Source organism: Phyllostomus hastatus, unplaced genomic scaffold (genome assembly GCF_019186645.2).
Source record: "Phyllostomus hastatus isolate PE091 unplaced genomic scaffold, TTU_PhHast_1.1 phas_contig_1162, whole genome shotgun sequence".
Classification (NCBI taxonomy): Eukaryota; Metazoa; Chordata; class Mammalia; order Chiroptera; family Phyllostomidae; genus Phyllostomus; species Phyllostomus hastatus.
The window spans coordinates 2,966,402-3,108,283 of record NW_025333537.1 but is presented as its reverse complement, the minus strand read 5'-3'; the positions used below and the strand labels follow the sequence as shown (position 1 = coordinate 3,108,283).

The 141,882-nt window shown below is 47.0% G+C and overlaps 5 protein-coding genes, 1 non-coding gene and 1 pseudogene across 8 annotated transcripts in view; 3 read left to right on the top strand and 4 right to left on the bottom strand.

The window, feature by feature from the left end:
• SPPL3 (signal peptide peptidase like 3) overlaps positions 1–53,170 on the bottom strand; it is a 71,741-nt gene extending 18,571 nt beyond the window's left edge. Inside the window, exons 1-5 of the mRNA XM_045843445.1 lie at positions 53,046–53,170; positions 19,498–19,575; positions 9,402–9,490; positions 1,087–1,206; positions 302–380 (exon numbers count right to left, since the gene is read on the bottom strand). Coding sequence (XP_045699401.1) covers positions 302–380; positions 1,087–1,206; positions 9,402–9,490; positions 19,498–19,575; positions 53,046–53,068 — 389 coding nt within the window. The 5' untranslated portion in view covers positions 53,069–53,170. The remainder of the gene's footprint in view (positions 1–301; positions 381–1,086; positions 1,207–9,401; positions 9,491–19,497; positions 19,576–53,045) is intronic.
• Positions 10,278–11,123, bottom strand: LOC123820237 (annotated as a pseudogene).
• A 26,899-nt stretch (positions 53,171–80,069) lies between the features above and the next one.
• Positions 80,070–100,339, top strand: HNF1A (HNF1 homeobox A). 3 transcript variants are annotated; one of them, XM_045841624.1, is made up of 10 exons: positions 80,070–82,005; positions 88,822–89,021; positions 91,237–91,423; positions 91,835–92,076; positions 92,939–93,090; positions 93,190–93,391; positions 93,697–93,888; positions 97,051–97,172; positions 97,259–97,403; positions 98,699–100,339. In XM_045841624.1, exons 1-10 carry the CDS (start codon positions 81,683–81,685, stop codon positions 98,824–98,826), a joined length of 1,893 nt encoding a protein of 630 aa, XP_045697580.1. In that variant the 5' UTR covers positions 80,070–81,682; the 3' UTR covers positions 98,827–100,339. The 3 variants fall into 3 exon arrangements, with proteins under 3 accessions (XP_045697580.1, XP_045697589.1, XP_045697597.1); XM_045841641.1 differs by lacking the exon at positions 80,070–82,005 and adding an exon at positions 85,955–86,056; XM_045841633.1 differs by lacking the exon at positions 97,259–97,403.
• On the top strand, positions 90,726–90,864 carry LOC123823759. Its single transcript, XR_006786588.1, has one exon. It is a non-coding gene; the product is annotated as a small nucleolar RNA SNORA29 (small nucleolar RNA).
• Positions 100,340–100,468: 129 nt separating the features above from the next.
• CUNH12orf43 (chromosome unknown C12orf43 homolog) lies at positions 100,469–111,634 on the bottom strand. Its single transcript, XM_045841655.1, has 6 exons — positions 111,483–111,634; positions 107,754–107,796; positions 107,478–107,576; positions 102,446–102,519; positions 101,801–101,891; positions 100,469–101,322 (listed from the first exon to the last, which is right to left on the bottom strand). Exons 1-6 carry the CDS (start codon positions 111,604–111,606, stop codon positions 100,959–100,961), a joined length of 795 nt encoding a protein of 264 aa, XP_045697611.1. The 5' UTR covers positions 111,607–111,634; the 3' UTR covers positions 100,469–100,958.
• A 1,298-nt stretch (positions 111,635–112,932) lies between these two features.
• OASL (2'-5'-oligoadenylate synthetase like) lies at positions 112,933–128,195 on the bottom strand. Its single transcript, XM_045843151.1, has 6 exons — positions 127,968–128,195; positions 123,726–124,008; positions 122,769–122,944; positions 118,029–118,270; positions 116,961–117,108; positions 112,933–114,025 (listed from the first exon to the last, which is right to left on the bottom strand). The coding sequence occupies exons 1-6, from the start codon at positions 128,163–128,165 to the stop codon at positions 113,525–113,527; spliced, it is 1,548 nt and encodes a 515-aa protein (XP_045699107.1). The 5' UTR covers positions 128,166–128,195; the 3' UTR covers positions 112,933–113,524.
• Positions 128,196–138,680: 10,485 nt separating this feature from the next.
• Positions 138,681–141,628, top strand: CUNH12orf76 (chromosome unknown C12orf76 homolog). The gene is made up of 2 exons (XM_045843531.1): positions 138,681–138,837; positions 140,309–141,628. Exons 1-2 carry the CDS (start codon positions 138,705–138,707, stop codon positions 140,392–140,394), a joined length of 219 nt encoding a protein of 72 aa, XP_045699487.1. The 5' UTR covers positions 138,681–138,704; the 3' UTR covers positions 140,395–141,628.
• The last annotated feature ends 254 nt before the right edge of the window (positions 141,629–141,882 follow it).

Genomic DNA, 141,882 nt, shown 5'->3' with positions numbered 1-141,882 from the left:
CTCACTACTAAAGGAACGAAAGCCTTGCGTTCAAAGGAAACTTCTCATCTTTCAATAATCTAAGTAGGAAGCAAATACAATGACTCTGACTTCCTAAGATCGGTTTATATTTCGTCTGCTATGAAAAGGTACAAAAGGAAATACTACCTTCCAGTTTTAAAAATCAAACATCTCATTTCCCAGTTTTCTGGCATTTTTTGTGCTCCAGTCAAAACAGGAAGTTCAGACTCCTAATAATGCTAGCAAGCGTGAAAGAAAAACATACAAGTTTATAATTTAGAGGAAATTGCCAACTCCTTACTTGTTCTGAGGTGAACAGGGTCTTGTTAAATACTGGCACATCGGGAGAAGAAGAAAAGCAAAAGCTATCGTTGCAAGAACTACAGAGAGAAAACGTATGGTTAAATTTTGTTGTTGTGGCTTCCTGTTCAACATTATTAAAAAAATGACATGACTTATGGGACAAATCATTTCCTAGAATACTTTTCTCAACAAGTGGATACACTCTAATTAACCAGAGAAGAAAACCATCTTCCTTTAGCACTGCCCAGACCACCTCTTAAAGAAACTGATTTGAAGTAGGAGGAAGCATAGGTGGTTTTCCTCGTTCTCTTCTATGGCAACAAGGGAAGACTGACAGCGGGCCAGGGGTTGTCTCCCACCGCGTCTAGCAGTCTGTCCACCTATTATACATTTCCGTCATTGCTTAGCTTCACAACTGAGCAGAGAGCTGAGAGTGGAATCATCTCCATTAGCTACCAATGTTTCTATCGGTGGAAACACCAGTAGGGTTTCCAATGACCACTCTGCCCAACTGGACTTCCGGTGACCTACAGCCGAAGTGACCCTACGTTGGTGTCACAGAGCTCCTGAGCTCTCAAGCCCCTGGCTCTGATTACGCTGGCATGTGTGCCAGTGGTTCAAGGGTGTGGGGAGGAGAAGCCAGACTTGTGGGAAAAAAAAAACAAAAACAAAAAAAAACTTGACAGATGGCATGATGTACAAATCTTAATTTTTAAATGATGATAAAAAAAGGTGAACATGTTTCCTTTTAGGTTAGTGTTAAGAACAGAGGAATTAATTTACCTGCTGTACATATTGTAAAAACTACTTGAACTGAGTCAAAGAAGAAGAACATTACTAGGAGAGAGACAGACGCTCCAATGGGAAGGAACAGGGCCTGGGTAGAGTCAATCGTTTGGATACCTGAAAGAGAGAAAGGCACATAACTGCTTATGTAACAAGCACCACGCCATACACTGTAGATACATGAACTCATCAGAATCGACGGTTCTGGGGAGTAGAATGTGAGATACAGATTACCGAGGCCCCCTAAATCTTTCTTTCCCAATGAGATTATGAACTCCGTGCTCTCGGTGCCTTCATTATAGTAGCTGCTCTAAGAATACTTGAATTGAGGTGCTAACCATCTGGGTAATGGGGGGCCAAAAACAAAAACAAAATCAAGAACATTCAAAGGTAGCAAAACTTCAGATTCATCTATCCGAGTGCATCTGTGGTCTTGTGTATAGGCCTGGTAAAAGAGGTAGTTTAAAGCTATGGACTAAAATTGCTGCTCACCATCTGGGGATTTACTGTACTCACGTTCCCTCTTCCCCACTGTGGCGAATAGCTGAGGACTGACTTTGGGGGTGGGGGAAGGGGAGGAACAAAAGCATTTGAAAACAGCAAATCAGGAAAACTGTGGGAACATCTTAAGGAACGAACAGGATTTAGCGTGGTGGCTCTCTATTCTCGACTGCTCATCAGAATCACCCGGGGAGCTTAAAAAATTACAATGCCCAGGCCCAACCTCACATTAATTAAAATAAAATCTCTGGGGATTAATAGGCCCAGCTAAAAACTCTCCATACAATTTTTATTTTGCATCCAATGCTGAGAAACATGAATAGAATATTTGGTGGAAAAGGTAAACGTAACCACTGAATGAACAGATCACTAATTTTATCTTGTGCGTGACCTGCTTCCAATGAACCCTGCTGAGATATCATTATGTGCACGAGAGGAACTAAAGAAGAAATTTTCATTAGCTGTGTGTGTGTCTATTTTCCCCCAATACTATACTGTTTTGATTACTGTAGCTTTGTAGAATCATCTGAAGACAGGAAGTATGTATGATACCTCTGGGGTTTTTCTTCCCCGCTCAGGATTGCTTTAGCTGTTTAGGGCCTTTTGACACACAGACCAATGAAATAGAATGCAGAGCCCAGAAATAAACCCACATGTATATGGGCAACAAATGTGACAAAGGTGCCAAAAATCTACAATGGAGAATGAACAGCTTCTTTAATAAATGGTGTTGGGAAAATTGGAAAGTTAATAAACAACACAGAGAAACTAGACTGCTGACAGTGTAACACAAAAATTAACAAAATTAATTAAATACTTGAATATAAGACCCAAAACAATAAAATACAAAGAAGAAAACATAGGCACTAAACTTATGGACGTTGGCCTCAGGTTCTGTGAACTTGACCCCAAAGGTAAGGGAAATAAAAGGGAAAATGAATGAGTGGGACTACATCAAGCTGAAAGGTTTAAGCACAGCAAAAGAAGCCATCAACAGAAAGGCAACCAACTGAATGGGAGAAGATATTTGCAAATAATACCTATGATAAGGGGCAAATATCCAAATTATATGAAGAACTCACACAATTCAATAACAAAAAAGTAAAAAACTTAACTCTGATTAAAACACGGGCAGACAACCTGAACATTTTTTACAAGGAGCACAAAGATGGCCAACAGATACACAAGAAGATGCTTAACTTCACTAGCTAGAAGGGAACTGCAAATCAAAACCGCAATGAGATGCCTATCACTGCACACTTGTTAGAATGTCTATTATCAATAAGACAAGAAATAGCCCTGGCTGGTGTGGCTCAGTGGACTAAGTGCCAGCCTGTGAACCAAAGGGTCGCCGGTTCGATTCCCAGTCAGGGCACATGCCTGGGTTGTGGGCCAGGTCCCCAGCAGGGGTGCATGAGAGGCAACCACACATTGATGTATCTCTCCCTCTCTTTCTCCCTCCTTTTCTCTCTGTCCAAAAATAAATAAATAAAATCTTTAAAATAAAAAAAAAAGACAAGAAATAATAAATACTGGAGAGGATGTGGAGAAAAAGGAACCCTCACACACTACTGGTGGGAATGTAAACTGCTACAGCCACTACGGAAAACTTTATGGAGGTCCCTCAAAATATTCAGACTGGAGCTACCGTAGTACCCAGCAATTCCTCTTCTGGCTAATTGCCTGAAAATTTTGAAAACATTTACTGTAAAGATATATGTACCCCTGTTGACTGCAGCACTATGCACAACAGCCAGGACATAGAGACAACTGAAGTGTCCCCCGAGGGATGGCTGGATAAAGAAGATGTGGCACTAATATACAGCCATAAGAAAGGAGTAAACACTGCCATTTGCGACAACATGGATAGATCTTGAGTACTATGTATGCTACGTGAAATAAGTCAGACAGAGAAGGACGAGAACCCTATGATTTTACTCATAGGTGGGACATAAAGCAGAAAGCGACAAGTGAACAAACAGAAATGACAACTCCTGGACACAGACAGCAGTATGGTGCTTACTGGCGGGGAAGAAGGGTGGGGAGAGGAGGAAGAGGGTGAACGGGTCACAGGTACGGTGACGGAAGGAGACCTGGCTGTGTGATGAGCACGCAGTGCAGTGCACAGACGATGTACTACAGAGCTGGACCCTGAAGCTTATCAATTATTTACCTTAATAAGTGTATTTTTATTATAAAGAAATATTAGTAAAAGCCTCTCCACTAAATGAAGGCCATGAATAAAATACGCAACCAAGATGAACACAACCAGACACAAAAGGCTATGCAATCATGAACCAACATTTAAAACTTGCTCTTCAGCATTTAAATTTACCCGTTCCCAAGTAAGCTATTCAGAAATTTTGGTGAAATAACATATTAAATATTTTTACAAAACAAAAGTTGCTTCTCATTGGCTGGGTAGATGAGTTGAATCACTCAGGAGTGGAGCAATTCGATTCAGGAGCAACGATCTCCAGGTCAAGACAGACAAATGATCGAGACGAGGTCTGTCCGGAATCACAGAGAGACCCATTCAGCATGGCCATGAATTTTGGAGGGGGGGTGGTTTTCGTACCTTAAAGAGTCCCATGGATATTTATGAGACAAAACTATGAAATCTCTCAATTTCTCTTAGTTTTTTTAAAAGATTTTATTTATTTTAGAGAGAAGAGGAGAGAGGGAGGGAGATAAGAGAGGGAGAAAAACATCGATCGGTTGCCTCTCATACATGCCTTATGTGCCTCAACTGAGGCATGTGCCCTGACCAGGAATTGAACCGGTGACCCTTCTCTTTTCGGTATGACACCTAACCAACTGAGCTACACTGATCAGGGCTCATTTAGTTTTTGAGTGTTCTACAGCAGTTCAAAGAAGAACTAGAGGAAACTACAGAATTTCAGGTGCCTTTCACAACAAAATGATTTTTCAAATGAATGATTTTTATAATGTGGTAAGAAACAAAACTTTTAAAAATCTTTAAATGTTCCCTGGCTGGCGTAGCTCAGTGTATTGAGCGCAGGCTGCGAACCAAAGTGTCGCAGGTTCAATTCCCAGTCAGGGCACATGCCTGGGTTGCAGGTCACAGCCCCCAGCAACCACACATTGATGTTTCTCTCTCTCTTTCTCCCTCCCTTCCCTCTCTAAAAATAAATAAATAAAATCTTTAAAAAAATCTTTAAATGTTAAAATTTCCCCCTTCACCAGTAAATTACACCCCCTTCTCCTGTAAAGCAAAGCATCATAGTCTGCAGATTAATTACTGTATTTGTTTATAATAAATCTAAATGTTAGAAATTCATTCTGCAACCAAAATGCAGAATGGAATACAAAGAACCCTTCCACAGCATGAGATAGAATCACAGACTGGTTTTTTTTTTTTGAAAGCACAGGTTGTAAACCAGGGGTACCGCACACCGGTTCAGCTAGTTTTGTAGAACGGTGCCGGGGAGAGCTTACCGGACGGCGATGTCACAAGGCCCGTTAAGCCCCTCTGGTTGCTCGCAGTGTGCTACCTAAACCAAGGCACACCGCTTCCACACTGCCCTCCCTAAGGGTCTGGGGGGAATGGCCCTGAAGTGGGGGAACTACTACTTAGAAATGTTAGCTAAAATCCAGTGACTTCAGAAAAAAACAGCAAAGCAAACAGAGCAGCCGTAACTGGGAGAGCTTAAATGCAGCTGCATGATCTTTAACGCCAGAATCAACATAAGGAGAAGGCATCATGACGGAATTACAAATAATGCACAGAGACATTATTTTCAGCATTCACTGAACATGGCTACAGGCTAATCATGTGTATGGCCATAAAACAGACACTGGGCAATACACCAGTGTTGCTGATAATTGTTAGGAAAGTTACTGATTTTGTACCCTCATGAGAGCAGCTTGCTTTTAAACAAAGATTATTTGACTGAACACCTATTATACAGTCGGCAACATGAGGAATTTTTAAAAGTCACTTCCAGATCTTACAAAGTTTAGAATCTAGGTGGGGAGAGAAAGATGTATATACTGTATCTCTACTAATGAAGAGAACTGCAGTAAAGGACTTCCAAATGTTATGTAATGAGGGGTGGGGGAGCTTTAGCAAAACCACTTAACACAAATTAAACGAAGGACTGATGTGCCAGGGTTAAAATCTCTGTATGTGGACTTCTTGGGGCAGATGTGGTGATGAAACAGAAGTCAGAGCAAGGTCAGAGAAAACCAAAGAGGCCTCTGAGGGACCCCTCTCCGTCCGAACTCTTTCCACCGTGGAACACAGCACCCGTGCGGAGAAGCGCAGAGCACAGTGAACCACAACATAGCCAACACCGCCCAGGTAGAGAAACAGAACCTTGCTAACCTCAGACATGTCCGTGGTGTCCCTCCCAGCCACGACTTCCTTTCTCTTTCCTCCAAAGCAGTGGTCCCCCCAACCTTTTTGGCACCAGGGACCGGTTTTCATGGAAGACAATCTTTCCACGGACGGGGTGGGGGTGGGTGGATGGTTCTGCCATGATTCAACCGCATTACACTCAAGCTTACCTCCTGCTGCGCGGCCCCATTCCTGACAGGCCCGGACCAGTACCGGTCCACGCCCTGCTCCACAGGGTTAGCTGCCTTTTCTTACACTTTCTTCTTCGCTTTACTTTATGTTTTCTACCTGAGCATGCACTTTAATAAAGTACTAATACGTGTTTATTTTGCCTGTTTTTTTTTTAACTCACTATGGCCATGAAATCATGTAATATTTTGGTTTTTTTCTGTCTGGTGTCTTTCACTCAACAATGTGCCACTGTGCACAGCTGTAGTTCACTCATTTTCACGTCCTGATTCTTATTTATTTCGGGAGCAGGCAACTGCAACCTTTAAGAGATCTCTCTCTTCTACACACTTTCTCCTTCAATCAGGTCAAAACATTCTCGCCAAAGTCTTAACACTAAATTCACACCTCCCTTTTCTTAGAACTTTCCCCTATTCCTACAATGTGATCGTCGAGGACTTCAGTCTCTTTAGCCACTTACACAATCTCTTGTATTTCTCTGTTCATCTTTCAGGCTATTGTTTCTTTGACTTTTGATAAATGCATCCCCTTCTCCATGCCATCCCTTCAATATGGAATGGTGCCTTGCTCCATAATCAAGTACTACACTGACCTTCTCTGCAAAGGCCTCTCCTTTTGTTATGTTGATCCTGATTCTATGGGAGTGAACTGCATTCTAGTCTAATCTGTGTTTATCTTTTTGGTATCCGTGGCCCAGATTAGACACTGAAGAAATATATTTGTTGAGGATAATTCAGCAAGCATGGGAGGGAGATTTTAGAAAATAACCATTTAAATAATCACACATTACTCTTTTAAAAAATTATTTATTTTTAGTGAGAGGAAAAGGGAGGAAGAGAGGGAGAGAAACACTGATGTATGAAAGATACATCAATCAGTTGCCTCTCGCGTGCCCCCAACTGGGGACCTGGCCCAAAACCCAGGCATGTGCCCTGACAGGGAACCAAACTAGTAACCCTTCCATTCGCAGGCCAGGGTTCAATCCACACCAGCCAGAACTACTATTCTTTATACACTGATTAAGAACGAGAAATTTAAAAAGTGATGTTCCAGGTAACTTCCTTCTACTTCATTGACTGACTCAACCACTTATTTGAGGATAAAACTGTACTTATTTTTATTTCTCTTCAGTTTCTGTGATGCAATATATATAACAGATTTATAATCTGGTTTAAGTACATCATTTGTGCACATGCTATATAACACAGAACTTTTAAAGGAGTTTCAAGAGTAGAAATATAAAGTGATTTGCCCTGACTGGTGTGGGCTTCATTCCACAAACCAAAAGGTCACACGTTCACTTCCTGGTCAGGGCACATGCCTGGGTTGCAGACCAGGTCTCTGGTTGGGGATGTTCGAGAGACAGCAGATCAATGTGTTTCTCTCACACATTGATGTTTCTCTCCCTCTCTTTCTCCCTCTGTTCCCTTCTCTCTAGAAATAAATAAATAAAATCTTTTTAAAAAAAGAGTATAAAGTGATTTGGCTTAAAATGTTGATAGATGGTGAGGTGCTATGCAATAATTTAACCTGAAAATCCGATCTTGACACTGGGTTTTACCTGGTGCCGGTAATCCACTGGTACAGTGTTTTACCTCATACAAGGGCCTATGTCATAAGAAAAAACTTGTATTTAACTGATTCTACTTACTGTATTTATCATGCCCACTTACACTGCTGGAGACAACACATTTAATGGGGTGAAAACTGGGCAAGTACTGATGGGATAATACAATAACTAGAGAAAATGAAACAGATATTAAGTGATCACCAATTTAACCTCCAAGATCCTCCATGATAGTCTATCTAATTTTACATTAGATCCCTAGTACTTCCTCCCTGTTCAGTGGAGATGCTAACTCTGAAAGTCATGCTCATTCTCCCCTCCGTGTCTGTTACTACATTCCTCCCACCTGGAATGACGAATTCTCCACAACCCAAGTCCACTGTCTCCAGTCAAACTCAACCTTCTCTAGGAAACAGTCCCTTACTAACCTGACCCTCTGTTGCTCACCCCGACTTGCCTTTCTCTTTCCTCTTCGTACATGGATGTGATGTCAAAATGACTTCCTTTCTAGTGCTGACTCTGACCTACTGATAGTAGATGCTGTTCAGAAGGATTCTGAGGCTATGTTAAAGTATCTCCTGCAGGAACAGGACGAGAAGTAATATTTTTTATGTCTGTCTTAGCATTTATGAACACCTTGGAAAGGATTTTGGTCACAATGCCCATGTGACAGCTTGGGAACCAGCTCTTACACTTTTCCATCTTTCAATATACCTACTAGATTGCCAAGTGCATGGTAAGTATCCAATATCAATTTAATTCAAAGCAATTCTCCTTGTTTCTAATTTAATTCTTTTTATAAGCATTACCAGCTTTTTATAACTATATTGAGGTACAGTTTGTAAAATTCACCCATTTTAAGTGGATAACTCAATAGTTTTTTGGTGGCAAATTTACCAAGTGTGAAGCCATCACCTCAAAAAGATCCCCTCATGCCAGTTTATAGTTAATTCTTCTTCCCACCCCTAGGCCCAGGCAACCACTAATCTCCTCTTTCTCTATGTATTCGCCTTTTTGGACGTTTCATATAAATGGATTCCTACAACATGTATTCTTCCCTGTCTGCCTTCTATTACTTAACACAATATTTTAAGGTTCATCCATGTCATAGCATGTACTTCATTCTTTTTAATGCTGAGGAGCATTCCATACACAGACTATTTGTTTATTGGTTCACTAGCTTATGCATCTTTGAGTTGCTTCTACTTTTTGGCTATTATGAATAATGCTGCTGAATATTTGCCATATAGTACACTTTTGTTTTTTTAAAAGTGTTCTTGTAAATTCTAAATATCAGAAGAGATACTGTGCTTAGTTTTGAAAGTACTTCAAGCAGTTATCTTTAAGAGTCAATGAATGAATTTATGATCAACACATATAAAATGATCAGCCTCAACAAAGTATTTAAATGAAGTCATAAACAAGCAGATACTAACCTATCTTGCTTATCTTTAAGAAGATAAAGAACCCGCAGTAGCAAGCTCTTAAGGCATGAGTTAAAAGCATTACACAAGGAATCAGCAGTTCAAGGAATCAGTAGTGCAGATTCAAAACAAAGAATTTAACAAATTACACCAGACAGATTAGATTGTTACAGCACGTAAATTTTGAACCCAGTGAATTAACTGGAGTTATAGAAAGAGTCAAATAGTAACAATTACATGTATGAAAGTTAATCGACATAAAGTGACTTACTATTATTGCTGCTGTTGCCATTGAAAGACCCGGAAGAATTGCTACTGTCTTTCTCTTTATCTTGATTTTCGAAGTCCATATTAAGGGACCTGTGGAAAAAATCGTATAGGTTAAGTTTTAGTTTTGCTTAAGAAAAGTTAGTTAGAAAAGTAACAAAACTACTTTAAATTAAAATGCTAAGGTATCAGGAGAGAAACGAAGATCATTTTTGAACAACTCTGCAAAATAGGTCTTGCCACATTTCAAAAACAATCTACATTCCTTCCAATATGTCAGAGTTCAAGAGTTTTAAAAGCATTCCACTGTGGCTGAATCTTCCAGCACATCCTTAATTACTTCCTTATGTTATAAATACCTAGAAGGAGAAATGCTGGGTCAAAGGGCAAGCACGATTCTGAGACTGTTACATACTGCACAACTACTTCCAGAAGGGCCGGACCACTTCTCTCGGATAGCAGTGTATGACAGTGCCGGTCCCTCTGCACCCTGCCGGCCTTCATTCAACAACAAACATCCATCTGCGTTTCTACTCTACCTAGACTGTTCCAGGTCCGGGAGAGGCAATGAAGAGTGAATTAAACAGGCCTTATGTTGAAAAAGAGGGAAACTGACAATAAACAAGAAAAAGTAAGTTAAATATATAGTTTATTAATAGAAAGAGCTAAGGGAAAAGGGCAGGAAATGAAGAAATTAGGTTTGAAATTTTAAATAGGGTGGGCAGGGAAGGCCTCACTGGGTGTAACTTCTGAGTTAAGACCTGAAGGAAGCCGTTATTGTCAAGCCGGGGGACTAAAAATGCTGTTTCATTTCAGAATTCTTCAACTCTGAACAATTTTATGAACATGAACTTGCCCACTTATTTACATAACAAATCAGTTAATTAGGTTCTTTGTAAGAAATGTAGAACACCAGTTTGTCAAGACAAAGCCCATCTGTGAGAGCAAATGGAGTGGAAGTAGCCCTGGGGCTGAGGAACAGCTTTGATTTCTGGCAGAACTGGCGATTCCACAGCCTTCCGACCACCTTCGCACTGCTCTGTAACCTCGTGTTTCTCTTCCCTGGTGTGGAGGATCTCCCCCTCCTGGCGTCTGGGCTTGCGCAGCTGCTGCTGCTGAAGTAAGCATCAGTGAGATGCTTGGGGATTTTCACACCACCGACACCAATTTCGGTGGAGACTGCAATGACAAATTGCTGATGTGTTCTACACGGAGGAACTGGATGAAGGGACAGGGGTCCAGTCGCAAGCAGCAAGGCACTAATCAGCCCCTTCGGGAAAACCAGTGAGGACGGTCAGAATGGTCCCGGGAGTGAGGCTGGCCCGCAGTTCCCCACATGCTGACTGAAGGGCTTCTTGCCATGGCTCAACAGCTTTTGAGGAACATCTTTAGTGGGATAGTATCTAGGCATTTTGCAAAGTTTAACCACTCAAGTACCACCATGTGGTTTTGTAACACTAGCAAGAACGTTTTCCTTTTTCTTTTCAATCCTGGATTTAGCTGTGGAATACTTCCTCTCGTACATGGCCTTTCGGGAATACACAGCTGAGGGGGAATACCTGCCAGTTCCTCTGAGGAGGACAGGGTTTTGGCTGCGGTGCGGCTTCCCCTTCTTAGGCATCTTGGCCTTGAAGTGACCCTTCTTAACCTTGCCACCAGCATCAGCCTTTCTGGCTTCAGGTTGTTTCTCCTTAGTATCCGGCTTCTCGGTTTTTTCACACGTCATCTTGCAAGATGGGAAGGAACTCATTTATTTTTTTCTTTGTGAACTACCTGTTCAAGTCCTTAGTGCATTTCCTACATTCCTTTAAAGGAGGGGTTTGTGGGAGTCCGTATGGCGAAAAGACCTTCCTGGATGATGGAAACACTCTGTCTCTGCAGTGACCAACGTGGTGGACATCAGCCACATGAATGCTCAAAAAAGGGGGGAATACAACCGAGGCACTGAATTCTACGTTATTTAATTTTAACTAATTTGGATTTAAGTAATTTGAGAGCTAAAACTATAAAACTCTTAACATGAAAACAAAGGTAAATCTTTGTGACCTTGGATTTGTTCAAGCCATTATATCATTGCTGATTTCCATTTTTATTGAGAGGGGGGCACTGAAATCTTCAGCTGCATTTGTGGATTTATTTCTCTTTGAAGTTCTGTCAGCTTTTGTTTCAAGCATTTTCAAGATCTTTTAACAGATGCATAAACATTTGGGATTATTGTATTTTGTTCCTTAACTGACCCCTGTATCATTATGAAACAACCTTCTTTGTAGTAGTATTTCTTGCTCTGGAAGTTGCTTTGTCTGATATTAATACAGCCACTCCAGCTTTCTTTTCACGAGTATACGTAAGATTATTTTTCCCCAATCTTTCACTTTACGTCTTTTTTTCTGGCTTTATGTCTATAATATGTAATTGGATCTTGCTTTAAAAAAAATCCTCACCTGGGGATATATGTATTGCTTTTGGGGGGGAAGGAGGGGTGGAAAGAGAGAGAAATATCAACCAGTTGCCTCTCACACACCCTGACTGGGGACAGAACTGGCAACCTTTTGGTGTATGGGACAACCGTCCAACCAACTGACACCCAATCAGGGCTGAATCTTGCTTTTTATTTCAACCTGAAAAATCACCTTTTAATTGGGGGATGTTTAAACCCATTTCATTTATGAGATTACTGCTACGATTAGGTTTGATGCTATCGTGTTGCTATTTGTTTTGTATTTGTCATGTATTTTGGGGGGTTCCCATTTATCTGCCTTTTTTTGATACTGACACAGAATTTATGAATCTGTTATCTTCTTTGTTGTCTTGTTAGTTATAACTCTTAATTTCAAATGGTTGTTTGTTACAAAGTTTACAGCATACATTTTTAACCCACACAATCTACCTCCAAGTTGCAGTATACTACTTCATGTACAGTTGAAAACTTTATAGTAGTTACATTTATTTTTTCCCTCTTAACCTCTGTACTACTATTGCCATGCATTTTACCTGTTACACTATAAACTCCATTTTTTGTTTATACAATTATTTTAAACAGTGTTAAATAAGAAAAAAATCTTATGTTTATCATGTAATACCATTTCTTGATCTTCATTCCTTTGTGCAGCTCCAGACTTCCAACTGACACCATTTTTAATCTGCTTGAAGTACGCATGTGCTTTAACATTTCTCATAGTGCAAGTCAGCTGGTGATGAATTCTGCCAGGTGTTGTGTGTCTGAATACATCTCTACCTTGTGGTCATGTTTGGAAGGTGTTTTTGCTATGGAACTCCATGTAGACAGTTTTCTTTCTGTGCCGTACAGCTGCTGTTCCATTGTCTTGTCACTTGTACTGTGGTCAATGAGAAATCTGATGTCCATCCTTATCTTTGTCCCTGTGCACGGAATACATCTGGCCCCTGCCCCTTCTTTCCCTGGCTGCTTTTCAGATTTTCAATTTTATCACTGGTTTTGAGTAATCCGCTTATGAAGTGCCTTGGTATAGTTTTCTTCATGTTTCTTGTGCCTGGAGGTTACAGCGCTTCTTAGATCTGCGGTTTATAGTTTCCTTTTCAAGCATGAAAAAATTTTGGCCCTTCTTTCTTCAAGGATTTTCCTGTCCCTCCCTTTCTTCTCCTTTCAGTGACTCCAGTTACCCACACATTAGGCCACTGGAGGTTGCTGTGTAATGTCTGATAGCTCAAGAATACTCTTTTCATTACCGTTTTTTCTCTTTATTTCACTTCATATAGTTTCTACTGTTATGCCTTCAACTTCATGAATCTTTTCTTCTGCAATGTCTACTTGATAATTCCATCCCGTGTATTTTTTTAATCTCAGATATTATTTTCATCTCTAGAAGTTTGATCTGGGTACGGTATTTTAAAATATCTACCTACTTTTCTGTACACGTGTAATACAATTACACTATCTGTTTTGATGTACTTCTCTGCTGATTCTAACAACTGTGTCAACTCTGGGTTGGTTTTAATTGATTATGTTCATCACTGGTTACGCTTTCCTTCCTCTTTGTTTGCCAGACATTTTGAGTTTTACTCTGTCTCAATATTTTTATGCGCCTTGGCCTGGTAGCTCAGTTGTTTGGAGTGTTGTCCCGACACGCCAAGGTTGTGGGCTCGATGCCGAGTCAGGGCACACAGAGGAATCAATGAATGAATGAATGCACAAATAAGTGCAACGACAAATCCACGTTTCTTTCTCTCCCTCTGCCTCCCCCTCTCCTGTCCCCTTCCTCTTTCTAAAATCAATAAAAAATAAGTTTAGGAAAATATTTTTATATTGCCACTGGCTGCTTGATTTTTAAAAAAAAATATTTATTTATTTCTAGAGAGAGAGGGAGGGAGGGAGAGAGAGAGGGAGAGAAACATCAATGTGTGGTTGCCTCTCACGTGCCCCTTGCTGGGGACCTGGTCTGCAACCCAGTTATGTGCCCTGACTGGGGACTGAACCTGTAACCTTTAAGTTCACAGGCTGGCACTCAATCCACTGAGCCATACCAGCCAGGGGGATATTTTTATAATGCTGTAAATCTTCCTGAGCTTTGTTCTGGGATGCTGTAAGTTATTTGGAAATAGTTTAATTTGTTCAAGCTTTGCTTCTATGATTTATTAGGCAGGTCTGAAACAGTGTTCAGTCTCAGGTAATTATTCTCTACCACTGAAGCAGGACCTTTCTGAACACCTTCCCCAATGCCACATGAATTATAAGCTTTTTCCATGCCGGCTGCTGGGAACAGGTACTTCCCCTTCAATACTTACCTTATTCTTCCCTCAGTCTTCAGTCATTCCCTCACATGCACGCACTGACCCACACTGACCAATACCCAAGGCAGGCCTCTTTCGTATTCTACTGGATTCTAGCTGCCTCAGTCTCTCCGGACCCTCAGCTTTGTCTCCTTGACTTAGGCAATCCTTCTCCCTGTACCACAACCCACAAACAATCTTTAATATTTAAGTTTATTTTTGACCAAAACAAAACAAAACCAAAACCTGTATAGAGATGGTTTCCAACTTTATGGTGGTTCAACTTACAATTTTCCGACTTTACAATGGTGCAAAAGTGAAGCAGTCAGTAAAAACCAGCTGCTCTCCAGCCTCATCAGAAGACAGATATTGCTGGGCCTGTTGCTGTCACATCCCCATCAACCAGCAATGAAGTTCAAGGCTTCAACCACTCTTCAGGCCCACATTTTCAACTGTGTCTATTAATGGCACATACCCATACAAACATTCTGTTTTCACTTTCAGTACAATACTCAATAAATTACGTGAGATATTCAATGCCTGTTATGAAACAGGCTCTGTATTAGATCAGTCTGCCTCACTGCAGACTAAGTGTTCTGAGCACATTTCAGGCAGGCTAGGTAAGCTACGGGATTTGGTAGCTAGGTGCATTCATTTGTGACTTACAATGTTTTTCACTTACAATGGGGTTATCAGGACGTAACCCCATCATAAGTCAAAAAGAGTCTCTATATTTAAGGTATACAACATGATGTTTTCATACATGTATACACTGTAAAATGATCACCACAATCAAACTAATTTACATATCTACTACCTCCCATAGTTGCCTTAGCAAATATCAAGTATACAAGACATTATTAACAACTATAGTCACTATGCTGTACATCAGGTCTCCAGAACTTACTGCTCTCATAACTGAAAGTGCATACCATCCCCTTTACTCCTGCACACCAGCCTTTGTTAACCACTCTTCTATTTTCTGTCACTATAAAGTGGCCTTGGAGCCCTGGTCAGTGTGGCTCAGTTGGCTGGAGTGTCCCCGTAATGGAAAGGCTGCAGGTCTGATTTCCAGTCAGGGCACATGCCTAGGCAGCCGGTTCGAACCCTGGTCCAAGCACAGAAGCAACCAATCAATGCTTCTCTCTTGAATCGATGTTTGTCTCTTTCCCTACCTCTCTCTCAAAAAGCAATTACAAGTGTTCTTGGGTAAGGATAAGAAAGGAAGGAATGGAAAGAAAGAGGGTGGACTTGGGGCAGAGGGGCTGGGGACCATCTTAAGACAGCTTGAACTGTTCGTCATTTCTCAGGGTCACTGTCCTTTTCCGTCTGATGAACAGTGTCCTGCAAATTGCTGTTCCAGCTAGGGTGGTAAATCCAGTTTCTATCATTCCATCTTCCCTCCCCTCCAACTCAAGTGTCTTTCCAATAATAAGCTGCCTGAGAAATTTTAGACCAGCCTCAAATGATAATTCCTGGGTCTCACTGAAAAAGCCCCCTTTAAAGTCTTTCACTTTTCCTTCCAGTTACTGTTCGCTCCCTCATTCAATGCCTTCCTGTAGGTCTGTCAAACTCTCTGGGGACTTACTGAAGATGAGTGATTACGCTTGCTTCTCTGTGCAGCGGGGAAAATCAAGGAGAGATAGGTGTCAGCTCTGAGTAATACAGGATGTCTAGGAAAGCTCAGCCAAGGGGTGGCAAACATAAGGCTCCTAAATCGAGGATCTGTTTGGTTTTTAGAACCTAGTTTTACTTGATATAGTTTTCCCCTCTGTACTTGAAACGTGAAGGCCCAGTGGGGAATAAGTAGACCACTTCACAAATCTTTTATCTGATATTTTATGGCCTACTTCTCTTATGGAGCTTTCTAGCTCAAAAATGGCACCACTTTTGGATCTAGTTTAGGCCACAAACCTTGAGGGTCATCCTTGACTCTTCTTGCTCATACATACTATATCCGTTCCATCAGCAATCTCGTCCTAAGTCTACTGATACCTCATTCCACCACTGCTGGCCCAGTTAAAGCCATCATCATTTCTTGCCCGTACTAGGGCAACAGTCTCTCCCAGGTTTCCCTACTGCACCTTTCCCTCTGACCCAACAATCTATTTCCCATTAGAACACGGAATGCTCTTTCTAAAACACAAACCAGATTATGTCACCCCCTGCTCTCAACTCTGTTGAAGGCTGATTTCTCCAACTGCACATGAACATTCTGCAGGACGGACTGTATGCCAGGCCGGAAAACACAACAAATTTAAAAGGACTAAAATCACAAAAGGTATGCATCTGACTACAGTGAAATTGAATTAGGTTGTCGAAATTCAACAACAGAAAGAATTTTGAAATACCTTCAAATATTAAGAAAGCAAGCAACACAATTATAAAAAGACCTGCATGTCAAAAGAAAAAAAAATCACTAGATAATTTAGAAAATATCTTGAATGAAATTAAAATGTAAAATTTGTGGAATGCAGGTAAAGCAGTACTTAAGAGGAAAATTTGCTGCTTTAAATGCCTATATTTAAAAAGAAGACAAGTTTCAAATCAACTGAATTTCCACCTTAAGGAACTGGAAAATGAGGCACAAACTAAACCCGAAGCAAGCAGACAAAAGAAAATAAAGACAAGTGTAGTTCAAAAATACAAAACCGAAAAAAGAAGAAAAAAATCAATGAAACTACAAGTTGTACTAAATAGTAAACAAAATAGAAAAAACAACAACAACAAAAAGTCTCCCCAGCCCTGGCAGCTGTGGCTTGGTGGGCTGAGCAACGTCCCGGGGACTGAAAGCTTGCTGGATCAATTCCTAGCTGTGCACATGCCTGGGTTGCAGGCCAGATCCCCAGTTGTGGACATGTAAGTGGCAAGTGACGGGTGTTTCCCTCTCTCCCTCCTCTCTCTCTAAAAATAAATTAAACGTTAAAAAAAAAAAATCTTCCCAGACTTTAGATGGCTTCACTGGTGAGTTCTTCATATATGCATATTTAAAGACAAAATACCACAATTTTAATATAATCTTTTTCAGAAAACAGAAGAGGAAACACAAACGTATTCAACAAGGGCGATTTCAATGTATAATTAAAGGCATTGTGACTTCCTTTTTTGCAGAAAACACACCACTGAAGTATGGAAGACGTGAGGTGCTGGACCAAAGCCCTAACCCCTGGGTTCCAATCCAGACCTCATTACCAATGAGCTGTGCAATCTTTACCAAGTTACCACAGCTTGTTTAACTTCAGTTTCCTCATCTGTAAAATAAGGAAGTTCATCAGAGAAATCTTTTCCGTTAATGTAATTCTTTGGTATACTTCTAGCATAAAATTTTGTTTAAAACCTGCATCATCCTAGATTGGTATAACCTACCTATAAAACAGTAGGACAACATCCAGTAACAGCCAGTTTATACTCTCTAAAGTCTTTCAAGTTTTGGATATTTAACTTATATAATTCAACCAAATGCAAAAGAACACGTAAAAAGATGGTCACCTTGACAACCCACATGTCCAACAAGAGTGGAGTAAGATATTAATGCATAGAAATATCAAATTACAAAAAAAAAATTAGTATGTCAATGATTGTGGAAAATGTTGTCAGGTGAAAATAATCAGAATATAAATGATTTAAATTGTGAAAATGTATGCAGCATGTAAGTATATGCCAAACAAAAGGTCACATGTACTGATGAAAGTACAAATAATGTCATTTAGTTTTAATGTGGGTGAGATGCTGCAGGAACTTAACTCTTGTTTACATCAATTTAGCCTACAATAAAACTGGCTTTGTTATGCTTCATTAAGTCATTTCACTTAAAGTCGCAGAGCCCATTGATGACATTAAATGAGGATTTACTGTAGAATAAGGGTTGTAAGTCTAAAGATTTTTTACAATTACCAAATCCTGCCCTAATTGTGTGTGGCTCAGGTGGTTGGAGCATCATCCCATACACCAAAAGGTTGTGGGTTCCATTCCTGGTCAGGACACACACCTAGGTCGCTAGTTTGATCCCCAGTCAGGGTGCACACAGGAGGCAACTGATCAGTTTTTTTCTCTCTCTCTCTTTCTCTCTCCTTCCCTCCCTCCTTCAAATCAATAAACATATCACCAGGAAAGGATTGAAAAAATAAGTAAAATTACCAAGTCTTTTGAAATGTTGCCATAGTATATATGCAAAGAAAAAAAGATTAGAAACTTGTCCAAAAGATAGCAATACAAAATATTAAGATTATGTGATAAGGTTCTAAGTGGCTCTGGCTTGATTATTACTTCCTTAGAGTCATTATGAATCTAGGGCTCTCGATACAAGACTCAACGATTAAAACTTTTATCAGTTGATGCTGGAATTACCAACAGTATTGCACTTGTTCTAATCAGTGTTGAGACATGAAGCCCGTGATTCTGCTAAGTACCCATTATGATCCAGATATAATACTGGACAGTTCAACATCCTTATACCATTTCATTTATCACCATCACTCCCTTTCAAGTTCTCAATTTAAAATTTCTCATGTGGCCTTCATTTTTAAATGCATCAGCCACAAAACTATTTGAGTTATACAATCACTAAAGTTTCTTTCAAGAAAGGATAGTGAAAAAAGGGGCGAAGTACCCAGCTCCCTATTCCTGCGGCCGCCTGCTAGGGCAAGGACCTCAAGAGGATCCAGTTTCAGCATTCCCAAGATCAACAGAGGAAAATACTTGGTAAATGCTAATGTCCATAATTCTAGTAACAGTAAGTTGAACCATAAACTATTTCTATACGTCAAAAAACTGAGCAACTTCATATGGCTCAACCTATGTCAATGCCTCCATATTACAAAAAATGCTGTATTGTTCCCTTTGAGACTGCAGAGCCACTGTCAAGGCCCCTTACCCTTGCCAGTGAGTGTGCTTATGAGAGTCATTATTTCAGAACTAGAATTTAAGCAATGTATGTTTACATTAAAATGCCAAAGTCACCCTGGCTGGTGTGGTTCAGTGGACTGAGCGCAGGATCAGTTCCCAGGCAAGGCACACACCTGGGTTGCGGGTCAGGTCCCCAGTTGGGGGCGTCAGGAGGCAAGCGATCTATGTATTTCTCACACATCGATGTTTCTCTCTCCCTCTCCCTCTCCCTCTCTCCCCGCCCTCCTTCCCTTCTCTCTAAAAATAAATAAATAAAAATTGCCAAAGTCATACAACCAAAACCAAGAGTGTTTTAACAGCAGCCTCATTAAAGAATAAGTATCAGAATTATCCCATTTTAACTACTTCCTGTCAAACTCAGGTTTCCCTTCACAGAGCAGTATGTTCTGGCGCTGACACTTGGGCGAACACCTCCCACGGATGCTAGTCCCACGCTGAGCGCACCTTACCTGAAACTACCGTAGACTATCAGCAGAATGGAAATCAGAAAGGTAGACACTTGACTGGAGTCCACCAGGGAATAGGCCCTAGAGAAATAGAAGGAAAAAAGTGAATCACATGGCAGCAAGTCCTCATGGAGTTTACAGTCTAATAAAGATCCACAAACCCCAGTGTCTTTATTTCATCTTTAATATGAAAAAGCTATAAATTAGCATTAACAAAGTAACAGTGAAAATGAGATATGTTGGTTTTCACAGCTATTATTAATTAGCACTCACAGGATGTTGAGTGATAATTTAAAAATTCCACTTCTATAGGACATACAATACACACTTGTAACATCCACACCCAGTATCTACCAATTCCATATCAATGATAAAAAGTCTGAGTGACCAAACTTTTATCAGTTTACACTTGAATGACCAATATCGTTTCACTGGTTTTACAGTGATGCAGTGAAGCTTCTCTCTCCCGAATTCCATTTCCATTCTTGTGACTGCCTACTGGTTCTCTCCACCTCGGGGTCCCACAGGAAGTTCTTCAAAGCCAACAGGTCTGAAACTAAAGTCATTGTTCTTCCTTTCATACCTGGTCTTCTCAAGGAATGGTAGGTATCATGATTCCCTCAGGTGTCAACGCCAGAAATCTGCCGCGTTCTTGACACCCCTTCTCTTACGTCCCATACTTAACAGTGAGACCTGCAACCTCCACACCGCCCACCCCGCTAGTTCTCTCAATCCTACTGCCAATTCCTCAGCTCCCTTGCATGGCCTGACTATCAGAACTCACTACCCATTATTGTTTGTTAGGGATTTTGCTAAATAAATTTGTGTTCATTTCAGCAAATATGTGATGATGCCTCTGTGCCAGACAGACATGCTGCCAGCCACTGGGGATGTAACAACAAATAAGACTGTCTTGGCCCCTGCCTGAAATGTCTTTTCTAAACAAATAAAATTTCATTCGAAGGAATTAAAAAACAAAAAATTAACATAAGCAAGTGAATATAAGTGTAAAAATGTTATAAAGGGGAAAAAGACAATTACAGGATACTAAAGTGTATTAGGTAGATCCTAGCCCAAAATTGGGTGGGGGGGGTGCTTTCCTTAGGGAGGTAGATGAATGAGGGACACAATAAATTAAGACTTGGTGATTGTGGGGGGAGGGGAGGAATCCCAGGTTTCTGCAGAGCAGCTGGCGGATGGCTGGAGAAGGTTAAAAATTAGGTTTCAGGTATTGAGACAGTTGGAGGTCACCTGTGTTGAAGACTGCTGAGAGGTCAAGTATGATGAGAACTACAGTGTCTACTGAATTTATTTAATGGGAAGTCACGGTAACCTTACCAAAAACAGTCTTAGTGATGGAGATGGGAGTCAGACTGGCACTGGCTGTGAAGTTCAAGGTAAGGAAATGGAGACAGGTGTTTGAAGAGTGTAGGGAAGAGAACAGCCACTGGAGGGAAACAAGGATACGGGAGAGCCTACATTTTTTTAAACACAGGAGATACTCAACCCCCTTTTTTGTGTGCTGACTGGAAACGATCCCAGTGAAGTGGGAAAGAATAATGAATGGAGAGGAGACATTTCCTTTTATCTGCCTAAGAACAGGATACGTAATAAAATGTCACGATAAGCTATTTTGGTCTAGAATGTCTTTTTATCTTCAGTTGTTAGAGATATATAACCGAAGTATTATGGGTGAAATTATATGATTTAAGGTTTGCTTTAAAGTATTCCGGGAGGGAGAGGAAAGTGGGGTAAAAGGGATAAATGCATTTAAAAAAGGCAAAATTGTTTTTAAGTATTGAAGCTGGAAATATAGGTACATGGGAGTTCATTATATTCTTGCTTTTTTTTATTTTGAAAACTTACATAATAAAAAGGTTGAAAAAAGCAAAACCTTTTTGCACAGCAAAGTCTGGAGACAGTGACATAATTAAAAGCATGAGAGAAGAAACTTGACTTTGGGTGGTGAACACACAATGCAATATACAGATGACGTACTGGAGCGTGTTCACATGAAACCTGTATAATTTTATTAACCAATGTCACCCCAATAAATTCAATTAAAATTTTTTAAAAGAAAGCACATCAGCAGCCGAGTAAAGGAAAGTCTGTAAGTGACGCAGACAGGGCTTATCCACCAAGAGACACCTCAGGCAGTACATTTCATGCATTAGGGAAACTGATCCAATCCATTTATATTTTTCTTGCTTTGACATATTCTTTGCCCAGATCTTTCTAAAATCTGAAAACAAATGACCTCTGTTCAGAAGAAACATATTCTCAATTATAAAACAAAACAAAACAACAACAACAACAACAACAAAACCCTGGGCCCTGGCTGGTTGCTCAGTTAGTTGGAGGGTCTCCAGTACACCAAAACGCTGCAGGTGTGGTCCCTGGTCAGGGCATGGACGGGGAAGCAACTGATCATCAGTGTTTCTCTCTCTCACTCCCCCCTTTCCCTACTTTCCCTCTCTCTAAAATCAATGAAAACATACCCTCAGATGAGGATTTAAAAAATGAGGGGGAGGTCATATGGTCACATGGCACTAAAATCTGAAGCACATAAAAAGGTGCACAGGGAGAACGCTCACCAGGCCTCCATCCGCGTTAGAGAGCCACTCTGTTAGTTTCTGTAGAGCCTTCAGGAGTGAATGTGCAAGCATGTGATTTCTCACCGTTCTTACTACAAAGGGTAGAGTATTAAATACTCAGCTCTGTACTCCCCCAACCCTGCCTTTTAGTGCAGAGCCTAGGCACCTTCCTGTATCAATATGTGGACAAACATTTTTCTTTAAACATTTGCATAATATTCCATTGTGTGGGTACACCAGGTGTTATTTTTTTTTTTTTAAACAAATCTCTTAGATGGACACTGTGGTTGTTTCCAGAAATTCTGTAACAAACAATTTTAAAATAAAGAGACTTGTAAATCTGTCTGCATTACACACATGAGATTATGTATCTTTGTAGAATTAAGTTCCCTAAAATTGAGATTGCTGGACTGAGGAGGAACTGCACAAGCAATCTGACAGATGTAGCCCGACCGCCCCCCACTCCACCCCCCCCCCCGAGGTTAAATCCTTTCACCTCTCATCTGTAGTGGGTCAAGTTCTAGTTTTCCACAGTCTCGTCAACAGTGAGCACTGCCCGACTTTTGAATTTTTACCAATGTGACAGATGAAAATTGGGATCTCAATATGGTTTTCATTTGCATTAATTAATTTTCTAGTGTTATTTAAAAATAAAAATTAATTAAAGATTGAGCAGCTTTTCATATGGTTAAGGGCTAGTAGGCATTCTGAAAAGCAATTAAAATTTTTTTCCAGACTCCAGAGCTATAAAAACATAAGCAGCCTGTGTCCCCCCGAGGAACTCTGGCTGGTGTTTTACTTGAATGACCTGGCCTTTTTGTACCTTTGTATTCTCACATACAGTGTCATCACTTTCCCAAATTTGGTGTCTTACGGTCTAATACTAGTGTTTATTCTTCGCTTGAAGAGACTCCAGAGACTCGTGGCTTAAGACTTCTAAAAGTGTCAGAAGCATTTTTGCGAAAACTGCTCGCCCTCCGTAGACCCTCTGTGCGTGTTGCTCTCTGGGGCGGGCCGCCTTATAGTCACTGGCTTCCTTCAGTGTGTTCTTCAAGGTGAGGGCTTGACGGTGTGCAAAATACCTTACGAAGAGGCTGATCAGGCTACCAGGTCTCATCACCATATCCTGGCAGTGAGCACGCTACCCCCTGCAGAAAGAACTAAATGCACGGTTTCAGAAGAAAGTGTTCTGATGTTTAATAGTTTCTTCTAGACTAAACAGGTGTTTTTGTTTTTATTTTCCAAGTAAATCGATACAAGAAAATCAGGTTAAAGCTGACTTCTAATGCAAACTCTATGAAATATCATATAATTAGAAGTTAGAACTTATTTCATGGTATTATTTGGATTCCCATATATTTTCAATTCTAACTACCATTATGGGAGTTTTACAAAAAGTCCTCGTAAGAAAAAAAATTTCCTGGAAAATACAGGACATGGATTAAAATTAATTTTACTTTAAATCACTTTCAATTTTCATTTTTTAAAAATTCCAAAAGTAATTAAGTTCATTGTAAAAATTCCAATAACAGTAATTATAAAAAACAAAAGTACAAGTGCCTCCTCTCTGCACTCCCACTTCCTACAGACACTGTTTACAGTCAGGTATATGCATCCTACCATACGAATTATGCCTACAGAATGTACACCATAAAAAAATGGAAGTACACCTGTTCTTCTATAACTTGCTCTTTTTAAAAACTTAACTATGTAGCCCTGGCTGGTGTGGCTCAGTGGATTGAGTGCTGACCTGTGAACCCAAGTGTTGCCAGTTTGAATCCCAGTCTAGGGCACATGCCTGGGTTGTGGGCCAGGTCTCCAGTAGGGGGCGTGTATGAGGCAACAACACTTTGATGTTTCTCTCCCTCTCTTTTTCCCTCCCTTCCCCTCCTTCAAATAAATTAATTAAAAAAAAATTAAGACATGGAAGACTTGACAATATAAGAATGCACTTTTTTTATATACAGAGAAATCTTTTAGGTTCAATGAACAAAACTTGAACATGAACATTGTCTAGTAATTCTCATGTCTGTATTAATAATAGCAGTATCTACCAATGCTTCACACTTTTTCGTCAAACTTAACCTTCTGAACTAAGAGGGTAGATTGTTGGTGTCTAACTTCAATAGAAACAAATGGATTTGGAGAAGATGGGAACATTTCTATTGTCTTTTTATCAAAGGCAAACCATGGAATCCCATAGGTCAAGACGGCGTGTGTTTCATGCCACTGACCATTCAAAGCCCCTGTGAAAATAACATTAGAAAGAACTGCACCTTGTGCTCTGGCAGACGGACTCTGACAACCCCTTCTAGCCTCCAGGGATTATAAAAACGCTGACATGGTATATAGTATTACATCTGAAGTGTGTATAAAAATCATTTTTGGAAAAGAACATCTGCTTAACAAACGTGAACTTATGTACATTTTGTTACTAACACCAAATGGGTTAGAATATTTTGCTATCCTAAAACAACTTTATAATGTGGTTTTTCTTTGAGAAAAATTTACCAGGGAAAATATTTACTTTCTGCCACTTAAAAATTCTCTAAGTTTAGGGACTTATTGGCATAGATGCCTTATATTTTATGAATCACTTAAGTCGATTTCATTAGAGGTTGCCCGTGTCAATATAAGTAGAAGTACATGCACTTTACTACTGAGTCTTTAAAAAACCCTGGAAACAGAAGGAACTACTCATTGTGAGCTGATGATAAGCCTAGGATGTACTTAGAAACACTAGCTCTCTCTCTCACATTAGTTGTGTTAATTAGCCAGTAAATAATCTGCTGGGTCATACTGTATATTAATCAACAGGAAGAGATAATTTCAAAAATAGCAAAGGTCAAATTTGAATGGAACATGAATTCAAATGAATTATAGAGTATGCTGTCCAACATGAAGCCACTAGTCCCATGTGCCTATTTAAATTAAATAAAATTAAAAATTCAGTTCCTCAGTCACATTAGTTGGATTTCAGGTGTTCCACAGCTGGTGGCTACTGCGCTGAGGACCAGATAAAGAACGTCTCCATCACTGCATAAAGTTCCAGTGACTGCACCGGCACACACCTGTAGACAGCAGCCCCCCAAACAACACAGGTGTCCACTGCACATGTCCACTTGAACACAGACATTTTTCAGTAAATGCACAGTCGACTGTATCCAGGAGTTGCAAATCTGTAGAGTCAACTAACCACAGATCACAAAGAGTAGATAGTTTCAATCCAAGGCTGGGCGCCCCACCATGTATTGCTGTATGTATGCACTGCCATTCACTATTGTGTATGAGGGACTCATCACCTGTGGATTCTGGTATCTGCAGGGGGGTCCTGGAACCAATCCCCTGCGGATACTGAGGAACAACTGAAACTACACATGACTTTTCCACTGCATGCTCGGTGTGGGGGAGGAACTGGCCCCCTAGGTCCTGTGTAGCGCTCAAGTCAACTGCAGATAGATACCCATGTTATAGTTCAAAAACTGGAGTGCTGGGCCCAGACTGGTGTGGCTCAGTGGGTTGGGCATCATTCCGCAAACTGAAAGGTCAAAGGTTGCCCATTAGATTTCCGGCCAGCACACATCTGGGCTGTGGGCCAGATCCCTGGTTAGGGTTAGGGGCGTGGGAGAGGCAACTGATGGATGTTTCTCTCCCTCTTCTCCTCTCTCTAAAAATAAATGGGGAAAAATAAATAAATAAAACCAAGTGGAGTGTTGGGATTTTGCTGGTGGCAATAGCAACAATATCTAACATTTTACTGACCACTTAATTTTTATCACCATTCCATGAGGTTAAGTCATCCATGTCCACAACCCCTTATCCAAATATTTACCTTGAGAATTAACGTGTTTCAGAATTCAGCATTTTTTGCATTCGACAAAGAAAAACACTTCATTTGGGTCTGGAGCAGTACTTTATAACCAAATATTAGTATTTCTGTAGTGAAGCATCTGAATAATCATACTAGGGAAGATAAATTAAGGTTATAAATATCCTCGTATCAGTTTATGTCAGGTCTGCTTCCAAATAAAGAGCAGAAATACTCTGAGTGTGCACAGTGGCTGGTTTGGAGAATTGTGGACTTGCGTGGTGGTCATCACCATTATCTGAGATGAGGAGTCGGGTACAGTTCTGAACAGGGGCAGCCTAACTCCAGAGCCTCCCAAGTTAACCTCCTCAGCTGCCCCAAACCGGATGACAGACTCGGGGTGCGGAGGCTCCACTTCCTGCCTTTAATTACACGCCGACCAGCCGGCTGATTTCTCCTGGGCAAGCCTGGCCATCTTTCTGGTCCCTGGAAAACTCTGTGGGCCTAGATGAACATGGAGGCCCAACTATTGTTTTAAGATTCTAGGTTTTTACATTGTGTTTTTCTTATTAAAAAAAAATAGAGATATTACCAGAAATATCCTTTTACAAATAACCGTCTTTCACTGGGCTGATGACTAGCATGTCATTAGCACTGACAAAGATGACACTGTTCCCAGGCTACTGAAAATGTAATCAATTTTCTTCTTTTAATCACCCAAATATGGACAGACTTAAAAGTGATTTATGTAAAACCTATACTGGACCTGCAGAAATAGATACAGGTAAGCCATTATAGGGGTACAGTCTCTGCTTGATTTAACGACGCAGGTAATTTTTTTTTTAAAGATTTTATTTATTTTAGAGGGGAAGGGAGGGAGAGAAACATCGATCAGATGGTTCTCACACACCCCTTGGGGACCTAGCCCCCACCCCAGGCATGTGCCCCGACTGGGGATCGAAATGGTGACCTTTCAGTTTGCAGGCCAGCACTCAATCCGCTGAGTCACACCAGCCAGGGCAACATGGGGACATTTTTTAAAAATTTGGCCATTGCTAGGATCCAACCCACAAGCTCCTTCTTTTCTCTACAAGCACATAAAAATAAGCATTCAGCTGTTTCAAAAATGTCTAAAGGTTTCCACTGCTAATTATGACGGTGAAGAGGAAGGCCTGGCCCATACCTCTCTCTCTTCTTTGGTTTGACCACACAAAGAAATGAAGCCTCATCAACACTTTGAAAGCAAACAGAGATCCTAGCATTTTACTACAGACTGGGGTCCAGGCTCTGGGCACTAGAAGAAGGTAGGCAGGAAGGGAAAGGTATTCCAAGAAAAAGGGTGGACAGGCTGGCCGGTTTTAGAAGATCAAAGCCCAGATCTGACTTATTTCACAGCCTCCTCCCTATCCTACACTCCTGACTCAAACCATCAACAGAAATGTGTCTTCTCTCAGGCTCTCTTACTGAGGTGTGTGTTTCCAGATATTCCAAGTGCACATTAAAAAAGAGAACAACACTACGCTCTGAAGTAAAGGAATTCTCAGTAAAAGGCAAAAAGAAACTAAACACATGCATTTGAGACCATACCAAAATCAGGTTAGCCAAATGTACTAAAACAGACTTGAAGACTTTACTAGTGGTGTATGAGCACAGGTCACCAGTTCAGCTGAAATACTGTATGTGGTCACTACAAAAAGCACTAATTCTTTAACTGGATTGGCCAAACAGTCTGTTTAGTTTTTTCCATAAAATAAAAGATACGTGTTTCCTTTTCACCAGTAACTTTACTGATTTGGATATTGTTGAGTATGTTGGTTCTCTCCCTGTGGTATAATGCTGATTGTTCTCAATGTCTCGATTTGATCGCTCTCAACTTCAACTGGTCTACCCAACCATGAAGCTCTGTCCAAAGAGAAATCTCCAGTATAAAACTTCACAAACCACTGTTGACACGTTTAGTCAGTCACAGCGTCTTCTCCGTATACTGCACAAATGTCTTTTTGCATTTCAGTTGCATTTTTACCTTTCTTGAAATAATAAAAGCATAATATGCCAAAAATGTTGCATATTTTCTTTTATCTTCAATATTAAAATGGCCACACAAAAATTCACCAATTTTGATGTATTTTTTAAATGTGTGTTGATATGACAGCTGTCACAATACAATCTAACAAAATGGTTTCGAATGACATTAAAGACAACTAAGCACTACTAGCGTCATCTTATGGAAAAAAAGAAACGAACTTTTTGGCCAATCCGATACATTCCCCCAAGCTTTAATAGAACAAAGACGAAGCTACCAGAAATTTCTCATATACAACATTATTAATTCTACACCCTAAGATTCTTAGAACCACACTGGATTTTAGTAACTGCTCTAAAATCAAATATCTATTTCTAGCTGCTTTACCAGCAAGTGCTTATAACACATATCCTGCTAAAAATCATGCCAAACCGAGACACAGCGAGCACTGTTCCATACCGTGTTCTGTGTGCCAGCCTTCCAGCCATACAATGACGGCATTCTTGTCCACCCCACAAACCAAGCGACTGCTATTCCCACTTTGCACAGACACTGCCCTAGACCAGCACTTCGAGAACTTTTTGGTCTTGAGACCACTTAAACCCTTAAAATAGAAGACCTTTAAGAGCTTTTGTTCCTTTGGGTTAGAGGTATGATATTTATTTTCTTAGAAATCAAAGTATTTAGCCACAAAGTCATTTAAACACAATAAAACCATTGCATGTGAACATAAATAACAATTTAAAAAGAAAGTAGCTATTTTCCAAAACAGAAAAGAATTTAGAGAGATGAAGAGTATTCCTTACTTTTTTGTAAATCTCTTTAACTTCTGGCTTAAATAGAATATAGCCCAATTCTCATTCTCTGCTTCTGCGTTCACTCTGCTGCCATGCATTGTTCTGGCTGAACTCTACAGGGAAATGGGCAGGGGGAAGGATCAGCCTTCCACAAATGGGCAAAGAGAGGGGATTTTAGTAACCTTTTCTTTTTTTTATCCTCACCAGAGAACATGCTTATTGATTTTAGAGAGGGGAAGGGAGGGAGAAAGAGAGGGAGCGAAACATCGATCAGTTGTTCTTGTACATACTGCAACTGAGAACTGAACCTGCAAACCGGGCATGTGCCCCGACCAGGAATTGAACCGGCAACTTCCCGCTTTGTAGAATGACATCCAACCGACTGAGCCACACTGGTCAGGGCTTAAATTCATTTTTAAAAAGACAGGCCAAAGCTCAGGGGCAATGTGATCAAAAACATTTTTTCACAAATTTTTCATTTGTTAAATCCAAAATAATAAGGTTTTATTAAAGTAACAATGGAAAATTTATACTATAATCAAGCCAATTACTTATTTAGGTTGAAAAAAATTATAATACACTGAAAAGGAAGTTGTCAGAAAAGTCCCCAATTCAGTGAACTAATTTGCTATAAAAAAGACCTGAAATATTCAAGAGTAATATTTTGAGGGTTATAAAATATTAAATCACATCTACTTATTGAGGATCTTAAAGGAGTCTGGTTTGTGAGAGGGACAAAGTATGAAGGGGGAAAAATCCAAGAGGAATACAAGTCACTATCTTCACCCTCTGGGAAGAGCGCACGGGTACATAGAATAGTATCAGCAGAACCAGGGCTCTCTGTGTCAACAGAATCACAGAGACAGTAACTGAAGGATTATGTTGTTTAGTGAGTGGGTTAAAATACGGTGGACCCGGATTCTAGGTTTGTCTGTAGGATTTTATCTGCTGGAGTTTTAATCTCATTTAAAATCTCTACTTTTATTAGTGGAGTAAAATCATAAAAATGATACAATATTTTTGAAAAGTCAATCAGGTAAAAACTACTCCGTGCAGATGAAGGTGCAGAAGAGACGGGACTTGTGGAAACCGAACAGTATTCTTATAGGCATGAGGTGACAAAGTCTGGGCTAATCAGAAATGGAAACAGGCGTTAATGCAGTTATTAACTACATTTTGAAAGAAAAAACAATGAGAACTCGTGACACACTGGGCAAAGGAAATGAAGGAGGGACAAGAATCAAAATTTCTATGAATGGGATGAACGCTGAGCTGACCACCTAGCCTGCTAACAGTGGTGGGCACCCGACGGGGCACCAAAATCCCAACTCAGGTAGCTCATATATGCAGCAGAGGCAGCTGGGTGTCACACCCCAAGGCAGAGTCCTCTGAACACAGACCACTGCCACTCAGACGAATGCTCACCTAATCAACGCGCCCCAAAGCACCAGCAGTCAGCAACATCCAGGCGCTCCACGTTCCCAAAGTGGAAATGAGATGCTCTGCTGTCTTGACGTTAAAAGCCCTCCCATCTCACAGAGCATGGACTCCACACTGGAACGACTCCGTCCTTTGACAGTGAAAATATAAGGGTGCACAGACAAACCCCACACTGCTATCTATGCCATGGGTCATGGGCTGGGCGGAGGAGGGCAAAGAAGGAAAAACTGGGACAATGTAATGGAGTAACAATAAAAATTTTTTAAAAATAAATAAAATCTTTACTAAAAAAAAAAAAGAAAAGAAAGAGGGTACATTTCCACTCTCAGTATTTGATCTCTCATTTCATTTTTCTTTTTTTTCTTTTTCTTTTTTTTATTTATTTACTGAGAGAGAGAGAAAGAGAGAGAGAGAGAGAGAGAGAGAAACATCAATGTGTGGTTGCTGGGGGTTATGGCCTGCAACCCAAGCATGTACCCTGGCTGGGAATCGAACTTGCGACACTTTGGTTCGCAGCCCACGCTCAATCCACTGAGCTACGCCAGCCAGGGCTCATTTTTCCTAAATAGTTGAGAGCTGAAAGCTGAGGAAGCCACCATGGATTCCCACTGGAAGCTTTTCCTCTGAAGGGAGAGAGCCAGTCCCGTTTCCTCCTGTGGTACTGTCACCTAGAAACCAAAAGTCTCAGCTGACACGACATTTCAGGGCTGGTCTGATTCCTAGGAAACTACCTCAGCACAGATCAAAACATAAAAATCACCAGCAGCACTTGCCCGCATACCACCAACCTTCTGAAATCTCAAAATGTGAATTTCTAAAGAAGTTATAGTTGCTTAGTTTAACTGACCATGTTATAGATGTAGAGTGCTGTGTTACATGCTTTAAGCAAATTAGCTCATTTAATACTCAAAATAACCCTGTGACAAAATTATCATTACTGCCATTCCTATTTTATACATATGAAGTTATATTTATGATAACATTCATAAAAACAGGAGATGGCAGTGTATCGTACGAAGACGCAAGCACCAAGCACCTAAAATTTCATTTGAGTGACAAATATTTAGGCAGTATACTAAGGTGTGTGACCTTTAATTAATCCCCAGAAGACTATGAGGAGAAAAAAACAGGCTTTCTGAATGCAGCAGGTTGTCAGACACAGACTCCGGGGCAGTACACACAGACACACTTCCTTTCCCCCAACAGTCAGCATTCCAGAAAGGCAAGTGCGACTCTGCCGAGGACCCTGCTGGATAGCTCTTCAGCGTACACACTTCCTTCCTCTGCGGGCAGAACCCCGACTTGGACGGGACTATTCCCAGCTCTAGCTCATCCCAAATCCTGACCAAAGATGACACATGATCCGAGGCGGACCATTCAGGACCAGCAGCATCCGACGGGGCCTTCTGTTTACGCCATCAGTGAACTCGGACTTTTCAGTCCTAAAAACACCTCACTATTATGAATACTTAAACCACTGGGCTTTATGTTCTGTTACTAGAATCCAAAGATTCAACTAACAAAATTTTTACAGTGATCAAGGAGCAAATGTGAAATTAGATTTAAAGGCATTACCTTACCAAAGTACCTAGCCATCATTCCAAGAAACCAGACAGACTCAAAAACCCTCATGAGATTTCCTCAACTCACCTTGAATGTAAGTCTTTCTCTTTCAGTAATCAAAAGTGGAAAATAGCATAGTATCACTAGTATCATGGCTTAACTGTCCCCCCCTCCCCCCAGTAGGTAGATATATCTGACACATTTCAAGCCCTGGCTGCTGTAGCTCAGTGGATTGAATGCCGGCCCGTGAACCAAAGGGTCGCAGGTTCAATTCCCAGTCAGGGCACAGGCCTGGGTAACAGGCCAGGCCCCCAGTAGGGGGCATGCAATAGGCAACCACACATTGATGTGTCCCTCTCTTTCTCCCTCCACCTCTCTCTAAAAAGAAATTAAAAAAAAAAAAAGGCATTCAGTGCCTGAAGGAATAACAAAACAAGACCCTTCCATATGATGTCTACATGAGACCCATTTCAGATCAAAAGACACACACAAACTGAAAGGGATGGACAAGGATATTTTGTGGGGGCGGGGGAAAGAAAAACTGGGGCAGCAATACTTGTATCAGACAAAATAGACTTTGAAACAAAGGTTATAACAAGAGACAAAGAAGGACCCAGCAATTCCACTTCTGGGTATTTATCTGAAGAAACCCAAAACACTAAATCAAAAAGTAATATACATCCATTATGTCTGTTGCAGCATTACTTACAACAGCCCAGCTATGGAAGCAACCTAAGTGTCTAACAAGGGGAGAACTGATACATAAGTGGTATACATATATGTATAATGGAATATTACTGACAGACAACAAAGAATGAAAATCTTGCCATCTGCAACATAGGTGGGCCTAGAGGTATTAGGCTAAGTGATATAAGACAGAGAAAGATAAATGCCTTATGATTTCACTTGTATGTGGAATCTAAGAAACAAAATAAATGGACAAGCAGAACAGAAACAGACTCCTAGATACAGAGGACATTTTGACCGCTTGGGGAAATAGGTGGACAAGATGAAGGGACTGAGTATAACTCGGCAGTTACAGAAAAGTGACGGGGATGTACAGCACAACACAGGGAATATAGTCAGAACTACTGTGATCACTGTGTGTGGTGTCAGGTGGGTGCTAGATTTATCGGGGGAGGCCCTTTGCAAGTTACATAAATGCCTAACCACTTTCTTATACACCTGAAACTAATATAATATGTATGTAAGCTGTAATTAAAAACTAAAAATTAACAGAAAACAAAAACAAAGTGGGACTCTGAACCAAAATAATTAAGAAGTACTGAATCAGAAATAAATGACTGTATAAATCAGAAGTTCTGAAATATGAAACAAATTGTGTTAACGGGCCAAGTCCGAGTCTGTGCTTTATACAATTAGCCCAATGTTATAGAAGCAAGAATCCCTTGTTATCTAAATTTATTCAGTTTCTGAGTTTGGAAAATGAAAGGCCAGACACCAGTGATTACTGAATTTCCTTTGGTCAATCTTACTATACGACTACCTAATAATTACAACTTCTTTATTCAAAGCAAAATACACATCAACATAATATACCTTCTGCTTTTATTACTAATCAGTAGCCTGCATCACGGAACTATTTTGGCTTGCCTATTTAAATGTGCACCTGTACTACTAGACAATTAAAGCAAAATACGATGATTATTATGTCCTAGGCTTCTATCATGCCCCAGTACTATCTCAGTATCAATTGTAAATCTAAGGATCTGCAGGCTGAATTAATTTTGTTCACCAACACAGAATGTCTGCATCTCCTCTGGCAGACTATAGCAGTGCGGATAGAAAATAAAGCACAGCTATAAACTGGGAGGGCAAAAAGAAAAGAAACGCTCAATTTTTGAAATGATGGGTCAGAAACACACACTGGAAGTTGATATTTTTAGGTAGTGTAAGAAGAGAGAAAAGAGCCATAAAAGTCCCCCAAGGATCTACTTGATTGATAAAAGTAACAGTGCCAACAAGACACCACAAAAACATCTACAAACAAATGTAAGAAACTCGTCCTCCTCAACTTAAGATACTGGTAGATCATTATACTACACACCAAGAAGTTATGGACGGCAGAGAGGAAGCTTACTGAGAGCTTATAAGATGTTCCTGTAAAAATGTTCCTGAATAAATTACTTTTCAAAAATAGTGGAAAGGGGAAAATACAATACTGAAGACAGAGCTCTAACAAACAGAAATAGTGGAAAAGCACCAAGAAGGCATTTTTTAAAGTACAGAAGAAAAAGACCTGCTTGGTCAATTATTTGGAAACTGCAGGAGGCAGTAACACACACATACACACCTTCAACTATGAGTCTTACACTATTTCCAGCTTGAAATATATTCAGTTACAGCCGCCAACATCCTCAGGAGCACAGCTACAGGAAGGACACTGCCTGTGCTCCCTTCACCAGCATCCGCACAGTGATGGATCACAGCCCTCCTGATGCGTGCCTGGGTCTACAGGCAGGAGGTACACATACATAAACTATACAGTGACATTTCTTTAGATGTGCATTAGGGACAAAGTGTATGTTTGTTGGCCTGTTCTCTCTTAGAACACAGTTACCTATTGTAACACCTATTTTTGATATGATCCCTTGTGATTTAAGAGTTGTCTCCTTCCAGTGATATAATCACTGTCTCCTTCCTCACTTCTCTCCTTGGCCCATTCGTATTTACTGCAACGGGAATGCTCTTGTACAGATCACGAGTGACTGTCAAAGTCAATGTCCCTGTTGTTCTTATTTAACTTGAATTCTCAGTAGCATTTGTCAGTTTCCATCCTCCTTGAAATGTTCAACTTTCGGTTTCTCTAGAGAGAAAGCTGTCCTGTAGAGAAAGTAAATGCAGTCACATACAACTCACCTCTGGTAAAGCAACTGTCCTTTTGAATCGACTCAAAGTAGACCTGGGGGTATAAGTTGACCCTCACGTCCAAAAAGCTACTTGCCTGGTCTGTTGGGTAATTTTACAGGCTGCTTCCGTTCTTTACCAAGTTAAGGCTGCTTGAGATTGGATACAAGAAAGAACCCAAACTTGAGTGGCACTTCCCATAAGAGTGTTACGAGAGAACTGTTCCAGGTATTGTTAAAGATGCCAAGCAAACTCTTCCCTTGAGCGAGTAGTGTCTTAACATTTAAAGAAAATTAAACAGGTTTCTTTTTTAATGCTTGACTTCTCCGAGCTCATAATATGCTAATTCAAGCTATGAATTTCCAAGAGAGGGATTTAATATGCAGCTTTTCTCAAGCTTTCTTGATTAAAGGTTCCCTTTATTCTCAGAGAACTATTAATGGCAAAGAGCCCTCTTCGGAGTCGAAAATACCTGTGTCCAAATTCTAGCTCTGCCGCTTGTTAACTATATAATCTTGGATCAGTAATAAGCTCAGTTTTCGTTCCTGGGATTAATATTCCTATCTGATTGTCTTTTAACTTAATTGTTTGTTAAGGTAGCCATACCCAAAAGCTCACACCTTTGGACTGAATGAATATTGGAGGGCAAAACGAAAAGTAAGTAAGTTAGTTGGATCAAGATACATTATTAAGTGAAAAAAGCAAGATACAGGACCATAGTGTGTACACTACACTATCATTCTATTAAAAAGGGATCACACAAAAGAATGAAGTTGACACCACATTTTAAAAAACAGACTTAACAGATTGAAGTCATAAACGTTTAAGAGTTAAAGCTATAAAGCTGTTTTCTGGTGGCAGTTCTCCTTCAGAGAAGGCCCGTAGGCAGCAACCAGGGTACCAAGCTAAAAAGGCATGATCCTAAATCCCAATTCCACAAGGCCTGGAGGTGGGGCATTTCCACATGGTTTCACCAGCCTGTGTGGAAGATCTACAGAAGCAAGGCCCAGCATGTCAGACCCATCCAGACCAGAGCGAGATACCTCCAAAGGGAGGTACCCACCACACCAAAGCCAGAAGGGGTTGCACCATCCACCAGAGGGGACCATAGGGATTTCAGTGGATCCACAGAGGTGGAACAAGTCCACCAAGCCCCGCAGGGCAACGGGCAGCGGCTGAAGGAGAACTGCTCCAAGCTTATCCTCTTCCCCAGGAGACCCTCGGCCGCCAAGAAGGGAGACAGCTCTGCTGAAGAACTCAGGCTGGCCACCCAGCTGACAGGACCAGTCATGCCCACGTGGAACGTCTACAAGAAGTAGAAAGCCAGGGTCACCACAGAGAAGAACTTTAAGGTGTTCGCCAGTCTTCTCGTGGCCTGCACCAATGCCCAGCTCATTGGCATCTTGGCAAAAAGGCCAAGGAAGCTGCAGAACAGGGTGCTGAGAAGATGAAAGTGCTGTTGGCAACTTGTGATTTAAAACAAAAACAAACAAACAAAAAAACACACTATGAAGCTCTTAGAAGAAAATATAAGGTAAAAGCTGTGATACTCGATTTGGCAAGGTGTTCTTGGATATTATGCCAAAAGCACAGACAATGAACAAAAATAAATAAATTGAGACCTCATTAAAATTAGAAGCTTCTATGTACAACGGAAGGCGATGATGGTTATACAACAACATGAATGTACTTAATGCTACTGAACTGTACTTTTAAAAATGGTTAAATGAATTAAACAAGACGTATTAAAATGTCTTTTAAAAACAAAACAAAACAAAAAACCCAGTTAAATGGGAATTTTTGTTTTGGATATTTTGCCAGAATAAAAAATAGAGGATTATACAAAAATATGTGCTTTCATACTTGCATCTCTAGGATAGAGAGAAAGCTGGTTACATTTTCTTGGAGAGGAATCAGGAATGAACACAATATAACAAAGAGGGGTTGAATACAGTGGTCTGCTAAAAACACCAAAAGCTGATGTGTGATATACTTAATGATATGAAAATCTACTTAATATTTTAACATTTAATATTTTGATGTAGTTCTATATAGTACATAGAAATAGCGGATAACAATATACTATTGACCATTTAATGTTCCTCGCTCGTGTGCACACACCCCAGAAAGAGTCTCAAAGGTGATGTCAGACATCACTGAAGAAAGAAGGGACTAATTCAATAAAAGACACTGGTATAACTAGATTCCTAATTCATCCATTAAAAAAAAAACTTCATTCTAGATGTGTTATTTTAATCTAAATCTACCTTAATTTAGACTAAATTCTATATTTAACCTAGGTTCCAAATTTAAAAACTTGTGTGTGTAAGGCAAAGTATTAACCCTAACCCACCATTCCTATTTAGAGGGGAAAAAATTGGAGAATACCTTTGAGACTCAGGCTGGAAGAAGATTTCTTATGACACAGAAGCACTCACAATGAAAGAGATGGATAGATTCAGCCCTAGGTAGAAACCCTAGGAAAACTCTTAAATATGAACACCAGCAATATGTACAAGAATGTTCACAACAGAACTCTATGAAATAGCCCCAAATTGGAAACCAAAATATCCATCAACAGTATAAATAAATTACAGTAAACATATTCACAGGATGGAGTATTCTACAACAGTAGAAATGAGTGCAACAGCTGGGACAAATCCTGGAAACAATACTGATTGAAAAAGAGCAAATTATAAAAGACAATATATACCATCTTTATGAACATTCAACTTTGTAAAAAGTAAAGCCAAACTAAAAAACAAAATTAAAGCAAAACTGAAAAATATGCTGTATAGTAAAACAAAAAATGTAGTAAACACAAACTTAGTTTAAAGCTTAGTTTTAACTTAGTTTAAAAATGTAGTAAACGTAAACTTCCCTTTTAAAAAGCAAGGGAACAATGACGGTGTCTCCCTGGGAGAGGGGACAGAAGCAGAACGGGGAATCGGGGAGCACACGGAGAAGCTTCCCCAGTCCCGGAAACCCTAGAGCTCTTTAGTTCATTGGTGAAGTTCATAACTTACATACACAAAACATATTCTCTGTAGATGTTAAATATCACATAAAAATAAAAACACAGCATGAAACTCTGTTTTTATGTAAATGATGATCTGCAGTTTCTATATCTATACTTCCCAAGAGGATAACAAAATGTTACCATGAATTTTCCAGATAAGTTAAATTTTAGGGAATTATAATTTTTAAAATTATTCCTTATTCAGGATTTCTGATTTTCAACAATTTTTTGTGTAATTAAAAAAAAATCAATAATCAGCTCCAGCTGGTGTGGCTCAGTGGACTGAGTGCCAGTCTGCAAACCAAAAGGTCGCCGGTTCAATTCCCAGTGAAGGCACACGCCTGGGTTGCGGGCCAGGTCCTCAGTAGGGGGTGCACGAGAGGCAACCACACACTGGTGCTTCCCTCTTTTTCTCCCTCCCTTCCTCTCTCTCTAAAATGAATAAATAAAAATCTTTAAAAATAAATCAAGTATATAAAACAATCACAAGTATACATGTATTTTTCAAAGAACTGAAAGATATGCAACAAATTTAACAAAGATCTCTGGGGGTTGGTGAGATTCTGAGTGGTTTTCTTTTCTTTTTGTGTTTATCTACATTTTCCAAAATTGCACCAATAAAATATGTACTAAAGTTCCACAATCTTTTGGTATCCAGCTTCCCCCCACCCCAGAATCCTGTTGTGTTTTTTTTTTTTTTAGAAAGGCAACACTCTGCCTTTAGGTGGTATTATAATTACTTAACATTCCCAGCAGGGTCTCAGGCAGCACCCAGTAATCAAACACAAATATTTCTGCAGTAAAACAAAGAGTCACACTAAGTGGAATAAACAGGTACTATAAAAAACGTCTCGTCAGTTAAGAGCTTCTGTTTTTGCCACCAGAAGAACTCCAACTTAGGTTTTACCATCAAAGGAGTGGAATTATTTAGTTCACAGGACCAAAGAAGAGGTGAAGCTTCCAATTCTGTCCCCACTGGTCCAGCCAGCTTGGAGCTTAGTCACTGCAGACTGTGCACTCAGTTAGGAACAGGCAGAATAGCCCTTGAATTAGTCTTTTATCATTCCCCAAATTCAAAACATTTCAAACTCAACAACTGAAAGAGTATCTTTTAGTAAGGTTAAGGCTTTCGAGCCTAACATTTCAAAAAATGAAGAAGTTACTAGTATAGGATAGATGGAAACTAAGGGAAAAAAATGAAGTTCATTATTTGGAAATTATCAAAATCATAATGTATATCAAAAACTCAACAACGCCAGCGAATAAGCTGTTGACCCAAAAGAAAGTATTACTCACTGTATTCTTTCACTCTGTAATTGAAGGATTTCACATAGCCTTCAAATTCAAATTTACTTGCAAACGGGCCCTCTGTCCATACTATCACAAATTCCATGAGTTCGAAGATGAATGCTGTAGGATGTACTATGTAAATTCAGTAACGACCCTTGTTCTCCTGGTCAGAGAATTCCATTTATAGACCGCCCCCCCCCCCCACAATCCAAAAGCACATGAATATTTCATTTATAATAACTTCAGGTCAGTGGTCAGAAAACCAGAACAATAGCCGATGAAACATTTGTGAGCATATTAAGGCATCCAATAGTCAGTGACACTTAAGGCAATGATCAAATCTGGTGAAAATATTTGTGTCTAAATATGCAGGTCCCCATATCGAGTGTCACAGGGATACCGGTCAGTTTTCTCCCTATCCCTAACCCATCCTCTGAGGTAATGATCTAGAAATGATAATAGACATTAGAGATCACAATTCAATTGTCTTCAGGGGCCAGGTAAATAATATAAACTAGGGATGTATAAGTTCACTGTACAACAACAGAAAGTGGTAGGAACTGAGGCAAATTAGAAAATGTAAGCTGTGAGTAAAGGCACTTAACTATTAAGGCAATTTTGACCAAATTCAGTCCCTCTAGCACTGGCTGGTGTAGCTCAGTGGACTGAGTGCTGGCCTGTGAACTAAAAGGTTGCCAGCTTGATTTCCAGTCGGGGCACATGCCTGCGGGCTGGGTCCCCGGCTGGAGGTGGGCAGGAAGCAACCAAATCGATTTACCCCTTGTGCATTGATGTTTCTCTTCCTTTCTTTCTCCCTCCCTTCCCCTCTCTCTGAAAATAAGTATCTTTAAAATAAAAAATCAAATGACTGACTGGGACACTGTCTATACAATGGCCCACTGACATCTTCCTCTTGAAGTTATATTAATTACATTTGCTGGCATCTGACACAGGAAATGCCAGCAGTCTCTGACAACACTGTAAACTCCTGGAAGAGAGAGGATCCTGTTATTATAGTGAAGCCCAACGAGGCACAGTCATTCATTCATTACACAGATCAAACCTACAACCTTATTCTAACTAAGAAAGCTATGTGGTTAGACAGTACAAGTAGCATATAACTGGTAAGTACAGGCCAAAGCAGACCCTGAACATCTGGACCAATTAGAATTAAGGACCAAACAATAGCAGTCCCAACAGATTTCTTCCATCTGCTAAGAACTACAGAACTTGGTAACGAGGCCAATTTTTTTCTCATGTTAACCTCTACTCATCACCAACAAATCTGAGCTGTAAGGAGCTTACTTCCCTGTTCCCCTCTGAAGACCCTCTTCTATATTTTTTTAAAAAGGGCAGTTCAAACATAAAATTTAAAGAACAGCAATACAGGTGGAACAAGCACTTGTCTGTTTTTACTAAAGATAAACAGATCATACATACATGTGAACAGAAGCTCTTAGACCTCCAGGACGGTGTTACTCAATTCAATATGGTAGCTGTTGGTCACATACGGCTACTGAGTTCTTCTAATGTGGCTAGTCTAAACTGAGAAGACATTGTACTTAACAAATAATGTAGCCCTGGCTGGGTAGCTCGGTTGGTTAGGGCATCATCCCAATATGCCAAGGTTGTTAAATCCCCAGTGAAGGCACATGCAAGAATCGATCAAAAAATTATGAATATACAAACAGGTGGAATAACAAATCGATGTTTCTTTCTCTTTCCCCATCTTTCTCTAAAATCAATAAATATTTAAAAAGAAATACTTTTTCTTTTTAAACATTTATTTTATTTATTTTTAGAGAGGGGGAAGGAAGGGAGAAAGAGAGGGAGAGAAACATCAATGTGCAGTTGCCCCTCGCATGCCCCCTTCTAGGGACCCAGGCATGTGCCCTGATTGGGAATTGAACCAGTGACCCTTAGGTTCACAGGCCAGCACTCAATCCACTGAGCCACACCAGCCAGGACAGAAATACTTAAAAAACAAACAAACAAATAAAAAAACCCCAACTATTATAAAATACTGTGTTAACAATTTTTGTATTGATTACATGCAATCAATGACACAATATTTTTGATATACTGGGCTACGTAAACTATATTAAAATTAATTTCACCTGTTTCTTTTTACTTTTTAATGTGGCTACTAGAAAACTTTAAATTCATATGTGCCTTTCATTCTATTCCTATTATACACAATACTACTGCAGAAAAGGTCACACTTTACAACTACCTGTATTTTTCGGACCATAAGATGCACCTAGGTTTTTGAGGAAAACATGAAAAAAAAATTTTGAAGCAAAAAATGTGGTAAAATATTTAATAACATAAATATCGTAATATTTCACCAATGTAAATGTAAACACAACTCAACAGCAGTATTAACAACCATTATTCTTCCCAAATTGGGGGGGGGGGAGGAGGGAGCATGTCTTATATTCCAAAAAATACGGGAGTTCCTCTAGTGACTACCTTCTTGGCAAAGAAGAGATATGGAGGGCCACTTCCTCCCCTGCCCCCAACACCCACAAAAAGAAACAAAAACTTCAGTCATTAAGCCAGTCACAATCTCAGGACTAAAAATATATATAATGCAGCAAGTTGCCAGAGTAATTTGGTCCTTCACTTAGGAACTAGTTTAACAATTACCTGAGGCTAATTTCTTCCTAATAATGCCAACATGTAAAAGAAATAAGGAATAGCCTCACCCTGACCGGTATGGCTCAGCTGGTTGGAGCAATGTTCCATAACCAAAGGTTTCGGGTTCGATTCCCAGTCAGGGAACACACCTAAGTTGAGAGTAGGCTCCCTGGTCAGGGCAGGGATCCTACAAACCAATCTACTATTTTAAACCAATGCCTCTTTCTCTATAAACCCTTAAGTATAAACATTCCATATACAAAACACACACACACTAGGATGGCTTTAATAAAAACACAAACAATGACAAATGGAGAAATTGCTTGTGGGAATATAAAATGTTACAGTTGTTTTGGCAAACAGTTTGGCAGTTCTTCAAAACATTAGCACGGTGAAATCCTATGAGCCAGCAGTTCCACTCCGACAGAAATGAAAACACATATCTGCACAAAAACCTGCACATGTATGTTAACAGCGGCACTGGTTATCACAGCCAAAAAAATTAAAACGACCCAAGCAAACATCCACCGATGTTCGGTGAATGGAAAACATGCAGTGTGGGCTATCCACGCTTAGGAATATTACTCAGCAATAAAAAAGGACGATGCACTAACACATGCTACGACATGGATGAACTTGAAGAATTCACCTAAGTGAAAGAAGTCAAAAGACCACATATTGTTATTCCATTATAGGACATAGACGAAGAATCCAAAGTATGTTAGTGGCTGCCAGGGGTTGAAATAAAGGGGGAAAGGGAGTAATTATTTGCTAATGGGTATAGAATTTCTTTGGGGATGAAAAAATGTTCTAAAATTGACTGTGGTGATGGCTGCAAAACTCTGTGAATGCACTAAAAACCATATTGGATTGTACACTTTAAATGAGTGACTTGTATAAGTTTGAGATTTATATCTCAAAAAGCTATTTAAATACAAGACATTATGGGTCTCCTGAGGGAGAATGAGAGAGGCAATGAATTCGGTTTGGAGGTACCTTTGAGCTTGCAGAGGAGACACTATAAGCAAAGCTCACCCACCCAAGTTAAAAATTTTATGGACAAGAAGTTATCCTTGAACCATGGCCAGGTGGCTTAGTTAGCTGGAGCATCTTCTGGCACACCAAAAGGTTGCAGGTTCCATCCCTGGTCTGCCCATGTACGAGATACAACCAATCACTGTTTCTCTGGCTCTCCCTACCTCTTTCTCTAAAATTAAAAAACATGCCCTCAGGTGAGGAATGAAAAAAAAAAGCTAGCATTGAAATTAAATGGTGGCAGACATGTCCAAGGAATACTGGGAGATTTGATCCCTTTATGAATCTTGTGACAGATGAATGTGTGGAGATGGCAACTAGTGAGAAACAGAATATTGGAATGGTGGCAATGTGAATAAATAGTTCCTCACGTTAGAAGCCTTGGAACTAACACAAAGAATGACTGTGTTCACCTGGGAAATCAACTGCTTCCACATGTCCCCTCTCCACAGCACCTGTTTTACTACAACATAAACATCAAATTGTGTAGCCCTGGCTGGTGTAGCTCAGTGGATAGAGCGTGGACCTGAGAACCAAAGGGTCGCTGGTTCCATTCCCAGTCAGGGCCCATGCCTGGGCTGTGGGCCAGAGCCCTGGGGGGAGGATGGGCAGGGGTGGGGGGCAGTCACACACTGATGTTTCTCTCCCTCTCTCTCCCCTTCCTTTCCTCTCTCCCTAAAAGTGAATAAAATCTTTTTTAGAAAATTGAATTGTATACATTTTCACATTGAACTTTTGTTAAATAAACTTGTAGTGGTCAAAAAAACAATATATATATATATATATATATATAATTTGAGCCCTGGTAGGGTGGCAAGGTTGGTTGAAGCGTCATCCCCAGCACCAAAGGTTGGCAGGTTTGATTCCCCATCAGGGTACATGCCTGGGTTGGGAGTTTGATCCCTGGTCCAGGGTTGGGGCACATATGCGAGGCAACAGATTTTGATGTTTCTCTCTCACATGGATGTCTGTCTCTCTCCCCTCACTCCCCCCTCTCTAAAATCAAAGCATGTTTCCTCAGATGAGGATATAATAAGCAAACAAACAAACAAACAAACACTGGGTCAACAACTTTTTCAGTTGCCCCCTTTTGAATAATTACTAAAAAAGAGACAAGAAATAAGTTTTAAAAAGTCTTTTAGAAAGAGGAAAAATATGAAGGCAAAACAAGTTTGTTTTTTTAAAAACTAGCTTTATAAACAAAAACTTAAATACAAAGAATATGAATTTCTGAAATAACAGAAAACATCAAATTGCTCAGAAACTAATTTCCATGTAGTTTAATAGCTCATGCTTCAAAGGAAGTTTCCTGCAAAATATTTTCATTTGAGTGTTACAGACATTTTTCCCCAGAAAACCGTTTTTGCTAACTGCAAAAAGAAAAAGAAAGAAAAGAAAAAGCAGTTTGTCCACTTAAAAAATAATATTAAGTCACATATTTAACAAGCACCTGTTCAGGAGATGAAGTGCAAGTACATTGGTAGCGGTCTGACGGAGGTCAAGGTGGAGACGGAGGCTGGAGATAAATGAAGACTACTCTAAAGGGCCTACAGTCCTTTGTAGATGGTACCCTTAGGCGTGCAGTTACAGGCTGAGCCACTTTCTTCCTCTAAATGCTGTACAACTATTAGGATATTATGCAAATTGGGCCATAACACTCAACCCACCCAACTTAACAGTAACAGTTTTACATCATCTTTTCTTCAAAGAACAAACAGATGTTAGGTGAGTATTTTCTCCTCTATGTGCCCTGGCATATTTTTAGGGAGATAATCTATTAAAAAAAATCCAATATCTAGCAAATTTCACAACCAAAATATTTATTCTTTTTTTAAAAATCTGAGCACCTACTATGTGTAAGTCCTTGCACCGTGAAATTAATGACTGATCCTATCCTTACAGAGTTACAGGTGGGAAGACAGCCACATAAATACATTCAACACAAAATCAGAAAACCAGAAGTGCTGCCCTATGACAGGATTAGATAAAGCACTATCAGAAGAGTACTCTACTCCCCTTGGGCCAATACAAAAGGTGAATCCTGAACACGAGTAAGGCTTAACATACTGAGAGACTTGGAAGAAAGGCCAACCAGGTATATAAGTCAGCTTAAATGAAAAGGGAAACAGTGATTAACCAAGTGTGGCTGAAGTAAGTATGTTAAAGAAAATCTGGAGAAGTAAGGTTACAAGGCCAGGTTGTTTTGCAAGTCAGACCGAAGCGGTTGGATGTTGTAGCACAAGCAATTTAAAAAACCCAAGGACATCCAAATGCAATACAATCAGAACCAGTGACGATGTAAAGATCAAAATGTATACACCAAGCATTCATTCCCCATTAAGTTCTCTTCACAACTCATGACAAATCTATGATTTGTTTTAGAAAAGAGTAATAATCTCTAAACTTAAACTAGAGCTAAAAAGAAAATTTCTTTCCAAGATTAATTTCTCCTCCTCACTGGCTTCAAATACACAATTCTCTCCGTCATTAGGAAAGAAAACAAGGACCCTATGACCCCGGTGTCTGTATCAACCGTTCTCTCTCCTCCTGCCTGTCTTCCACACCTCGCTTCTCAAACAAATGGCAAGTCCGACAGGAAAGGACTCCTGGATTTCTTCATTACCCAGCCTCAATTTGGCTTTCACCCTCACAACTGATCTTTATTAGTGCACTTTCAGTAATGAGTTCCTTTGTAAATTCAATAGCCTGTATTTTCTTCTCTTTGAACTCTGCAGCTTTTTACATTCCTGACCCTAAAAATTCTGTGCTTTTTCTTTCAACACCATTGCACTTTCCTAATTACCCTACCTCTCATGGGGCTTCCCTAGACTCTTCTTTCTTCCATTTTTCAATGGTTACTTCCTAAACTCAACCTCCAGTCTTCCATTTCCTCCTCTCTACACACTCCCTCTTGGTTAAGTGACCTTATCTCAAATCTTTACCTCTAGGCTAGACTAGCTGGGGCCCCACGTGGCATATCTGTAATAAGGCTAGATTGAGCACCTAGGGAAAAGTTATGTCTGAAATGTTTTTAAGGTCTTAGATCTAAATATTTTTAAGGTATCAGTGCTTGCAATAATCAATGGTATGGTTAAAAAAATTCATTCTCTAAAACTAACTTTTACTTCTAGCAGTAGTCTTTTGCAAGCATTTTTGAAAAAATGAATATAAATTTCTAGAAGTTTATAAAGTCAACGCATATAGTCAAAGTTTTTTTTAAAGATTTTATTTATTTATTTTTAGAGAGGGAAGGGAGGGAGAAAGAGAGAGAGAAACATCAATGTGTGGTTGCTGGGGGCTGTGGCCTGCAACCCAGGCATGTGGCCTGCAACCCAGGCATGTGCCCTGACTGGGAATTGAACCTGTGATGCTTTGGTTCGCAGCCTGCACTCAATCCACTGAGCTATGCCAGCCAAGGCTGCATATAGTCAAAGTTTTAAAAGTCAAGGGTAGCAGGTAAATCCAGAAGATTTAGTCAAATCAGGAAGGTCAAACTAGACAACTCTGGGCAAAAATTAAGACAAGGAAACAATACAAAGTTAAGCACTGAACTTAGGTCAAAATGTCTATATAACCAGCTACTTTGCTACCCACGTCCTAGTTAGGTCGAAAGTGAAGCCCAAGCCTGAGGCCCTCAGATAAAGGGAAATGGGTGGGTGTGTCTGGCAGACTTGGTGTGGAGTAAGAAAACAGATAAGAAAGTGCTAATAGCCTCTCCTTAGGCCTCCTAAGGTGGAAAAATTTCCTGTGCATTCCAAAGAAAACCAGGAGAAGATTAGGATTATGCACACCAGTGCTCTTTCCTCATTTGGGTAACTTTTGAGGGAAATTACCTTCAAAACATCAAAACAAAAGTATCTTATGAAAAAAATTAGCCTTTATTAAACCCATGGTATTTTGTTTCACAGAATGCAGCAATAGACAAAGAAACTTATGACTATAAGGAGATGACTTTATTACATTTCACAGACAACAATGTAACTCAATGGCAATTTACAAAAGTATTTCTATTGCTTCTTATATGGCATTATTTGAACATGTTAACAGAACTCTCACTAGAATGGACATGTCAAAGTTTAAGTGCTGGTTGAATTGTGAACAAGAAGAATCACTGCTTCAGTGAGGAACTCTAGCTAGAACCTATCTAGCTCTAACAATGCAGAGAACAAATAGCTTGTTTCCATACCATACTTCAGAAATAACAAAGCATTCTCCATCCAGCATCCACTGACTCCTCACAACCACCCTGTGGAGTAGGACGGGTGTAGCCATTGTACAAAACACAACACTGGGACTAAGACAAGACGAGGTCACGATCAGAGAGGACAATCACCCTCAACTACAGATATCCTGATTCCAAGAAACCAGAACAGAATCATTCTCATATCTCAATAGTTCAAATAAAAATGTAATGAGCAGCAGTGGCAAAGTTAAACACCTTTTAGAATTCAGAAGTGTATAAACAACTAGAGCACACCTTTAGTGTACTTTTTTTTGAGATTTCATTTGTTTATTTTTAGTGAAGGGGAAGGGAGGGAGAAAGAGAGGGAGAGAAACATTCAATGAGTGGTTGCCTCTCACATGTCCCCAACTGGGGACCTACCGGGCCAACAACCCAGGCACATGCCTTGAGTGGGAATCAAACCAGAGACCCTTTGGTTTGCAGGCTGGCGGCACTCAATCCACTGAGCCACACCAGCCAGGGCACTTTTTAAAATATCCTTTAGTGGTTCTTCACTATCAACACTAGAACTTCAAAACAGAGATGATCAGATTTTCCTACTAGGTTAGGGTGAAAACCCACAAACAAACAAATGGGATTTTCTACTAGGTCTCTATTAGGCTATATTCATTAGTCCAGTATCTTAAAAATATTTTCAAACCTAACTTTTTCATAGCAACCCAATCTAGTCTTATCACAGGTAATGTGTCTGTTTTGCTTTAAGCTGTGGCCTTAGACCTACTGATGAAATCTGAGAGGTAACAATTCATTGCAAGGATCGCGGGGACTGAGTGTAGATTTTTTTCCTACGAAACTGAATTTGGTCGCCTGGAGTCCTTCTAGACACCTCAGAGGTTACAATTCCAGAAGAGGAGCACTTTGCCTCTGACTCTTAAGTGAGGATTAGAAAATATGCTACAACTACTCAAAGTTGTGTTTCTTGATTTACACACTCAACAAATAAAACTCATATTTTCCTTTAATTCCTAAGAAGGGGCCATGAAACTTCAGAAACTATGGTACAGAATTTTAAAAATCAGATTATCCTTATGTCTCCATTGTCAGGAATATCAGTCACATGTCTCAGATGCCAAATGCAGCCAACTGAAATAAAACAGCATTTGCTTAGATACTCTTCTCAGGGCACCCGCTGGCTCTTTATGAGGAGGTGTGATGGAGCAGATGAGAATGATAAAACTAAGTAAGTTATTAATGTTCAAGTAAAGTGCAATTACATAGCACATAACACCTCACAATTCAGTGGCACTCATCTCTAAAATAAATGATCACAGAAAAATGTTTTGAAAAAATGCATGAATGTTGGGCATTTTAATTCATAGTACTACTTGACAAACTACAGACTGATATTGTTATAAACACTCCAACTTTTTTCCCCTAAAGGCTTTATAAGAAAAACTGAGGAAAATTATTTCAATACAAATTCATGCTCTTAGCTTTGGCTAATTTTAGTTTGAATCACACATTGCCAAAACATTATCATAGCACTTTAACTATAGGCAAAACATGTTCTAAAAATAATGAGCAAATCTAAAGTCTATAATTTGCTAGACAAACATTTTCCACTAGTCTTTCTCTGAAAAACTTCCACCAGAAGCAATGATCACACAATCAGATATGATTACCACAGACACAGTGCAATAATGACAGACAACAATAACCTCAAAGTAGAAGTGACTTCCATTAGTTCTAGAGGAATTATTTTTATTCTCAGGGTTAGTGCCATTTGCAAGTACATGACAGGACAGTTCCCATTATCACAATATATCACCTCCATATAACGCAATCCTTAGATTAGATTGTAGGATAGGCAGCCCAGGGGCAAGCATTCTCATTCACTGGAAAGACTACTAAAACAAAAAGAATCTTTTTTAAAAAATTTATTTATTGATTTTACACAGAGAGGGAGGGAAGGGGGGAGAGAGGGGGAGAGGGGGCGGAGAGGGGGGTGGAGAGGGAGAGAGGGGTGGGATGGGGGAGAGGGAGAGAGAGAGGGACAATGTCAATTTGCTGTTCCACTTATTTGTGCATTCACTGTTGCTTCTTGTATGTGCCCCGACTGGGTGTCGAACCTGTGATCTTGGTGTATCTGGACAATGCTTTAACAAACTGAGATACCCAGCCAGGGCCTAAAACAGAAAGAATCTTATCCTTCTAGTTTGTTTACTGTCTGTCATCCTCTCAGACACAGAGAAGATCAGACCATGAAGAGCCTTACTAAGGAGTTTGGGTTTTATTCTACATGTAGCCAAAGGCCACTGTAGAGTTCTAAGCGAAGGACTGATATGATCTGACCAGCATTGTCAGAAGGCCACTGAGGAGAATGGCCATTGTGTGGAGAATGGAGGGAACCCGGTGAGGAGAGTAACAGGGACCTCAGGCAAAAGAGGGGAGTACTGGCAGGCTGTGGAAATGGAAGAGACAGACTCAATGTCAAAGTCTTGGTGTCACAGCCTTGACTTTGAAGCTGTTTTCTTTACACCCTTGGGTAAGTTACTTCAACTCTTTGAGCCTCAGTTTCCTTATAGTGCAATGCTCACAAAGCCCTTAGCACATAAAGAAACACAATAAATTATTACACTACTTTGGTAACAAAAACTCATTTGCATGAGGTTCACATACATTAGCTTCCTTTTCCTCCTAAACCAACATTAAACCTAAAATCAGTAATTTTCATCAAGGTTCTAGTGCAGCTATGTACAAGTGCTGCATCAACTCCTTAAAGAGACAGGTTCCTGTTTCTCACAGAAGTTACACTAAAACAACTGCTCATAAATATACATTGAACAAGGTGTTTTTCTCAAATTAATATAAGTCTACTTGGCACCTTCCATTTGTTTTCACATGCCTTCTTTCATTTCCTCAGTATTTAAGAGCAAAAAGAATACAAACAGCCTTGGCTGGTGTGGCTCAGTAGACTGAGTGCCAGCCTGTGAACCCAAAGGTCCTGGATTCGATTCCCAGTCAGGGCACATGCCTGGGTTGAGGGCCAGGTCCCCCCAGTAGGGGGTGTGCCTGAGGCAACTGATCAATGTTTCTCTCCTTTCTCCCTTCTTCCCCCTCTAAAAATAAATAAAATCTTTTTGTTAAAAAACAAAACAAAACAAAAAAAAAAACACAAGCAGAATCTTGTAGTTTAACCGTAAAAAAGACTGTGGTGTTTGCTACCAATTATTTTAATTTCTTCTGTCGATAGCTTTTATTTAAAACTTAGTATTAAGGGATGGCATTCCTCATCCTTACAGCACTGAGACACAAGAAAACTAAATTACCCAAAGCTCTTTTTTATAAGTACGTGGATTATAAATATCTATCTGTAGCTTCCCTTATGCTTAATTATTCCTTCAACAAAGGATGAGCCACGCTAAAAATCTACTACCACTCAGTCACTCAGTATGTACTAAGGAGGAGCTATGGGCAAGACAATATGCTAGGCACTACAAGAGGGCAAAGATTAATGTAATAACATCCTTCTCCTCCTGGAGTTTACAAACCACTGAGGAGATTAGGTGCTCACAGGTGAAAAGGGAGAAGTGATGCAGACAGAAGTACAGGTAATAAGAATAAAGAGATCAGCCCTGGCTGGTGTGGCTCAGTGGGTTGAGTGCCGGCCTGTGAACCAAATGGTCCCTGGTTTGAGTCCCAGTCAGGGCACATGCCTGGTTGCAGGCCAGGTCCCCAGGAGGGGGTGCATGAGAGGCAACCACACATTGATGTTTCTCTCCCTCTCTCCCTCTCCCTCTCTAAAAATAAATGAATAAAATCTTTAAAAAAAAAAAAAACATTTTTTGTTGGGGTGGCCAGAAAATGCTTCACAGCTAGTGGAATTTGAGCAGGACCCTTGGGTAACAGGATTCTGACAGAATTTGCAAGGAAGAAAGCAACCACAAGAGACCAAGAAGCAGCATGAACTTATGTTTAGGGGTGTTTTTTTTAATAAAAAATTAAAATCTGTAAAAGTATATAGAATAAAATCATGAACCTCCATGTACTCATCACTGAGATTCAACAATTATAAACTCATGATCAATTTTTTAAAAATGTTTATTTACTGATTTCAGAGAAGGGGGAAAGGAGAGACAGGGAAACATTGGTTTGTTATTCCACTGATTTATGCATTCACTGGTCATTCCTCCATATGCCTGTCCACACCACCCTCTCACGATGATGTAAGAACTTTCATCTCAAAACATGCCAAAGCTACATGTGGAGGCTAAGCATTGTGATTTCAAGGAGCTGTGAAGCAAATGAAGGGAGCTGAGCAGGAAAGAAATACGGTAGTAGGACAATGCTTGCAAACTGTCAAATTCCACAAAATACCCCCCGCCCCTCTGTATGGCCATCCAACATCCTACAGAGGTAGTATGTGGCCAACCTACCTGGTAAGACACTCTCACTGTCCCTATTTCTTGGCCACTGTGTTTACTCTGTCAACCACTCGAGGCCCCTGGACAGCACAGTGAAAACAGAAGGGCAGCCCTCACGACTCTCCGCTGGGCCGCCATGAGCGAGTTACCACCGGACAGGAGCACCTTCACCTTGGTTTCTTACTCAGCCCATGAAACGCTCCAACTGCAATCTTGTGTTCCGTGTCACCTGCTGCTGAGAGGCAGCTCACTGTTGCTGAAAACTATCAAATCAGTTCACACTTTTTTTTGAAAACACATACGCAGTCACAACTGTTCGAAGATTTTAATTCTTCTTTAGCATTACTTTCTTTCAATATGCAGTTATCTTCTTGAGATTGTACACACATTACTTAACTTCATTTTTCAGTTATCCCCTTTAACCAGCAATCCTTTCCCTACTCGGAGACACAAGTTCTTGACTCGCTGACCCCACCAGTGAGCCACCACCAGTCACTCACTCAGTTTAGACCTTCTACCTCAAACCAGTCTTTATTTTCAGATATGACCCATTTCTTTGCTGTTTCCCTAAGATAATTATAACATAGTAAAATACAGCACTTCAGTGTCATGTGCTTTGTAGTTACCCATTTAAACCTTACAGCCTATGAAAAGGGTAATTCCTCTATTTAGCCGCACAAAAAAGAAATGGAGAACTTCGTATCTTGTCTAGTTATAAAGCAAGTTAGCGGTGAACCGGACCTCCAAGCCAAGCCTTCCAACTCCAAACGCCAAGGTTCTTCTTCCTCTATGATGCTCCTCTCTAAGAAGGGAAAACCTAGCGGTCGGTCCCAAACCACAATTGCTTCAAAGAGTAAACCACCTTTGAACAATCTACCATCATCCCTTTTCTTGCTTCCTCGCCCTCCAATTTCCACTCTTCACGGATACCATCACCATTCTCTTACACCCTCCTGCAAATATTCCACCTGAGCGTGCTGAACGGGGGCCTCTCAACTCCCCTTCCCCGAACCCTGGTTGGCACTCCCTTCTCAGGGTAGGTATGTTCTCACTTCGTAAACTATTCTACATAGTTCTTTTCTCAGTCCTTAATAAGCTATTTAATAACTTTTTAAGTGCCATGAAAATAGGCATAACTTGCAGATCCTCCGTCTCCACACCTGACCCAGGGCGCCATGCCACTCTGAATTCTGAATAACAGAGTACCAACCCTTAACAGATTCTGCCCATGCCCCCACGATCGCCGATTTCCTTCCCATAAGTTGGTTATCCAAAGTGGCTCCCTTTCCGATGTCTTCATCAGGGACTCCCTCCATGGTTCCCAAGACGCGCTCTCTCCCGTCACTCCCCATGCCGGCGCTAAGCAGCAATCCCAGGTGAGGCGGCTCCTCCCTGCTCACAACTTCCAAGTTCGGCCTCATCACCTGTTCTTTTCACCCAGCCCAGTGGCCCACCTTTGCCCGGGCCCGCTTCTCTCCACCCTTTCCATTCCTCCTGCCCAGGAGCCACACGCTCAAGACAGTTCCGGGGTGTTCATGGGATTCAACTTCCCATCCGTGGGCTTGCTTCCCGCCCCTGGGGTCCTGCTTCCCTTTACCATCACCTGCTCCGCCCAAGACCAGATGACATCCGCCGCGGCCACTGCCTCCTCCTCCTCCATCCCCCTTCTCGGACACCGGGTCCCCAACCGCACCGCCGCCCCGGAGCACCAGCCGCCCCCTCTGGTGGGAACGAGGGGGGCGTGCACCCCGACACGCGGCCCCCCCAACACGCACCTGTTCCTCCGCCTCTTCCCTCCGGGCCGGCCGCGCCGGCGTCCCGACCCCCACCCTCGCCGCGCCCCTGCTTTCCGAAGCCCGGCACTCACCACGAGTAGGTCTGCTCCGCCATGGCGCTGACTCTCAAGGGCTCCGCCGCAGGCTCTGGCCCGGCCCGGCGGCAGGGGAACGAACGTGCAGCGGGCTCGCTCGGGCCGCGAGCGGAAGGCGCGGCCGCGGCCCGGCGCTCGCTCCCTCGCTCGCTCGCACGGCGGGCGGGCCGAGAAGGCGGCGGGCAGGGAGAGGCCGGGCTCCGAGGCGGTCCCGCTCCTTGGGCCCCGGGGCGGGGCGGGCTCCGCTCTCGGCCTCCTTCACCGGCGGCGGCGGCAGCGGCTCCTCTGCGGCTCTAAACCCAACATGGCGGCGGCGGCGGCGCTGAGAACAAGGGGGCCCCGGGGCGGGCGGACGGCAAGAGTGGCCCCGCGCTCAGTGCGCGCAGGGCCGCGGGAGCGCCGTGCTCGGGCGGCGGCGGCGACGGCGGCCGGGGGACATGGCCGGCGGGCGGAGGTGACGGCAGCGGCGGCAGCAGAGGGGGGCGCTAAGCGGTGAGGCGAGGCCGCTCGGCTTACACCCGCGGAGGGAAGGAGAGGAGGGGGCGGGGGCCAGCCCTGGCCCCGCGCGAGTCACGTGCCCAAAACACGCTCACGTGACTCGCGCGCCCCGCCCCTCGCGCCGGCCCATGCGCGGAGACGTCGGTTCTTCGGCTCGAGGCGACTGCTGCTCGCACAGCTCCTGGGGGTTGGGCCGCCTTCTGCTGCCTGGTGCCACCCCTTCTCCACACGGAGCCATCGACTCAGCCCCCCTTCCTTTCCCCTTCCCTTCCCCTTTCCAAGGGGCTACTGCAGCCAGCCAATCAGGAGCCGCGATGAGCGTCGGTTGGCTGCCATTCAGCGGTCATCCGTCAGTCAACGGCTTGCTGACCACGGGTCCTAAACTGTCAGTCAACTGCCAGTCCTCGAGCAGAACGCCGCATCCCTTCGTTTGTTCGTTGGTTCGGTTTATGCCAGTAAATATTCAGAGCAACCAAACTTACTGTGCCTAGACTCTGTGCGAGGTCCTGGGGGCGAGGGGGCAAGTCAAATACCCCATACTTGCTTTCATTTACTCAATCAAGTTATTTATTGGGTGCCAACTATCAACTCATTTTGCTGTACCTCTTCCCTCTGAGAGCTTACCGTCTAGAGGAACAGACATAGTCTAAGCTGACAAAATAAATGAAGATAGTTTCAGACGCTGCTAAGTTTCATGAAGATGATAACACCAAGTAATAGGACAAAGAATGTGTCGGGGTGAGGGCTATTTTTTATCAAGGAAGGCCTCTCGCTGAATAGGTGATGTTTGAGCTGACACCTGAAGGATGAGAAGGAGCTGGCCATGCAGGAGCAAAAAGCTCAGGGAAACTGCCCATCTGGAGTACTGGAGGTAGGCACAAGAATAAATATACTAGAGCTAGACCAGAGGCCAACAGAGTGAACCTGAGGCTTAGCGGGAGAGAAGAGGGAGGGATGAATTGCACTCCAGGGCACTGGGGAATCCTCCAGGAATGCATGAGGCCGAGGCTTACCAGGAGAGAAGACCTTCTAGGAAGAGAGCACTGCATGAGGCAAGGCCCAAAGATAGGAAGGTTCAGAGTGAACTTGTATCCAGGAGAGGGGGTGGATGATTTGTGCTGGGCAGTGTTGAGAGAAGAGGCTAAAAAGATGCATTGAGGACAGACTTGGAAGCGCCTAGCCAGTTACTGTGTTCGTGAATGAAAATGATCAGTGCAGCTGCAGGTTTCAGAAGCATGCTTGGGCAACAGACAAACTAGCCCCCTGGACCCCCAGGCTCCACATGGAGCAGAGCCCACACACCTGAAACCAGCATACTCAACCTCCTCTGCAGCTTGTCCAATTTTGGGCCGGGATCTAGCTCTGCTCCAGTTTCCCAGGGCCTGCCCAGGCTTACGGGGAACACCACACCCTGAATCTATCTTCAAATGGATCAGCTGGCCACTGCCCATACATCTGCCGCTCGCCTGTTCCCCTAGGGGAATCCTTTAATGAGAAAGCCAAGTACACTTTTCCTTCAGAAGCAATCTCTCCTTCCTCCTTCCTCCAATGCCCGGTGCCAGGACGAGTCAGGTTCAACATATTTCCTGAAGCTCTACCAGAGACCCCTGGGAAAGAGCCAGCTGATAAGATCAAAGTCCCCAGAGAGGGCTGAGGCAGGGCCCCAAGAAATTACCAAAGTGTCAGAGACCCTCCCCTGAGCATTCACAGAAGGATACCAGCCTGCAAATGTCTGCTTAGCCATAAATGGCACTGGATGTGGGGATATCATGGGGAAATGGGAAGGCAAGGAACCTAAGTTCTTGACATTAACTTAGCTCTTACGACTTTGCCAAGTGCTTTTACAGAATTTCAGCTGTACCCTTGAACATGACACAGTCATTCTGAGTCTCGAGGGAGTATGAATGAGTTTTCAGACCCCATGGGAAAAGCCAAAAGCTGTTGGTACCCTGTGGCTTTGGGAGGTGTCGAAGCTCCTTCTCTGGAGAGCTAAGAACAAAACAGACCAGACAGGTCGCTAATGAAACAAAAAGACACACTGAGCCCCCAGGCAATTCACTTGGGCTTCAGTTCCAGTGAGTCACAGAAGGCAACGCCAAGTGAAAAGTTGGTAGTAGGTGGATGGATGGGACAGGAGGTAGAGAGGAAAGTCGAGGCTTCCTCAGGGGCAAAGGGACCACTCTTTGCACTGAGAAAAATCTGGTGGAAGAAAGAAGGCAGAAGGGGTCTGAGGGAAGAAGGTACAGTGTCAGAAATGAGAACAAAGATTTTTCTCCTCTTCATCTAAACAATAAGCTCTCCAAGTGTCTCTTGGGAAAACAAATGAATGCACACCGTACAAGAAGCCAGACAGCTCTGGCTGGTGTGGCTCAGTGGATTGAGTGCCAGCCTGCAAACCAAAGTGTCTCCAGTTCGATTCCCAGTCAGGGCACATGCCGGGGTTGTGGGCCAGGTCCCCAGTCGGGGGCACGCAAGAGGCAACCACACATTTAGGTTTCTCTCTCTCTCTCCCTCTCTTCCCCTCTCTCTAAAAACAAATAAATAACATCTTAAAAAAAAAAAAAAGGAGCCAACGGCATTTGGCAGGAGTGGGAGAGTGTCCAGGCCACAGAAATCCATGTCCACGGTCACAGGAAGACAGTGTGAGTCCAGAGACGTGGCTGGTGCATCTCAGGCTAAGGTTGCCCACACATAGAAAGCACCTCCAAGTCTTGCTCAGGATCTCTGCAAGCTTCTAAAGTCCCCCCAGAAGGCCAGGCTGAAACACATCTTAAGCCTATGGGATCGACTGGAGGCAGCCCAGCCTTGGGCACTCAGAGTGACTTTCAGTCCCTCCACCAGCATCACTCAGCTCCAAGCTGCATCAGTCCCGGGTGTATCTATGGTACCTCTGGGCCTCAGTTGGTGAGTCAGGTGTGCTTGGCAGGAGATAAAGGCATTGCCCCCCCTCAGCCCCACAGGTGAGAGGGCCACAGCTTGTGCAATGTTTGTTGAAAGAAACAATGGAAGTTCCTCTAATTATCACAAAGGTAATTATAGGATCGCTCCTTCTACCAAGTGTGTCTAAGAGACTTGGGGCGTCTCCCCAGGACGCGTCATCTGCCTTAGGCACAGACTCGGGGGAACAGGCATTGCCAGGTCTGGCCAGGCTGCCTGGGTTCTGCTTCTGAGAGGGTCAAAGGCTCAGGTCTGACAGGTCCCCAGCTGTCCCTCCCGTCCTTTTCTCACCTCTGTCCTCCATGTCCCGATGCCCCCATAGGCACACACAGGCACTCCACGGTGAACTGCTTGTAGCTTCCCAATGGGCTCGTGGTCTTTTTTGCTTTCAGACCTGTGACCGAGCCCAGGAGGCATTCCCGTTGCCTTTAACTGCTGCTCATAATTCTGAGGCATGGCTTCCAGGAAGTCTCACTTGACCAAACCTAGGCTGGTTAGGTGCTCCTCCCCTGTACTCCCACGGACCTCTGAATTTACACTTAGCACAAGGAACTGTCATGGCCTGTTCACTTGTCATTCTTTCCCACTGGATTGCAAAGGCCTCGTGGAAAGGATTGTCCGTGGCTTGTTGCCAACTACATCTTCAGTGCCCAGAGCAGAACTTACAGTAGAAGCTCAAAGATTGTGGAACGAATGCTTGAGTGAGCAAGAAGGCGAACCCGTTTTCAGGACAACTGGTTTCGCCTGATATTCCCATGAACACATTCTTTATCTCCTATTCAGCCTCCTCACCCATCCCCCTGCAATTAATTCCCTCCCCAACTGAGAAAGAAAATCGCTAAGGGCAGAGAAATCTCTGTCAGAGATATAATGGGAAGACCAAATCCAAAATCAGGTGCATGGTCAGCTTATTGGGCATGAGGTCACTTATACAGTCTTTGATCGTGGTTTTTTTCAGTAGAATGCATTGTAATTAGAATGGTTAGTTCATTGATACTTGATGTAATAATTATGGATGTGTTTAAGATTAGTTCTACCATCCTGCTATTTGCTTCCTACTAGTTCCATCTTTTTTGTTGCTGTTCTTCTGTTCCTCCCCTCCTGCCTTATTTTAGGTTAGCTGAATAATTTTTGGTATTGCATTTTAATTCCTCTATTGACTTTTTTTAGATATACCTACCCTCCTTGAATTGTATTTGTGCGGTTGCTCCAGTGATTACAACACGAATCTTTAACTTATCTCAATCTACTGAAAATTAATATTGCAGTAATTCATATGAAATATAGGAACTTCACAACAGTATAGCTCTTCTTATTTCCACTCTCATTGGGGTGCCATTGTTATCATATAAGTTATATCCATCTATGTTGCAATCCCCACAATACAAGGTTATAATTTTGGCCTTTAAACAGTCACACGTCTCTTAAAGAAATCAAGAGAAGAAAACACATATATAAAGCTTTTATAGCCCTGGCTGGTGTGGCTCAGTGGATTGAGTGCCGGCCTGCGAACCAAAGGGTCACTGGTTCGATTCCTAGTCAGGGCACATGTCTGGGTTGCAGGCCAGGTCCCCAGGAGGGGATGCATAAGAGGCAACCACTCATTGATGTTTCTCTCCTTCTCTTTTTTCCTCCCTTTCTCTAAAAACAAATAAAATCTTTTTTTAAAAATAAGGTTTTTACATTCACTCACATATTTACCATTTCAAGTGGTTTTCATTCCTTCCTAGAGATCTGAATGTCCATTTGGTGTCATTTCCCTTCAGCCAGGTGAATGTCCTTCAACATTTCTCCTAATGCAGGTGTGCTGGTGAAAATTTAGTTTTTTGTTTATCTGAAAATGTGTCTATTTCGCCTTCGTGTTTGAAGCACATCTTCACCAGATGTGGAAATGTGGTTTGAGAGGGTTTTATTCCTTTCCACACTTTAAAACGTCCATCTATTAGGTGCTGGCCTCCATTGTTTGCAATGAGAAGTCAGCTGTCATTTGCGTCCTAGTTCCTCTGTTTATGACATCATTTTTCTTTGGCTGTTTTCACAATCCTCCTCTTTATCTTCTGATCTCAGCATTTTGACTGTGCTGTACTAGGTGTGGTTTTCTTTTCTTTTCCCTTTTTAATCCTCACCCAAGGTCATACCTACTGGCTTCAGGGAGAGGGGAAGGGATAGAGAGAGAGAGGGAGAGAAACATCGATGTGCAAGAGAAACATTAATCGGTTGCCGGTTGCCCCCGCAAGCCTGCAACCAGGGACCTAGCCCACAACCCAGGCATGTGCCCATGACCGGGAATCCGACCAGCGACCCCTCGGCTCGCGGCGTGATGCCTAACGCACCGAGCCACACCAGTCAGGGCCACTGAACTTTTTGAATCGGTAAATTCATCTGTGATAAAATTTGATGAATCATCAGCAAATATTTATTTTAATGTTTTTATGCCCCATTCTCCCCCCTTTCTGTCACTGCACTTGAATTACATATGATATGTGGATCTACTAATGTTGTCCCGCGAGTCCACGAGGTTCCACCTAATTTTTTCAGTTATGTTTTTTTTTTCTCTCTGGTCTTCAGAATGAGTCATTTCTATTGATCTATCTTCAAATTCACTGACTTTTCTTTTCCCACCTTCCTTCATTCCATTAAACATATCAGGTTTATTTTCCATTTCAGTTATAGTACTTTTTAGTTCTTTAAATTCCATTTGGCTCTTTTTTATAGTTTCCATTTCTCTGCTGAGAAATTGATTTTGTTCCTTCCTTATGACTATACTTTCCTTTAAGGCCTTGAAAATGTTGATACGAGTTGCTTTAAAATCCTTGATGCTAATTCCAATGTACAAGTTGTCATCTTTGAGAATGAGTTTTGAGTGGGAGTCGGTTTTCTGTTCCTTCACGTCTAGCACTTGTCTGTGTGTGTGTGCGTGTGTGTGTGCGTGTGTGTGTGTGCGCACGTGCTAGACATTATCAATGATATATTGGAGGAAACTTGGATTCTAATATGTTCCTCTCAGGATGCGATGTTGATCTTGTTCAAGGCGGCAATTAACTTGGCTGAACTTAAACCCTAAACCTTGTTTTCCTCATAAAGGGCAGCGGCTGAAATTTTCAATCGGGTCTTCAACTTCCCGCTGCTGATTTCACCGGCGCCTCCTGGACCTGTATGTAGTTCAGTAGCTAGCCAAGGCCTGGACGTAGCCTTGTGCACACAGCTCGGAACTCGTCTCCTTCACAGCCCATTTCTTTCTGGGATCTCCTTAAACTCCGAGGAATGTGCTCAGAATTCCGAACTCTTGACACTGCAAACCAGTAAGTCCAGTGCTTTCTCAGCATCCCTGCTTCCCAGGCAGATGAGAGAGCGCCTCGGGCAAAAAGGCACAAGAATGCAAATTGGATCCACTGCAGCTCCTGTCTTTCCGGCACTGACTTCCCTCCCAGCCCTGCCTGCCGTTTGATGTTCTCCCAGTGCCGTCAAATAATTGGGGAGTTTTGTTGTTGTTGTTGTTGTTGTTGTTGTTGTTGTTCAGATTTTATAATTCTACTTGAAGGTAGGGTTCTTCTTACCAAGCTACTCCGCCATCACTGCCTCTTATGTCCTTTCACCCTTTCATTCCCCAGAGCACCCCCTGAAGATCACCGTAATCAGACCCCATTTTTAAGCTGAGGAAACGGAGGCTTTGAAAAGGGAAGCCATTCGCCCAAAGTCGCACACTGAGATCGTGGCTGAGCCAGGACCTGAACCCAGCCAGGTGATATCAGCCTATCCTTGCTGGACCTGACAAGCATTCCTAAACAGCTTCAGGGTGGTTTGGATGGCAGCCCACTGGACACTAGTCAGGGATGGAAGGGTTTGAGAGCCCTCGAGACCCACATTCAGCCAGAGCAGTAATTTTCAACCCACAGCCTCAGAGTCACTTGAGAAGCTATGGAAAGCAGAGATCCTAGGCCCCATTTACTGGATTGGTATTTCTAGTGTTATGGACGAGGCATCCATGCTTTACACCGTTTCCCAATTATTCTGACGCCCAGTCGGGGATGAAAACCACTAGTCTTCCTCTGTCACCTGAAGCTCGGGGTTCTCACTTTTCCATCAGGTTTCACCCGGGTAGTGACGTCAGTGCTGAGGTTTAGACTGTGGGCTCTGGAGCCACGCCGCCAGCCACGTAGCGCATCTTGGTTCTGTCACTAGTTAGCTGCGTGGCCTGGGGCCGGCGGCCCCACCTCTCTGAGCTTCCTGCTTCATCCTCTTTTAAATGGAGATGACGAGCAAGCACACCAGCCTCACAGGCTGTCATAATCAGCATGTGAAGCATTTAGCACAGTGCCTGGCCCTCTAGAAATAGTACCTACCGGTCTTGTGACCACGCTCTCCCTCAGCATGTCTGTGGTCACGGCCTCTCTTGTATTTCCGATCTAAATCTAGCTAGCTTCTAGAGTTAAACTCTACCTATGTCCTCTAAGGTATTTCAACACCCCCCTCTCCCAAAAGTTAACCACCTCTTTCCTTGCAACCTGAATCGAGTCCCTCTGCCCTAGTGCGGGAAGCACTTTACCTTGCGCTCCAAGCCTGGGAGAACTTCTCGGGAGTGACTCAGATGCCCTCGGCATCAGGTTGTGCCCCTTCTTGCCCGAGAGTTGGACCTTGTGGGCCCCACCTTCCGTAAAGCCCTGAGTGGCAACTTTGAACGCCAGAATGGGGTGCGAAAATCAGGAGACCGGACGCAAATTGTTACAGCTGATCGCCTGGGTTGCTGCGAGTCAGGCCTGAGTCAGAGCTCCCGGAGCAGAACCCAGGCCTGACCGAGAGGACCCAGGAAAGGCAAGTTCCTTCAACCCATTTCTGGACACTGGTGGGCAGCTTGGGGGGAGCTTGGCTCCCTGTCTGGCAGACTTGCCTTCAGGATTCCTCCCCGGGGAACCTTTCCTCTGGACCTAGGGCGCGCCCCAAGGTGACTAGACACGGCCGCAGCCCCTCTGCCGGGCAGAGCGCTCGTGCAGCCTCCAGGTCCGTCAGGCGTCTGGGTTTCCGTGAACACTGAGGGCCAGAGGGGTCCCCAGAGCTGGGACAAGCTCCGGGGAAGGAGGGGAAGAGGACCCCCTATTTATCGGGGGCCCTCTGTGTGCCAGATGCTTCACATTCTTTCCCTTACCTCATCCACTGTAATGGCATCTGTTTTCCTCACCGCTGAATCCCCAATGCCTAGCGCAACAGATACTCGGTAAATATTTAATCATGATAACAGTGAAATGGCTACCATTTATTGAGTGCTTATTACATGCCAGTCATTGTTCAAAGTGCTTTCTGTTTCTTTTTCTTTTTTTTTTTAATCTTTACCTGAGGACATTTTTTTAAAAATTGCATTTCGAGAGAGAGGAAGGGAGAGAAGGAAAGAAAGAGAGAGAGAGAGAAACATCAATTGGTTGCCTTCTCCTACGTGTCCCAACCAGGGATTGAACCCGAAGCCTGGGTAGGTGCCCTGACTGGAATCGAATCCGCCACTGTTTGGTTTATGGGATGATGCTCCAACCAACTGAGCCACACTGGCCAGGGCCTCTTTCTGAATTCACACAACATTTGCTGGGTTTAGAAATCCGATAACCCTGTGAGGCTGGACTCTTCATTCCTGTTTTACAGAAGAGGAACCCAAAACACACAGAAGGGACGGAGCTGGTGGAAGGGCAGACAGTGGGGTCAGGCTTCGAATCCAGGGCAGTGTGGCGCCCCCCGGAAGCGGAAGGGAGGGTCTGGGTTTGAGTGAATGAGACAGGAGCACAAAGGCAGGAATCAAGTGGACATTGAAGGAGGCACCTCCAAGGAAGCAGGAGTGGAGGCTGGTGCATGAGTGGTGGGGGCCGCTGCCAGCCAGCTGCCTCTTAGAATGAGTGCTTCGGATGCTGAGAGACTCACCCCAGCCACTCGCCAGAGAAACGCCGACATCATGTCCACAGGGCCACACCCCTTTCCCACAGGAAGATGCAAAATGAAGCTTAAATTTCACCATGGCCACTGAGGGGCCTGCAGGTTTGAGGGGTGTGGCTGCTGCCTCAGTCATCACAAGCTCCATTCCCTGGAGCGCCTCTCGGGTCAGGTTCTGTCCTGGAGGCCTAGTGTGGGGGCAGTGTGTGTGTTTGTGTGTGTGCAGGGGGTGTGGCAGGCGCAGCCTGCCATGAGTCACAGGTGACACTCCTCCCCTGCAGCCAGGGCCCGCCTGAGCAGGTAGGAGCACAGCACACACCCATGCACGCAGCCTCATTCCAAGGTGGGACCGTTGGGGTGGTCTTGCCTAAGGGGCCGAGAAGCTGACCTGCCCTCCTGGGTTAACCATTCGGTGGCCCTGATTTCTCAGGTGGGACAGGGGGCCCCAACAAGGCAAAGCCTGGGAGTGGTGCCCAAGAAACTGTGCCCTCTGCCCCTATGACCCAAATAACCAAGACTGCCCTGGTCACTCCCACTCAGCTCAGCCACTCAGCCACACCACCCCGTTTTCTTGATAACACACAGCTCTATCAGTTTACCCTGACTTGTCCGATCCCTGGCGTGTTGTCCTCCTCGTTGCCCCGAAGCCCTTGCCTGCAGCCATTCACTGTATGCCTGGGACCCAGCGGGACACAGAGCAGGTGCTGAATAGGTGCGGGTGAGCCACAAATGTAATGGGACCACGGGTACAGCCACACCTACAGCCTTGGTGTTCCAAGCCCCTCCAGGCGGGCGAGCAGGAAGTCCTGTCTTGGACGTGGGTACGCCTCACCAAGTTGTGGTGGTGTTCCGGGTTCTGACAGGGGCTGTGGCTCTCTCTCTGAGGTCCCGCTGCTTGCAGACCCGAGGCCCTCTCTCTGCCCGACGTCTGTGCAGCTCAGCCACCCGCCTGTGTCCAGCCTCCCTCCGGGGCCTGCCTGACTGGGCCTTTGCTGACCCTTCCACCTGGCCAGCCCCCTGCAGCGTTTGCTGCTGAGCTCCTTCAGAGAGGGGGATCCCTTGGCAGAGCTGTGGGAGCCCCACGTGAACCCCTTCTTGTCTTCACACCACGGCCTTTTCCATCCGGGAGCACACAAGGCCTACGTAGGGAGGAAGGGCGAACGCAGCCTCAGACCGTTCCTGGGACACCACCGCTCTCCCCAACCTCCAGGCCCAGTCCTTGGTCAGGCCCTGTCTACCAGGCCTGTCTTTCTTCTGCGACTTTCTTGGAGGCCCCTTCCCTGCCTTTATGTGGCTTCCGCTGCCCCTGCCAAGCCTGTCGGGCTGGTTTGAACCTGTCTGAATTCCAAGTCCCGACATGTGGACAGGTCTTTCCCAAGAAGTCCATGGATCCCGTGCAAATCAGGGGGTATGGCTGGCCACATTTCAGGGAGTATCGTGCCCACCCCCCATACCTAATGCTCCATAGGTGTTCAGGGACTGGTCTATTTCTAGCTCACGGGGCCCTTCGGTCGGCGGGGGGGGCGGGGGGGGGGCAGGGGGGGGGGCACCATGGCCTGATTGTCCAGCCCTAGCTCAGCCAAAACATCCTACCCAGGGAACTCTGCTCAGCGATCAAGAAGCTTGGGAACAATGAGAATGTACATTTCCTAAGCACCCACTATGAGCCGAGCATCCTGCCGGGCCCTTCCAAATTTAAGATCTCCCAACTGCCTAAACCTGTAATAAACTTTTAGTGAACACCCACCCTGGGTCACACTTTACCGGCGTTATGTTTTTGACAACGTTCTTGTGAACTATCATTTCTGTTTCAGAGTTCAGGAGACTCAGGGTCCGAGAGGGTGAGGGACTTTCCCAGGGTTATCTGGCTAGGAAATGACCCCCAGTTCTGGGATCATCTCACCCTGACACATTCTGTCCCCCGTTGTGGCCTTAAAAGACACACGCTCGAGGAAAACAGGGGTGAACTACAACATGTTACTCACCTAACCAGGGGTGCAAACTCCAGTGTGTCCGGGACCCAAAGAGGGCATTTCCATGGGTGAAACCGCCCACGTGTAACACAACAGGGATGAGTGGAGACTGTGGATAACTGGAACACCTATGTCAGGGCCTGGCAGCCAGTAGGCCCTTAATGTTTTTGGAATGAGTATGTTATATGGTACATATAAAATATTACATGTAAAATGACTTGTAAAACAAGGGGGAAAAAAAGCATACCTAACAACTACCGGAGGTTACTATGTGCCAAGTCCTAAGTTGACCATTTTTATCTGCCCTGAGATCTCTATGAATCCTCACAAATCCTCGTGATACAGATGAGGAAACTGAGGCTCAGAGAACATGTCATGTGCCCAGGGTCACAGCTAGAACAAGGCAGAAGCAGAATCGAAACTTAGCAGAGGCCTGAGGCTGGAATAACTCTGGAAGTGAACTCAGACAGAGTTGGACTCCAGAAGCAGCACACCGAAGCGCGGTCACGGAGGGAAAAATGCTGTGCTCGTGCACGGCCGTGTTGTTGAAGAGCTGGCGTGGGCCGGGCGGGGTCCGGGTTTTACCTGGGAACGCTGAAGCCACGCGGAGAAGGCTACAGGTCCTCGCATGTGGACATGTCACGTTGCACTCGGGTCACAATGTACTGGAAAGTGCTGAGGCGGCAGCTGGGAGCCTCATAGACTCACCTCCCCCAGTCTATCCAGAGGCCCAGGGCGCGGGGCACGCTTCTTGCAGAAGGACACCAATGAGCCATCGGGTGCGGGCTTCTGAACCTGAGACTCTCCGATGCCCCAGCGCCGTGCAGCCTCCCCATTCTCTGAGAAGCACTGACCGGTGAGCCCGCAGCTCCTGGATGTGGGCTCCACCCTTGCTACCGACTCTGCTTGTCCCCCAGGAATATGTTCAAGGGAAGCAGGGACCCATGCGGGGCTATTCCCTGCCCCTCTCTGTCCTCCCAAGTAACCCATTTTCAAAATACATCCCAAACTTAGCCATTTTCCTCCACTAGGTCCAGGTCACCCTTTCCCCCCTCCACCTCCTAGTCATTGAGATGCAATTCACATTAGCTAAGGTTCTCCAGGGAAACAGAACCAATAGGTTACAGATACAGATGCGAGGAGATTTATTATTATTACAGCACTTGATTCACGCGGCGATGGAGGCCGAGAAGTCTCAGGATCTACCCCCTGCAAGCTGAAAGGCCAGGCGAGCCCGTGGGGTCGTTCCGTCCGAGTCTGAAGACCTGAGAACCAGGGGTGCTGGTGGCGTAAGCTCCACTCTGGGTTGAAAAGCCTGAGAAGCAGGTGTGCCAATGCTCAAGGGCGGGAGGAGATAGATGGCTCAGCTCAGGAACGAAAAGCAAACACACACTCCCTCTGCCAGTTTGTTCCATTGAGACCCTCAACAGATCGGACGGTGCCCACCTGCACGGAGGAGGCACGCGGCTTTGTTCAGCCCACCCGTCCAAGTACGGATCTCTCCCGGAACCGCGCCCCACCGCGGGCACACCCAGAAGCAATCTTTTACCAGCTATCTGGGCACAGTCAAGGTGAAACATAAAATTAAATATCCCAACATACCAAAAAAAAAAAATTCACTCTTTTAAAGCACACAAAATTCAGTGGTTCTGAGTCGAGACACCAGCTTGTGAAACCAACACCACATTATAATTCCAAATCGTTTTCATCACTCCCAAGTGCCATTCCCCACTAGCGGTCACTCCCCAGCCCCGCTCTCTCTTCCCCGGCCCTCGGCAACCTCTAACCTACTTCCTGTCTCTATGGAGTTAGCTATTCCGGACATTTCCCATAAGTGGAATCAAGCAACATGTGGTCTTTTGTGTCTGACTTCTTTGACTTAGCATCACGTTTGCAAGGTCCCTCCACGTTGTAGCACGGGTCAGAACTTCATTCTTTTTTATGGCTGAGTCTTCCACTGTATGGCTATACCACATTTTATTTGTGTACTCATCAGCGGATGGCCATTTGGGTTGCTTCCACCTTTTGGCCATTATGAACAATGCCACTATGAACATTTGTATAGCTTTTGGGTGAACACCATTACTTCTTGCCTGGACCAGACCGCTAATCTCCTCGCTAAAGTCCAACCTCCTGCCCTTGGCTCCCAAGGGTCCATTCTTCCTACAGCAGGAAGAGGAAGCCTTGAAAAGAGAAGTTAGGTCATGCCTCTGCTCTGTTCTAAACCTCCGGCGGCTCCCCGTTACCCTGGGGAGAACGCTGGAGACCCAGCGCAGTCTCCTCCCAGCCTCCAGCCCGGCAGTGACCCACAGCCATCTGCACTTCTGCTCAGTTCCTCAAATGAGCTGCGCTCCTTCCCACTTCCATGCTATGAGGTTTGTCTTAAAGCAGCATTTTAGTAGCTACTGGTGCCCTGCCCAGATCCCTTTCCTGAGCCCAGCAGCGGGCAGCCTTTCTCAGCCGCTGGGAGCGTAGGCTGCTCCCTTCCCCCAGAGAACCGCCCCATCCAAGGCGGAGGGGGTTATGAAGCCCCCTGCCGCTCCCCCACCAGAGAGCCTGCAGTAGATGGCTGATTTAGGGACACAAATGGCTGGCCCTCCCGCCTCGAGGTGGGACAGTTCTAAAGTACAATTTAGATCCCAGAGCGCCGTGGCCCCTGCCCCCGCCGTGCACAGTCAGGCCACAGCTAGACCTTACCAGCCCCTCACCTGCCCTATCCCGCTTCTCTCGCTCCTCCAGCACATCTCACGCACCTGTGTCAGACCTGGCCGAAGATGATGACATTTTACATGAGATGGAAAAGCTGTCCAGGTCAAGATCAAACACTTTCCCTCCCAACTTCTGCTGAGGGACGGGATGGGGAGGAAGGCCAGGAGCTCCCCCAAGCCCTCTCTGGCCCTGCCCCTGTGGTCGGCGACCCCACCAGTGCTCCCAAAGGACCACGCACGTCCCCTTGCGCCCTGCATGCTTCGCTTCTTTGTGTGACTGTCGACTGTCTCCCCACTTGATCTTAAGCTTTCCAAGAGCATGAACCACACCTGCCTCATTTTCTACCTCATCCTCGTTCCCTGGCACCTTGGCGAAGGGTGCTCCTTGCCGCACTTATTATAAAACCAAGAGATTGGAAACGATCTAAGTGTCCGTGAAAGGGGAATGACTAAGTAATTCACGGACCATCTCTACAATTGAATACTATATACCCACTTAAAAAGAAACAGCCCTGGCTAGTGTGGCTCAATGGACTGAGGACCAGCCTGTGAACTGGAGAGTCACTGGTTCGATTCCCAGTCAGGGCACATGCCTGGGCTGTGGGCCAGGTGGGGGCATTTGAGAGGTATCCCCTGGATGTTTCTTTTACATGTTAATGTTTCTCTCCCTCTCTTTATCCTTCCCTCCCCTCTCTCTTAAAATAAATTGATAAAATTAAAAAACAAAACCAAAAACAAACCACGGGTCAGCTGAGCTTGCTGAACCCAGCATCACTTGATTTCATAGATTCACATGCAGCCACCACCTCGGGGGCCTGCTTTCCCGACAACGCCTTACAGCGAGGTCAGGAAGTCGGCGAAAGCTCGGGGCAGCGTCCAGTCGTCAGCCAGCTCCTTGGGACACAGCACAGGGCAGTAGAAAGAGCGTGGGACTGATTTAGCGATGTGTATTTCCAGAGTCTAAAAAACATGCAAATGCTTGACCTAGAAATTCCATCGCTGAGAATTCATCCTAAAGGGACAGTTAGGGATTATGCATAAAGGTTTAGCTGTAAGGATATTCACTGAAGGATAGCTTATGACAGTAGGTGGGTGGGAGGGGGTGGGGGGTGGAGAGAACTGCCTCAGTAATGGGAGACTGACTAAGTGAATTAGGCTGCATTCACACAAAACATTTATGTGTTCCTTATGCAATTCTGAAAAAATTGTTTGAAAAGAGCGTCCCTAGCTGGTGTGGCTCAGTTGATTGGAGCGTTGTCCTGTAAACCAGAAGGTCTCAGGTTCAATTCCCAGTCAGGGCACAAACGTAAGGTTACTGGTTTGGACCTAGGTTGGGACACCTCTCTCTCTCTCTCTTTTTCTCTCTCTCTCTCCCTTCCCTTCACTCTAAAATCAATAAACATGTCCTCGGGTGAGGATAAAAAAGACCTTTTTTAAAAAATATTTTATTTAATTTATTTTCAGAGAGAGGGGAAGGGAAGAAGGAAGGGAGGGTGAAATGAAGGGAGAGAAACATCGATGTGCCAGAGATACATCAGTTGGTTGCCTCTCACACACCCCCAACTGGGGACCCGTCCTGCGACCCAGGCATGTGCCCTGACTGGGAATTGAACCGGTGACCTTTCAGTTCACAGGCTGGCACTCAATCCATTGAGCCATACCAGCTGGGGTTGGTTATTTATTTATTTATTTATTTATTTATTTATTTATTTTAAGAGCAAATGGAAGGGATGTCTAGTGTCAGGCAAAGCTTGGTTTGAATTCCTGCTCTACTCCTTATTAGCGGCATGATCTCCGTCTACTTAATTTGCCTTTCTGGGCCTCCATTTCCTCATCTATAAAATGGGCACACTACCAAATATCCTGTGTTGGTAACAAATAACCACAAAAATCTCACGGGCTTAACACAGCAAAGGCCTGTGTGTCTCTCCAGCAAACTCTGCTCCAGGCGCTCCTGGTTAGGGAGGCTTTCTGGCGGCCTTCTTCCAACTCACAGACTCAGGGACCGGGTTCCTTTCCATCCGAAGGCTCCACCATCTTAAACTCCGAGCTCCCTTCCGTGTGGACATGACAGAGAGCACGGAAGACTGGAAGGGGTGTTGGATGGCCAGGCCTGGCGGAGTGGTGCATCCTTCCTGCCCACACTCTGTTGGCAGCACAAGGCGTGTGGCCCTTTCTAGGTACGACGTGGGCTGGGAAGTGCAGTCTAGCCAGTGCCCTGGAGGGGAGACGGCCTTGTTTCAGACACACACCTCCTGGGGCTCCTCTGAATGAATGAGTGAACTGCCAGACGGTGGTAGACAGTGGGCACTCATGCACCAGCCGCCTTCTCCTCCTTCCCTTCCCTTTATGACCGATTCCGTTATAGATGTGACTTCCCCGTCTCTTCAAAAACCGATGTCCTCCTGAAAAGCATGGTGTGAACTGAGCCCAGATGTTTATGCTTGGTGGGGGAGAGGGTGGGATGGATTAGGAGGCAGGGTGTCCGCTTAGAGGAGCCCTGGAGAAGAGATCTCTGTTCCATCTCTCCTCGCCCATCTCCTCCCGAGAATCCTTTAAAGAGAGGAGCGTCTGAGCATGTCTCTCTCTCCCACCTACAACCTCTGGTGGCTCCCCACGGCTTTATGGGCCAGGTCTCAACTTCTCACCCCTGCAGGGAATGGCCCGGCTGGTCTATCCAGCCTCCTCTCTCCCACCCCTTTCTGGCTTCCTGTACAATGCCCACACTTCTTCAGTTTCCAGAATGTGCCTCGCCACGGTCTGCCTCCAGGTTTTCCGCGCCACCTTCCACTCCACGCCCCTCTTTGCTCACCCACCACTTCCTCAGGAAAGTCCCTCTGTCTGACTCGTCAGTCTGGATTGGGTTCCAGGTTTGAGTTTCTCTGTTTGTGGGATGCTCCCTGCTTTTCGTCCAAGGTGATGATCAAATGTTGTAGCTGAATATCAGTCTCTCCCACCATACTGTAAGCTCGGAAGGGTTGGGTAGTATCTGCTTCGTTCACCACTGTGCCCAGTGCTTTATTTTCCTCATCCGCGAGATGGAAATGAGAGCTGTTATGGACTGAACGTCTGTGCCCCCACAAATTCATAACTCACACGTTCTTTTTTGAAGATTTTATTTATTTTATCTTCAGAGAGAGGGGAAGACAGGGAGAGAAACATCAATGTGTGGTTGCCTCTCGCACACCCACTACTGGGGACCTGGCCTGCAACCCAGGCATGTGCCCTGGCTGGGAATCGAACCAGTGACCCTTTGGTTCATAGGCTAGCACTTGATCCACTGAGCCACACCCGCCAGGGCCACAAACCGACATTTGTGAAGTCCTAGTATATGGTATTTGGAGACAGGGCCCTTATGGAAGTACTTATAGTTAAGTGAGGTTATGAAGTGGGGTACTAATCGAGGAAGGTTGGTGTCCTTAGCAGAAGAGATAGCAGAGAGCTTTCGCGCTCCCTCTCCCTCTCTCTTCCTCTCTCTCTCTCTTCCTCCCCTCTCCCTTCTCTCCCCCAGTGCACACAGAGGTCATGTGAGCCCACAGTGAGAAGGCTGCTACCTACCAGCCAAAAATAGAGGGCTCAGAATGAAACCTACCTTTCAGGTGCCTTGACCTTGGACTTCTACCTTCCAGAACTATAAGAAATAAAATTTCTGTTATTTGAGCCACTCCGTCAGGATTTGCTATGGCAGCCCACATGAATTAAGACATAACAGAACTCATCTAAATTGTTTTTTCAGGACTAATAGTGAATACCCACAAAGTACTTTAAGCTGTGCCTGGCATGCCCTGTAAACTGTTAAGACTGTCACATACCACATGTAAGTACTTGTGGAATGAATAAACAAATCCATTTTGCAAGTTGAAGTTGTTACGGATCGGGTTCCTTAAAGGGAACTCCCCTGCATTATTATCCCAGTATATTCAGACATAGAGGAACTCCTTAAAAAGGGACTTTATAAAAACAAAAAATAATGGATTTCTAATAAGCAGCTGTGTCTCTCTCTTTTTCTTCCCCCCGGAATGTCCACCAGAGGGCTCCTTGAGGTCTTTTCCATCCCAAACACTGCTGGCCGCTGGAAATCACCCCCGCGGTAGGCAGGAACAGAAAGTTGAGTTTCGTCCAAGGGTTTACTCCATGAAAGTACACAAAGCTAATGCAATCATAGGTGTGACCGGGTGGGGAAAAACCCTCGGGCCGGGGTGAGAAGAAGCAGCGTGGCATCTTGGTTTCACTGGTCCTCGGCTGGAGTCTTGGTGACATCTCTGACCCTCAGTGTCCCCATCCAGAAAATGGAGCTGTTCCTGCCAGGCATACAGAGTTGCTGGGAGGGCCAAATGAGAGCATTTTTTAATGCACTTCGATGCAAGGAAGGAATTTCTCTAGGTGGCAGATAGGCTAACACAGTGCTGCTAATTCCAAAGACTGTCTTTAGTTGTCCGGAGCCGTAACAAACAGCTGTGGGGATACAGCTCTGCTTTAGGTTCCGCCCAAAGATTCTTTTGCCCAGTTTCAATATTGCATCGATTTGGGGAATAAGACATATGAGGCAGTTTCTCGGGGATGGCAGCTCTCCCTCCACTTTCAAAGGGCTCCATTTGTATTATTATTTGTTTTGAATAAACTGTAGGTAGAAGAAGTATGAGACTTGCAGGAGTCTCAGCCTTTAATTCAGTTCTGACAGTAACTGCGCAGGATTAGCACGGACCCCGCTGGTGTGGATGAAAAAAAAGTTCTCTGGAAAGTACCCTCATTGAGTGATCTGACCATAAATTCCTAACTGGGCAGGTCATGGTGGGTACTCACTTCCCAGGCCTGTAACTGCTTCAGTGGAAGGTTTTAAACCAGCCCTGCCCCTTGTTCTTGTATATCCAAGTTTAACGTACCTTTGAACTACCAGAAGGAATGTCCCTTGGAAGGCGTATTAACCCTCAAGAGAACACGTAACTTTGTTATGTATCCTGTCACCCAATTTCCACCTTGCTTTCTCCGGTTGTCCTCATGTCCCTTCCTGAATGCATAAAAGAAACCGCAAAAACTGTAATTCCTTGGCGATCTTTCTCCCTGGTATATGTTGTCAGTTTGGTTCAAATAAATATTTAAAAAATATATTTTGTATTTAAAAAAATATTATGCTATTACAGTTGTCCCATCCCCCATGCTTTATTCCCCTCCACCCTGCACACTCCCTCCTACCTGCATTCCTCCCCTGTAGTTCAAGTCCGTGGGTCATACATACAAGTCCTTTGGCTTCTATATTTCCTGTACTATTCTTACCCTCCCCCTGTCTATTTTCTACCTACAATTTATGTTACTTATTCTCTGCACCTTTTTCCCCCTCTGTCCCCCTCCCACTCCCTTGCTGATAACCCTCCATGTGATCTCCGTTTGTGTAGTTCTGTTCCTATTCTAGTTCTTTGCTTAGTTTGTTTTTGTTTCTTTGTTTGTTTCTAGGTTCAGTTGTTAATAGCTGTGAGTTTGTTGTCATTTTACTATTCATATTTTTTTATCTTCTCTTTCTTAGATAAATCCCTTTAACATTTCATATAATAAGGGCTTGGTGATGATTAACTCCTTTAACTTGACCTTACCTGGGAAGCACTTTATCTGTCCTTGCATTCTAAATGAAAGCTTTGCTGGATAGAGCCATCTTGGATGTAGGTCCTTGCTTTTCATGACTTGGAATACTTCTTTCCAGCCCCTTCTTGCTTGTAAGGTTTCTTTTGAGAAATCAGCTGACAGTCTTATGGGAACTCCTTTATAGGTAACTGTCTCCTTTTCTCTTGCTGCTTTTAAGATTCTCTCACCTTTCATCTTGGGTAACTTAATGATGATGTGCCTTGGTGTGTGCTTCCTTGGATCCAACTTCTTTGGGACTCTCTGAGCTTCCTGGACTTCCTGAAAGTCCATTTCCTTTGTCAGTTTGGGGACATTCTCCTTCATTATGTTGTCAAAAAGCTTTCAATTTCTTGGTCTTCCTCTTCTCTTTCTGGCAACCCTATGATTTGGATGTTGGAATGTTTAAAGTCATCCCAAAGGTTCCCAAGCCTCTGCTAATTTTTCTGAGTTCTTATTTCTTCATTCTGTTCTGGTTGAATGTTTTTCTTCCTTCTGCTCTGTTGATTTGAGTCCACGTTTTCTTCCCTTCACTCATGGTTCCCTGTACATTTTCCTTTATTTCACTTTTCATAGCCTTCATTTTTTCATCTAATTTGCAACCATATTCAATCAATCCTGTGAGCATCCTGATTACCAGTTTTTTGAACTGTGCATCTGATAGGTTGCCTATCTCTTGGTCATTTAGTTGTAGTTCACTTTGGTCTGTTCTTTCATTTGGGCCATTTTTTTTTGTCTTGGGCACCTGTTACACAGCAAGGGGCAGAGCCTTAGGTCTTCACCAGAGTAGCACAACCCATATCACTGGGTTGTGGTGCTGTATGTGGGGATGGGGTCCGAGAGAGAATAATGCCGCTAGCTAAGCTCTCAGCTGGCTTTCAGTCACTTCCCCCACTATCCACAATCAAATTGGGCCCTTCTGGCACTGACTCCCCTGTGGGTGGGTTTGTGTACATTCTAGGACCCTGTTGGTCTCTCCAAGGAACTCTCGTGAGCCTGGGAGTTTCTCCCACTGCCTCAACCCGCACAGGTTTTTTTAAATCAGAGGTTTTAGGCTTTATTTCCCCGCACTGGAACCCTGGGTTGCGGGGTCTGTCTCGCTCCGCAGTTGTTCCTCCCAGTTTATCCACACATGAATGTGGGACACCCTGGTCCTCCAACTGCCGCCTTGCCACGAGTCCTCACCGCCCGACTGCCCATCTCTGCCCCTCTTACTGGTCTGGTTGAGTATTTCTTCTTTAACTCCTTGGTTGTTGGACTTCTATACAATTTGATTTCCTGGCAGTTCTGTTTTTGTTTTTTGTTTTTTAAAATTTGTTGTTGTCCTTCTTTTCATTGTGCGAGAAGGCACAGTGTGTCTACCTATACCTCTATCTTGACTGGAAGTCCCAATGTCAAATAAATTAAAAAAAAATTCTCTACAGGTTTGGACATTTTTTAAATTTTTATTTATACTTTATTGTATTTTTTTCTATTACCATTTAGTCCCCTTATACACCCCCTCCCCCAGGTCTGGGCAGGTCACATTGTATAACAAAAAATGTTCCCATCACTCAGTTTTACAAGGGTTTAGGAGCTCTGAGTCAGGAACCAGGGATGAAGACCAAATATCTATTCCATGTTATATGGCACCATCTCCTGGCTATCACGTCTGTGGTGGGGTCATCTGCCCTGGTCTGCGGAGGACGGCGCTCACCCTTCAATCACTCTGCCCGCTGGCTGGGAGAGACCGGAGGGCAGGACCAGTCAGGTGGAGGTGGAGGAATTTACTGCCCCTCCCCCTGCAGGCTTTGGGTCACTTGGCTCTGTCCTCCCAGGACAGCCCTTCCTAGGGCACCAGAAGTCATTCCCACCCCTTGTCCACCCAGGCCCAGGCCTGCCAACAGCTCCCCACTCTTCCCAGCCCCAGCGCCACCCCTGGGACTCCCTGCATCTTCTCCCACTTTGGTAAGAAGCCCCTCTAGGAAAGCCTCCTGAATCATCTATATGAGATGCCAGCTCCATCCTGCCGGGACCCCAACCAATTTGCTCCAGCTGTAAAGCTGAAGTAGCACCAAAGACAAGCCTGCACCCCACCCTGTGCTCGGTCTCTGGGTCCCCTCCAACGTTGCGGCTTCCCTTGCATCTCTCCACACAGAAGCATGATCCCATGGGTTTTGTTCGTTTTGGATTTTCAGTGGCTCTCAGCCAGGCATGTAAATGGGTGTGACGGGAATACAGGGTCCCGAGAACACCAGGTCAGCCTCATTCCCCGCTTGCCACTTCATATCCTCACAAAGGCTTTGTTTCCAGTGGGCGGGGCCCAGGAACGTGGTTTTCTGGAATTGCTGATGTGCTAGGTTGAGGCTGTGATGACTGACTGACATTTGTCCAGCAATGGGATGTCTGCCAGCAGCCACTGACTGGCTTTAGTAAGACCCCGGCGTCGGCACTTCCTGGCCCCACGAATTCAGGTGTGTGGAAGCCGGTCTGGGAGAACTCAGCAGGGTTAGGAACCTCAGCCTGCACCTGCGTGACTGCCTGGCCCCTCAGCGACTTTGTGGACTCACCCAGCTGAGTAGTCTACTTTTCCCGCCACACAAGGGGCAATTTTCATGATTCCTGAAAGATGTCGTAGTTTTGTTCCCATGAGGCTATTTCATCCTGGGGCTTGGCGCCAGGCTTTGGGGTTCAAATCCTGGTTCTGCCACTTCCCTAGGTGGGAGACCTTGGGCAAGTTGCTCAACCTCTCTGTGCCTCAGTTTCCTCATTTGTGAAATGAGAATAATAAACCTACCTTATGGAGTTGTTGAGAAAGTTAAAGGAACGAAAAAGAAGAGTTAAAGGAGAGTTAAAGAGCTTTACAGAAACACTTAATGCAGGGCTTAGCACTGTACTAGGTGCTCAAAAGCAGCAGCTCCTTCTAATAGGATGAAAACTAATGTTGAGTTGATCGCCTGTTTGCTATGCAGACGCAACTGCAGTTTCACCCACTGAATTCTCACAACCACCTGGTTAGGCCCACATTGCCCCTACTTTCCCACGAGGAAATGGAGACTCCACGTGGCCCCGGGACTTGTTCAGAGTCACACGGCTAGGTCGTGGCATAGCCTGACACCGTTTGCGCCGGTGAGTGCCACCATTTAGCCCTGGGCTGAAGAGCAAAGTCCCAGCCAATGCCTCTGTTTGCTCGCTTTGATCCGTGCCCTCGTATTACAGTGCATCTCTTTGGATTTTGGCTTAATCGGAACCCAGTTATCTGCCTTGTAAACTCTTGCAGGGCAAAAGCCCCATCTGAGATATCACATTTCTGCCACTCGACTTCCTTGATCCTGAGAACACTGCCTGAGGTGTTTGTTCAGAGAAGAGATCCTCTGGCATTTCTGCTGGAGTCTGACTCAGGAACCATGGAGTGGAATTTAAAATTTGATTTTTTTTTTTTTAAACCCCAGTAACTGGGAATTCTTCTGATAAAGCAGGTTTGGAACCTTTTGCTGCGTGGAATTAGAGCTCCCCCTGCCGGTGAGAAGAGGATGACAGACACAGGCACTCGCCCCCTTTTCCTATAGGTGTCTTTCTTGCCTTGTGATGAATCCGGGTTCTATGGAAAGTAACCTGACAGGGTGATCTGATCATAATTCCTAACTGGGCAGGTCAGGGTGGGTAGTCACGCCCCTAGGCATATGACTTTTTTAGTAAAAGGTTTATCTTTACCTTAAGTAAGCCTTGTCCATTGTTTCTGTGCATCTAGGTTAACACACCCTTGAAATAAGTAAAACCACCAAGAAAAACACATAATCTTATCCTGTCATCTGATCTCTGCCTTGCTCTCTCTCACTTTCATGTAATCTTCCTTGATTCAAATGCATAAAGAGGCTGCAAACTGCCGTTCTAAGGTTGCATTTGAGATCTTGTTTCTCAGCAATTGCCATCAGTTTGGCTCAGACCAAATCTCATAAAAATTCCTCATGGGTTCGGAAGTTTTTATGTAGACAGCCTCAAGTCTTTGTTCTGCCCCAGGGGTCACTACGAGCCCAGATCAGAGCTGGGCAGGGGCAAGGCCAGTAAAATGAAGGTCAAGATTCTCCCTGCTCCCGAAAAATTTAAAATTTGGATTGACAAGACACCGTCAGGTACTCACGAGAAAAGGTGGGGTAGTGGGGCTGGGAGGAAGAACAGGAGTTTGAATACCGGTGGGCCTTGAGGATGGGGTGGGCGTAATTGAATTCTAAGAGTGCTCTGAGATTGGCTGACAGCACCCTCTTGAGCTGCTAAGGCCGAGGAGAAACCTTATGCCTTGCTGGGACTTTGCTTTGCAAACATCTGCTCGCCCAGTAGGGCAGAATGGAGGTAAAGCTCAGAGCTACCTTGGACTGCATTCCCACAGGGTCCAGGGGATCTGCTAGGTCTGCAAGTCCCAAACTTGGCGCCAGGATTTTTGAAAGGAACACAGCGACCTCTGTTGGCCACCTTGGAAACTACCAGCTCAAGGTTGTTCGCAGTTTGAATGTCAGGTGGAGCCCCGTCCCTTAGGTGACGTCACAACTTTGCGAAGCTGGGCTTACGGCAGTTGTTCTGCTGAAAAGCAAGTATCATGCCAAAATGAGCGTGGAACAGGAAATAAAGGTGGCGACGTTCAATCTAATTCCAGGGCCTGAGCAGCTGTGTAGTGTTTATGATTATTTAAGAAGAAACTAAAATATGTTTTCTTTCAATCCATGTGCATTTTCAAGCAGTTACTAAGTTGTTAGGACATACATACTTTTTAGTCGTTTTGACCTAACTACTTACTAAATGTAACTGTTGTTTTTTGTGAGCATGGGAGGTGCTGTGAAAAAATTACTGCGACACCACAGGAACCTTGAACCCTAACAGTTGGGGACCCCTGCATTATGCTCTTTACAACTTTACAAAAAGCTGCCGTATGCAAGTCTAGGAGATCGTATCTCTGTTTAACAGACAAGTCAAAAAAGACGAACTCATCTGCCTGAGGCCTCCCAGCATGGGGTTTGGGATGTGTGTGGGGCCGGCGACATTTCAACCAGGTCCTGTGTGATCCTCAAAAAGGTGAACTGCCACTCCCCACCTCGAGTCCATTCAGGTTTGTGCCCTGGCTGTGGAGAGGGCAGGCTGGGGGCTGGGGCCAGCTCCTTCTGTTTGTCATGCCCACCATTTACGGGAGAGCACAGTCAGGTTCCTGAGGTTCCTTCCCATTCATCCCTCCTCAGGGGGCTCAGACAATAGCCTCTGTGTGTACTGGGGCTGGGGACCTCTCCCCTTAGACTCCCTGGAGGCTGTCCCCCCACCCACTGCTGGTTCCCCTGTCAACCAAATCCACCTTCAGTCCCAGAGTCATCTCACCGGCTCAGCCACTGGCTGCAGGAGTTACTGAGTTCGAAGGTTGTGCAAAGGATCCAGGCCCCACCTTTCCCGCTCTTCTGGGTGAAAAGTCACTGAGGGGCCACTGCAGGCAGCAGGCAGCCTCCTGGCAGGAGAAACCAAGCCCTCCGGAGACCCGTGAAGCCACGGAGGGGCAGCACACAGTACCCTCGCTGCCTGGACTGGAGAATTCTGTCTTGGTAGGAAGCTGCCTGACCCCAAAGCTACGTGCATTGGAGGGAAAAGAATTCACTGGAGGGAAGGTGGGGTCCCACCTTCCCAAGGGGCAACTGCCAGCGTCATCCTGTGCAGTCAGGCTGCCTGGCTCTGGGGAACTCTGAGCAAGCCATGTAACCCCGCTGAGCCTCTGTTTCCTCCTCTGCAGAACTGGAATAAAAGCAGTACTGACTTCCTAGGATCAAGCTGAGCACTAAAGCTCAGCACACAGCTAGGTATGCATGGTTAATGCGCAATGACATTGTTAGTCATACAGCAAGTATTATTGAGTATCTACTATGTACGGAGGAGGTGCTATGCTGGGCACTGGGAATGCAGCAGTGAACAAGACAGACACAAGCCCAGCCTTCAGGAGCCTCATATTCCAGCAGAGGAAGCCAGACCCTAAACCACAAACATAATACACAGGTAAATTAGACAGCAGTGCTGTCCAGTAGAAGTATAATGTGAGCCACACATATTTAAATTTTTTGGTAGTCCCAATGCAAAAGTTAAAAAAAAGTGAAATGAATTTTTAAATTTTTAACTTAAAAATTAAATTGTTTTTCTTTTATTGAGTCTAGAGAAAGGGGAAGGGAGGGAGAAAGAGAGGTACAGAAACACCGATGTATGAAAAAAACATTGATCTACTGCCTCTTGCATGCGTCCCAACTGGAGACTGAACCTGCAACCTAGGCATGTACCCTGTCCGGGAATCGAACCCACGACCTCTTGATTTGCAGGATGATACCCAACCAACTGAGCTACCCTGGCCAGGGCTAAAAATATTTTAAACATTTAAAATGTTACCTAATATATCCAACCTATTATCATTTGAACCAGTGGCATTAGTCATGGTTCAAGTGCTGAGTAGCCACAGCTGTCCAGCATGTTAGGTGAGGGCCCAGGGGATTGAGTGCCGGCCTGAGAACCAAGGGGTCGCCGGTTCAATTCCCAGTCAGGGCACATGCCTGGATTGTGGGCCAGATCCCCAGTTGGGGACTCATGGGAGGCAACCACACATTGATGTTTCTCTCCCTCTCTTTCTCCCTTCCTTGCCCTCTCTCTAAAAATAAATAAATAAAATCTTTAAATAAAATGAAGATGTAATTCAGGGTAAGGGGGACTGGAGCACCAGATCCAGGAGTGGACAGACTAGCGCTGACTTGAGGGAAAGAGCTGTTTTCATAGCTCCCTAACCTCGCCTGGCTGCAGGGGCCAATGGCCCCTCCCCCATTCCCCCCGTTGGCAAGCATGAACCAGGTTCTGCAGACCCCGGAGAGAAGCAGACCCTCTGGACGAGCCCCAGCCTGGGGACTGCCTCTCAGCGCCACCTTGCTTACGCCTGTGGGCACCCCTTGTTCTGAGGTCTTAGGTCCACCTCAGGGGACATACTGCAGAATTTCGTCAAGACTTTGGAAGAGGGGAGAGGCGGGTGGGCGGGGGTAGGAAGATGAGTTCTTGCTCAGGGCTGGGATTAAGGAGAGGTGAGTAAAAGTGGGAGCCTGTCTTTCCTTAAAATTTTGCAATTTTGTACATCACAAATACTTTGCATTAATTTAAAATATATTTTACAGATTTATGAATCATAAAATTCATCCCTTTAAAGTACATAATCAGTAGGGTTTAGTATATTCAGAATTGTATAATGTCACCCCATCAATTTTATTTAAAAAATTTTGTTCGAAGATTTTATGGATGTATTTTTTAGAGAGCAGGGAAGGGAGGGAGAAAGAGAGAGAGAGAAACATCAACATGTGAGATATTCATCGATCAGTTGCCTCTCACACACCCCCAACTGGGGACCTGGCCCACAACCCAAGCACGTGCCCTGGCTGGGAATCGAACTGGCAAATTTTTGGTTTGCAGTCCGGCACTCAATCCACTGGGCCACATCAGCCAGGGCCACCCAATCAATTTTAGAACACTTTCGTCATCCCCAAAGAAGCCCCTTACCCATTAAGCAGCTATTTCCTGTTCTGTACCCCCTACCCCCCCCATCCCTGGGGACCGCAAATCTATTTTCTGTCTCTGTGGAGTTGCCTATTCATATAAATGGAATCATTCAATACGAGTCCTGGCTTCTTTAACCCAGCGGTAACACTGCATGGATGGACCCTATTTTATTTATTTATTTTTAGAGAGAGGAGGTGGGAGGGAGAAAGAGAGGGAGAGAAACATCAATGTGTAGTTGCATCTCATGTGCCTCCTACTGGGGACCTGGCCTGCAACCCAGACATGTGCCCTGCCTGGGAATCGAACCAGCGACCCTTTGGTTCGCAGGCCAGCGCTCAATCCACTGAGCCACACCAGCCAGGGCGGATGGACTCCATTTTACCCATCCACTTAGGCACTGATAGATATGTATGATTTTCCCACTTTTTGGCTGCTGTGAACATTCATGTGCAAGTTGTGGTGTGGGCCTACATCTTTCTAATGCTTTTTGGTTTTGCATTCATTTCCATTTTTAAATATGTTGTATAAAAATATATTATTTTTCTTGATTACTCAGTTTTTTCGTGCCCCCTTAAAATTCGCAGTCAAACGCCTGACTGGCTTTACCCTATTCCTATTCTGAAAGTCTCATCCCTTGCTAGCTGTGCGCCTTTGGACAAATTACTCACCCTCTCAGAGCCTCGAGCCTCTGTTTCCTCCTCTGTAGAATGGGGATAATTCCTGTACCTACTCACGGCTGACAGGGGACACAATGATGCGTGTTTCAGACCTGTCACTGTCTCTGGTACACAGTTGACTGAAGTCGGCTTTTCCCATGGGGAGCCTGGTGTCAGGGGTGTCAGGCCTGAGGGGGTGGGTCCCAAAATGGATGTGACCTTTCCCTGCCCTTGAGGAGAGATGGCCCCCCTGCCTAAAACTCCCTGCCGCTTCTATGTCCAAGGGAAACCTGCTGTTTTTCTCTCCTGCCTCAGCCCGACCTCCCTGCAGCAAGGTCCTTGGGGGTGGGACCGGCTGCTCCCCCCGAAGGCCCCCTTAGCTCCCGGCACCTTCCATCCCAGCTGCCCCGGGGGCCCCCCACCGCCGCCTCCCCCACCCTGCGCTCTGCCCACTCCCGTGGAAGGCCGTGGCTCGCTGTCCCTGTGCTGCCATGAGGCCTGCACTTTTCAGGGCTGAAGTCCAAAGTTCAGTCCCTTCGCTAAGCACACGGATAAATATGAACCTTGGAGAATTTCCCCAGCTCCAATGTAAACAGAGCGGGCAGGGGCCCTGATTCACTGGCCGCTGGGGCCAGGGTAGGGGGTTGGGGGTACCCACAGGACTTGGCTAGTGGGGTTTGGGGGGGCGTGGGTGCAAGGAGCCTGCTTTGTGCCTGCTTGCTGGCCGGCTAGCGAGCAGACAGTCCACGAGGTGGGGGAGGTGGCCTGCTCGGTGGCCCCGGGCCTCGTGGCCCAGTGGTAGTGGAGCCATGGTTTCCAAACTGAGCCAGCTGCAGACGGAGCTCCTGGTGGCCCTGCTCGAGTCGGGCCTGAGCAAAGAGGCACTGATCCAGGCTTTGGGCGAGCCAGGGCCCTACCTGCTGGCCGGAGATGGCTCCCTGGACAAGGGGGAGTCCTGCGGCGGTCGAGGGGAGCTGGCCGAGCTGCCCAATGGGCTGGGGGAGACGAGGGCCTCCGAGGACGAGACGGACGACGATGGGGAAGACTTCACGCCGCCCATCCTCAAAGAGCTGGAGAACCTCAGCCCCGAGGAGGCGGCCCATCAGAAAGCCGTGGTGGAGAGCCTGCTGCAGTAAGGACCCCTGCCCTGTCCCCACTCCAAAGTGGCCCCAGAGGGGCCTGGCCTCAGCTCCTGGCCAGCCCTGCCGAGTCCCGAGTTCCATGAGCCGCCGTGACCTTCAGCCTAGGTGTCGGGAAGGGGGACGGGCTGTGAGCTCAGGGCCGGGATCTCCAGTCGGGGGCTGGAGCCCCCGACCTGGTCTTCTGCAGACTCCCGATTCCCCAGTGAGCCGAAGCTTCCCGTGCAGTGCTGGGGAAGCAGCCACATGCCCCGGGGGAGCTCCAAGAGGGGGAAGAAGCAGGAGACTTTACAAACCAAGTGTCTAGAGAACCAGAGAGGGTGGGAATTTTTAGCTACGGCCACTCTTTCTACGCCCCAGACCCTAACTTCCCTGGTGAGCATTCAGATGGCAGGGTCCCGGGCCAGGAAGCACTGCTGGGGAGGGGGGAGGGCAAAGCTGGGGCTTTGGGGGCTCCCCTGGCCGCCCGCCCAGAGACACCAGCATTCAGCCAGGCGTGTCTTACCTGAGGGAAGTGAAGCCTCAGAGCAGGACCCCCCCCTCCTTCCCAGCACTGCCTCCGGCCCCCGCTCACCGGCCGGCGCCATTAGAGGCCTCCCACTGTGCACCCCCATCCACTGGCTGGCTCCCCATCTCCCAGAGAACTGAGTGGGTACGAGCCCGATGCCTCCCCTCTCCTCAGCAGAGCTAACCTGGTTACTAATTACCCACAGGCTTTATTATTTCTCCTTTGTTTTATAAATTTATAAACGGCAAAAGGCTCTGATAAGGCCTGTGATCATTAACTTGTAGAGATGGCGGCCTGGGGAGACCTGGGCCAATGAACCTCCTCCCACCCAGCGGGGGTGGGGGATGGGGAGGGCAGGGGTGGGGGTGGGGAGAGAGGGGCCAGGGGCTAGGGGCCGCGAGGGCTGCCCCTTCCCAAAGCCTCCTTAACCTCCATGGAACAGCGGGGTGCTCCGCTGAGGTGTCACGAGTACGGTGCTGGATAATGCTGAGATGGATCCTGAGAGGAAGTTACAGATCAGCCTGCTTGTCAGATGGGAAACCGAGGCCCAGAGGAGGAAGTAGCTTGTTTAGGGCCACCCAGCAGCGACTACTCGTCCTCCCCCACCCCCCACCCCCGTTTAGCGCTCCCAGTCACCAGGACTTGGGGGCCAGGGGCTAGCTGGCAGGGAGCAGGGCTTCTGAGGAAGAGTCCCAAAGACCGGACTCCCAGGGGGACTATCTCTTTTCTGTCCAAGGTCCTGATCCCAGTTGGGGGTGGGGGAGGGCTAGATCCCCGCCTCGGGGAGTCCTCAGGGTCCGCCAGGCCTCCGGAGGGCCAGGGCAGGGGGCAGGGGAGCAGACAGGCCCCTGACTTGGCAGGAAGTGGAGGGCAAAGGCCCCGCTGGGCTGCAGGGGAGGGGCAACAAGTCCGGGCACGGCAGACCCAGGGCAGGAGCGCCTGGGAGAGGATGGGGCTGGGCCAGACCTGCTCAGGACCCCAGAGGGGAATGGGGGCTTTCAGAGGGGAGTGAGGGGCATGGGGTGCCAAGGGCCTTTCTTACCTGGCTGGGTGGGGCCTCTTGATCAGCAGCCCCTTTGGCGGGATGGTAGGTGGGGGCACGCTTGATCCACAGCACTTGAGGGGGGAGCAGAGGTCAAAGTGCTCCCTGGGGACCAGCAGAGGTGTGGAAGCCGAGGGAGAGAGGGGAGATGGGGAGGAAGAGAGGAGAGGACGTCAGGGGAGATGGAGAGAGGCCTGGAGAAGCAGAGCTGAGCAGAGGAGCCGGAGGGAAGAGGGGCTCACAGCTGGTGGGGAGAAGGGGCTGGGGACAGAGCGAGGTGCCCCGAGCTGAGAGGAGGCTGGCGTGCTCCCGCCCAACCCGATTGGGTTTTCTTTAATGCTAACAGCATGCTATTTACTTTCCATTTAAATTTGAGATGTTGCTATAAATTATCAACCAGCTCCTTGTTCCTGCGGAGTTTATAACTAACTACCTGGGTTACTTATTGTTCAGGTAACAAAAGGGATCTGAAACCACCCCAAGGGAAAAAAGTGGGGCCTGCAGTCTCGGGGCACTGGAAGGAGAGGGGTGGGAGACCCCAGAGGGAGGCCTGGGCGGAGGGGGAGTTTGGAGCTGGGAAGGATGGTCCAGAGGAGGGACTTCTGTGGAAGTCACCGCTCTGGTGAGGACAGTGTGTGGGAAGAGGCAGAGTGGGTCCCCGGTGTCCCCAGGTGCCCTGTGCGTGAGGCCACGGCAGATCTCCACCCTTGGTTCACTGTGTGACCTTGGACACGTCCCTCCTCTGCCTCCTGCCTCCATTTCCCTACCTACTGGACAGTGAGAAAACTTCACACTCCCTGCCCTGGTTCCCTGGCGTCTTCCCGAGGGACTGCCCTCCCTCCCTCCCTTTCCTCCAGTCACACTGTCTTCCCACCTCAGGGCCTTTGCACATGCTGTTCCTGCTGCCTGGAACCCTCTTCCCACAACCAATTCCTTCTCCTCCTTTTGCTCAAATGTCACCTCCTCAGGGAGGACCTCCTTGACTGCTTCATCTAAAGGTATTCACCCCAGTCACTCTCTCTTCAATTAACTTCTTTTACTTACTCCTGTCCCTTATCATTACTTTGTTTTCTATCTCCTGCCGTGAAAACAAGCCCTTTAAGGGCAGAGCTCGTGTGGCCTCACTCACCACTCTCACCCCTACTCCCCAGCCCTGTGGGTGGCACACAGCACGAATGAACAGGTGGCTAGGATTCTCTGAGGCCCTGGGGACCCACCTGTTGCCATGGCCAAGGGGGGGAATCTGTACCTGGGGCTCCTTCCTGGGTGTCTTCCTAGTTCCTCCCAGTCCCTGAGCAGCTCAAACCTCAACCTTGTAGGTCTCTGGTCCTCCCCATTGGGCAGTACCAAAGCAGAGACCCAGGAAGGTGGTGGCTGAGGTGGAACAATCTGACATCTCTGACTGAGGCCAGCCTGCCTGGGTTCGAATCCCAGCTCCCCGACTCTGGCACAGGCAGGCGACTTCACTTTTCTGAGCCGCCGTTGCCTCTGCAGGGTGGTGATAATAACCGGGTTAAGTCGCCTGATAACACGTAGTATGCGTATGTAGCAAGTAGAGTAAACGGTCGCTATTATGAGTCGTTCCATTCTACAGATGAGCAAACGAAGGCTCAGAGGGGCAAAGTGACTTGTCCAAGGTAACTCTTGCAAAGCAGGCAGGCCAGGACTTACACCCAGGCCCGCCAACCCCACGCTCCGCAGGGCGCCCTGGAGGCTGCATGCCCGCCCTCCACGTGTTTATCTCCCTCCTGACCCTCCGCGGTCATTCTGGCCGTTCAGCGTCACCACGGAGTCACCCCCATGCAGTACTCCAGCAAGCACAGGGGCAGCAAACGTGTTAAACCCGTTTCCCCCTCCGGTGAGATATTTGTTGTCAGCTCCACATCACAGCCGCGGAAACCGAGACCCAGGCAGGCTGAGCAGCTTCCCCAGGCCGCCCGGAGAGGAGCGGCAGAGCTGAGACCCCCACTGAGGCAGATGGCCGGCACTGGGAGCTCAGCTCCCTTGCACACGCGTGGGCCTTCAGGGTGGTCTCCCAGCTTCACAGCCTTGGACGCACCAAGACCCCAGAGCCCCTGGAGCGGAAGTCCCAAAGCCTTGAACATCCGATTGGCCCCAGAATGGGTGGGAGGCAGATGTGGGCGGGTCTTCCCCTCCGGGGGGCCCTCTTCCCCCTGCTGCGGGACCGGGGGTCCCGGGACTGCATTGTTGATGACCAGTGTGACAGTGTTGTTCCGTTTACTGGGCAGTGACTGTGGGCCAGGCTCAGAAAGCCTGTCGCCTGTTGACGCACATCCAGTTCTCCCAGGAGCCCTGCGGCTGCCAGGGATGGCCCGCGTGGGTTTCCGGCCGTGTTACCGCGACGGGGCGCAGTGGTGGGACCGGAACCCAGGTCCCTTTGACTTGCCGGCCTGTGAGATGAAGGCTGGGGATACCTGGAGACTTGGTCTCTTAGTTCTGAGTTGGGGAGACTGCCCCTGACCGGAAGAGCCAGGTCCTTGGAGACTGCGTGTGTGTTGGGGGTGGGGGCGGGGAAAGGGGCAGGGAGACACAGACCCCACCCGGGGTCCGGTGGGCAGTGACAGTGCGTCTTCTCTGTGAGCCCCGTGGAGAGGAAGGCTGGGCCCAGTCTCTCTGGGGAAGAGAGCAGGAGGGTGGGCCGTGGTGCTGGGGGGAGGGCGGGTGCTGAGAGGGTGATCACAGCAGTGGTGGGGAGGGGGGTGCGGGGGACAGCCGGCAGCCCAGCTCCAGAGTGAGATAAACATGTTTGCCCTGGAGCACAAGGCTGGACTTTGGCCTGCCCTGCCCTGCTCTCCGAGCTCTGACTGGCGCCCGGGGAGCGGCCACGGTGGACAAGCAGGGAACCCAGGAGACCCTGAAAGCAGGGAGACGGTGGAGCTTGGGGAGAGGTCTGGTGGAGGGGGAAGGGGTCTGTCTGTGCAAAGTGAATCCTGGTGGATTCCCTCCGACAAGTGAGGCTCACCTGTCTGCGCCTCTGTTCTCTCGCCTGTGAAATGGACATAGGAGTAGCACTGACTTCCTAAGGTAGTTGTAGGATTTAAATGACCGGCTCTTGACACAGCGTCTGGCTCACAGAAAAGACTCAAGAAACATGAATTCTCTGGGCTATCATGTTTATACAGATGGCATGTGGCTGTACTGACTGCAGACCGATTTCAATGTATCCGTCCCTACCTCCCTACCTCCCTTCCCTCCCTGCCCAGATGGGAACTGCTGATAAAAATGGAGGAAGTCCGAGGGCCAAAGCCGGCGAAAGGCTCTGTGCTCCCAGTCTCAGATGGGCGTTGTCAAGGGGACCGGCAAAGCCAGTCCTCTGAGAACCAGGAGAAGGGCCCCGGGAAAAGGCAGTGTGGGGTGGGAGGGCGGGTTTTAGAGTCCTGCAGGGCTTGTCTGCTTCAGTGTTTTAGAGTTCAGTTTTCAATATTCTCTCTGCGCATGTCAGATGTTAGGTAACGTGTTTTACGATTTAAAGAGTATGGAAGGGTGACAGGAAACTGCCCCCCTCCCCGTCCCCAACACCCCCTTCCCCTCCCGAGGCCACCAGTGTTGCCACGTCGTCCTCCGGGTCCTTCCACTGCGTCATGCAAACGCAAGCAAATGCATAGGGATCTTTTATCTCACTTTAAACCTGACACAGACAGCGGCCCAGCAAACCTACCAGGCGAACTCCGCCCCATTGGGGCGCCCGCACAGCTTCCTCGGTGGGCGCCCGCGGTTGCTTGCTTGGAGGCGCTGTACTTCGGTTCATCAGCGTCCTTTCGCCGGATGCTCAGGGGGTTTCCAGTCGTTGGCTGCGGCCAAGTCACAGGGTGACGAATCACCTCCTACACATGCCACTCGCCACACGGGCATGTGTCAGAAGTCTCCGATTCTAGAGCCGGTTGCTGATTCAAGGGTGTGAGAAGGCAGGCTCTGGAATATGGGAGATAGATCTAAGTTCAAATCCTGTTTCGGCACTAGTGCAGTGAGCTGCTTGTCTCTGACGTGTGTTTGTAACAGGGGCTCAGGACAGGATGAGGGCTTGACAGAAGGGCTGAGCCAGAGCAGGAAAGGAAGAGAGAATTTGTGTAGTAGAGGTGACCTGACCCCATCCCTTCCACAGCAACCAGAGGACAGGAGCACGAACCCAGGATGGCCGCAGATCCCCGAGTCTCTCTAGTGAGCGACTCTCAGCCCAGAGAGTGGGATTCTGGCGCTCCGACATGCACACTTTTCTTACAGTGCGTCCTCTGAATGCCAGCCCTGAACTCAGCTGCACCTGAGGCTCTGTGGAAAATCGGCCGCCCGCCCCGGTGCTGGGGGCAGACTGGCTGGGCCGCTGCCTCGGGTTTCGTGCAGGCTGTGGGGACGCATTTCAACCCCGTGTGATGCGTGCCTGAGAGGCAGACTTAGAACTGAATCCCTTCATGTGGGACGGGACTCTGCTGGGCTGGCCCTGCGACCTTGGGCAAGAGATGCAAGTGACACAAGTGCTCTTAGCCTCAGGGGCCCAGACTGTAAAGTGAGAGAATCGTATTTCTCTCCTTTTTCAGACCTATTTTTTTCCAGCAGGTCTCCCTCATCCATCCACCCTCCCACCCAGGTATCCATCCACTCTACCATCCATCCATCCACCCACCCTTCCACTTATCCACTCCTCTAGCCGCCCGTTTACCCATCCTTTGTATACCTGTCCATCTGTCCATCCATCCGTCCATCCATTCATCTGTCCATCCACCCATCCACCCATCTATCCATCCACTCATTCATCCATGCATTCACTGGGGATGTAAAATATGTTAAGCCTATTTTGGGAGCTGAAAACCACACAGTTCCTGCCCAAGGGGTTTAGTTTACAGTCTCTCTCGGTGGATTAGACACAGTACGAATAACCTTTCCCGGTGGGATAAGAGGTCTCTAAAGGAGGCACGGAGGTGAGAACTGTCCCCATCGGGCCTGTGCTGCTTCCAGTGGGGGTTCATATGTCTGCGTGACCATTTCTAAACTTTTACCTGTTCTTGTGTCTGTGTGGGGCTGGCTGGGGCCTGTGACCCTGTTCCTTCTATGTCTGTGTCCCCATGTCCACATGTCAGTGTCCCTGTGTCCTGGCATGTGTGCCCACACCTCCCTGTCCCTGAGTCCGAGTGCAGGCCCTGGGCTCCATGCCTGCTTTTGCCCACAATCCCTACGCCCAGGTTGGACAGGGGTCCTCGCACCGAGGGCTCCAGGGAGCAGGCCCTGACCTTGCCTTCCTCCCAGGGAGGACCCGTGGCGTGTGGCCAAGATGGTCAAGTCCTACCTGCAGCAGCACAACATCCCACAGCGAGAGGTGGTCGACACCACTGGCCTCAACCAGTCACACCTGTCCCAGCACCTCAACAAGGGCACCCCCATGAAGACGCAGAAACGAGCCGCCCTGTACACCTGGTATGTCCGCAAGCAGCGAGAGGTGGCCCAGCGTAAGTAACAACCAATGGCAGCCCTGTCTTCCCTGGCAGGCCCGGGACTGTCTGCAGCTTGAGGGTGGGGGCTGGAAGCTTCACCCCACTATTACTCAGACAGGCAGACTCAAGGCAGAGGAAGTCAGGGGGACTCAGTCAGCCTTTATTCCCTATTCTGTGCACGGCCCTCTGGGGGAGGGAAGTTGGGCTGGTTCTGGGCATCCAGAGGTGGATAAACTGGGCCCCTGCCTTCCAAGAGCTGTGTGGTGGAGAAGGGGAGAAGGCCAGTACAGTACAGTGAGACATGCAATACAACACGATAACGAGAACAGCAGGAGCTACAGTTTACAGCCCCCTTACAGTGTGCTAGCTCAGTGGAGACTGCTGCAGAGAGTACACTTCGAGGTGTCGAGCTGGCGGTGGAGCAGAGAGTAATCTGCTCTTCCTCAGGGCAGCAGGGGCATCAGGAAGGCTCACACTAGAAGTATGGCATTTAGACTAAGTCTTAAAGTGTGGGTTGAATTTTGACCCATGGAGATGTAGGGAAGGGTGTTTCAGGCAGTAGGAACAGCATGCATAAGGGCTCAGAGATGAAGTACACGCTCAGGGAATCCTCCACTGCAAACCCACGACGACCTGGGCGCACTGTCTTTCCGGGAAGAGTGGATTTCCTCACTCAGGCCTCATTCCCCACAGACACCCGAGTGCACTTTCACCCTTTTGAGCCTGTCTATGTATAAAATATTTTCTACTGTATCTTTTTATTAGGTATCTAAGTTTTAAAAAAGCAATACACACTGAGTTTTAAAAAAGAGAAAACAAAGTTTTTACGATATCAATTTGATGACCTTCTAAAGCAGCCACCGGCATTCGCAGTCTTGCCAACATCCTTCTAGAGGATGCACTAGCCAGATCCAGGTATCCCGGACTCAGAGTCTTCCTCCCCTTTCATAGAACTGTCCTGTCACTCGTCCGTCCCATGCCCTTGGTGGCCTGCTCAGGGATAATCTGATGGACTAATTTCCATGAAAGTGGAACCAGCTGACAAGGGCCGGTGGGTCTCTTCTCTCCGGGAGAACGCTGCACTTTAGGCTTGATTTCTAAGTCTGGCATGTTGAACACAGCCCTGAATCTACTCAGGAGATATGACTCAATTTTTCTGCTCTCCTATACAACCCTATAACATTTTTCCTTTTTTTAATCCTTACCTAAGGATATTTTTTAAAATTTTTTTATATATTATTTATTTATTTTTAGAGAGAGCGGAAGGGGAGGAGAATAGGAGGGAGATAAACAGTGATGTGTGAGAGATACATTGATTGGTTGCCTCTTGCATACCCCCAGCAGGGGACCTGGCCCACAACCCAAGCATGTGCCCTGACTGGGAATCGAACCAGAGATCTCTAGGTTTGCAGGCTGGCACTCAATGCACTGAGCCACACCAGCCAGGGTCCAAGGATATTTTTTATAAAAACTGATTTTAAAGAGAGAGGACAGGGGAACGGGGAGGGAGGGAGGGAGGGAGGGAGAGAGAATTCAATATGACAGAGAAACATCGATCGGTTGCCTCCCATACACTCCCCAACTGGGCACTGAATCTGCAATGTAGGTATGTGCCCTGACCAGGGATCAAACCCACAATCTTCTTGGTGCATGGGACGATGATCCAACCAACTGAGCCATTCAGCCAGGATAAAAATTATTTTTAAATTTTTTTAAAAGCCTCCCGCTTGACTGCCATGTCTTCTCCTCAGCATGGGTTTTGTGGCTATGCTTACGGGACAGAGGAAAGCAGCTGTGATCTGAGGAGGGAGGGCTGACCTGTGTCCTCCCTCTGTATGAAATGGCTGAACAGTGCGAAAGAAGAGAAAAAGAAGAAAGAAAAAAAAGTCTTTTAAAAGGAAAAATAGTGAGCCTCCCTGCACCTTACCTGTAAAATGGGATGGCATACGTGTCAAATGTGACAAATGCGGATGCTCACCCAGAGCCTTGTGGGATTCTATCCTGGCTCAGCAGAAAACCGTGCAGGGGTTGATTAGTAATGCCTGCCGTGAACACAGGCACACGTGCTGTGTATCCGCCATCTCTGGATTAGATGATTTCTAAGTCTAGCTGTACTCTCCTCTGGCCCAGCAAGCACCCTGGGCATGAGAAAAAATCAGGAGCACGGTCATGACCTGAGACGGGAAGGTGGGGTGGCTGGGGCCCTGCTCACAGCTCTCTGTGCCCGCAGAGTTCACCCACGCCGGGCAGGGTGGGCTGATGGAGGAGCCCATGGGAGATGAGCTGCCGACCAAGAAGGGACGGAGGAACCGTTTCAAATGGGGCCCGGCGTCCCAGCAGATCCTGTTCCAGGCCTACGAGAGGCAGAAGAACCCCAGCAAGGAGGAGCGAGAGGCACTGGTGGAGGAGTGCAACAGGTAGCAGGGCTGGCAGGTAGTAGGGTGGGCTGTGGCTGGGCGGGCACGGCTGGGGAAGGGGAGGGCAGCCCTCAGTCTTGAGGGGGGCACCCCAGTTTCCACTCCTGCCCCGTGTCCCCGAAGCCGAGCTCTGTACCTGGCACACCCCCCACAACCCAAGCAGATCGTGAGAGGGCGCACATCTCATTCGCCCTCACTGCAACCCGGTGGCAGTTCTGTCGCTTTATGATTGGAGAGGCTCAGAGAGGCTAAGTCACTCACGCAAGGTCACACAGCAGGAGTGGGACCGAAGCCCAGGTCTGCTAGCCTCACACACCCCAGGAGAGCGCTACTCCTCCGACTCTCCCCACAGCCCCAAGAGAGGGTTCCTTTGTGCCCGGCCGGGAGGCTCACCAGTGGCTCTTTCTGCAGGGCCGAGTGCATCCAGAGGGGGGTGTCGCCGTCGCAGGCACAGGGGCTGGGCTCCAACCTTGTCACAGAGGTGCGTGTCTACAACTGGTTTGCCAACCGGCGAAAGGAAGAAGCCTTTCGGCACAAGCTGGCCATGGACACTTACAGCGGCCCGCCATCGGGGCCAGGCCCGGGCCCTGCGCTGCCCGCCCACAGCTCCCCCGGCCTGCCCCCATCAGCCCTCTCCCCCGGTAAGGTCCACGGTGAGTGCTGCGTGGGCGGGGGGATTGGGACAGTGGGTAGAGGGAACCAGGGGGGACGTGGGAGAGTTGGGGAGCTCCACCCCAGGTGGCAAAAGGCACCCTAACCTCTTAGCACTTCAGTTGGGGTCCACTCCATTCTGTTTACACTACTCTGTTCACTCTATTCTTCTCCATTCTGCTGACACCACCCGTCATCCCCTCCATTCAGGTCTGTCTGCCCCGCTCCACCCACTGGTCGCGGCTACTTCCGTTCAACCCATTCACTTCCGATGAAATCAACTTGGCTCATTTCAGGGCAATTCAGTTCTGTTCTATGCCGTTCAGCTCACTATCACAGTTTGTTCCTTTAAACTTGGTACAGTTTAGCCCGATCCGATCCCCAATCAACTCAGTTTAAATATAATTCAAGGAAATTCAGTTAAGTTTGTATAGCTCAGTTCAGTTCAACCCAGCTCAATTCGATTCCATTCAGTTCAACTGAAGCTCGATTCAGTTCAGGTTCAGTCCAACTGGATTCAGTGTCATTCAACTAACTCCTATTCTTTCTATGCAGTTCAGTTTGCTGCAGTTGAATGCATTAGCTCCAGTTCGGTTCGGTTCAGCTTTTATTGAACACCTGCTGCATGTCAGGTGTAGCCCTGGGCAGCGGGGCCATGGAGCTAGTAAAGTGCAGCCCTTGTGCTCAGGGGCTGGAAGCAGCTGGCACAGGGCCTGGTGGGAGGCAGACGTGCAAGCGAAATTTGCTGGCTGCGTAAAGAAGAATGGGGCGAGGGGCCTTAGCAAACCGATGCGGTTTGGGGCGATGAGGGCCCTGGAGGGCAGGCAGACGGGGTGCTGAGGCTGGCTACTGCTCCCGCCCCAGGTGTGCGCTACGGACAGCCTGCTACCAGTGAGGGGGCGGAAGTGCCCTCCAGCAGTGGCGGGTCCTTGGTGACAGTATCGGCACCCTTGCACCAAGTGTCCCCCACGGGCCTGGAGCCCAGCCACAGCCTGCTGAACACTGAAGCCAAGCTGGTGAGTGTGCCTCCCTCTCTTCCCCGGGCTGGGAGAAGCGGTCCCCAGGGAAGCAGTGGTGGGGGCCCTGCCCTCACTCAGCTTGGCTTTCCCTCCAAGGTCTCAGCAACAGGGGGTCCCCTGCCTCCCGTCAGCACCCTGACAGCACTGCACAGCTTGGACCAGACGTCCCCAGGCCTCAACCAGCAGCCCCAGAACCTCATCATGGCCTCCCTTCCCGGGGTCATGGCCATCGGGCCTGGTGAGCCCGCCTCCCTGGGCTCCACATTCACCAACACAGGCACCTCCACCCTGGTCATTGGTAAGCTGGTCAGATGGGGAGCATCTGGGTGGGGCCCCAGGACCTTTGCACTGCTGTGGAACCCAGGGCTCCAGGGAAGCTAGTCAGACCTACTTCCTGCCAACATAAGGAGCCAGAGGCTCAGAGAAGGGGAGTGACTCGCCAGGGCCACCTCAGTTAATAACAGGTTCTAGTGCAAAGGTACCTCCTATCTGTCACACCTCCCCCCCAGCCCACTAGCTCTGGGGGGTAGGGAGGGCACCCCAGAGGGCCCGGGGAGGCAGTGGATGCAGTAGCCTGGCTGACCCCTGCCCCTTCCACTCCAGGCCTGGCCTCCACGCAGGCACAGAGCGTGCCGGTCATCAACAGCATGGGCAGCAGCCTGACAACACTGCAGCCTGTCCAGTTCTCCCAGCCGCTGCACCCATCCTACCAGCAGCCACTCATGTCCCCTGTGCAGAGCCACATGGCCCAGAACCCCTTCATGGCCACCATGGCCCAGCTGCAGAGCCCCCACGGTGAGCGAGGGGGGAGGGAGGATCTCCGTGTGTGTGCTGTGTGTGAGTCTGGGAGAGTGCTCTTGTTTCTGGGGGAGGGCTCTGAGGGTGCTCGGGTGACTGTGGCCAGCACGGGTTTCCGTGTGTGTGAATACGTGTGGCTGTGTGTGCATGTGTGTGAGTGGATGCACATCTGGGTGCTCATCAGTGTTCAAGGTGCACACCCATGTCTGGGGACACAGGTCAGAGTCTCTCTCTGAGCCCTTGGGGCTGTATGTATTTCAGAATTCACTGTTTTCAGATTTTTGAAAGGTATGTTGGTGAACATACCATAGATTACATAACTCTCTCAGCTGGGTTTGAGGTAACACTCTCACCAAGCACCACGATTTGATTCCTGCAGCAAAAGGTAGAATTCCAGCAAGTAGATTTTTTTTTTATGGATCATATATATGTTCTTTGGCTTCGACATTTCCTATACTATTTTTAACCTCCTTCTGTCTATCTTCTACCTACTGTTTATGCTACTTATTCTCTGCACCTTTTCCCCCTCTCTCCCCCTCCCACTCCCCTGCTGATAACCCTCCATGTGATCTCCATTTCTGTGATTCTGCTCTTGTTCTAGTTGTTTGCTTAGTTTGTTTTTGTTTTTGTTTTAGGTTCGGTTGTTAATAACTGTGAGTTTGTTGTCATTTTACTGTTCATATTTTTATCTTCTTTTTCTTAGCTAAATCCCTTTAACATTTCATATAACAAGGGCTTGGTGATGATGAACTCCTTTAACTTGACCTTATCTGGGAAGCACTTTATCAGCCCTTCCATTCTAAATGATCGCTTTGCTGGATAGAGTCATCTTGGATGTAGGTCCTTGCCTTTCATAACTTCGAATACTTCTTTCCAGCCCCTTCTTGCCTGCAAGGTCTCTTTTGAGAAATCAGCTGAAAGTCTGATGGGAACTCCTTTGTAGGTGACTGTCCCCTTATCTCTTGCCGCTTGTAAGATTCTCTCCTTCTCTTTAATCTTGGCTAATGTAATTATGATGTACCTTGGTGTGTGCGTTCTTAGGTCCAACTTCTTTGGGACTCTCTGAGCTTCCTGGACTTCCTAAAGTCTATTTCCTTTGCCAGATTGAGGAAGTTCTCCTTCATTATGTTGTCAAATAAGTTTTCAATTTTTTGGTCTTCCTCTTCTCCTTCTGGTACTCCTATGATTAGATGTTGCAATGTTTAAAGATATCCTAGAGGTTCCTAAGCCTCTCCTCATTTTTTTTTTCGATTCTTGTTTCTTCATTCTTTTCTGGTTGAATGTTTCTTTATTCCTTCTGGTCCACACCATTGATCTGAGTCCCAGTTTTGTTCCCATCACTTTTGGTTCCCTGTACATTTTCCTTTATTTCACTTTTCATAGCCTTCATTTCTTCATCTAATTTGCTACCATATTCAACCAATCCTGTGAGCATCCTGATTACCAGTGTTTTGAACTGTGCATCTGATAGATTGGCTATCTCTTGGTTGCTTAGTTGTATTTTTTTCTGGCACTTTGATCTGTTCTTTCATTTGAGCCATTTTTTGGTCTTGGCCTGCTAGTTACATAGTAAGGGGTGGAGCCTTAGGTATTCAATGGGACGGGGCAACCCTTGTCGCTGCCTTGTGATGCTGTACGTGGGGGATGGGTCTGATAGGGAACAATGGTGCTTGCTCTACTCTCTGCCGGTTTTCAGTCACTTCCCCCGCTACCCACAAGCAAATTGGGCTCTTCTGGTGCTGATTTCCCGGTGGGTGGGCTTGTGTACGTTCTAGGACCCTGTTGGTCTCTCCAGCGAACTCTCCTGTGAGGCTGGGAGTCTCTCCCACTGCTGCCTGAACCCCCACAGGTGTTTTCAATCAGAGATTTGAGCCTTTATTTCCCACGCTGGAACCCTGGGTCTCGAGGTCTGTCTCGCCCCCCAGTTGTTCCTCCCACACGAATGCGGGACTGCCCAGTTTGCAATCCGCCGCCTTGCTGGGTCCACCAGCTGCTGCCTTACAGTGAGTCAGTCCTCTCTGCCCAGCTGCCTGTCTCCGCCCCTCCTACCGGTCTGGATGAATATTTCTTCTTTAACTCCTTGGTTGTCGGACTTCCAAACAGTTCAATTTTCTGTCAGTTCTGGTTGTTTTTGTTTTTAAATTTGTTGCTGTCCTTCTTTTGGTTGTGCGAGGAGGCACAGTATGTCTACCTATGCCTCCACCTTGGCCGGACTTAACAGTTTATCAAAGGCTGTGATAAAGGACACAAATGAACGGCCAGATGAAGAGACACAGGATGAGGTCTGGGAGAGTTTGGGGCACAGAAGCTGTTCCTGTGGAGTTGGGGTGTGTCGCCCTCGGTGTGTGGTTGTGTTCCCTGACCAGAAGCTCTGTGATCCCCTGCTGGTGGGATTTCATGGAGTTTCCTCCCATGAGCACAACTGATGATTACCAAGTAGATTAATAAAGACGTAAATAACTTCACATCAGACTCAGCTCGGAGTCTGCCACCAAATGAGTTTCCTAAGTGCCAGCCTTGTGAAAATCTGCTGGTTTTCAGAGCTTTTTGGAGTTTGGAACTGGGGATAAGGGATTGTGGACCAGTGTACACCCCTGTGTGTATTTGCTTGGGTGCGTGTATTTACAAGTGTGATGTGGGTGGTTACGGTTTTGTCTGTTGGTGTGAGAAGTGTCTGTTTTTGGGGGGCGGCTATAGGTGAAACTTTGGGTTACATTTTGGAGAGGCGTCCTGGAGGTGGCGCTAGGCTGCCCTCTGCCCTGCTCATCGCCCCCCACCCCAACCACCGTGGGGCACCGCTCTGCCCCACCCTGAGGCCTGCACTGAGTACAAGAGCACCTGCGCCTCCTTTTCCCTTTCACGCCCGTCGTCTCCAGGTGGCAGGAGGAGCTGGGCTTGGGTTCCTGGCCTTTCCGAGGCTTCTCTCCACCCAGCCAGGGTGGGCGGGCCCTGGTAGCTGGGGAGAGGGTCACAAACCCTCTATCTGGAGCTCCACTTTGGAAATCAGCCCCGAGTGCCATCAGGCCATTTCCCAGGCCTCACGCCCCACTTCCCCCAGAGCACCCAGCCCTGAGGCCATCCCGGGAGAGGTCCGGCCGAGCCCAGGGTGCCACGTCTGTATCCTTCTCTCTCTTCCTCTGCCTTCTCCCTCCTGCACAGCCCTTTACAGCCACAAGCCAGAGGTGGCCCAGTACACCCACACGGGCCTGCTGCCGCAGACCATGCTCATCACCGACACCGGCAACCTCAGCGCCCTGGCCAGCCTCACACCCACCAAGCAGGTAAGGCCCAGGGCTGCCCCTGCGCCTCCCTCGGGCCCCTCCTCAGAGAACCCCCTGGGGACTCAGGAGGCTGCTCTGTTCCCCAGGTCTTCGCCTCAGACACCGAGGCCTCCAGCGAGTCTGGGCTTCACACGCCAGCATCTCAGGCCGCCACCATCCACATCCCCAGCCAGGACTCGGCTGGTATCCAGCAGCTGCAGCCTTCCCATAGGCTCAGCGCCAGCCCCACAGGTGCGCGGCCTTGCCCCGCCCCCTCCTTTGCTGTGTGTGCAGCACGGGGGGGCAAACGGGGTGCAGGGCAGGAGGCAGATTTGGGAGGGCACCCTGTGCTCCCCTGAAGTGAGTCAAGAGGGGTGTGGAAAATGGGAGCATCTTACAGGGCCATCTCATTGACCTGGTTAAGGAACAAGACGAAGTCATGGAAGAGGAGGAAATTGGGTGGATGGGCCAAAAGTGGCTCGTGGGTGTGCTGGTTTGGTTTAGGGTTTAGCAGTTTTTTTTTGAATTATTGCGAGCATTTAAAAATCAAGAACTTTCACAAAGAAATCCAGATTTCTCTGGGAAAATCGGAAGGACTCATGTTCCCACATAGTGACAGTGTGTGGGCTTACCAGGCCACCATGTCCTACTCGACCCGTTCATTTCCAGGCCCCTACAATCCCAGTCTGCAACCTACAAGGTCACGGTGAAGACCAGGCACTTTAGAGCCAGGCTGCTGGGCTCTGAGGCCTGGGGCGGCCACTTACTAAGAGAGCGACTTTGGGCAAGTTGTCCCCCCTCTGTGAGCCTCGGGTTCCTCCAGGCAGCCCTGGTGGCTGCAGAGACAGTTACTGAGGGATTCATGGTCCAGGCTCCCTGCTTCCCCCATGAGGTACCTGTCATCACCCCCATTTTACAGATGAGAAAGCAGACACTCAAGGTGAGGGACTTGGCCTCGCCTCTGACAGCTACGAGGTGGCAGGGCCAGGACTTGAACCCAAGTCCAAACTCCAAGCCTGCTCTCTCTTAACCATCTGAATCAGCCAGGCTTCTCCCGACACAGAAGCAACAGGAATGCGTGCACATTTAAGGAGCTGGCTCACACGACACGGGGTGGGGGCTGTAGGGCCGGTCAGGGGGCTGGCCTCGTGGGCAGGAGTGGACGCTGCAGTCCTGCTTCGGCTCCTGAGGCCTTCAACTGATTGTGCAAGGCCCACCCACATTACTGAGGGGTATCTCCTTTACCTAAAGGCAACTGACTGCAGGTGTTAAAACAAAATGCCTTCCCAGCAACCCTTTGATTAGTGTTTGGGTCAGTGACTGGGCACTACAGCCTAGCCAAGCTGACGCATGTCACCAGGGCTTCTCCAACATTCCCACTAAAAGGCCTGGGGAGGCTACTCTCTGGGTGGCCCCAGAGCCCAGCTGGGGGTTGATAAGATGAGGTCCCATCTCCCCTGCCCCCAGCGCCCCCAGTGCCCCGGGGATGAGTGGGAGGGGTCAGCATGGGCTTGGCGGGCAGCCAGCAGCTTCATTTGCCTCCGCAGTGTCCTCCAGCAGCCTAGTGTTGTACCAGAGCTCCGAATCCACCAATGGCCACAGCCACCTGCTGCCGTCCAACCACAGTGTCATCGAGACCTTCATCTCCACGCAGATGGCCTCTTCTTCCCAGTAACCACAGCAACCACCTCCCAGGGGCTGGCACCTGGAGAGTGCACGGTCTGCTGGGGTTGGGGGCGGGGTGGCCAGAACATCTGAGCCCACACGTTTGCTCCCACAGAGCTGCTGCCCTTCCCTGGAAAACCGTGCCTCGGTCGCCATGCATCCCTGCCAACGCCACAGAGGGAGGGTCCCGAGGTGCCCCAACCTGAGCAGGGCTGCTTCAGTGCACGAGGGGGCCTGTGGGAAGCTGGAAGCCAAGCCTGATCCTGGCAGGGCACGGGAGGGGCTGTTCCTGCTGCTCTGGGTAAACCTTGTCCCTCAGAACAGAGCAGGACAGGCTTGGGACTCTGGTGCACCCAGCCCAGGCCTGCGCAGAGCCCCAGCACTGCAAAGGGAACTCTGCCAGCCACTCTTCTCAGAACACAAGCCCGTGTAGCTGTGACTCACTGAGCTCTGAGAGCGGCCCCTCCCTGTCACCTATGCCCTGTCCAGGCCACTCCATCCTGTTCCCCTTCCTGCTACTAACCCTCATGCCCACTGGAACCCTCCCCCCATGCCCATAACTGAGGGGGTACCCGCCGGAGGGCCTGCGGCTCAGATGCTGATGGCACAGGCACAAGGGCTCTCCAGCCTCCCTCAGCTGGGGCCATCCTTCCCCTGGACCTCATGACCTCCAGTTTTCTGGGATGTTCATTCCTGCGTTCCCGAGCATCATGCCTTCTGACGCCAGCCTGGCTTCTTGCCTCTGTTGAGAAGCGCCCTCAAGGCTAGGAAGTCAGTTGTTCCTGCTCCTGTGGGAGCCTCTCGACTCCGTACCTGGTGCTAAGTCCTGGGGCGGCAGACCCCTCTGGGGCCCTGCAAACCCTCTGCTGGTCAGGGGAGAAGCTGCTGAGCTCAGAAGGCAGCAAGGCCTGAGCAGCTGGCAGAACGGAGATGCCCAAAGAAGAGAGGTGACACCAGCAGAGAGGAGCCACCTGTGTAGACCAGACTGATGCCTGGAAGCGTGGGGGCCTGGACGGCTGAAGGATGGGGAGAGGTCCAGGCACATGCAGCCCCAAGGGCTCCGAGGCTGCAGCTGTAGCCTGGCCCTCGGAGGAGACCACCTCCATCTCGGGGCTGAGGAAGCGCTACAGCCCCTGCAGTTTGCAGCCAGCTAAGGGCAAACCTGTGCATTATTTAACTTTTAGTAAAGTAAATGAGGAACATATTGGAAATCTCTTGCTTGTCCACACGTCGCCCAGATGGGTTGGGCAGGCAGAGCGAGGCGGAAGCGGGCCAGAGGCCAGAGGAGAGACAGGTGCAGCACACACACTCCGCACCCCGCCTTTCTTGCTCTGCTGAATCTCCAAGGCAAGGCAACAAAGCCAGAACTTTACCTTCACCTTGGCCTTCTGCTCCTTGCAGGACAGCCCTGGTGCACAAAACCCAGCCCACAAGTGCTGTGACACTTTCTTAAATCTTAAAGCTGGGGTGCAGAAACCCACCTTAGGGTGTAGGCAGGAGGACCCACCTGTGGGATGCTTATTGAAAGTGTCTCATTAAGACTCAGCACTGACCAGGAGGCAGCCCCCAAGTCGTTTTGTCACGTGTTCTGTCTGACAACTTGGTTGGGACGCGATCGTGTGTGGCACGTTCACAAACGTGGACAAAGAAAATTCTGGAAAACGAGGGGATAAAAATCTCTCCTTTCTCAGACAATGTTACATCTGGTCTCTGTGGCATAGAGGGAGAAGTGTAAACTCTGAGCCTTGGCGCCTCGGGGACCCGGCCCTCATTTTCTTATGCCTGTCCCCGACACCAGGCTGAGGAGGAGGGGGAGAAGGAAAAGGTCTCCCTTCACTCGCCCCCCGCCGACAGGACCGGGGAGATGGGGCTTTGCCCCCGGGCATCAGTCTTGAGTAACTAGAGGGCTCCTTCCTCCCGAGACCATGTAATGTTCTGGTACCACAGGTCTGCCCCGGCCCCCCAGGGAAGCACAGGAGGTCAGGCTTTGCTTAGGCTTCTCACTCTGCAACCATGGCTTCTCCCTGACTCTTGGGCAAACCCGAGTCAGGGGCAGAGTCTGGACCTGCCAGCCGAGCCCTTGGAAAGGCCCGTCGCGGTGGGCACCTCATCGCTGGGACTGGCTGGGCCCCGTGCCCGAAGTCAGTTTGCAGGTGCAGCTGCTGCACCCCTCGATAGTGGGCATGGGGAAGCCTCGCTGGCCTTCTTCGCCTTTTTCTTCTTTTTCTTCTTTTTGGTCCCAAGCGACACGTCTCCATTGAACTTGGCCGACTCCTTTTCCTGCTTCCCAACTGTGGCCTTGCTAGTGGTGGTGGTGGTGGCGGCCGTGGTCGAGTCCGCACTGGCCTCCTTCTTGGCTTTCTTTTTCGACTTTTTCTTCTTCTTTGCCTCCTTTTCCACCGTCACAGGGCCATGGATGGCGGACTGCCGGAGAATGTCAGAAGCGGACACAGCCGCCTCCCGGCACCGCTGCCTCTCCTCATCGCTGTCCTCGCTGCTGCTGCTGCTGCTGCAAGGAGAGGGCGGTCTGGGTCAGCAGGGACGGAGCCCCAAAGCTGCCCTTGGACAGAGGCCGCAGGGGCAGGCAGGGAGAGAGCCCAGGCTCAGGAGTGAGGCGGACCTGAGTTCCGACACTGACTTCTCTGCTTTCTAGCGAGGTGACCTCCTAGAGTAACCTCTCTGACCCTATGTGTCTTCGCCTACAAAATGGGGATCTTCGCGGAGCCCAGGCCGCACGAGGATGTCCAAGGGGTGAGGCATCTGGACAACACAGGTGCTGGAAAAGCAGGAAACCTCCAGAGCCAGCCCCCGGTTGAACCTCTTCCCCTCCCACGGAGGGTACCATTTCTACCTGACTGGAGCTCCCCCACGGGGCCCCGCCTCGGCCTGGACCTCACTGAAGTCGGCTTGGCTATTCTGGGACACCGGCCAACCAGAAAATGGGCAAAGATGAGGGACCTTGAGGAGAGGGTGTGTGACCTCACCTGGAGCTGGAAGGCAACCGCTTCCGGCGGGGCTGGGGTGCAGCTTTCTCCTCGGGGCCTTCAGGGACGGAGGTGAAGAAAAGGCGGAAGCCTGAAACCCAAAGGGGCAGAGTCAGCACAGCCAGGTGCCGACCCCTCAGCCAGGTGTCAAGGCTGCCCTGCCTGCTGCCCTCAAGGTGCTCCCAGTCCAGAGGCGAAGACCCGGGACCCGCTCTGTCTAAGCACACAGTGATGCCTCGTGTGATGACGGGCGTGCCGGGGACAGCTGGCGCCAGAGGACAGGGTGCGGAGGCGCGGCAGCTGCCAGATCGGGTCGGCAGTGTGGGAGCCAGCAGGGGGCCTCCTGCCTAAGGAAGCTTCCAAAGTGGCAGATGAGTCTGGCATGGGACAGACAGACTCAGACAGGTGGGGCTGTGCAGCGTGGAGGTGAGGCACTCCTGCTCCGAGCCAGACAGGTGAGGTCAGCTCAGGCAAGTGCCTTCGTTCCTCAGAGCCTCTGCGTCCCTTCCAGTGCCCCCTAAGTGTCTGCCTCGGAGCAGGCTGCACGGATGAGAGACGGCGATACAGCAACACTGTATCTCCCAGCTCCAGGCACGTAGCAGGTGCTCACTAAACACAGCTGCTATTAACAGTGCGGCTACTCACCATCATCCTCCGGGGGGACTTTCCGCGCCTTGGCCTTTGTTGGCTCCTTTACAACCTCGGAGATGGTAATGGAGCTGAGGGAAGAGGAGATGGTTGACTTAGGATGAGATTTGGGGTACCAACAAACAGTTTTTTAAATTATTTTTTGATTTTAGAGAGAGGGGAAGTGAGGGAAAGAGAGGAACACTGATGCAAGAGAGAAACATCCATCAGTTGCCTCTTGCATGTGCCTGGACCAGGGGACCGAGCTGCAACTCAGGCATGTGGCTGGACCAGGAGTCAAACTGGCGACCTTTTGATCTGCGGGACGATGCTCAGCAAACTGAGCCACACAGGCCATGGCTAAAAATGTGAAACGATTTCTTTTTTAAATGGAGGGAATGCGGCATGTCATCCTAGATGCAAAGGCGGACAGCACACTGGCCTGAGGAGCAGGCCAACCCTGTAGCCACAACCTGCGGAACAGCCCCTGCCAGCGCACACTGCTCTTCTTCGCTTGCTTACACCCCGCTTTATTCCAGAAAACGCTGAGGGCTTTTAAGGTACTCACAGCACAACAAAGCGAATATAACTCCAAGGAGGGAAAACAGAAAATAAACGCAGGAGGGACAGAAAGAGCCAAAGTGTGCTTCGGAAGTCCTGTACGCTTGCTCGAGAGAGGACACACATTTCGCCCCAAGCTTCCTGACAGCAAGTGTGAAAAGGGAAATAGGACCAGTCTGGAGAGATGGTTCAGAGGCCAGCTTAAAGAGCAGGGTGGACCTGGTTTTTAATTTTTTAATTTTTAATTTTTTAAAAAATTTGAGATAGCTGTAGATTGATATGCAGGTCCAAGTAAACATACAGGTGCCAGGTACTCTTTGCCCAGGTTCTCCCTATGGTAACACTGTGCATAACTGCTGTTCAGTATCACTACCAGAAAGCATATAATCCACTGGCCGTATTCAGACTTCAGAGGCCTGGGTTTTGTTTTTTTTAAATATATTTTCTTTATTATGCTATTCCAGTTGTCCATGTTCCCCCTTTCACTCCCCTCCACCCTGGTCACCCTCTCCCACCCACATCCCCCCCTTTAGTTCATGTCCATGGGTCATACATGTAAGTCCTTTGGCTTCTATATTTCCCATACTATTCTTACCCTCCCCCTGTCTATTTTCTACCTACCATCTATGCTTCTTATTCTCTGCATCTTTCCCCCCTCTCCTCCTCCCACTCCTCTGCTGATAACCCTCCATGTGATCTCCATTTCTGTGGTTCTGTTCCTGTTCTAGTGGATTGCTTAGTTTGTTTTTGTTTTTGTTTTAGGTGTGGTTGTTCATAATTTTGAGTTTGCTGTCATTTTACTATACATATTTTTTATCTTCTTTTTCTTAGATAAGTTCCTTTAACATTTCATAAAATAAGGACTTGGTGATGATGAACTCCTTTAACTTGACTTTATCTGAGAAGCACTTTATCTGCCCTGCCATTTTAAATGAAAGCTTTGCTGGATAAAGCATCTTGGATGTAGGTCCTTGGTTTTCATGACTCGGATACTTCTTTCTAGCCCCTTCTTGCCTGCAATGTTTGAGAAATCTGACAGTCTGATGGGAACTCTTTTGTAGGTAATTCTCTCCTTTTCTCTTGCTGCTTCTAAGATTCTCTCCTTCTCTTTAATCTTGGGTAACTTAATGATGATGTGCCTTGGTGTGTTCCTCTTTGGGTCCAACTTCTTTGGGACTCTCTGAGCTTCCTGGACTTGCTAGAAGTCTATTTCCTTTGCCAGATTGGGGAAGTTCTCCTTCATTATTTGTTCAAATAATTCTTCCACTTGTTGCTCTTCCTCTTCCTCTGGTAGCCCTATAATTTAGATGTTGGAATGTTTAAAGATGTCCTGGAGGTTCCTAAGCCTCTCCTCATTTTTTAAAAATTTTTGTTTCTTCTTTCTTTTCTGTTTGGTTGTTTCTTTCTTCCTTCTGGTCCACTCTATTGATTTCAGTCTCAGTTTCCTTCCCATCACTATTGGTTCCCTGTACAGTTTCTTTTATTTCACTTAGCATAGCCTTCATTTTTTTATCTAATTTGCAACCAAATTCAACCAATCTTGTGAGCATCCTGATTACCAGTGTCTTGAACTGTGCATCTGACAGGTTGGCTATCTCTTGGTTGCTTAGTTGTATTTTTTCTGGAGTGTTGATCTGTTCCTTCATTTGGGCCATTTTTTTTGTTTCATGCGCCTGTTACGTAAGAGGGGCAGAGCCTTAGGTGTTCACCAGGGCAGGGCAACCCAGGTCACCGGGGTTGTGATGCTGTATGTGGGGAAGGGGTCTGAGAGGGAAGAGTGCCACTCGCTCAGCTCCCTGCCGGCTTTCAGTCACTTCCTGCACTTCCCACAAGCAAACTGGGCCCTTCTGGTGCTGATTCCCGGGTGGGCTGGCTTGTGTACGTTCTAGGACCCTGTGGTCTCTCCAACAAACTCTCCTGTGAGCCTGGGAGTTTCTTCCACTGATGCCTCAACCCCCACTGGTGTTTTCTTTTTTTTTTTAATTTTTATTTATTTATTTTTAGAGAAGGGAAGGGAGGGAGAGAGGGAGAGAAATATCAATGTGTGGTTGCCTCTCATATGCCCCGCACTGGGGACCTGACCCACAATCTAGGCATGTGCCCTGACTGGGAATCAAACCGCTGACCCTTTGGGTCAATGGATGGAGCTCAATCCACTGAGCTACACCAGCCAGGGCCCCACTGGTGTTTTCAATCAGTGGTTTAAGGCTTTATTTCCCCACACTGGGGCCCTGGGTTGTCTGGTCTGTCTCGCTCCCCAGCTGTTCCTCTGGTTTATCTGCGTGCAAATGTGGGACCACCCGCTCCACCAGCCACTGCCTCACCGGTCCGCCCAATGCTGCCTTCCCAGCCAGCTGCAGCCTTGCACACCCGGCTCCACAATCCGCCGCCTTGCTGGGTCCGCCAGCTGTCACCTTGCAGTGAGTCGAGTCCTCTCTGCCCAGCTGCCTGTCTCCACCCCTCCTGCCGGTCTGGATGAATGTTTCTTCTTTAACTCCTTGGTTGTTGGATTTCCATACAGTTTGATTTTCTGTCAGTTCTGGTTGTTTTTTGTTTTTAAATTGTTGTTGTCCTTCTTTTGGTTGTACGAGGAGGTACAGTGTGTGTATCTATGCCTCCACCTCGGCCAGAAGTCCCCAGAGGCCTGGGTTTTGAATCCTGGCCTTGTCAGTTACTAGCTGTGTCCCCTTTGGCAAGTGACTCCATCTCTCTGAGCCTGTGCTACCCGTCTGTACTCTGGGAGTCCCTAGGTCTTCGGGCCGTCACAGGATTAAGTGAGACGGTGGGTACCCAGCACTCGGCACAGAGCCCGGCCACAGCGGGCACTCAGGAACAGCAGTTACGAGGACGACTGCTGCCGTCACGACCCGCCGTGTTTTTTCACAGGCCCTCCGACCGAAACAAACCGCCTCTCCGGACGCACAGAGCAGGGAGAACTGCCGAGACCAGCAAGCGTGTCTCTGGTGACTGCTGACAGAGAAGTCACTGTGCACCACAGAGAATGATGCTCGCGGCCCTGTCCTCACAGCAGGCACAGCACTGCACTGGGCGCTCCCCTCTGCCTCCCACACATGCCAAGGGCGGCTCCAGAAATCCCGGACGGGAAATCGGTCTGGGAAGTCGCACGAGATGATGCCGCCCAGGTGCCTGCCTCTGACGCAGTATCCAACACAACGGTCTGATGTCAGTCCCTCTAGTATGCCTGGCAATGTCTGTAGGCAGTTTCGATGTCACAGCTGCTGGGGTCATGGCAGCGGGATCTAGGGGGTGGAGGCCTACCATGCACGGTACAGCCCCCACAGCCAAGAATCATCCAGCCCAAAACGCCAATGGCGCCAAGGCCGAGAAACCCTGGCCGCACAGGAGGGACCAGCTGGAGCATCACTAGGCCTCTCGGGAAAGAAACACTGCCGGGCATACCCTGACCCTGGTCGGTCCGCTTCCTGCTGGCTTCCCACCCGGGGAAGCATCCAGCGCAGAGCCGGGCGGGCCTTGTTTGCCCCAAAACCAAACAGTCACCAAGAAAAACTGCTCCCATAGCTCGAAGTGCCAACTGACCTTCCCAGACGCATTTCCCACGTTCCTGAATGGGAGGACTGGCACCACGCACGGCGGTCCAGGGCACGACGTCCTATCTCAGGAGAGCAGCCGGTTCACACCCCGGGAGGGCTCACTTGTCCTTTCTGACACCTTCTTCCAAGTGAGGACGCCGGCTGGAACATCCTCACCCCCCTTTCAAAGTCTGCTCTGCCAATCAGCAATGGGTCTAGACCAGCGTCACCTGAGACAGGTTACCTTACCAGTCTCCCAGGAAACAGAGGCACCGCAGCCTAGAAAATGAGTCTAGAAACTCCTGGCTGAAGACAGTCCACAGTTCTCTTTGCTGCACGTCTTCCCAGAGCCTTGATTATCCTATTACGAACCACAGTCTCCACGGCACAGAGGGGTGTGCAGACCGCAGCACACCCGGCCTCTCTGTCCTCAACTCACACCCTTTCTTCTAGCCGCACTTCAGACTAGTGGTGTTCCTTGGTGCCTGTTTTAGCAGTGCTGACCTAGACTTTGACAAGTTGCATTCTCAAGCTTAAGAAAGAGAACGGGCACAGGGCCTGACACACGCAGTCCGCCTGCCCCCTGCCCGTTCGGGAAGGAGCTCTTGCTTCCCGGGTTCCCCTCGCATCTCACGGCAGCGGGACCACCCAGTGCTTAAGGGCAAAGCCTTCAGTGACAGACACACCCAGGTCAAGTCCCCGCCTCTGCGCCTTAGTTCCTGTGACTTCAAGAAGTCTTTTCCTTGCGAAGAGCCCCTGTTTCCTCGTCTAGGGAATGAGAGGACCTTCGTGGCCAGGTGATCATGAGTGCCATAAGGTGACGTACTCCACCGTGCTGGCCACGGCGCCTACTTGCACTGTGTGAGCTCCCAGCCAATGTAAGCCACCACTGCTCCTATTTGTGAGGGCGGGAAAAGAGAAGGTATACTTCCGGCTACCTGTCCAGCAGGGCTCCCAGCTTCTTGGCTACATGGGCTCGGAACTCGGGAGTGGTCTGAAGCTCGTTGCCGTCTTGCTCGTGCTCATCCACCTTCTGCCTACAACACACACAGAAGGGCGTCACTTGCTGCCGCTCAGGAGCTGCCCCCATGAGGGCAGGGACTGCGTGTGTCCCGTTCGCCCCACTATCCCCTGGTCCGACCCAGCATGGACACACAGCAGGAGTCGGTTTTTGTTGAATGACTGTACGAACCCGAACCCAGAGTGTACAGTACCTGAGGCTCGGCTGGGTGCTTGGCAACTGACTGTTCACAGCATCTGTGGAAATAATGAGAATCTGAGACATTTGTAGAGGACATGACAATAACAATACCTATTGTGTGCCAGGCGTGATTTTAAGTGGTTTACACGTATAACTCATTGAAGCTTCCCAACCACTCCATCAGAGGGGTCACCATTGTCTCTATTAGGCAGAAAAGGAAACTGTAAAATAACTCAGTCTGAGTCAAACAGCTATTAAGTGGCAGAGCTGGGACGAGGACACAATTAGCTCCAGAGCCCTTCTCTTCACCACTGTGCCGAGCAGGCAAGTCTAAGTGTAATTTGTTTCCAGCATTTATTGAGCTCCTATGAGGTACCTACCTGGCCGTGTGCCAAGTGCCGTGGAGGACAGAGAAGGTGGCTCTGTTACACTGATCACACTTTTCAAGCCAAGACACGGGGGATTCTTGGCCTGGTGGCCATTCACCCACCAAACACTGGAGGTCTAATATAGCCTAGGTAGAGTTCTAGTAGCTAAACAACTCAGACAAAGACCCTGGCCCTCATGGAGCTTACACTCTAGCTAGCAGAGAGAGATGACAAAAACACACACAGAATTACATGTGTAAAATTAAATGCTAAGTATAGGGAGAAAAACACCTCAGGGAGGGTGGGAGGGAGTGCTGGGCAGGGAGTCATGTTATAAAGGTGGGCATGGAGGGCGTCTCTGATAGGTGACATGTGAATAGAAATTTAAGGGACAGGTGAGGGAAGAAGCCAAGTGGACACCTGTGGAAGTCTTCCAGGTGGAGGGACGAGAACCTGCAAAGGCCCTGAGGCAGAATCTGTCTGGAGCTTTTTAGAGGGAGCAAGGAGGCCAGTGTGGCTATAGGAGAAACGAGGAGCTCATGGGGGCCAGAACGGGGCGTCTGGTGGGCCAGTGTGAGGACCTGGGCCCTTGAGGACGGGAGAGGCCACTGGAGGTGTCTGCACAGAGGACGAACACACACGCACATAAGATTTTACAGAATCCCTCTGGCTACCGTGTGGAGGCAGAGTTAGCGGGGCGAGACCAGAAGCAAGGACTTTGCTGCAGTAAATGAAATGTTACGACGTGGCAGGACCCTGGATAAGCGTGTTTGGAAGATGGAGTCAACACAATTTTGCCGATGGACTAGACAGATGTTGTGGAAGGTGAATGAAAGGTTTTGACTTGAGTAATGGGACAAAATGTGCTTATGTACTTAAGGGGCTACCTGACCAAAACGGACACTCGGTAACTCTGGACCCAGTGCGGGGCCACGGCATTAAGCTACTCCAGAAAACACAGTTGGCACTGTGGTCTGTGCTCATGCGCTCTGGACCACAACACAGAATGAATACAAAGTGCCTGGTGGTCCTGAAGCTGGGAAGGTGAAGCCCTGGGATGGACAGTCTTTGCACACCTGGTCGTGTTTCTTGAGTGTGCAATCACAAGGGAGAAGGGCATTTCCTCCATCCCGACTACAGAGCAAGGGATGTGAGGTGCTGCCATGCTACAGAAGCAGTGTTAGACCCAGGCCCCAGAACACAGAGTTCAGTGAAGCCCCGGCTCTTCCACTGACAAGCTGGGTGAGCCTGGGCAAGTCACTTTACCTCCCCCGAGCCTTTGTTTCCTCATCTACAAAGTGGGGATGAGATAACGAAACTTCCAATTAGTGTGAGGACACAGTGAAGTGTTATACTGCTTTGAACACTTTGCATGTTCACCTTCTCCTTGGCTTTGTGAGCTACTGGGGCACACGATCTGCCTTTTTAAACCTTTATATCCCCAGCTCTTGGCAATGGTGTCTTGATGTGAAATAAATGTTGCACCTTTATCCACATGTGTTGTCCTAAAATTAATTTTCAAGCTGAAAAATAAAAAAGGCTGGGTCTCTAAGAATAAATAACATCTTAAAAAAATAAATAACCCTGGCTGATGTGGCTCAGTGGATTGAGTGCCAGCCTGTAAACCAAAAGGTTGCTGGTTCGATTCCTAGTCAGGGCACATGCCTGGGTTGTGGGCCAGGTCCCCAGTGGGAAGCATGTGAGAGGCAACTGATTGATGTATCTCTCACACATTGGTGTTTCTCTACTTCTCTTTCTCCCTCCCTCCCCCTCTCTCTAAAAAGTAAATAAAATCTTTAAAAATAAATAAATAAAAATTAAAAAGGAGTGGGAGTTGGGCAGGAGGGAGAAAGCCATCCATATATAGCAAAACCAGCCACATAACTGCTGCCATTTATCGGGCCCTTATCATGTGCAAGTGCTGCCGATGCGTCATCTCTATCACTTCTCAACCTGGTGGGGTGCGTACCTTTTACAGATGAGAAAGTTTAGGTGCAGTGAGATTTAAGTACCTTACCCAAAGTCTCAGCACTAGTGACTAATGGAGATGGAAAGGCAGATCCACGTACAGAACGTGAAGAGAAAACTACAGGGTTGTGGTGCTCGGGGACGAGAGGATCCAAGTGCGGTCTGGAGCCTACCTGTGGGCGTGCAGTGTGGCGGGACAGTGGGGAAGGGCGGGCAGGCAGGCAGGGACTGGGTCACCAGAGAGCCTTCGAGTCCGCTCCAACAAGAGCAGGGGGTTTTAACCATGCCTGTGCCGGCAGTCTGGTTAAGCCCGGACCCCTTCTCAGAATAATGTCTTGAACGAATAAAATAAAACACAGAAGCCTGGTCAGATAGCCCAGTTTGTGAGAGCATCGTCCTGATACCCCAAGACGGAGGGTCCAGTCCCTGTTCAGGGCACATACAAGATCAGCCAATGAACACATGGATAAGTGGAACAACAAATCCATTTTTCTCTTCCTTTTTCTCGAAAATACTTAAAACGCACACACACACACACACACACACACACACACAGTATTACAAAGAAAACCAATGATACTGAAACTCAGTTACCTTAACAGTAAAAAAACAAATCTGGTATACTAATATATATGCTTTTTTAAATGCATTAAATAAGATCTAGAGATTCTTTAGATCTAGGGCCTACAAATTATTGTTATTTTAAAGCAGGAATGAGTGTAAATAATTCTCCCCAACATTTTATTGTGAATAAAATACTTTCGCATATCTGCAAAGGCGGTGATGGGATATGAAAATCTGTCACTTTTAATAGGACAAAATAACAGGTATTGTCCAAGTCACGTGCGGCTTGTGGCCCCCATAAAACATGGGACGGGGTGCCAAACTTCCACCAGAGGTTAACGGAAACGAAGATGAAACACTGTTCCCGTTCCACATTCACGTACCCTCTGGATTACGACTCGGTACCCCGACGGTGAGGGGTTTTGCCCTTATCCCCGGGGCACCAGGGAATCCCGGGGCACCAGGGGGTCCCGGTCCGGGCTGCGCGGGACACCGCTCACTGGCAGCCCCGGGGTGTGAAATGTGCAGCGGGCGAGGAAAGGCTGTAAGTGAGGATCCACGAAGTGGGCTGTCGCAGTCATTTCGGAGAGGAGGCGGGCTGCCCGGTGTGCAGCAGTGATGATGACCCAAAGGGGGCCGAGTCGAAAGACGCTCGGCTGCCTCAATTTCCCTGACTGGGCCAAGGAAACAACCCACACTGCCGCCGCAGCCCATCTAGCCCCCGCAGGTCTCTCGGGCAAAGAAGTGGAGTCCCGGTGACTCCTTCCTCACCATCCATCCTCTCAGGCCCCACGGGAAGATCCCGCGCCCTCCGGCCAGACTGCGTGAACCCAGTCCCCTACCGGTTCTTTTCTTTTCCGGCCCTCTCGGGAGCTGCAGCAAGCCCCAGGCCGGCACGGCGGCCTCGCGGCACCGCGCCAGCTCCTCCGCATCGCTGCCACTGCTGCTGCTCTCCAAATCACTCATGGGACCTCCGGGCGCCGTCCTCTTGAACCACCGCAAAGGATGGTGGGAGCGCCTCCACTAGCGTACCCCTCCTGGACTGCACGTGGGAGTGGGGAAACGCAGGGCATTGTGGGGATGGTAGTTCTCAGACTCATACCGCCAATGGCCATTGAATTGTCGTGGGAGTTTCCCCAAATGCAAGAATTTGGAAGTGCCAAAGACATCAACTGCTCCGCCCTTATAATTTCTTTTTAGATTTTATTTATTTTCAGAGAGAGGGGAAAGGAGGGAGAAAGAGAGGGAGAGAAACAGCTGTCGATTGCCTCTCGCACGCCCCCAAATGGGGACCTGGTCCGCGACCCAGGCAGAGCCCTGACCGGGAATTCAATCGGCAACCTTTTGGTTTGAAGGTCAGTGCTCAATCCACTAAGCCACACCAGCCAGGGCTCCACCCTTTTCTTGATGAGGAATATGAGACCTACGGAGCGGGAGAAATTGCTTAAGGTCACACAGGGGGTTAATGCCTACATTCCCATGGTTTGATTTAATGCAGTTTCAATATCACTCATTTATTCCAGGAATTCCGAAATCCAGCTGGGAATCAGAAACAATTTAGGAAACCTGTTAAAATGCAGATTCTTGTGCCTAACCGAAAACTGACCAAATCAGAATCTCTTGGGAGGTGGGACTCAGGAATCTGCATTTCCTCAATATTCCGGGGTCTGGCTTCTATTCAGAGTATAATCTGCGAGCCAGCAGCATGCACAATACTCAGGAGCTTGTTAGAAATGCAGAGTCTTGACAGCTTAGACCTATTTAATCACAACCTGCAGTTAAATAAGTTCTCCAGGATGTACAGTAAAGTTTGAGAGGCATTATCCTGGGTGCTTCTGATGCACAGCTGGGTTTTTATAACTGGCTTACTCAAGTTCAGACCTCCAGCTTATGAATCAACTGTGTCTCTTTTTTTTGACTTGGTAAGCAAGCATCTGGCTTTGGGATGGGGTCGGGGGAGGTCTGTAATGTGAAACAACTTCTTGTCTGTTTTTGTTTTTACCCTCCCTTTGTTATAAGTTTCAGTGGCCAAGCCCCAGATTTGCCCTTTTTTTTTTTCCCTAACTGCTAAAACCATTCTCTTCCACCTGGTATTACTATAACAATGCCGTTCCTTAAACAAACAAACAAAAATCCATGGGATTTTTTACAGTCATCCTTGCTCTCCCAGACTGCTTCTCTCTTTCTCGGCGTCTCCGGTTTTCATTCCTAGATTTGAGAGGTTCAATGGATTAAACAATCACCAGTAGGACAGCATTAGCACCCGTGGAAAGAAATGAAGATCATCCAAAAGAGAGTGAACAAACTTTATTTATTCCCCACTTGCTACATAGCAAGGGAGTCAAACAACATCCCCTGCATTTGGCAGAGACTCGAAGACAGGCAATGGGAAAACTTTCCAGTGGAAAGTCGAGAAGGCCTCAGGTGTGCACCTTGATTGAAGTTGGTGGCATAGGGACGCTGGAGGCGGGCTGTCTGGAGGCAGGACTTCATCCTGTGTGATTGCTAGAGAGCTTATTTGGCTTTCTCTGGTTGGTCCTGAGTTGGAAGGGGCGGGGTGGGGGGAATATTAGGGAAGCTGGCAATTATTGATCAAGTCCTGACAGTTTTGGGTTGATTGATGAACAGGTGGTGGTTTGGCTTCCGAAACTGGTGGCTATAGAGGTTGTGAGTCAGAATTCTGTTGTCATATGTGGTCTGGTCATTTGCCTATTTAATCTTTCACACCCTTTCTCCTTCCTCCCCTGGCAGGGAGGGCTAGGCCAACTCCTTACAAAAGTGGTGAAGACATGACACCTCCCCAGCAGAGAACTGGAAGGAGGGACTGATAGGATGAGTCCTGGATGAGAAGGCAGAACCGCACAGAGAGGTTTCCCAGAAGGAACTAGATGCGTACAAATGGAACCTTTCTGACATTCTTCTTGGAGAGGAAGAGGGTGTCATTGTCCTCAATACCATAGCTCCCAAAAGCCAACCAATCCTGCAGGACCTGGCCTTGGAACTCCAGTTGTTGCTGATTTTGGAGGATCCCCTGCCTGTCTTCGATCTGCTGTTTCAGGTTCAGGATGAAGCTCTTGGGGTCGATGGCATAGGCGTGGCTCCCGCCACTCGGATTCTTCACAAAGACCTGGATCTCGGAGCCAATGGTCTCCAGCAGAGAGATGCGAGTGTCGGAGAAAATCCCGAAATCAGCCAGGGAGTTGCAGCCGGCGAGGAGCTGCCTCTCGCCGCTGGGCTGCTGGAAGGACAGACGCTGCAGGCCAGAGCTGCCCTGCCTCCGCCGGATCTTCTTCTTGACGTCACTTATGGTCTCATGAGGGTTCATGATGAGGATCAAGTCAGGGTAATCCCACTGCTCCACAATTACCTCAATGTTTCGTGCGCTCTGCAAGGGAGAGAAGAGAGGGGTTGAGTCCACACATCTCTCTCTTACGTGTAGAAGTTTCCTTCACCTGTCCTCTTTTCTTTCTTTTATAAATTTAATTTCATTTAATTTTTTTGTCTTTAATTGATTCTAGAGAGAGGGGAAGAGAGAGAGAGAGAAAGACAGGGAGAGAAACATCAAGGTGAGAGAGAAACTGATTGGTCACCTCTTGTATACACCCCAACTGGGGACCGAACCCACAACCCAGGCATGTGTCCTGACTGGGAACTGAACCTGTGACCTTTCATCTTGCACACTGTCCAGGGCTGTCCTCATCTTTTCAACAGCAGCAGCAGCAAACATTTAGGAAGTGCCAACCACCTTCTAGGCCCCATGTTGGGTGCCTTTTACAGCAGCCCCATGAAGGGTTGGTTCTCCTATTACTCCATTTTACAGATAAGGACATTGTGATCAAACAGGGTGAAGTGATTTACTGAACACCTCAGAGGCAGTGAGGAACAGAGCAGATGTTTGAACCTGCCCCAAAGCCCGTCTTCACCAACGAAGAGGCCACACTCAAGGACCCAAGAGGCCCAGCTGGCTGAAGAACACACCTGGAGGGGGCTGGGCAGTCCCGGCCCTCTATCTGATCTTTTCTAGAAGGGACAGAGGCCCAGCATGGTCAAATCGTTAGATTTTTCAAGATAAAAATCTTTGCACGATGGTGTGACCAGTCGGGAAAAATCCAAAGGCACACACTTTCCAGCCCATCCGTGGGCATCATTGGGCTGGTGGGCTCAGTTTGTAGGCCCTGTACCTTCTTAGGGAGCTGCTGGTGCTCCTTCCGCCCTTGCTCCCAGCAGGTCCGGCTTCTGTTCTGGAACGCACGCCAGTCCTTTGCCCCTAACCCCTCACCCTACCTTTTACCTGGACGGAGTGCCCTCTGTTCTGAGTGTCTATATGCCTCCCTGGCTTTTAAGACCCACCTCGGGCCCTGTCTTCTTCAAGGAATCCTCTCTAGTGACTTAAGAGATAACATTTATTTGCCATTTCCATGGCCCTACAAAGATCTGGGTGTCAGTCCTGCTGCCTCTTAGGAGTGTGACTTAGGTCAATTGACTTAACCTCTCTGAGCCTCTGTTTCCTCATCTGTTAAATGATGATGATAACACTTGACATTTCTACTTTACAGAGCAATCCCTGGACAAGTGCTTTGTAAACTGAAAAGTACAATGTGATCGAAATAGATTATTATGGCCTTTGCCTGTACTATTGTAACAGGGTGCAGCTAGGGAGGGCCCCAAATAGGGATTTGTAATGGGGTCCAGAACTCAGGGTGTCCAGGAAATATTAGGATATATATATATATATATATATATATGTTGTCCTCATTGTCCTCACCCCCCACAAGTCTGAACTGGGGGATGGGACACATGGAGCAGGGCCATTGAGAGTTGTTCTGCATAGCAACAGTTTTGCAAATAACTTCAGGCATGGTTATTTAACATATCTATAAGCTTTAACTGGTTTCATGGATATGTTAAACAGCTGTGGCCCTGCTTTGAGCCAGGAGGATGGGAGTGACTTCCACCCAGGATGTAGCTGGGAGGCAACGCCCCCTGGTGACAGCACCTGTGTGAGAGATTGGAGATGATTGTCTCCACGCCATGGGGCCACGCTTGCCCGGACTTACAATGGCAGCCAAGAAAGGCTGGAAAAATACGGGAATTCTGGCAGGTGTAACTGATTGTGGGCTGCAGAGGAAGATTGGCTCTGGGATTTAAACCCAGGCGTGGCAGCCACGCTGGATAGTTGGGACCACTCGGGCTTTGGTGAGTGTTAGGACCACATGACTTGGCGGTGTTCCCCTTTCCCGTGTGGCTTAGGAAGCAGGAGAGACCTTGCTGGGAAGGAAAGGGGTGAAAGGACTCTTGCTGGTGGGCCATGAGAAGCTGCCACATGGTTTGGATTAACTGGAGATTGTGGTGGCGACATAGCTAGCTGATGGTGCCGGAACTGAGGGGCTGCCTGAGCCATAGACTTCTACTTCTTTTCCTGAGATACCGTACCCCGGACTGGGCAGAGGCAGAAGGAAGGACTGTGTGCGTCTGTGGGCATTCTAAAGGACTTTAGTATTTTAATGAAGACATTAAGTCATTAAGTCTATATAGCTTTTTAAATAAATAATTCCTTTCCTTTTCACCAATCTCTGGCATTGAGAGATGTCTTTCCCTGGCGGTGGGCAAGGCGAACCTAGTACGGCGGGGGGGACCCCTGGAGCACAAGGGGAGGTCCATTTGGTAATAGTATATCGTTCACCGCCCCCCCCCCGGGTCTGTTCTGTAACACTGTAGGTCTGGCATCACATTCCATTATCTGCTATTGAACATTTTTTTGTTTTCCGAGTACGTTCTTCGGTGATTCTATCTAGTAATTATTTTTTTTCTTCCCCAGAGTTTGGAGCAAGGAAATGTTTATTGATTGAGAAGGCCTAGCTCGAGAACACGAGATAACTTATTCTCCAATCCATTGAAAGACAACTCCAAATCCAGGTATCCTTCAGTAGTTTGTGCGACTTTGTTTTGGAGGCTGTTACCCCCGGGCCCGCACCCCCCACCTGCCCCAAGCCCCGTGCCGGCACAGAGCAGCTGAGTGAATCGACTCACCTGGGGTCAGTTCACTCAAGAAATGATTGGGAGCATGGAACCGACTATCTGGTAGGGGTGGGGAGGAGAAAGGAAAGGAGAACAAGAATTTGAACATAAATATGAGGCTCAGAGAGTTGAATCATTTCCCCAAGTTCACAGAGGGGGCAGGTAGTGCAGCCAGGCCTCAGACTGCCTGACTCAAATGGCCGGTTGGCTCTCTCGGCACAGAAATAAATAAGTAAACACTTATGCATTAATCTCATTCTGGGCGTCAGGCCTCTGGCAGCAGCCTGGAGAGGAGCCATTACCATCACATTCCAGCTGGGGACTGGGTTCTCCTGGTTGTCGTAGCAACAGTCCTGCTTCAGGCATTGGCTGGCCCTCTGAGCAACTATGTCCCATCTGTACCCTTCTGCCACGTTGTGGGTAGGGTCAGCCGGATCCAGGATGATGGGCCTGCAACACAGGGAGAGGGTACCCAGACTCTTTCCAGCTTGGAGGCCTGCAAGCCAGAAAGGAGGCTTCTCCGACATCGTCTCTTTAAGTCCCTGAGCATCTGCTATGTTCAGAGCCCCGGACCTTCAGTCCCGGAGGTTCCAGAAACATGGCTGGAGAGGGACAGGATAGAGGCAATTAGATTTCCAAGAATTTCTTTTGCAGAGAGTTCTCTAGGTGTTTGTAAGGAATTCTGGTGACGTGTGTGTGTATGTGGGAAGGGTGAGATGCCAAAGGGCATTGCTGCAGCAATAACAGATGCCCACTCAGGTAGGTGGGCCTCTTAAGTTCAAAGACTTTGTTTTTGCAGACAGGCTACTTAAGTTTGACACTAGAGCTGCCAAAATGCTTTGGATGAAGATAACACCTCCCCCGACTGCTGGTATTAGAGGCACTGGGCCAAACCCTGTGTGAATTAACCTGCTTTAATCCTTACAACAATTCCATAAGGTAGGGACTAGTATCGTTGTTGTCATCCCCATTTTACAGATGAGAAAACTGAGGAATAGACCTCCTAAGTTCTCTCAAGCAGCAGCTGGGACTCCTCAACAGGGGAGAGGCTGGGCCGCCTCCACGTGCCTCTCCTCTGTATAAATAGTGAATAGATATTTTAAAGAAGGCTTGGAGGGGGTCCAGGAGGCCTCCTTGGGTGGCTGGCATGGCCACAGATGTCAGATGCCAAGCCCATGATAAGAGCTGTGACTTAGGAGGGAGCTGCAACTTTATCTATGTGACAGAATGTGATCGCGGGCGGCTGGAGTGAATGGAGCATTTCAGGCCCCACATTTGCTATTCTCAACATCCCTGGCTCCCTGAAATCACCCCATCAGGCAGGCTGCCTTATGCGGTGGGGGTTCCCTGACCCACCAGGGGCCCAGTACCTCTCTCTTTGGAACTGTTTTCTGACACAGTCCTCAATGATTGGGTTCTCAAACGTGTAGTGACTGGTCCAGTAGATACAGAGCAACTGGTACTTCTGCAGGAGTTCCATCACAGTGACGAGGCCTTCGTCCAACCTGAAACTCTCATCCTCCAGTGTACCCATCTCCCAGGCGTAGATGGTCAGCAGCTCGAGGGCGTAGAGAGGGGGCAGCATGGCCCTGGGGCACTTGGCTTTCACATACTGTTGAAAGAGAGAGGAGAGAGCTAAGACAGACCCCAAGATTCTGTGTTGGGATGCACAAGATGAAAAGCTGGAACATCCAAGTTCCTGCCCCAGCTCTGCCATCACCAGCTGTTAATTTCAGCCAGGTCAGCTAGCTTCCTTTCCTGGTCTTAAATGTGTTTCCCTATTTTCGAATTAAGGGGCTGGGTTAGTCCAGTTGGTTTCAAATTGTGTTTGACAGAAGGCCCTGGCATGGAGTTGTGAAGCAGTGTCCCAGGCAGTGAGCAGGATCCCAGCCCGCACAGTCATGAGAAAAAGGAATTTCAAGTCGCTTTGTGACTAATTAACCATCATTCCGACATATCTTCAAAGAGATACACAATTTCCCTTCACTTCTTTTTTTCTTTTTTTTTTTGCAGACTGCAAGAAAAGATTTATTTATAAATCTCAGCTAACTGTTCCCCAGAGGTCACACAGCAGAGAGAGACCCTCTGAATGCCAGTTTTGTCCCAAGAAGTTCATACAACCTTCGGATTGCTGAGTTCACCAGTGCGTCCACACCGGCGAGGAGTCGTACAGCTGTCAGACCTGTGGGAAGTCGTTCTCCCGTGAATCCACGCTGCGAGGTCGCCAGAAGGTCCACACGAGGGAGAAGCCATATTCATGCAACGTCTCGATGTTTCAGCCACAAAGGGAACCTCAGTGTCCACCTGCACACCCACACGGGCCTCAGGCCCTGCCGCTGCCCCGAGTGTGACCAGGCTTTCCACTAACTGGGGACTTTGAAACGCCACCAAAAAAAAAACCCAACACATTCGAAAGTGACTTCCCGAGGATTCCAACTCCCTTCTGCCCGAGAAGGAAATTAATTTTGTCACCTGTGTTGCAAAAAATGATGGATGGCAGGTTAAACCCGCACGAGGTTTCTAGAAAGCAGTAGGGCTTCTACACATTGGAATTAAGATCCTTGAATAAGTGCAGACCTTCCTTATTGGTTTCTATTTTCCGCCTCATTATAACCTACCATTTTCTTCCTCATAGGATGTTTCTTGGTTGTTTATGATACTGTTATTCTTCCAATGAAATGCAAGTCTTGTTCGTTGTTTCAATAAATATTCCACAATTCAACCATAATCTTATTTTGTCCTCTCGTTATTCTTTATTTCATTGTAGAAGGGGGTGATCCCAGGAGGGAGGCCAGATTTACTACAGAACACCCAGTCGAGTGACCATTTCTGCTTGTCCATGCTGTTCCCCACACCTGGACTCCACTTTGAAGGACAGTGTGGGTTTAGAAGGAGGGTGGGTGGGGTCACATGTGGCAAACAGTCCAATCACCCACCTCATGCTGGTTTAACCAGCCCTCCAGGTGGTTGTAATACAGGTAGATCCCTGAACCGCAGCTCTTCCTGGTTCTTACGCCTGGAGTCACCTGGTGCGAGTTTTGCTTCATTTGAGTTTTATTTTGAAATCATTGTAATGTCACAAGAATTGCAACAAAAGCTCAAGGAGGTCTCATGTATTAAAAATAGGCCTGCCAGCTGCATGGGTGAGCAGATTTAAACATCCTAAGGGGACAGGGTGGCTGGGCTTGCTTATATTTCTTCCCATCCCATCGCCTCCACTGACTCTCTTCAGAGAGTTGACGGTGGTTTTGGTCTCAACAAAGCCCACGGTCAGGTCATTTCGCAAGCCAGCAGCTCTCACTGAAACTCTTGCAGCACTGATGAACTTGACCTCGGCCACAAACTAGCCTGACCTTCCCTTTGTCACTGGCTTCTTTCGTGCCTCCTCCTCTGCCTCACACACTCCTGTTTTTTAAGATATATTTTATTGATTATGCTATTACAGTTGTCACATTTTCCCCCTTCCCTCCACCCTGCACACCCTCTCCCACCGTATCCCCCAACTTTAGTTCATGTCCGTGTGTCATAATTTCTTTAGCTTCTATATTTACCATACTATTCTTACCCTCCCCCTATTTTCTACCTACATCTATGCTACTTATTCTCTGTACCTTTTCGCCCTCTCTCCTCCTCCCACTCCCCTGTTGCTAACCCTCCATGTGATCTCCATTTCTGTGGTTCTGTTCCTGTTCTAGTTGATTGCTTAGTTTGTTTTTGTTTTTGTTTTAGGTGTGGTTGTTCATAACTGTGAATTTGTTGTCGCTTTACTATACATGTTTTATCTTCTTTTTCTTAGATAAGTCCCTTTAACATTTCATAAAATACAGACTTGGTGTTGATGAACTCCTTTAGCTTGACCTTATCTGAGAAGCGCTTTATCTGCCCTTCCACCCTAAATGAAAGCTTTGCTGGATAGAGCAATCTTGGATGTAGGTCCTTGCCTTTCATGACTTGGAATACTTCTTTCCAGCCCCTTCTTGCCTTCAAGGTCTCTTTTGAGAAATCAGCTGACAGTCTGATGGGAACTCCTTTGTAGGTGACTGTCCCCTTATCCCTTGCTGCTTCGAGGATTCTCTCCTTCATTTTTACCTTGGCTAATGTAATTATGATGTGCCTTGGTGTGTTCCTCCTTGGGTCCAACTTCTTTGGGACTCTCTGAGCTTCCTGGACTTGCTGAAAGTCTATTTCCTTTGCCAGATTGGGGAAGTTCTCCTTTATTATTTGTTCAAATAACTTCCATTTGTTGCTCTTCCTCTTCCCCTTCTGGTAGCCCTATAATTCAGATGTTGGAATGTTTAAAGATGTCCTGGAGGTTCCTAAGCCTCTCCTCATTTTTTTGAATTCTTGTTTCTTCATTTTTTTCTGTTTGGTTGTTTCTTTCTTCCTTCTGGTCCAGTCTATTGTTTTGAGTCCCAGTTTCCTCCCCATCACTATGGGTTCCCTGTGCATTTTCTTTCATTTCTCTTATCGTAGCCTTCATTTTCTCATCTAATTTGCAACCAATTCAACCAATTCTATGAGCATCCTGATCACCAGTGCTTTGAACTGTGCTTCTGATAGGTTGGCTATCTCTTGGTCTCTTAAAAGTATTGGCTCTGAGGCTTTGATTTGTACTTTGGTTTGAGCCACGTTTGATGGGGGTCTGGTTGCGCCTGTTATGTAGTGAAGGGCAGAGCCTTAGGTGTTCTCCAGGGTGGGGCAACCCAGTCGCTGGGATGTGACGTTGTATGTGGGGGCGGGGTCCGAGAGGAAACAATGGCGCTTGCTCCTCTCTCCATCGGATTTCAGTCCCTTCCGCCGCTTCCCCCAAGCTAATTGGGCCTTTCTGGTGCTAATTCCTGTGTGGGTGGGCTTGTGTACGTTCTAGGACCCTGTGGGTCTCTCCAGTGAACTCTCCTGTGAGGCTGGGAGTCACTCCCTGTGCCTCAACCCCCACAAGTGTTTTCAATCAGTGTCCCAAGGTTCTGTTTCCCAGCGCTGGGACCCTGGGTTGCACGGTCTGTCTCACTGCCCAGTTTCGCCTGGTTTATCTGCATGCGAATGTGGCCCAGAAAGCCAGGTGCCTTGCGTGCAGTCCCTCGCTTCATAGTCACCACCTCGTTGGGTCTGCCAGCTGCCTGCGTGCTCGGGATGCGTTATGCGGCTGGGATGAGTTACGCGTCCAGTGCCACAGCTTTTTGTACCGACCCCTCTCTGACTGGCTGCCCGACTCCACCCCTCCTACTGGTCTGGGCGAATGTGTATATTTTAACTCCTTGGTTGTCCGACTTCCATACAGTTCTAGTTTCTGTCAGATCTGGTTGTTATCTTGTTTCTAAATTGTTGCTGACCTTATTTTGGTTTTTCAAGGAGGCACAGTGTGTCTGCCTACACCTCCATCTTGGCTGGAAATCCTCCCTTCACATTTTTTTCAATTACAGTCTACATTCAATATTATCTTAGTTTTAGGTGTCGTCCGGATATTTTTGAAGTATACATGGTACTGTGCAGACATGCATGTGTAATCTAAAAAGCAGCTGCTAGGGCCCTGGCTGGTGTGGCTCAGTGGATTGAGCGCCGGCCTGCAAAGCAAAGGGTTGCTGGTTCGATTCCCAGTCAGGGCACATGCCTAGGTTGCAGGCCAGGTCCCCAGTAGGGGGTATGTGAGAGGCAACCACACACTGATGTTTTCTCCCTCTCTTTCCCCCTTCCCCTCTAAGAATAAATAAATAAATAATCTTTAAAAAGAGAAAAAGCAGCTGCTAGCAATATATTCACTCAGTAATAATCATGAAATGCAGGAACTCCACCATTTGGAGAAGGAATTGGTGGGGTGGAATTAAATGAATCTTTCTCTTGTTAGAAGTCCTTAATGGGCTGAGATTAATGTGCAGATGCACCAGTGAAATTGACATTAGCCAGTACTAGCCTGGGTGACTGCAGCGTTACAAGTACGTGTGTACTGAAATTCTGTAAATTCCTCGTTTTCCTCCTTCCTTCTGTTTTTCTTTCTCTCCCTCCACCTCCATTTCTTCTTGAGGCAGTTTGCTGAGATGACAAGTCTGGCCTCAGCATTTTCTTCCCCGCTCCTCCATCTCCTCCTCCTGCCCCCATCCCAGCAACCTCCTCACCTGCAGGTACCAGTGTTTTACCAGCCGCAAGAAGCTCTTCAGCTTGGTTGGCCGATGTTTCACGAAGTTTCTCTGCAGCTCACAGAAGGAAGGAGAGAAATCTCCAGGGTAACCACCGGCTTTAATCAGCCTCTCGTAGACTTCAGGGTGTAGCTGAGAGCTGGGAACAGAAGGCCCTGGGGTGGGAGGAAGCAAAGGGAGAGGGCTGAGTGTCCTGGGCCTGGGGAGCCTGCTAATTCCCTGGAGTGTTTCTCTGGGGAAACCTGAGACCTCCTAGCCTACTAGAATGAAGAGGGTAAAGAGAAATCAAAGTGGGTTTCCTAATTCTTAGGCCACTCCAGGGCTTTTATCTTCCCATAATGTCCCCAACACTTTCCCTTCGTGTCTGCTTTGAATTTCTCAGATTGAGTTGAACCTCCCATCACCGTAAGAGAGGCCCAGGTCGAGGCGAGACAGCTGGGCTCTGCGAGGGCCTTGGCTGAGGGGCGTGCTGCCGCGGCACGCTCGGGAATTCGCCCTGCGCAGCGGCTCTGTGTGTTGATCTGTAATGGGATGTCCCTTCTCTCCCCCACCAGCATTTCCTGGGACTGCCTGCTCTCCAACCCTGGTCTCAGGGGCTGCTTCTGGAAAGGCCCAAACGACGACAGCCCCAACCCCACCCTGAACCCGTGGTAAGCACTACAGAAGCACCCAAGATTGCTCTTTTAACTCCTTCCCCTCTGTGGTCTTGCCTCCTCTTGCAATCATATATTTATCAGCTTGATTCCTTGAGAAATCTGTTTCCCAAGTTGAGCCACGCGGCAGCCAGAGTTGGGTCAGCCCCACGCATTGGGGTCACCAGCCCCCCGCATGACAGAGATTGAAGGGAAGAATGTGGCCGTGAATGAGAAGGGAGGCAGTGGCCGGACTCTTGGGAATGGCAAATGTGTGAGTTGGCTGGGCTTCCTCTCCCCTTACCCAGGGCCCTGTAGGCAGGCACGATGGTGACAGTGACGGGCTCCGAGGTCCACCTGGTGTGGATGATGAAGGTGAGATCATCGGGGACTCCCTGCGACACCCCCAGGACCTCAAGTCCAAGGGCCAGCAAGTCCTGGCAAGTCCACAGCTTTTTCCGGATCATCCTCAGAACGGCCTGGTGGTGCCTGGCCTCCTGCTGGAAGCTGCGGAAGCAGCTCAGAAACACCACCAGCTCCACCTCCGCGTTGCCTCTGAGCACCGTGCCATTCCCGAAGGAGCCCACCTGCAGAACACAGAGCCCTGTCACCCTGAGGCTACCCTCTGTGCCCGGCCATCCCTGAGGTTCTCACCACAACCCTAAGGGATGGGTTGGTTCCCATTTTTTAAAAGATTTTATTGATTTATTTTTAGAGAGAGGGGTAGGGAGGGAGAAACAGTGGGAGAGAAATGTAGATGTGCGAGAGCTGCAGCGATTGGTTGCCTCTAGTCCTCAAATGGGGACCCTACCCATAACCCAGGCACGTGCCCTGACTGGGAATCAAACCAGCAACCTTTCAGTGTGCAGGCCGGCACTCAAGCCGCTGAGCCACACCAGCCAGGGCGGTACCCGTTCTTTGCAGGTGAGAAGACTGAGATGCCTGGAGGATAAGCAAGCCGTAATAAGCATTAGAGGGGTTGGGAAGGAAAAGGAACCCCCATTCACTGTGGGTAGGAATGCAAGCTGGTACAACCACTATGGAAACCAGTATGGCATTTCTCAAAAAATTAAGAATTGAGTTACCATATGACCCAGCAGTCTCTCTTCTGGGTGTGTCTACCTAAATAACACGAATACATTTGTTCCCAAAGATATATGCACCCCTATGTTCATTGCAGTGTTCTTCACAGTGGCCCGGATGTGGAGACAACCACAGTGTCCTTCGAAAGAAGATTGTGTTAAGATGTGGTGCGTATATCCAGTGGAATACTACTCAGCCGTAAGAAAAGATGAGATACCGCCATTCACGACGACATGGACGGATCTTTAGAGTATTATGCTAAGCAAAATACGTGAGTCAGAGAAAGCTAAGAACCACGTGATTCACTCATGTGGGATATAAAACTGAAACTCATAGACACAGACAGACAGAAGGAAGGGGGTGGGGTAGCAAAGGGTAAAGGGGGCCCAATCCACGGTGATGGAGGATGATGTGACTGTGGGCAATGGGCACACAGTGGAATATATGATCATGTGTCATAGAAATGTACACTTGAAACCTAAATGACCCTGTGAAGCAATGCCACTTCAACAAATGTAATCATAAAGAAGAGGACAAGCCACTTGCCCAGGGTCACAGGGCACACAGCCTGACTCCAGAGCCCAAGCTCCTTGTTTACTGCGCTCCTTCACTCTGAGACTCGGTCTTCTCACGGGCAGGGTTATGTCTGCTCCAAGGAAACAGGAATGCTTACTCTGCGAGGTTTTTTGAGAGAATCTTGGGGGGTGGGCTGTCTGAGTAATTTTATGACATTAAAAAAGGGGGTGCAGGATTGTCTGGTGGGTAAGAACCGTGGGCTGTGGAATGGGGTAGCCTGACTTTGACCTCGACTGCAGCCCTTGTTTTCCAGCTGTGGAATCATTCTGAGCCCTACATCTGTAAAAGGATGTACGTGTACAATGATGGAACGTGAGTCATTGGGTCACTTGAAAGTCTAGATGAGGGAGTGTGTGCCAGAGGCTTGCTGTGATGCCTGGTGCACAAGTCAGCAATACGTTTCTCTTCCTCCTCTTTATCTGGCTGACTCACCATTCCTTCTGCGGCTTGGGATTCACTTTCCTCAGCTGAATGGAAGGAGCCTGAGCTGCACGATTTGGAAGGGGTCTTTTTGATGTTCTGAGATTCTGGGCTTACTTCCCTGTGGCCTCTGGCATACCAAAGCCCTACAACTCTCTGGCCTGCCTTCTTTCTCACTCCGGTTCGGGAGGTGGAATGGCTGGGCAATGAACGAACAGAACTCAGGTCGGGTCCCCCTCCCGGTGGGTGAATCACTGCAGCTGCCATGGGTTGAGCACTCATGTCTGGCATTCCTGAAAGCCCTTTATGCATATGAGACCTTTTCACCCTCTCACCCACTGATTGAGGTGGGTACTGGTAGAATTATACCCAAAGTACAGATGAGGAAACTGAGGCAGTGGGGGTTCATCAACTTGCCATGGGCTCCTTGCCAGGAGTCAGAGTTAGTTCAAGGGTCAGAGACCAGGGTGCTGTGCTTTGACCTCTTTCTTCCTTATGACCCTGGTCTATGAGCCAGGCCCTGTTTCTGAGAAGGCGGAGCACCTGCCATCTTTTCTCTCCTTTTCTACCTTTTCCATTCTCATTCTCTACTTGAGTTCAGACTCAGTGTTTCTGCCCCACGGGAGGAGAGGGCTGGGGATGGTTTCCTGTGTGTGCACAGGGGCCGCATTCCGCAGAAGGCCTCTCCCAGTGATAAGAGACAAACAGAGAGGAAAGAACATTCTGCAACTGGCTTCAGGACTTGCTTCAGTTCAAACCTGTTTAAATCCAACTCACTCAAGGACAAGCATTCACTCATGTGGACCAGCCCAGCTCACCCGATTTTCAGGGTCAGGGGAGGGCTCGGAGGCCGAATGAAGTCTTATGTCTCATGGGCTACTGCTCTTCAGGTATTTCTATTATTTCATGGTTTCGAGAGGAGGAGTGGATATGGTCTGTGGGCAGAATTTGAGAGCTGGGTAATTTCCTGCTGTCAACACATTCTTTTTGTAGCATCCTCCTGCTGGCAGGCTTCCCCCTTCCATCCGCTACTTCATTGTCAGGGTTGTCAAGGGGGTGGTCTGGGAGGGTCTGCTTGACTCTTACTGGTGCCCAAGACCGAAGAGACAGCTCATGCAAGAATTTATAATGATACTTTTTTTTTTGGAGCGTTTACTACGTGCTAATCATTTAGCCTGCTTCCCCCTTTGCTTGACGAGGCAGAGACACAGCTGCTGCTGTCCTGGCCCCCGTTACAGATGAGAAGGCAGAGGGTTTGAGAGCTATGATGTTAAGTCTGCGGTCACAGAGCCGGTAAGGGAAGAAGGCAAGAATCACACTTAGGTCTGTCTGACGTCAAAATGTGTGGTTTGTCACTTCTAAATCCTTCCCCGAGGTGCCTGCCCCTGGGGGTAGATCTAGAGTGCTGGCCTGGAAACCAGAATTTGGGGGCTGGGGGGAGTGTTCTTAATGTTAGTCTTGTCTTTGCCACCAGCTTTCTGTGTGACCTTGGGACATCTCTTACCCTCTCTGTGCCTCAGTTTTCCTTCATGTTTAAATAAGGGATTGACTGAGGCTCTTGGGTTCTCCATGGCCTTTCTAGTTTTGACCCTCTTGAATTTTGATCCTAGCTAAGACAGGAGGTGACACGAAGCAGCTGGAGGAAGGGCCTGGAGCCTTGGCTGTGGAGTCAGAAAGACCCTGGTTCAAATCCCAGCCCTACCACCAGTTTGCAATATTGTGTAAATTACTTCACTTTTCTGTGCTTCCATGAAAAAAAAAAAACCCTTTTTATTATCAAAAAAATTTAAACATAGAAAGAAAATACAATGAACTCATATATCCAGTCATTTAGAGTCAACAACTCTCAACTCCTTACCATAGTTGCTTCATCTAAACCACATTACAGTAAACTACACACACCAAGAATCGTTGTCCCTAAATACTTTAGCATTTGTGTCTAATGAAAGAGAACATTTCACCCATAACCACAAAACTATCACACCTAACAATATCAACAATGACTCCCTTATATCACCTAATATCCAGGTCATGTTAAAATTCCCCCAATGGTTTCTAAATGATATTTTGTGGATAATCTATTCACACCAGGAGCCAGTCAAAACCCTTGCTTTGCATTTGATTGCTATGAATCATAGGTCTTTGGGCCTCCACTTTGCTCATCTGAAAAAGGGGAAAGGAATAGCACCTACCTCACAGGATGCACAAATTAGAGATGACATATATTTAAGGGGTTAGGCTAGAGCACCCCAAGAACTGAGTGATTATTAGCTTCCTTCCCAGTTCGTTCTGCTGGAGGCAGCAATATGTTGGGGTGCAGGCAACTAAGGTGGGATGTCCTGAGATGTCAGCACTATGGGCTAGGGATATGGAGGCAAGGGGTCCCCAGAAGCCTCAGGGGGAGGATAAGGACCCTCCTTCTGGGCTTGCCCAGCCCTGGCACGGGGCTGGAGAAGACCGGTCTCACCTTCACCACCTTCAGCACTTGCACCTCCTGGTCCAGCCCACCTTCCCCCTGGAAGGTCTCTGCCCTCAAGAACTGCTCCACGGTCCGCACAGCGTCCAGCACCTCTTCTTTCCACTCCCGGTTGGGCTGCAGCCATTGGGCCACGAAGGAGTCCAGCCTGGAGGCAGGGGTGCCATACAGCTCCGAGGACAGTGCCATCTCTGTCCTACAGTAGCACTGCTAGACAGATATATAGCCACACGCCCAGCCCTGGCATCCTTTCCCTTCTTTAAGGAAGCTCCTCCTCAGTTACCCTCTCGCACCCTGTTGGGATAAAGGACCATCGTGGGGAGGAAACCAGGAGGGACTGGGCTGATCTAGGGCTCCCTTCATGGAGACCCCTCGCTGTGGCAGAGGCACCTAGGGACACTGAACCGGGGCCGGAATGTCCAGGGCCACCTTAACAGGCTTGGCTTCCTTCCCACCTTTCTGCTATTGCTTTCGATTCTCCACTCTTCGAGTTTCCATTCGATGATGACGTTTGGAAACTGAAATTGGCCTGAGTTTGGCCCTTAGAGGAGGTGACTCTCCCAGCAGGTAAGAGTTCGATCCCACTGCATCTGTCACCCAGCCACCCCACCTCGTCATCCACACTGAGGTCCAGGAGGAGAAGGGGCCTGTCCACGGTTGGGATGAGTGGACAGAACTCTCAAGTCAGACAGGACGGATTTTTTTTTATTATTTTAAATGTAAATATTTTTTCATTTTTTTTTTCAGTTACAGTTTACATTCAATATCATTTTGTATTAGTTTCAGGTGGACAGCATGGTGGCTAGACAATCAGACACTCTACACAGTGTTTCCCCTGGTGGTTCCCGAGCCCACCGGGCACCCTACGTGGTTGTTACAACATTACTGACTGTATTCCCTGTGCTGGACTCTACGTCCCCGTGACTGTTTCGTAACCACCAGCCTGTACTTCTCAACCCCTTCACCTTTGTCACCCAGTCCCCTAAGCCCCCTGCCCCCTGGCAACCATCGGTCTGTTCTCTGTGTCTGTGAGTCTGTTTCTGTTGTTTGTACACTTATTTTGTTCTATACATCCCACATGTAAATGAAATCATATGATATTTGTCTTTCTCTGACTTATGTCACTGAGCTTAATGCCCTCTAGGTCAATCTGTGTTGTCACAAATGGTAAGATTTCATTCTTTTTTATGGCCAGGTCATATTCCATTGTATATATGTACCACAGATTTTAAAAATATATATATATAATCTTTATTATATTTTTTCATTACAACACAGATTTTTTTTAAAAATCCACTTGTCAGCCCTGGCTGGCGTAGCTCAGTGGATTGAGCGCGGGCTGGGAACCAAAGTGTCCCAGGTTCAATTCCCAGCCAGGGTACATTCCTGGGTTGCAGGCCATAACCCCCAGCAACCGCACATTAATGTTTCTCTCTCTCTCTCTCTCTCTCCCCCCACCTCCCTCCCTTCCCTCCCTAAAAATAAATAAATAAAATCTTTAAAAAAAATCCACTTGTCTACTAATGGGCACTTGGGTTGCTTCCATAGCTTGACTATTGAAAATAACCTTGCAATGAGCGTAAGTGTGCATATATTTTTTCAAATTAGTGTTTTGGGTTTCTTTAGATATATACGCAGAAGTGGAATTACTGAGTCATAAGGCAGTCCCTTTTTTAATTTTTAAAAAATATTTTTATTTATTTTTAGACAGAGGGGAAGGGAGGGAGAAAGAGAGGAAGAGAAACATCAATGTGTGGTTGCCTCTATCACAGCCTATACTGGGGACCTGGCCCACAGCCCAGGCACGTGCCCTGACTGGGAACTGAACTGGTGGCTGTTTGGTTTGCAGGCTGGCACTCAATCCACTGAGCCACACCAGCCAGGGCTATTTTTATTTTTTTTGAGGAACCTCCATACTGTTTTTGACAGTGGCTGCACCAATCCGCATTCTCTTCAGTAGTGCACAAGGGTTCCCTTTTCTCCACATCCTTGCCAACACTCTTGTTTGTTGATTTACTGATGATAGCCACTATGGCAGGTGTGAGATGATATCCCATTGTGGTTTTAATTTTCATTTCTCTAATGATTAGTGACGTTGAACACATTTTCATATATCTATTTGCCATTGTATGTCCTCCTTGGAGAAATGTCTATTCAAGTGCTTTGCCCATTTTAAATGGGATTGGGTTTAGGTTTTGGATTTTTGTGTGTGTGTTGAGTTATATGAGTTCTTTATAAATTTTGGATATTGACCTCTTATCAGATATATCATTGGTGAATATTTTCTTCCATTGAGTGGGTTGTCTTTTTAAAAAATATATTTTATTTATTTATTTTTAGAGTTGGGAAGGGAGGTAGAAAGAGAGAGAGAGAAACATCAAGGTGTGGTTACCTCTCATGTGGCCCCCACTGGGGACCCGGCCCACAGTCCAGGCATGTGCCCTGACTGGGAATCGAACCTGTAATATTTTGGTTCGCAGCCCGTGCTCAATCCACTGAGCCATGCCAGCCAGGGCAAGTGTGTTGTCTTTTCATTTTGTTGACAGTTTCCCTTGCTGTACAAAAACTTTTTAGTTTGATGTAATTCCATTTGTTTATTTTTGCTTTTGTTTCCCTTACTTGAGAAGATATATCAGAAAAAAAAAGTTACTAAGAGAAATATAAAAGAGATTTTACTTTCTTTGTTTTCTTCTAGGCATTTTATGGTGTGGAATCTTACATTTAAATGTTTATTCCATTTTGTGTTTATTCTTGTAAATGGTGTAAGAACGTGATTTTCATTTTTTTCATCTATCTGTCCAATTTTCCAAATGCCCTTTATTGAATAGACTGTCTTTGCCTCATGATATGTTCTTGCCTTCTTTGTGAATTATTAATTAAACATATAGACATGGGTTTCTTTCTGGGCTCTCTATTCTATTCCATTGATTTATTATGACTGTTTTTATGCTGGTACCATGCTGTTTTGATTACTATAACATTGTAATATAGTTTGAAATCAGGTAGTATGATATTTACAATTTTGTTCCTTTTCTTTTTTTTCTTGAGATCGCTGTGGCTATTCCAGGTCTTTTATGGTTCCATAAAAATTTTTGGATTATTTGATCTAGTCCTGTGAAATATGGCATTGGCATTTTAATAGGAATTGCATCGAATCTATAGATCACTTTGGGTAATATGGACATTTAAGCAATGATAATTCTTCTGTTTTTTGAGCATAGTATTTGCTCTATTTATTTGTATCTTCTTCAATTTTCTTTTCAGTGCCTTATAATTTTCCAAGTACAGATCTTTGACCTCCTTGGTCAAATGTACTCCTAGGTATTTTATTTTATTTTTGATACAATTGTAAATGGGATTGTTTTCTTAGCTTCCCTTTTCGCTAGTTCATTACTGGTGTGTACAAATGCAACTGATTTCTGGATATTTATTTTATATCCTGCTACTTTACTGAATTTATATATTAGTTCTAGGGGTTTTTGGTGGAATCTTTAGGGTTCTTCATACAATGTCACATCATCTGCCAGACAGAACAGGCTTTAATTTCCAGTCACCCTTTTACAGACTGCTAACCTCTCTGACTCTCCCATCCTTTGTCCATAAACGGGTTTAATAATAACACCATGCCCCACTGGTTGTCATGCGAATTAAGCATAGGCACATTGAACGGAGAAAGCACTTGGTAAATGCAAGCATTATTCATTTACTAATTATCTATTGAATGTCTTCTAGGTGCCAGACATTGTGTTAAGAAGACAAAATAAGATGGGTTGCTGCCCCAGGAGACCCCTAGAGCAGTGGAAGAGACAGACAAGGGACTCCGAGAGCAATGCGCGCCAGGCGGAAAAAAGGGCATGGGAACCTCGTAGAAAGCTGGGCAGAAGAGTTTGTTTGTTTTTTTTTAATTATTTATCAATTTGAGAGAGAGGAGGGGGGAGAGAGAGAGAGAGAGAGAGAGAGAGAGAGAGAGAGATTTGTTGTTCTGCTTATTTATGCATTCATTGGTTGCTTCTTGTATATGCCCTGACCAGGGATCTCAGGCCAGCGCAGGCACAAGTGACCTCTCCCTTGTCACAGCCCCTGAGCTCTGGTCCAGCTGAGCCACAGTCGCCCTCTGCCTGCTGGAGGCAGCAGCGCTCACCTGCTGTGAGCTGCCAGGGGCAGAGCCTACCCCCGTGAGGCAGATGCTGGTGGAGCCCCGCCCAAACCCTCCTGGCACAGGCGGGCAACTTCCTCCTGCTGGTGGGACAAGTGAGAAACTGTCCTACAGCCCCACCCCCAGGCTCCCAGAGGACACCTGCCCATCAGCACCCGTATTCGGTGTACCACCACCCAAATAAACCACTTCCCCTGGCCCCCTTGACTCAGGCTCTGCTTTTCGGAAAGCCCAACCCAAGACACCCTTGTTCCTAGAATCACTGGCTAAGAAGGGGTGGACTTGCTCAGAACGCCCATTCTCCCCTCGGGTGCCCCGACACAATGAAGAGACACGCCCTGTGGGGTCAATGGACACAGCCTTTCCCTCTCCCATGACTGAGGGCTGGTCAGACGGCCACTGGCCAGAAGGAGTGTGGATTGTTTGGGGTATGGGTTGTAACTCTCTCCTCATCTCCTTTCGGGAGTGGTTTCTTGTCCTGTGACTGCTTCTTGACCCTTTTACACAGTGAGATAACGTAGTTTAGAGTCACAGGTAGGACACGTGCCTCCTTTGTCTGGGACCCATGATAATGAGCCTCAGACTGGAAGAGGCGTGGTCTCTGCTGCACTGACATGTGGTCATTGGTGCATTCCCTTTAATGTGAGTAATAAATGGCATGTGCACACCCGCTAGTCCACCGGGTCATTTTTTTGGGGGGGAATGTCACAAGCACTTAAGCAGCTCCACAGTTTGGGTTTGGGGCTGCTGTGCTACCCACCCCATTGTGAAATGGGTCTGCAACACACTGACCACCAAGTCAATGGGAGGTCCCAGTGTCTCTTCCCAGCTGCAGGCTGTGCCCTCCTGACTTGAGAAGTTTTTCTCTCTAGTGAAATTCGAGGACTATTCTGAGACTTGCAGTTGCCCACTGACTATGTTACCTCTCTTCCCCAAGTCCAGTTCCACATGCCGCCGGCATCTCTCGCTGAAGTCGGAAATCAGCATCATCCTAGCAGCCCTCTCTGCCCAGTCCAACAGGTGGCCAAGCTTGTGAACACGAACCCCCAAAGCTCTTACACTCACCCCCTTCTCCCCATCCCCACTGCCACCACCATCAGGGCACCCTTGTTGTCCACACAAGGACAGCAGTGGTGTCCCACACGGGTCTCCCTGCCCCTGGTCTTGCCTCTGCATCTTACTCTCCACATCGCAGCTAAAATGCCATTTCAAAGATTCAGATCTGATACGCCATTCTCTTGCTTCTGAAACCAAACCCCGTGTCCTGGCATTCAGCGCTGGTCAGAACCTCGCCCCTCCCCAATTCCCTTAAAAAAAAATATGCCTTTGCTGAGGTCCAAAGCATACCAAACACTAAAGTCCCCTTAAAGTCCTGGTGATTGTCCTCATTTACAGCTGAAATCCTTCTTCAAATGGGTGCTGCCATCCTTATTTGGATTTAAGAATCCCGAAAGAGCAAAATACATTCCTGGGAGCGAACTATGTTTGTTATTTTCATGTTCTGATCCTCCTCTAGAGAGATGTTTCATTTGTGCTTGGGTAAACTGCACCCCCCTTCTGTCCTCACTCCATTGTCCAGGGCTTCAGTGTGCTGATAAAAGCAGGCCCATCTTCCACTGCAAACTGGAACCAAACACGACATCAGTTTCCAGAGATCAACATGCAATGTTGAGATGCAATGTAAAATATAATAATGTGCCCTGGCTGGTGTGGCTCAGTGGATTGAGCACGGGCCTGTGAACCAGAGAGTTGCTGGTTCAATTCCCAGTCTAAGGCACATGCCTGGGTTGTTGGTCAGGTCCCTGGTCGGGGGTGTGTGAGAGGTGACCACACATTGATGTTTCTCTCCCTCTCTTTCTCCTTCCCTTCCCTTCTCTCTAAAAATAAATAAATACAATCTTAAAAAAAATAAAATCTTTAAAAATAAAAAATAAAACGTAATAATGTCAGTATTCCTTATGTATTTACACAACTGTAACATAGAATAACTTTTCGTAAGAACAGTTATTGTACAACTCTAAAGGGTTGGTGGCAGGGTGGTGAAGGCATGACAGAGCAGTCACTGCGTCCTGGCCTCTGTGCTCTCTGCCACCCTCCCTCCAGCAGTCTCAGTGGTTTAGTGACTGCACTCAGTGTGACGCAAAATCAGAGCAGCAGCTCCCCACCCAACCAGCTCAGTCCCTCTCCAGACTGAGGTCTTGGTCATTTAACAAAGTGCCAGGAGTTCACTGTGGACATGAATGTTGCATAGCAGATGCTGGTTCTAAGGGAGACCTTTCAACAACACTCCAGCCCAGAAGGACTAGAGAACCTAAGTGGTTGGGAGCAAAGATATACACAAAAATGCCACCAAAACAAGTGACCTGCCACCTTGACCTCTGTTGTCACAGTTCAGCTCTTGTGTTCATTTGATCATTGTGTGTTTTAAGTTTCCTTTAAAATTTCAGCAGAAGGAAACTATTAGTGCAATCAGTGAAATGGGAAGATGGAGAATTCCCATTAACTTGGGTATGTGATGATACAAACACCACAAAAATCCTGAATCAGCAATGGAACGAAGGGCCAAGTGCCTGGAGAGTAACTACACACAGCACATTCTCTTTAAACAATTGCTTATTCTCCTCTCCCCTCCCCTCCCCTCCCCTCCTCTCCCCTCTCCTCTCCTTTCCTTTTCCTTCCTTCCTTCCTTCCTTCCTTCCTTCCTTTCTCTTTCTTTTCTTCCTTCCTTCCTTCCTTCCTTCCTTCCTTCCTTCCTTCCTTCCTTTCTTTCTTTCTTTCTTTCTTTCTTTCTTTCTTTCTTTCTTTCTTTCTTTCTTTCTCTCTTTCCCATTTCTTTTTTTGTTAGGCATTTAGGCTGCTTCCTTTTTTAAAAAATATATTTTGCTGATTATGCTATTACAGTCATCCCATTTCCCCTCTTTTATTCCCCTCTGCCCTGAACATGCCCTCCCACCTGCATTCCTCCCCTTTAGTTCAAGTCCATGGGTTGTACATATAAGTTCTTTGGCTTCTACATTTCCCATGCTATTCTTAACCTCCCCCTGTCTGTTTTCTAACTACCATTTATGCTGCTTATTCTCTGTACCTTTTCCTCCTCTCTCCCCTTCCCACTCCCCCACAGGTACCCCTCCACGTGATCTCCATTTCTGTGGTTCTGTTCCTGTTCTAGTTGTTTACTTAGTTGTTTTGTTTTTTGTTTTTGCTTTTTAGGTTCAGTTGTTAATAGCTGTGAGTTTGCTGTCATTTTACCATTCGTATTTTTTATCTTCTTTTTCTTAGATAAATCCCTTTAACATTTCATATAATAAGGCCTGGGTGATGATGAACTCGTTTAACTTGACCTTGTCTGGGAAGCACTTTATCTGCCCTTCCATTCTAAATGAAAGCTTTGCCGGATAGAGCAATCTTGGATGTAGGTCCTTGCCCTTCATGACTTGGAATACTTCTTTCCAGCCCCTTCTTGCCTGCAAGATTTCTTTTGAGAAATCAGCTGATAGACTCATGGGAACTCCTTTGTAGGTAACTGTCTCCTTTTTTCTTGCTGCTTTTAAGATTCTCTCCTTATCTTTAATCTTGGGTAATGTAATTATGATCTGCCTTGGTGTGTTTCTGCTTGGGTCCAACTTCTTTGGGACCCTCTGACTTTCCTGGACTTCCTGGAAGTCTATTTCCTTTGCCAGATTGGGGAAGCTCTCTTTCATTGTTTTTTCAAATAAATTTTCAATATCTTGCTGTTCCTCTCCTCCTTCTGGCACCCCTGTAATTCGGATGTTGGAATGTTTAAAGATGTCCTGGAGGTTCCTAAGCCTCTCCTAATTTTTTGAATTCTTGTTTCTTCTTTCTTTTCTGTTTGGTTGTTTCTTTCTTCCTTCTGCTCTGAACTATTGATTTGAGTCCCAGTTTCCTTCCTTTCACTCATGGTTCCCTGTACATTTTCCTTTATTTCACTTAGCATAGCCTTCATTTTTTCCCCTAATTTGCAATCGTATTCAACCAATTCTGTGAGCTTCCTGGTTACCAGTGTTTTGAACTGTGCATCTGATAGGTTGGCTATTTCTTGGTCACTTAATTGTATTTTTTCTGGAGCTTTGATCTGTTCTTTCATTTGAGCCATTTTTTTTTTTTTGGTCTCTGTACCTGTTACATGGTAAGGGGTGGAACCTAGGTGTTCACCAGGGCGGGGCAACACACGTAGCTGTGTTGTGACGCTGTAGGTGGGAATGGGGTCCAGGAGGGAATGGTGATGCTTGTTTGGCTCCCTGCCAGCTTTCAGTCACTTCCCCTGCTCCCCACAAACAAATTGGGCCCTTCTGGTGCTCCAGAAGGAGCACCTTCCCAGAGGGTGGGTTCATGTATGTTCTAGGACCCTATGGGTCTCATCAACAAACTCTCCTGTGAAGCTGGCAGTTTCTCCCACTGCCGCCTCAACCTGCACAGATGATTCCAATCAGAGGTTTGAGACTTTATTTCCCAGTGCTGAAACTCTCGGTTGCGCGGTCTGACTTGTTCCACAGTTGTTCTCCCAGCTTATCTGCATGCCAATGTGGGACTGCCGGGTCCACCAGCCATTGTCTTGCTGAGAGTCCTCTCTGTCCGGCTGCCCGTCTCCACCCCTCCTACCAGGTCCGGGTGAGTGTTTCTTCTTTAACTCCTTAGTTGTTAGACTTCCATACAGTTCGATTTTCTGGCAGTTCTGGTTATTTTTTGTTTTTAAATTTTTGGTTGTGTGAGGAGGCACAGTGTGTCTACCTATGCCTCCATCTTGGCCGGAAGTCCTGTTGTTTTTAAAGATTTATTTATTTTTAGAGAGAGGGGAAGGGAGGGAGAAAGAGAGAGAGAAACATTGATATGTGGTTGCCTCTCACATGGCCCCCACTGGGGACCTGGCCTGAAACCCAGGCATGTGCCCTGACTGGGAATCAAACTGACAACCCTTTGGTTCACAGCCCGCATTCAATCCACTGAGCTACACCAGCCAGGGCTCCTTTTGTTTCTTTTGCTCATACTTTTAGTGAAGAGAATTTGACATAAATAGTTAAATATGGGCAGCAGAAGAAAGAAGAGATAAAGCTAGGCATTTCGGTAATCCACAAACTATTAGAGTACATGATTTTGAGGGCCAAACCCACTTTTCTAAGACACTGTTTTTCAGAAAAATATTAATAGCTAATATCTCAATCACTTGCAATATATGATATCAGTTACATGCATGAGCTCATTCAGTCCTCTAACAACTTCAAAGTCAAATCTCTTTTGGTCATCTCCCTTTTATAGATATCTTCATGCGCTGAGGCTTAGAAAGGTGATTTGGTGGCCACCAGGACGGACTGTGAGCCTGTCACTATATTACCTTTATCAACTTTTAATGACACAAGGAACCCATTATTAGGATGGACTGATTGACTTGTCATGAAACATCTCTAAGATTAGTTAATGATTCAGGTGCCTGATCTTGTTTAGACAGAAGCTTTCTCCTTCCTCATCTCAGGTGGAGGTTCACTGCATGCCCTGCTTTCTACCAGTTACCAGGGCAGGTCACTACAAAGGAAATCTACCAGCCTAAGGGGACTACACCTGCCTCCCTGATGCCTAAACTTAGCATCCTGTTGTCACTATTATTTCTCTTGAAAGCATCTATGAAGATTTTGAACTACATCATTCTCTGTGATGGATTGTTAAATATCTGTCTTCCTAAGTAGACTGGAAATTATACGAAAGCAGCGGAGTTGATAGGCACTTTTTTTTCCCCGTAAATGAAGACATTGCTCTTTGGGATTGTGTGAGTTTGGGTATAACCATCTGGTGTTGTCAGAGTGCTTTTCTATCTCTTTTTTTTTGCATCGCACACTCATTGAGAGGTAGATATCAACATAACTACAAATTAAGCCTTAACAAGGAGGCGAGGCAATATGTGGGATGGGGAAACCTAGGCATTTGGAACTATTACCTGGTCAAATTCTAGTGTTCAGGTCCAACACTTCACTAAGCTAAATTTCCTCGTTTATTCACACACACTGAACATAATGTGCTACTCTTCTAGGCTCTGGGACAAAGCAGGGAGCAAGAACAAAATGTGTAAGTTAAATGGTATTGAATGAAGAGGGAAATGAAGGAGGGAGAGAGGGGAGAGAGTACAGAGAGGGGGAGGGTTGCAATTTTAGAAAAGGAGGTCCCGGCGAAGGTAGCATTTGTAAAATGGGAATACAGTGTCTATTTCAGAGGCTTGTAGAGAAGATTTAATATCAAAACGCACGTATTCGTAAAAAATCTTCGATAGATCCAACAGGTACCTAAGAGACCTCTAAGAAAAGCGGCCTGGGGCCCAGGGGAGGGAGGAACGTTGGGTGTAGCGGAAAGGTGACAGATGTGGACAATACTCTGAACAGAACAGATATCCCCCTAAAAGTGCGAGGGGACGATAACTTGGAGGCTGCAAGAGTTCGGGCACCACAGTTACCCTGGCAACGGTGCTCACGCCGCCAGCGGAGGAGGTGACGGAAGGCGGTACGCCGTTGGAGACAGGGGTGGGGCTTCCGGCGGAAGTGGACTCTCGCTGCTACCAGTCCAGGAAGATGCTGTGTGTATTGTGTTGGGGGCTGTGCTTTGGCCTGTGCAGCCTCCTGGTGGGGCAGGTGGAGGCCCCGAGCCCAGTGGAGCCGCCGGAGCAGAGCCGGCCGTACGCGGTGCTGCGTGGGCAGAACCTGGGTGAGCGGCCACGGGCTGACAGGCAGCTGGATCGGGCCTGCGCTTCCGCCTCTTGGGGCCGCGGGAGCGTGGCGCGCGCAGGGCGGGCGGTAGGGGATGAATGAGGGCTGCAGATGCAGGTGCGACCTTCTCCGAAGGCTTGGGGAGGAAGGCCGGAGCTTCACCGCTCTGTGCAAGCCCTAGTGCACACTAGGCACTCGGTATTGCTGCTTGCATGAATGACCTGCGAGTCCGGAGACCAGGGTCTCAATTTGGGTCCTCTCCTCTCTGGCTGTGTGGGCCCAGGCGAGACCACAAGGGCGCATAATGTAGTATATACCTCACCCCCATCTTCTTTCCTAATGGGGGTAATAATCAGTAATAATGGTAATTGACATTTGTTGCTTATTTCCTGTGTACCGTGTTTTATGCCTAAACGCTTTGTACACGTGATTTCATTTAAGCCTCACGGTAAATAAGGAAGCGATGGTTTTCAGCTGTGTTTTACAGATGCGAAAAATGAAACTCAGGGAGTTTAAGTTATTAGCCCAAGATTACACAGCGAGAAAGTGGTGGCAGCCAGTACTAGAACCTAGGTTTTGTTTGGGAGTATCTGCCACACACGTACATCCATATATACATACATACAGGCGTACATGGCTACAGAAGGGACCCTGGAGCTTAGAGCTTGGCAGACTTCAAAATAACTGCATCTTGTTTGGCTGAAGTCCTTCCTTTCCACTGTACCTCATTGGTATATCTGCATATCTACAAAGTCGCCACGTGATACCATTTCTGGGTTGTCTGGACTCTACATGAACTTCTTGTCTGCTGTGTGTTGTCCACTTACTGTGTACCTAGTGCTCGGCTAAGTGGTTTCCACACTATCCTGCTTTGTCCTTCAGAACAGGGTTTGCCAGTCTGGGTACTACTGACACGTTGGACCAGATGGTTCATTGTTGGGGCGGGGAGAGGAGACACGCTGGCCTGCCCATTGTACACATTTAGCCGCATCCCCAGCTTTTACCCACTAGATGCCGGTAGCACACCCCACTCCCAGTCCAGGGAGTCAGAATGATCCCTTGACATTACCGAATGTGCACTGGGGTTAAAATCCCCCTGGTGGAGAATCACCGTTGTAGAATCGTACTATTCAAAGGGGGATCTGCATACCAGTGGGCACCTGCAAACTGCTGGTTATCCGAGAGACTACCCCAGATGCTTCCTCCACCATCATACCTACTGTGGCCACCCCTCCCCCCGTCGCTGTCACTTTACAGTTTTCTTCACCACGGCTCTTTGGGCTGCGTGAAGCGCTCTTACTTGTTTATGTTCTCCACCCCAAATTCATGGAGACTAACAGAGAAAAGGTCTTTTGTGGCGGTTCCCCCCGCACGTGGCACTGAGTGGCATTTGTATGTCATCACCGGTGAACGGATGACTTACAGAACCTGGAGCTGCCATGAGGAGGTAATCTGTATTCCTTTTGCAGTGTTGATGGGAACCGTTTTCAGCATCCTGCTGGTGACTATGATCCTTATGGCATTTTGTGTCTACAAGCCCATTCGGCGTCGATGACAGCTGAGCAAGCAAGTTCTTCAAGTGTTTGGGAACAGAATCAGTTGTGTTGCACACGGGTCACTGGAGAAGTCGGAATTTGAACTTCCCTGCTTGGAAATGACCTTTGGTCTGGACAGTTGGTAAATGCTAAATGATTTAGAAAAAACATCTAGCAGTTATTTTTTCCTAACACTGTAATGCAAATAATTGGCCACTGAGTCTGCTTCTCAATGTTTCTTTTTATATGTGGCTACAATTGTTAAAAGTAAGACCTAAAGCTCAGTGTAAAGATGGAGTCCTTACGAGAAAAAAAACACAGCAACCTTGTGACAGAAAAACCACATTGGAAAGGACTAATCATTAATATTTGAAAATGTTAAGAGGAAGGAATAATATGTAAACAGGCATTCCCAACTTAAGAACCATTTGGTGGCCAATGGGTTAAGAATCACAAATGTTTTTAATTATGCTGGGTTGGCCTCAAGTACTCCGGTTGCAAAGCACTCAGTGTCAGCTGGGGGAACTTAGGCCCTTGCTCTTCATGTAGCATCGAGCTCTGCACTCAGATGCCCCCACTGAAGTCAAGGTCAAAACAGGTAGGCCTGTGATCGTGTGTACCCTTGGGCTGGAAGGCCCTGGGCCCTGGGGTTGGACTGAGAATGTTTCTAGTTAGTTGGCGCTCCGAGAAAGGACAGCTTCCTGCCCAAACGTACGGATCTCCTTTGTGTTGCACTTAAATCTTTCCAGCCCTTGGCCTAAAACTTATGGCAGCTCTTTGGATTTGGAATAGACTCAGCGGGAACTCCTTCTTTTCAGCCCCGAGTGGGGAGACTCATCCCGCAGAAGTGCCTGTTCACTGTACCAGGCACAGTGGCGGGTGGGTATGTGTTTACACAAATTTAATTTCACCTTTGAAAATGCTGCTGGTTGTTTGCACTGTTGGTGAACTGGATTTCCCCCCTCTGTTGAAATGATACTTTCAGACTTACAAGGCGGTTATCAGTATTTATTTTATTTTAAAGGTGCTAGGTTTAATTTTGTTATTAATTTGAAATGCTTACCTTGTGCTCCATTCAGGCACAGCACTGATTGTTTTTCTGTAACAACCCGCACTTAATGTGAAATAATTGATGTGGAATCTTGCAACTCTTTGACTTAAGGCCTTTGTTTGTAACCCTAACATTGAGCCATTCAAATGTGAACTGTTGTGTGCTTTGCAGCAAATGCCAATTAAAATTAAAGTAAAATCTTATATTCTGTTGTACTCATAATTACCTTCCAAGCGTTTAAAATGCAAGTGTGTTTGAGTCTAATTTACTCTCCTAAGGAAGCACTGTGAGGTGGAATTTTAAATTCATATGTGGAATAGTACAGTTTCCCCAAGGCGAGGTATTAGTTCAGAAAACTGAGCCAGCATTAAGCCTTTCATGCTGGGCCAGGGAATCAGAAAACCTGGATTCTCGTCCTAGCTCCAGCTACAAACAGGCTTATTAACTTCTCCAGAGC

Excerpts from the sequence above, each read along its gene's own strand:
- HNF1A (XM_045841624.1), top strand. The coding sequence starts at position 81,683 with ATGGTTTCCAAACTGAGCCAGCTGCAGACGGAGCTCCTGGTGGCCCTG. Across the intron at positions 82,006-88,821 it reads GTGGTGGAGAGCCTGCTGCA|GGAGGACCCGTGGCGTGTGG; the intron begins GTAAGGACCCCT and ends CCTTCCTCCCAG. Across the intron at positions 91,424-91,834 it reads CTGGTGGAGGAGTGCAACAG|GGCCGAGTGCATCCAGAGGG; the intron begins GTAGCAGGGCTG and ends CTCTTTCTGCAG.
- CUNH12orf43 (XM_045841655.1), bottom strand. The coding sequence starts at position 111,606 with ATGAGTGATTTGGAGAGCAGCAGCAGTGGCAGCGATGCGGAGGAGCTG. Across the intron at positions 101,892-102,445 it reads AGTCCCCCCGGAGGATGATG|GCTTCCGCCTTTTCTTCACC; the intron begins GTGAGTAGCCGC and ends TTTGGGTTTCAG. Across the intron at positions 101,323-101,800 it reads CGGTTGCCTTCCAGCTCCAG|CAGCAGCAGCAGCGAGGACA; the intron begins GTGAGGTCACAC and ends TCCTTGCAGCAG.
- CUNH12orf76 (XM_045843531.1), top strand. The coding sequence starts at position 138,705 with ATGCTGTGTGTATTGTGTTGGGGGCTGTGCTTTGGCCTGTGCAGCCTC. Across the intron at positions 138,838-140,308 it reads GCTGCGTGGGCAGAACCTGG|TGTTGATGGGAACCGTTTTC; the intron begins GTGAGCGGCCAC and ends TTCCTTTTGCAG.
- OASL (XM_045843151.1), bottom strand. The coding sequence starts at position 128,165 with ATGGCACTGTCCTCGGAGCTGTATGGCACCCCTGCCTCCAGGCTGGAC. Across the intron at positions 124,009-127,967 it reads AAGTGCTGAAGGTGGTGAAG|GTGGGCTCCTTCGGGAATGG; the intron begins GTGAGACCGGTC and ends TGTGTTCTGCAG. Across the intron at positions 117,109-118,028 it reads AAACAGTTCCAAAGAGAGAG|GCCCATCATCCTGGATCCGG; the intron begins GTACTGGGCCCC and ends CCTGTGTTGCAG.